This window comes from Gymnogyps californianus, chromosome 6 (assembly GCF_018139145.2).
Source record: "Gymnogyps californianus isolate 813 chromosome 6, ASM1813914v2, whole genome shotgun sequence".
In the NCBI taxonomy this organism is placed as follows: domain Eukaryota; kingdom Metazoa; phylum Chordata; class Aves; order Accipitriformes; family Cathartidae; genus Gymnogyps; species Gymnogyps californianus.
Genome location: NC_059476.1, coordinates 23,915,032 through 24,020,053, shown reverse-complemented (window position 1 = coordinate 24,020,053; position 105,022 = coordinate 23,915,032). Strand labels below are relative to the sequence as shown.

The 105,022-nt window shown below is 43.0% G+C and overlaps 4 protein-coding genes across 5 annotated transcripts; all 4 read right to left on the bottom strand.

Moving 5' to 3' along the window:
- Nucleotides 1-2,965: 2,965 nt before the first annotated feature.
- On the bottom strand, nucleotides 2,966-18,373 carry LOC127017783 (neurotrypsin-like). The gene is made up of 15 exons (XM_050899058.1): nucleotides 18,302-18,373; nucleotides 16,147-16,192; nucleotides 14,512-14,748; nucleotides 13,408-13,531; nucleotides 12,520-12,695; nucleotides 11,858-12,005; nucleotides 10,860-11,038; nucleotides 10,311-10,452; nucleotides 8,993-9,195; nucleotides 7,848-7,989; nucleotides 7,383-7,588; nucleotides 6,741-6,819; nucleotides 6,371-6,493; nucleotides 5,550-5,830; nucleotides 2,966-3,822 (listed from the first exon to the last, which is right to left on the bottom strand). Exons 1-15 carry the CDS (start codon nucleotides 18,371-18,373, stop codon nucleotides 3,512-3,514), a joined length of 2,469 nt encoding a protein of 822 aa, XP_050755015.1. The 3' UTR covers nucleotides 2,966-3,511.
- Nucleotides 18,374-22,636: 4,263 nt separating this feature from the next.
- Nucleotides 22,637-25,150, bottom strand: CHCHD1 (coiled-coil-helix-coiled-coil-helix domain containing 1). The gene is made up of 3 exons (XM_050899253.1): nucleotides 25,009-25,150; nucleotides 24,274-24,392; nucleotides 22,637-23,498 (listed from the first exon to the last, which is right to left on the bottom strand). Exons 1-3 carry the CDS (start codon nucleotides 25,148-25,150, stop codon nucleotides 23,385-23,387), a joined length of 375 nt encoding a protein of 124 aa, XP_050755210.1. The 3' UTR covers nucleotides 22,637-23,384.
- A 7,588-nt stretch (nucleotides 25,151-32,738) lies between these two features.
- On the bottom strand, nucleotides 32,739-40,333 carry FUT11 (fucosyltransferase 11). Its single transcript, XM_050899393.1, has 3 exons — nucleotides 39,590-40,333; nucleotides 37,659-38,284; nucleotides 32,739-34,038 (listed from the first exon to the last, which is right to left on the bottom strand). Exons 1-3 carry the CDS (start codon nucleotides 40,331-40,333, stop codon nucleotides 33,891-33,893), a joined length of 1,518 nt encoding a protein of 505 aa, XP_050755350.1. The 3' UTR covers nucleotides 32,739-33,890.
- Nucleotides 40,334-42,196: 1,863 nt separating this feature from the next.
- SEC24C (SEC24 homolog C, COPII coat complex component) lies at nucleotides 42,197-81,304 on the bottom strand. Of its 2 annotated transcripts, XM_050898783.1 has the most exons (24): nucleotides 81,256-81,304; nucleotides 73,220-73,422; nucleotides 67,406-67,547; nucleotides 66,234-66,412; nucleotides 64,582-65,031; nucleotides 63,172-63,302; nucleotides 61,845-61,913; nucleotides 59,972-60,083; nucleotides 58,963-59,090; nucleotides 56,122-56,260; nucleotides 53,988-54,103; nucleotides 52,655-52,779; nucleotides 52,195-52,386; nucleotides 51,120-51,213; nucleotides 49,783-49,899; nucleotides 49,132-49,302; nucleotides 48,645-48,741; nucleotides 48,210-48,355; nucleotides 47,589-47,727; nucleotides 46,660-46,778; nucleotides 46,097-46,276; nucleotides 45,252-45,443; nucleotides 44,734-44,823; nucleotides 42,197-44,288 (listed from the first exon to the last, which is right to left on the bottom strand). In XM_050898783.1, the coding sequence occupies exons 2-24, from the start codon at nucleotides 73,392-73,394 to the stop codon at nucleotides 44,148-44,150; spliced, it is 3,444 nt and encodes a 1,147-aa protein (XP_050754740.1). In that variant the 5' UTR covers nucleotides 73,395-73,422; nucleotides 81,256-81,304; the 3' UTR covers nucleotides 42,197-44,147. The 2 variants fall into 2 exon arrangements, with proteins under 2 accessions (XP_050754740.1, XP_050754741.1); XM_050898784.1 differs by lacking the exon at nucleotides 61,845-61,913.
- Nucleotides 81,305-105,022: the final 23,718 nt, after the last annotated feature.

The window sequence follows — 105,022 nt, the reverse complement described above, 5'->3', positions numbered from 1 at the left end:
CATAAAGCCAGGCCCCTTATTTCCTCTCATAGCTGAGAACACAAGGACAGATGGGATTCAAGGAAAACAAAGGGCAATTAATTCAGGAACCATAAAAAGAAATGATGTGCTATGGAGAATAAAATTATATTGGTTCTCATTGCCAGAAAATATTGAGTCTGAGAGCTTAGTTGGATTAAATACGGGATTAAACATTTATATGGAAGATGAAGGCTGGTTACATTAAATAGTTTTTTAAAAGTTAGGGATATAAACTCTCACGCTTTAGAAAAAAAAAGGATGACAAAAGGACAGTGCATAGTGTTTGTACAACACCTAGAGGACCAAGTGCTTGTAATTCTATTTTTAATGTTAATAATAGTAATGCAAGTAATTAATTTCAATGGGCCAAGAACAAAATTCCCCAAAAGGAAAGGTTGTTAAAACTTGTTCAGTACAAACTCACGTGTACTATCCTTTGAAACATCTGCTGCTGGCCAACTTTAGGTACAAAATACAGTCCTAGGGCAGCTGAGTGCCGCTCATCCAACCAGGCAGTTCCAGTAAGCCTCGGTGGCAAAGCACACGAGTTGGTTTGGGCCGCGGTCCCAGTTTAAACGGTGAAGAGCAATAGTGGTGCTCTGAAACAGGTCAGGACAATTGAGGAGAGTATTGGCAGGCTTGCCTACAGTACCAGTAAGGTGTAAAAGTAGGTGAAGGAGATTGGATACTTCCTTCCCTCCTCCTGGCTCATGCGGGACTCACGGGATGTTCATTACAAGGATTCTCACAGCTTTCATGGTGACAAGATCTAGGAGAAAGAAATATTTTGAACTAGAACATGGGAGTTCCAGAAGACAGTGCCAGGCCTGCGTCTCACTTGTGTTACATGGTAATTTATTCTAGCTCCTGAAATGGCAACCAGTTAAGTTGGTTTAGGGAAATAACCTCATAGTTTCAATCCTTTGGGTGTTTCTGTTCCTGTTGGGGTTATGGGTATAACCTGAAAGATCAAACCAAGTTAAACTAGAGATGTGAGAGCACCCAAGGCACAGAAACTCCATTTCAGCTGCTGTAGCATGCTGGCTTGGGGGAGGCTGAAGGTAAAAGCCAAATCCCTCCATGTTTCCCAGACAGGTACTGTTGCTGCTAGTGTGGAACCTGGCATTTAATCCCCTGCAAGACCAGAGGTCTGTGACATAATTGCTCGCAGTCCTCCTGTCATTTTAATTCCTGGGAGATAAGGAGCAGTGTGCAGCTTGTGTCTGAGGGACTCTCTGCCAGCAGCTGTAGGACAACACAGCCAGCATGGAGCCAGGCACAGCGCTGCCAAAGGATCAAGCCTGGCACTTCAAACAGGGTTATCAGCACAAGCTGCACTGCAGACATTCAGCGCCTCGAGAAGAGGCACAAACAGGTCAGATCTGTCTCAAAGACCAGTTTGCAGGGGTTCCAACATTGCATGTTTTAAAGATTCCTACAATTGTTTTTTAAAATAGTTTCCAAGCAGGATCTTTAAACAGTCCATTGCAACATTGGTAACCCAACTATCCTATAATCCCTGGAGAGGGTAAATGGAATTGTTTAGTTTAGCATTCACCCACAAAAATCAGCCACCTAGCCAGGTCAGCACCTTTACATTAAGCTGTTTTATAGAAGACAAATTAAAGCTTTAGGCAATCACTGCTTACTGAATCCAAGGCAATTTCTAGGACTCTGTCACCACTTGCCCTGTAATATGACATTGCTAATCCACAGGCTGTGCTCTGCCTTCTGTTCTTGCCTTGGTAATACGTAGGTACTGAACACCTCAGTGCCTTGAGTGCAGACCTTCTAGACAGCAGGCCAGTGCCTGATTCAGTCATTGCCTACCCTACAGTGCATGAGCAAACCCAAAACATGCACATCTGGCACAAGTTCCGCGTGTCCAATCCTGTATTATTACTCCATGTTCGGGTCCTTGGTTATACATCAAAGCTTACTGCCCCTGCTCCTGAGAAGACCTGTCTTCTCTCTGGCTTGTCTATACACAGCGAGAAGACACTGCACTGCACAACTGTTAATGCACTTAGCCCTTCCGTCTATTTTTATATTTTTCTACCTACTTGAGAATAATAAATTAACTTACAAAAGTGCTTAAGGCCTAAGAGGAAACTTGTTCATTTGTTTGGATGAGAGGGAAGGAAGAAATTAAAGTATTCAATAACCCCTGCTTTCTCTCAGCATTATTTCTGTTCAGGCTGAGAACTACAGCTTGATGGCAGTGCTTGCATACCCTCGAGTTAAGCCAGTTTACTTCCACCGAGAGGAATGAAAAGAGAAATAGTGCAAAGAAGAGAAGAGAGGAAGCATAGCCCAGAGGTTGCAAGAATAGGACACGCTTTGGGAAAGCGGGAAGCTGCTTTGCAGCACACTTACTGTTTTACATAAGGAGTGAGTAATTTGCTTGAGGTGTAACTATACCCTAGGAGTATTTCCATATTTCATGGGAGAACTGTGAACACAGAGGTATTAAAGACTAACATCACAAATAAAGGGCAGCTAATAACTGTGGTGAATAAGGTACCAAGAGAAAGTCCCCACAGTGCTGTTAAATCGTGATTCAATACCTGAACGTTTGAGATTAACATTACATTTGGATTTAAAGAAAAATAACGTGTCTGTTCAGCCTTTTGATGTCACATTTTTAAGTTCTTCATAGTAATTACAAAGGCAAGAAAGCTATTGTCTCTCAAAAATGAAGATTTACTCTCATACCAACAACTGATTCTAGGAGATGCTGCTTTAAGAAAAAAAAAAAAAAAAAAAACACACACAAAAGAACCACTATATTGAGAAAGCAGCAATAAAACCATAGCATCTGGCAGCTGGAAATGTGTGATAGAGGATTACAGCAGGAGGGACAAGCATCTCTTAGCAGGGACAGACACTTTAAAGGGATCATATGGGAGCAGACCTACTATTCAGAAGAGAAAAGGTTCCCCCTAGAGACATAACAGGGAAGGAAAAAAACCCAACTGTTGGCCTGTTCCTCAGCTCAGGTCAAATCTTCTGATTCCTGGAACTGAAGAGAGCTGTTATGAAAAAATATCTGAAGATTTCCACTATGCCAGAGCCCGGTGCCATCTTCCAAGCATCTCACCTCTCCTTGCAGCGTTTTTCAACTGTGCAAACATACAAAAACAGGAATAGATTCACAGAGGCAGGTATCTCTCCACTTCTACCATTTCTGTGTGCCAGGGCAAAGGAACAAGTGTGATTGCATTACAGGACTCAGATAGTCAGAGCAACATAGATTTATCATTCTTACCAGTGTGCACCTGCTTTCTCTGCTCAGAGATTACGGACTAAAGTGAAACCAAAAACTTTAAAGAATCAGCCATAACTGTTTTTCTCCCAGTTCTACATTAAAGTCTTTTCCCAGTGTCCAACGACAAAATAAATCTCCATCAGTCACAGGCCAGAAGCCACAGCCTTCTGCTGCTGCAGGGCAAAAGGACCGTACGTTGAAGTTCCTAGAGCTCAGACATTTTCATTTTAGCTTGGTCACTTTCTTGATCCAGGGTACGTATTTGCTGACCTTTGTGTACACACCGGGGGAATCCTTGCGACCGCAGCCGTAACCCCAGGAAGTGATCCCCAAAATGATCCAGCGTCCGTTTGACCTCTGACACATGAGTGGCCCCCCACTGTCACCTTGGCAGCTGTCCACCCGTTTATCTTCAGAGAGGTTCCCAGCACAAATCATGCGGTTCGTGAACTTCTGCCCGTAACGGACCTCACAGTCTTCCCGTGGGAGAAGAGGCACCACCCCCTGCAGCAGGGTTCTGGAATAGGACTTCCCTGGAACAGAACAGAACAGCCAGACCAATTCACCTACAGACAACAGCAGTGACCTGGAGCAACGGCGCTCCGCACAAAACCAGATATTTGTACGTTTCATGTCAAGACTGCGGCACAGAAATAGGCCAAGCTCAGCATCTCTGAACCACCGGAATTTCAGAAAACAGTGCTGCCAAGCCAGACCACAAAAAAGAGCTGTAAGATCAAAGAAATGGGGAAGAGGTTGGAGAAAAAGGTTAGATCAAAGGATGAGTCTTACTCCTGGTTCTGCCAACAAGTAACTTGAACCTTGTTCAATTTATTTCACCTCGCTGAGACTCCATTTCCTCCTCTGTAAAACAAGGGCAGTGTTTTCTCAAGAGAATAAATGCAGTAATATTTGTAAAGTGCTCAATCCTCAGAGAAGTTCTGGAAGATATTTCAGAGGCATCCAAATATTATTCAAAGGGAGCTCACTTCATCGTTGGCCAGATTTGTCTCTGTTTGCTCAAATCTCTTTATTACTCCAGACTTGCTCAGAACATAAGGTTCACGTGCTATATTAGAGTATGACCTTTCTGTGCCAAGGTTTATGGTAAGTTCACAAGGTAGTAGGTAACTGCCCCTCTCCTTGGGAAAGCCGGGTTTGGTGCGTGGAAGGGATTCTAGCCATTAAGCCCCAGTACAGCTGAAGGGAGTTACATGGCTAAGTTGCTCCTTGATCCTCCCCAGACACCCCGAAGTGACACGTGCACCTTGCGCAACTGACTCCAATGGCAAATGTATACTTGCAGTTAAACACTTGGGGTAACAGCTAGGGAAACAGCTGGGAAGGATGGGTAAGTCCAAAATCAACAGACAAGCTCCTGGGGCTGTTTGCCTTTTGGCAGCAAGTCTTTCTGAACATATGGCTTTGCTCTAGTCACAGCAGCCCCAGAAAGGCCTCCTTGCCCCAAGCCACGCATTGCATCTCTGATCCTCAAATGGGGGAGGACTGGACAGCTGGTTATAAAGCTTTGTTTAGAGTTTAAAGCTGTCTCCAGACCTTGCTTATGCATCCATGTCAGGACTCCACCAAGCCCAGCGTTTTAAAACATGGCCTTGAGAGTTAAGTATTTAATAATGAATACTTTCTAGAATATTCCCTGCTCCCTTTTACCTAGGAAGCTCCATAGCAATGTGCTGCAAGAGGACAGGTACAGACTGTCTTGAACCTAGTGCAGAAACCAGCCTCAGAGCTCAGCTGTCCCTACAGTGATATCCAGGGAGATCGAGCAAGGTAGTCTGAGAGAGATTCCTTCCACCTCTAAGCCCCCACTTCACTACTACAGTATCACGAAGAAGGCAGGAGGTCATGGAAACATGGGGGCCTCCCATAGGCTTTGTACACCAGCTCTGCACAGGCTGCTGCCTAAGGGGTCTGCTGTGGGCAAACATGCGTGTAGAAAGGGGAAGAAAGAGAGGACTGTGGCCAGATGGCAGCATTGCTCTCTCCCACAGCTTCAGAGGGATGCTATGGCAACCAAAACTTCCACCATGGGCAGGCTCAAGAAGCCTCAAAACCAGAAGAAAACACAATGGCACAAAAATCACCTCACTTCCCTGCTCCTTAACACCATGCGCTAGCACAGACAATAGGAGCAGTAAGAACATGGCCTTGAGTTGTGCACACATAAATTAACGGCCCATGTAGGCTTCTGAACCCAGACTCCCCCACCTTTCTTGCCCCTCAAAGCCCCATCACTCACCTGTGTCTCCCCAGCCGGAGATGATGCAGGCTTGCCTGTTGATGTCAGACTTCTCTTTCCTGTTGGGCAGGCAGACAGGCAGAACGTGGCGATTGAAGGAGAGACAGTGCCCCTCTCTGCCCCGCATCCGGACCAGGGCAATGTCATTATCATTGCTGCCAGCCCAGTAGTTCCTGTGGAGGACAATCTGCTCCACGGGCAGCTCCCTCTCAAACTCATCCTTCACGCCTGTGTGGTAGTCGCCTACCCGCAGCAGGTAGCGCCGCACATCAACACCAAACCTGGAGAAAAAGAGACTCGAGATCTTGATACTCCTACTAAAAGGGAAACAGGCTGACACAAGTCTCAGTTGCTATGAGACTGAACCACCTCCTCACAAACTGATATAACAGTGCCAGCTACAGGACTGTGGGACCTCTTTAGCAGATGTGATAATGCCAGCTGTTGCAGTCAATGGGTGTCCCACATCACTGTCTACCATGCACAGGACTTTTTTTCCTATAAAAAGGGCTACAATAGTTGCAACAGGCTTGTGACCTTATCTGTTCACAGTTCCTTAAAGCACTGAAGAATGGCAAAATGCTGGTTCCCTTTAAGTTGTAAAGCCTCCAAGTTAAGAGGCAGGTGTAAGCAGTGAAGGATAAAGCAAGCCTATATTGAGTCATCCCCATAAGTGCTCCAAGATCACACACATCATAACCTAAAGGTCTTGGTTTAGAAACTTTGCTCATGTGGCTCCACTGGGCTGGGAGGATAACCTTGTATGAGGTTATCTTGTTCATCGTTGAGTATCCCTCAGGGCTCCCCACTCACAAACGTACCTTTTGAAGCAGTGGGCTGCAGTCACTACCCAGCAGCTGCTGATCAGTGTTGCTCCACACAGCAGACGAGTATCTCGACGAAAACCCTTCAGCCGTAGTGAGGCCTGCCATGGCCAACCGCCTCTGAAGAAGAAACAGAGGAATAATAGGTGTCACACACATGGGAGCTCTTTTCCTCTTTTCCCATCCACTCTGCCCCCTCTGGGCTCAGCTGGCATGCATTCTTCCCTAGGTAGGCCCACTGGTTCAAATCAAGTTCAAAAATCACCAGTGAAAATGTGTTATGTACTCAGCATTTGCCAGGCTGTTTCCAGAGCCTGTAGGAAAGTTGGAACCAGTTCTGGTTTTCCCGGCAATTACAGGGTAGTACCTGAGAGACTTGTTTCCACCTATGATCCTTTTCTTGCGACGGTGAAGCAGGCGCATCCCACACACACCAGACTCTGGACCTGCACAGCAAAGTTAGAGCAGTTGAGTAGATACCTTCAGCTTAAGTATCAACAATTGCTGTCACAGAGCCAAATACCATTCGCCTTCCCTGAGGGCATTAATCCTCATGGTAGTTGACTGCATTGTGTTGTGCATATGGAATTCACAGAAGATTTGATCCCATAGGTTTCCTCAGTTTTGGTGGAGGTGCTTACCTGCAGTATCTGTAGTCTTATGCCAGGAATGGGATCTCTACAGCTATCTATCTCCTCAGTACTCTAAAACCCAAAGTTTGCTCACGGTTACTGCTCTAAGGAAGGGTACGGTGACTTGGCTGTGGGGAAGTTCTTCAGGCTCAAAGGCCTGACATGGATGGAGCTCCTCAGACAAGTCTGGAGCACCCTGTGCTCCTAAGAAGAGACGATGAAAACAAGGAAAAAGTAGGAGGTGCATGACAGGACATGCTTATTTTGTAGGTAAAGTTTCAGCCAAAGAGAAGAATTACAGGGAAAAAGCATAAAAGCATGCAGAGATCCTCCAACTGGAGCTTCATATTTCTGCATAGAAGAAACGGGCATGTCACCTGTTCTCCTGATATCTTGGACCTTCTCTTCCACATAGTCACAGATCACACCAGCATCCTCACTGTGCCAGCAGCTGTGAATCCCAGTGTCAGGCCTGACACATTGCCCCAGGGTATGCTCCGTGCCACTGCATTCTACGTTGTCCAGATGGATGGGCCCATGGCCTTCGCCAAAATAAGCCATTGCCCTGGCTTTTGCTGTACCACTGCAATTAGAGAGAGGGTGGCTAATCTGCAGTAAGCAGGAGGCAGGTGAACCAGATGCACCAGCACATTTTAAGAGAAATAATATTTATGTGTCACTCCACACAGAGACAGTAGTACAGTGAGAATAGGACCCTACTCCCTCAAGCATATGTGGGTATGCCAAAACTAAGAAATGAAGCCCCCAGAAACAGGTCCAGAAAGAAGCGATCCCCCTGAGAGCTGTTTCTATCTGTAAGTTGCATGTACCAGAGTTCTTACCTGAATCCCAGTTGCCTGCAAACCACTGCAGCGTCTCTGTCTGTCCAGCCATCATCACAGACACTGCCCCATTGCCCATTCAGGAATACCTCAACCCGTCCCTCCTTGGTGCTTTCTCCATCCACCAGCCGCACAGGAGGCCCTGCAGGAGAAAACACATGGGTCGCTGCAAGCAAAAACACCGGAGTGTGAGGTGCCCAGAACTTGGGTTCTATAGGAAAAGACAAATCCCAGATATCAGTAAGCTTAAAAAAAAAGAAAAAGGAAATAAAGGAGTGTTTCTATATGAAGACATTTCACCTCTGTGCTGAATCAGAAGACTATGTACGTATTAATTTATTTAATATATACTGGCAATCATTAGTGGATCATATTCTGAAAGCTGAGTAAAGAGGAGAACAAAAACAGAAGGAAAGTTATTAACTCCTGAGCCAAGAGTGGACAAGCTTAAACATGCCTGGGAAAGAAATCCATTAAATTATAAAACTATTACATTATTCTAAGCAAGAGAAGAGTTCTACATCCAGGAAAAACAAAAATGTTAGATGCTGTCTATTTCAATAAAAAATGTCTGACAAACTGGAAAGTCTCCTGTAGTAGGGAAAGGGGAGAGTATCAGACCTGATATAAATGAGGAAATTATGCTAACTTGAAATACATTCACAATTTTAATTAAAAGCGTGCCATCCACACAAGAGAGTGCAGATTTCCACACAACAGCCCCTCGCATCTGAAGTCCTCTTGTCTTGGCAAGGTGTGACACTAACGTAACTACACTAGTTTCCTAAAGGGTCTAGTTAAAGGGGTCCCATGTTCCCACAGACATGGGGCTGAGGCGTCTCATCAGTGAGCAATGGCACACTAAGGCAGCCACCATTCCTCAGCACCTCAGGTTTGTTTTAGAGACTGCCAACACAATTCTCTCTAGTTTTAGTTTCTCTGCAGGTCTGGCCGTAGGTCTGGTGGAGCCACAGCTCTGTGGCTCTGCCCCAAGACAGCCAGGGCTCGTTGCTAGGAGTCCTCAAAAAGCAGCCACCTCACTGGAACAGCACAGGGAAAACTCCCACTTCTGCCAGAGCTTCCAAAGGAACAGACCAGCAGGTGACACTTCCCCACCGTCCAGGGCAAGAGGCAAGGTGAGTTACCCAGGCTGCCATCCATGACTGTGTTGCTCTCCGGGGAACAGCGGACTCCCACATCCTCAGCGTGTGAGCAGTCATGCTGCCCCCAGTTGCTGTGGGGACAGTCCAGTAGGGACAGCTCTGTCCCTACACAAGCCACATCATCCAGTAAGATAAAGCCTTGGCCAGCAGCGTAGTCCCCTTCAGAGGCCAGGGTAGCAGGACCACTAGAGGAAGAAAACAGAACAGAACAGAACATCAGATTCATTAGAACTCATTAATCCCACAGAGGGACCCAAGCTCAGACCCAAGGGAAACTCCCCTGCAGAGCTCAACTGTGATATCAGCGGCCTCCTGACCTAAACCACTCAGTGACACACAGGATGGCAACCAAGCAGCTTGCACATCTCACCAGCTTCAGCTTTCAGGGAGGCCTGCTCAGACCAGTCCATTTTCTAGTGTCTGGTCAAAGGCACTGTCATAGTAGCACAGAGGGCCAGCTATACCACAGAGGCTGCTTTGCAGACATGACACCAGGTACCTCAATTTGGGGAGGGGCTAGCAGAAGAATCATCAAAAATATCAACATTTAAGTAATTCTACTTCTTTTTATAGGAAGCAGCTACCTGGAATTGAAATGCAGAAAGCTGCAAACTTTTAGGCACTACAAGAGATGACAAACACAGTATGCAGCTGAACTCACAGGGAAGAATTTATTTAGCCTTTTTTCAGTCTATAAAGCTGAAATTTTACAAGGATACCCTAATCATATTAAAAAATCCACAAAAAAACCCTGTACTGGCTCCAAGACTACAGTATCCTGATTTTAAATCTTCCCGAACCTCATACCTGGAAGGACAACAGTTCAGCAACAGGCTGAAAGAAAAGCATTATGAAAATCCCTAATACTACTCTTTTTTTGCCCTGATGGTCTTCTTTCAACTACTGAAGCAGGTGATATGTTTAGCTGACAGAGAAGATGGGTGATATTGTTTAGCTGACAGAGCAGAGGGGGTGGCAGTGCTGAGCTGATACACCTGCAAATTTAAGGAGTGTTAAGAGAACTTTCTGACTTTGGTGAGGGGTTCATAAAGATGATATCAAGCCTGTTATCTGCTTTCAAAACAGGCTGAGGCAAGAGATAATAAAGATTTATTTTTTTCCCCCTTGGAAAGGATGTGGATACCTATTAATCTTCCCAGAATAAAGTTGTATAATGGTAATAACCCTTCTAACAAAGATAGCATTCAAGGATTAAGGTCCAGCCTATCCCAGTGAAGGGTGATGGAATCTAATCCTTGAAATGAGGAAGCACAGACACTACACACACTCTCAGTCCTACCTGAAGCCCAGCTGCCTGCAGACCACCTGGGCACCAAGGTCTGTCCAGCCATCATCGCACACTGTGCCCCAGTCTCCGTTGTAGTAAACTTCTACCCTGCCTTCGCTGGGGCCATGGCCACCAGCCAGCCTGACAGTGCCCTCTGCAAGGGGTGGGAGAAGTAAAGGTCAGCACTCAACAGGGGAGAAAAGAAACAGCCCACTGCTGAAGTCTGTACAGCCCACGAGTGAAAGAAACCAAAGACACAGATATCTGTGGGTACTCAAAAAGCAAACATTCATTGCTCCCAAACATGCCCATCTGTCAGGGGAGGATTCACCTCAGCCCTTCCATGCCACCTGTGGAAAGCCATGGGAACACCACCAAGCCTGGCTGTGATCCATTCCCACCTGCTGCTTGCTCCCTGCCTCCACATCTGGTAACCCTTGTGGGATTCATACATAGAAGCCCTGCAGGATCCTGAAGCAGGGGGGTTATCTACTGAGCAAGCCATGTAATATGGGAGTAAAACTGGCCACATCTGACTGGCGTAGAGCTGTAGATCTGTACCTGTGAAAGGGTTACAGGAGACCCCAGCATCTTCAATGTGGTCACAGTTTTGCTGTCCCCAGTCACTCTTCTTGCACTGGTCAAGTGAGAGTTCATTGCCCGAGCACTCCACTTCATCCAGCAGGATTGGGCCAGATCCCTGCCCATAGTGAGCCCACGACAAGGCTTTCGGGTTCCCACTGCAAACATTACAGACACGTATGTTCAGTAAGGAAGGTCACAGTCTTGTGCCCTCAGATTCTGCCTTGCACAGGGACTCTCCTACGCTAGGTCAGTGTCCTCCCATAGATAATCTGTATTTCTGACACAGTGGTGTCGGCAACTGTTAACCGAAATATGTGATTGGAAAGTTTTGTAAGGAGACCTTCCAACACATAACAAAAATGTGCCTGCAACATGAACAGTTCAGACACCTGGGGAGTTCTGAGGACAACATTGTTTCAATCTCAGTAACAGGAAAACTCCCAAAGTTTGAGGGATCTCAAACTTGAATCATCTATTTTAAACAATTCTGTACCGATGTGATTTTCAAGAATGCTCAGTATACAACAGCTCCCATGTTAAGCGCTGAATGGCACACAGGAGAGTGAGGTGCTCTCTCTTGCTTTCCTGTCTGAAGAGGATAAGGGCAGTCAGTGAAACTGGAGGTGTTTCAACTTAACGAAGTAAGCAGCTGCAGTTCAGATATGGAAATCATCATGACAAGTTATCACTGAGGCCAAGAAGATTTGCATTAGGACATGTGTGCAAAAATGATGAACACAAACAAACCTTAGATAGGGATGCACCAACTCTTTTTTTCACAGCATGAACCCATAAAACTGACAGGAATTAAGTACAAAATCCCTTTATAGGATTATTGGTCCAGAATTATCTTTCCCAGGGTTTCTGTTTACCTCCTATAGAAAGGACTGGTACTATAGTGAAGGGACGTGCTCTCACGTTCTTAATGCTGCCTACTTGTGTTACCGCTCCATGATGTACAGTGGGGAAATTACCTGAGTCCCAGCTGCCTACAGACTACTTCAGCATCCCGGTTGTCCCACTGGTCGTCACAGATGGTACCCCACTTGCCATCATGGTAAACCTCCACTCGCCCTTCAAAGCTCTCCTTTCCCCCAACTAAACGCAGTGGAGCACCTACACCTGTGCTTCAAGAAAGGGAAAGAGAGCACAACAGAACAAGACAGAGACAGAGCACATCCAGCAGTTCAGGGTGTAGAACCATTCACCAGTGAGAGGAGCTCTTGGGATGCTCTCATCCCACCACACCACATCCTCCCCTCTAGACCCCCCAGAAGCATCCATGATTGCAGCCCACAGTACGGGGTACTGCTGGTCCAGGGATGGCTCTTCAACTGGCTGCTATGGTGACTAGGACTTTGCTGCCTGCAGACAAAAAACTGGTTTGATAAAAAGGGGATGTGGTCATAAGCAACAGCCATCTTTCAGTGATTGTAGAAGTATGCCCACTGTGAGTATGTGGGATTGGGAAAGGATGGATAATTTTCCACTGGAAGGAAGATAACCACCTGTATAGCAGGTGAAAGAAGAACATGCTCCAATGATTTGCTCTCCACAGCTTCACGACCTTAGATTTTACATCTTATCTGCAACACTGATGCAAGAAACAGGGAGCGAACCTCCCCTGGAGATTTACCTTCTGGAGGGACACAGGTTACCATGGCACTCCCCTGGTTACAAGCTCCTGACATAGCTTCCCGATAGCCACACTGCAGCAGGGCTTTCTCATCCCCATGGCAGTTTGCTGACTGCAGGTGCAGAGGAACAGGCCACAGTCCGGGATGGCTCTTCTTCCCAGCTGTGCCGATCTCACTGGTACAGAGAATGCAACAGAGCGATGAAATGGCGTAGCGCTGCTCGCCTTACAAGTTCCCCTCAGTTCTTGTGACTCTCCAGTCCAGTTGTGCCATTTCACATCCCAGTGAGCCCAGTTGATTGGGAATGCATAAAGGGGTGACCATTTACAGTCTAATGGGAAAGCACAAGCAAGCACAAAGCGCTTCCCACCACCTAACCCATTTTGTGTTTCTACTTACTGCAGAGGAGTTGGTCTGGTCAGAAATGGCACCCTTGTTTGAGAGTGATGAACAAACCCATCAATAGATCCAAATATCTGAATCACCTTCTTCCTTCTCTGTGGACCTTATCTCCTTGCTATTTGGAAGTTTGAAGGTCCAAATCCCAGATTCCCAAAGAGGGTTCACACTCTCAAAATTTCTGTTAGATCACTACAGTAACTCCAGCTGGTAATACTAAAAAGGGGACATGATCTCACAGCTCACTCATCACAGTCTGGAGCATCAAGCAGAGACTACTGTTTTAAAAAATTCTTGCAAATGCTGATTGGGGTTGGGCATAGCCACGGAAAGAAAACAGTAGGAAAGGACCCTGCTAAGTGGGAAATGAGCCCACAAAACAAACTCCCTCAGCCAACACACTATGCCAGAGGGACTGTAACCACAGAGGCTGTTCTTTCAAAGGCCACATGAGCATGTAACTCTCACAACCAGACTGAGGTTCCCACCTGAGACCTAGCTGCCTGCAGACAACGCTGGCATCCCAGTCAGTCCAGTGGTCAGCACAGATGGTGCCCCAGAGTCCACTGAAGTACAACTCCACACTACTATCTTCAGCCAGCCGCACAGCACCTTCCAAAAGAGGGGAAAAAACCAAAAAAGCTGCTATCTTCTGATGGAGGTTTCAGACCAGCAAGTCTTGGACTTGCATGTAGCTGAGGTGAACTGCACTTGGCTTCTCTCATCCCTGTTTTGCTGGTGCTGTCACTGAAGTAACTTGTACAAAGGAGTGTTTAGAAAGCACATCTCCTTGCTCAGTTATGTATTGGGAGAAGGATACTCCTTCTGTCTGTAGTACCTCAATGCAGGCACACAGCACAACTACACTTGTATCCTTCACTTTAATGAAGCCATCTTTGAAAGCACTTCCACTGGCAAGGGAAAAGACTTTGTCATTTCATTTATTAAACTGGTACTTCATCTGTTCTGCAAAACGTGGGAAAAGCAAGGAAGGTCAGAAAACAGGAGGACAAACAAAACATTTTCAAGAATGTTGTGCTGGAGTCAGTGCATTGATAGAGCTCAGCTCCCTTGCATGCCTCAAAGTAAGCAGCGGCCCTTGTATCAGCACTGTGAGGAATTTTAAAGCAAGCCTATGACCTACCTTGCCACAGAAGATTTACAAACCTAGCCACAGAAGATTTTTCCTTGTTATATTTGAACTGCTACACTTACATGAGGAGAGCTCTGATATGGACACTTAAGGAGCAGGAGTGGGTTGTTTTCCACATAACTTAAACTGCTTTCAAAGTGGCATAAGTTAACAGTAAAAAAAAAAAAGAAGTCTCCTTGTATGAGAATAAAAACATCTATACAAGGCATTATGGCTACAGCAGCTTAAATCCACCCCCTTGTATATACAGACGTTCTTCTCCCACACAGGCTAGCCTCTAGTTCTAACTATTTCGACAATTCGGGACAGTTATTGTACTGTGCTTCCTTCACAGGGTGTCCCACCTGCTGCTTGCAAGTCTGTGCAGCACACGTTTCTGGCCTGAGCCCCCTGAGACAGTGCAGCCCGGGCGCTGGCAGAGACACGCAGCAGCCCTTACCTTGGTTACAGTCGCAGTTAGCCCAGCCGATGGCCCCTGACGCAAGCCGGTAGAAGCACCAGGGTGTAGTTCCCCCATCCGGGTTCCTGCAGTGGTTGTGGTCCCCCAAGCCACGGTCTGGGTACTGCTGAACATAATCGGGGAACTCTGCCCAGTTGAGGCACTCTGCCCCAGCCTCAGTGACCGCCAGCGAGCCATTGTAATACCCAAGAGGTCCGACACCACACACGCTGGACGCTGGGCACAGGAAGGGAGCTGTTAGCATCACTTAAGGCTCAGACAATGTGGGAGATACCAGCTGATCTCCTGAAACACCTCCCGTGTCTGCAGTCTTGATTGCTACTTGCTTGATTTCAATTCTATCACTCTTCAAGGCAGCTGCTCAAAGAACGTTTATAATACGCACTATCTAAAAAACAAATTGATCTGAAAGTCATGAACTGCCCAGACAGACCTTTGAAATGTGTTAACTCTGGACCCAAACATGGACAATTTGAACCGGTTCCCATTACTGTTTATTTCAATAGATGTATTCACTTACTCTGGAGCAGCACTTGAGCCTGGCATACACTCCTCCACTTCCTTCCCCACCTACTTTGGCACCTGAATAAGATACTCTTAAATTTGATCCTAGGCTTTTTAGAAGAGTAATTGCCTGTCTAAATTGATTGAAACTGAGAAGAGTTTAAAATTAGCTATAATTTCATTCTGTAAAGCGGGAAGGTGGGAAATGACATTGTATTTCATTGTATGTATGTTCCCTATACACAGTAGCATATCAGCTGGCTTATCTGAACTTGGCCAATATATAGGAAGGGAAAGGGAATCTATTTTGCAGGGAAGTGCAGGTGCGAATGTTTCAGGCCAGTGCCCATGTGAAATATCTCATGCAAAGGAAGCCCAACAATTAATTTAATATGGTCTTTAACATAAGAAGAAAACTCTCCGTTCACGACCCTGAAATAAGAAAGAGGGAAACCAGAACCAGATTCTGTGTGAGGGTGGGCTTTTTAGAGTCCATAACATGGGAAGAGCAGACTCAGAAAGGGATAACAGTTATAGCTCTATTCACTGAATAAACAAAAAGAAGCCAACACTTTCAGAAAACCCTTCTGCCATAAAGACACCTAGGGCAAACAGCAAGGGCACAAAGAAACTTTGCCTCATGCCATTTGCCTTCTAGCCACTGCCAAGCCCAGGAGGTGTAAGTGACAACCGAAGGTTAACTGCAAGGTACAAAAATGAGAAGCAGTTACAGTTAGGTGCCTGGAAAACACACCGTGTGCTTTGCGTCAGCTGGAACCCTCAGAGGGGGGGTGTATGAGAATTCAGTAGTTATTAGAGCAGAGGAAAGGTAAGCATGCAAAAAAGACTGAGGCAGAGAAAGAGATGAAAGGAAAAGAACATGTGGGAGGAGCAGGGAACTGCAAGAGTATTACACACGAAGAAAAGAAAGTGGTCTGGCCATTTTGGGGAAGGAGATAAACAGACATTGGGGCAGGAGAAAAGACTGAAGAAGTGATGGAAAGAAAGGAAGAACGCCAGGTAGCAGTGGTTCATCGTACCTACGGTCTCGGATCACCACTGCAGGAAAGAATCTGCCCGATGACTGAATTAATAACTTCTTGTTCTTACCTGCACTCTGCAAATGGTTTTGGTTGGGCTGGGATCCCAGGAAAGCCTGGGAAAAGAAAGAGAGCAAAAGCAGAGAGATGATTATCCGATGAAATAAACGTGGGCATGTCCTAAAAGCAGCTCAGCCTTTTGCTGCTTTAGGCAAACACACCCTAGTAACCAGCCTCTTCCCCGCTCTCCCCATTGCTCCTCTTCAAATCCAATCACAGCTCTGCCCACTAACAGCAAAATGAATAATTACTGGCCTGCAGAGATTTACCCTTGATCTCAGCACTACCTTACAGGGCTCTGCTTGTTCTTTTCCGATAGAATTGGAAGCCTGAGTGAGATGCCTATAGAAAGAAAAGCTAGAAAGTCATTGTTACCAGTAAGAAAAATAATGAATAACCACTCATTCTTTCACTGTTTACAGGGCAAGCCATCTATGGCCACAGCAACAAACAGAGATATATGTATGTGATGGGATGATGCCCCCAGGGATCCCTGTTAAAATAGTAATAAACATCTACGTACAACATGGGAAACACCTAAAGAAGAAAATCCAACAAGACTTTTTGAGGATTTTGTTTTTAATACATGAGAATATGATATGGCCTACGGTATTACTATCCAAATGGGGTTAAATAGCTAAGAACAAAAAATATGAAACAAAGCCCTCAGAATTCCAGCATCCTGTCCGGCCCCAAAACTACATTTCCTCTTACAGGCAGTGTTTTTGGTGGTTATAACTTGACTGCTGGCTGAGAGATAGGGATCTCCGCTCAACACCATTACATGGTGTGCAGGCAGGTGCAAGATCTTCACAGACCCAGAGTGAAAAGAAGAAACTGTACATGCTTCTGCTAGCTCCTTGTAGTTTAATTCATTTCTAAATACTTTTTAATGAACATTTCTACTACTTTTACATGAACAAGGAGCTGTAATTCACAGAGCAGATGTGTGCATATAGAGGATACTAGCTATTGGAAATGGTTCTGTTTTTCTTCAAAATGCAGTAATTTTGCTTCTCTCAGCTTCACCTGTCCCTGGAAAAGGGGAAGAGTAAAATTTGGAATTAAACCAAATCCATCTCTGGAATAAGCAGAGGTAATTCCCATAGATACCTGACAAGAGTGACACCTACTCATGGCAGATGTCATTTTCAAATCAAGCTTATGAATATGGTCCAGCAGGTGTTGACAACCATGGCCAAGCTCCAGCATCACCCTCTAGAAGTCAGAATGTGACACTGCATATTGAAGATGAATTCCTGACATGGTTCAGAAACAGCAGATCAGATCTCAGGTGCGTATGCACAGATAAAACAGCATTTAACTGAAAAACCCTTTTCAGCCAAAAATCCATCTATCTGCATGTATCAGGCTGTTGCAAGCCTACATAATGGTCTGTGAACCAACAATGCTGAAGGACTTATCTGGGGACCTCAAAGCTCTTTGCAAAGAGAGGAAAGTGAGCTAAGCTACACTTTTGTGACTGCACCAAACAGGTGACTGAGCCACAATCCAGGTCCCCCGACTCCTAGCTTTTAGTGTGCACCTGCACGTACATGTAAGCCTGCAGGCGACAGAGGGATGGGTTGGACTAATAACAGGCTACATATGAAAGCCTGAACCTGCCTTGGAGACGGACCATAAACGAAAGAACTGCAGTCCAAGTAATATGCTTCCCTTCTAATGAAAGATTAGTTGCTGCCAGTTCCCGTAGCAGCTTCCAAACTCCCCCAACGCTGACCGTCACCACCACCAAATTTTAGTGCAAACAGCCTGCGCTGCAGTCACTGCCCCAGGTCCGTGTGGCTATAAATCATCTGTCCACAACAGCAATAGGGGTAATCAGTCAATCAGCAAAGAACAGAAACAAAGGATCTCTTCTGCCAGGGTCACTGCAGCACCTGAGAAACATAAGAAACCTGAGCCAAAGCATCTGCAAGCCCTTGTGCATCCTGCTTTTCTGCTTTGTTTCCTTTTCTGAATTTCATATGCACAATGAAATAAATCCCTCCCCAAACCCCAAGCCCCCAGCCCTTCCCAGAGACCACAGCTGCCTAGACACTTTGGAAAACATATTCAAGTAATTACAAGATCCACTTACAGCGAGGATATTACAAGAGCCATGTGACTTCTTACAAGCAGAGAGAAGAATAACCATTTCTTACCTCCACACATCTGAGACAGGATAACAGACTCGAGAGCTCTACCAGGAGCCCGAGTACTTTGGGGATCTCCATCCCTCCTGTACGAAGTGGGCAGAAGCTTCTTCAAGCATCACATTCTCGTTCAGCTGCCGGGCTCAGCTGCTGCCTCCTCCCCAGGCTCTGCAGCTGGGCTTCCCCGGGAGCAGGGCACTAGCCGCTCCGCACCGGAGGGAGCGGGATGCCTCTTCCATTTCTATGCAGGGAAAGGGATGTGAGGAAAGGGATCAAAGTTCCCAGCAGCATCTTAGAATTTCACTTTCCCCTTCCTCTCCCCATCTCTTCTCCTTGATTCTTCTCTTCGGAAAGGGGGAAAAGAGAGGAGAGAAATAAGGGAGGAGAACGTGCCCCAGGATTTCTCTAGCACCCTTAAAAACAGGAGGAGGCAAGCGCAGGCGGGTGGGGCGCAGCCCTCAGCCCGCTCCCGCACCCCCGCTGTCCCCTCCCTCTCCCCCAGCCGTGCTCCAGGTATGCGCTTCTCCCCAGTGCCAGCCTCCGCCTCTCCGCCCCTGCCTACCCGGCGGCTGGGCGAGCCGCTCTCTCCTCTCCTGCAATGCCTCCTTCCCACAGCTGCCTCTTCTTTCTCTCCCCCAGGCACAAAGGCTACAGCTACGGCGGGGAGCTGGGGCTGTATCCTACTGCAAAACCTCCAGCAACACAACTGGAAAGGGAAACGGCTTGTGCGCGCACACTTGCCAGAGATTAGACTTGCTGGAAGGAATCTGGACTTTATCCCCCCACCGCTGCCTCCTCGATTAGCTGCTTGCAGCTTCCTGAGGTCAAACTCTCCTCAGATTTGAACCCAGGTAAATGGGACCCAGAAAACTCTGCATTAAGCAGCTTCCAGATCTCCCCATGGAAAACCCACAGGTGGCACAGCCCTCTCCAGGGTGCATTCCCAGTTTTCAGCCCTGCATCTTGCCATCATGGGTATTGCCTCCAGACATCTTTTCCAGCAAGTGTCTCCTTGACCTTGGGCTGTAAAGTTATTTTCACTCGATTGGCTAGGATGCTTTCCAGGGGGTTGATCATTATTGTTTTGCTATGAACAATCCTATGGGGTTTTTTAGTGTTTTCAGCTTAGTGCTCCTTCATATGAATTAGGGTTAGAGGCTACAACAAAAGTTTTAAACATTATTAAATCTAAGAAGCGAATTGGTCCATTTGAAGCTGTTCAATCTCAGAATTTTTTTTTACACATTCCCTGTGCTGCTCCTCAGCTCAGTCTAATGGGCATTTCCTATATTTATATTCTGATTTTGGAGGGATTAACTCCTGGTGTTCTGCAGCATGAAACACGAAGGTCACCTTAAGAAATGAGCTCACTTCTGGCCAAGTCTGCTGAGCAGCATTTCGAAAGACACCTTCAGCATAAAAACAAGGAATGGGCTGATAAAAATCCATTGGCTTGACAAAAAGCCTCTTTTTTCCTTCCCTCACTTATTCCCCATTACTCACTTCACATGACAGTTTTGTGTTGTCTCATCCTCAGTCACTCATCAAATGCAAGAAAATTCCACTACAGGAATCTGAATCTTATACAGGAGTCGCTGAGTGGTAGGAAGGAGCCCTTTCTGCAGTGGATTTGTACCACAGTGCATTCTGGACACAGTGGATTTGGCCAAGAATTACACTCGGTTAATTAGGAGCAAATCTCCTATATCCTCGTAGCAAGGGAGGGAGATGATCAGGGCAACAGAGGATGGAAATAGCTTAGATGCTACAGCACGCTGTAACTCTCAGGCAGCACTGGCAAAAAGCAGCAAAACAAAATTAAAAGATGGGAATGTGTTGGAATTTAGAATCACTTACTCCAGTGAAAAGACGAGGAAAGGATATACTGGAGACAGTAACAGAAAATCTACTAGCATTCAGAGAAATCTGCTTCTTAGTCAGGAGTAGAGAGGTTGTTGATGCCCCTTCAGAACTCCCATAAGACGCTCACCTATTTAGCCCTCTGACACATACTAAGAGTTTAAAATCTCTAGCAAAAGCCTGTACTGGATTTCTCTCACAGTAGCTCGTAAGTTGCTTCCCTCTGAAGGCAAGGCTTTCCTAGATGAAGTGATTTCCTAGATAAAGTGATTTTAAAGGAAACACAGACCAGTGCACCAAAAGCAACAGAAGTCCAAGTTCAGTGTTGTTTCTGGAAGAATGACAAACTGTGCAAAGATATAGTGGGTTTTGCAGTTGTCTCCTCTGTGGCGGGTCCTCTTTTGGAACTATTTCCTTCTTGCCAAGACTCCCGCTGGTTTTCTGGCACATGTAATGACATTTTCTTGAGAGAGGTGGATCTCAGATTCTCAAAAGCTTCTCATGGCTATGTGGCCCTCTCCAAGGTGGAGAGGAAGACGAAGAAGGAAATCATACCGATATAACTATGGCAGTTTAGATAGGCAACATATCTAAAGATAAGGTAAAACAGATCTTGAACTTTCTTGTGTGGGCAGTTTGAAGTAGTTGTAAATACCTAAGTCCACTATTTAACACAAATCACCTTCTCACCCTGACATAAGCACAGTTCTGTAATAAGTCGTCTGTGATTCCCTACAGAGTCTTTCTGTCTTGATTTTTCCAGATTATTCTGTATTGACCCTTCTGAACAAGAAGTACCATCGTCTAAAATGTTCTTGGCTCTATTTCTCCTGAACTGGCAGGACTACTATTTACCAAGACCAGCTGAAATATCAATGCTTCCTCCATAAGAGATCTTCAATGAAAGCCTAAAAAGAGAGGTAGTTAATAGCAATCATACCCAGAGCTGGTATAATACTCAAGCTGTAAGGAACAGGAATAAGATCAAGGAATTCCAGCAGATTTGCGTAAATCCTGTAAATCCGACTTAGAAGGGTAGAACAGCTAGTCAGCTTTTGTTTAATTCTTTCCCCACCACACAATCACATACAGGTCTCTGCAGCAATGTTCTTAACCAGTGGGCTCAGCACCAGAACCCAGTTTTCTTTTATACCCCAGCAACAGCATCAAGGGGTGGTACAAGCCCTGAACTCAGAGAGGACAGTGTCATTCACTGCAGTTACACACATGAACTATTAATGGAATGATCCCCAATATGAGCATGTCACAGAATGTGTTTAAACACCCAATATAAGCTTAACAGTGAGATGGAGTGGGGAAACGGCAGCAGCCCAAATTGCCAAGGACAATCAGTAACTGGAGGTTTTTTGGTTACAGCATGGGATCCTGAGCCAAAAGAACTGCTAGAGTACTTTTAAAAGCAGCACTGTAAAACCTACGTGCATCTGAAAAGCATTCTCTTTCCTTCCTTCTTCCTCCAAATAAATACATTCCTTTAAGGACTGGAAAACCTTAGCATAGTAATTTCAAGCTTACAGTAGACATGTAAAAGGTCAGAAAAAACCCCAAACAACTGAACTTGTGAAGCTCACTGTGAAGCAGTAAAATCCAAAAATAGCTCTCCAGATTAGTGAGAGCTGCGCAAAATTTCAAAGTAAAAATAGAACAAAAAAGTGTCAGTTTCTCTGTTACAGCCTCTTATATAATGAGACAGTTCTTCACAGACACTAGAATTTGGTACATGTAGCAGAGCTGCTAGCTTAAGAGGTGCAAAACTATTCTTGTATTGTAAGTTTTAATACAAAGAAAGAAAAACCATCATCAACAGAAATTAATTTAGAATTCATCGGTTCCTTGCTCCCAGCTTAGCTTGTCTCCTTCAGAGAATCAGCAAGTAGCTCTCCTTTTCAGAGAGTGTCTTTTGGACTGAAAATGCAAAATGTCATAGAACCAAAGTGTTTTCCCCAACTTAGATGTGGACATCATGTTCTTGCTGACCCCCAGTCCTCTGAAAGACCCAGTTATGCCATAAAAGCAACAAGAGAATAAGCTACCCTGTGGGATAACCCGCTAATGACCCATTGTAAGTAACAGTTAAACGAAAATCACTTCAATAACTTGAAAGCATACACGTGACCAATATTTATGTGACGAACAGGTATTGGCCTGGGGCTCCAGAGAAGTCAGCTCCAGCTCCATGCAAACCCTACAGTCACATGTGGGCAATCACACAGTCTGTATGTGCCTGACTCCCCTCTTACTCTGCTTTTTTTTAATGCCCCAGAGAATTAGTGATATAAATGGTTATATCATTAGTTCTCTGAGGCACTGCATTTTCCTCACCAATTAGGTACCAGTCCTAAAACAACAGGGACCTGCCTGCAGTTTTGTGGTACTCTAGTGAAAAAAACCCCAAACAAATCAAAACTAGCAATTAATTACATGATTTCAGTATCAGTCCATGCTTGAACTTTCTCACCCCCTTTTAGTTTTTTTACCAAAACAATGGAACATTTTGTTGTAGATTATGAGTTGCTCAAGCCAAACAACAGTCTTGCATTATTTTACTATAGTATAGACAACATAATCGATCAGACATGGCAGCATACCTGTCCCACCTGCAAATCAGAGGGCCTAAATCATAAGCTTCTGCGTTGAAGTTGTATTTGATCCTTACCAATGTATTGTGTATTAACAAAGTATTTTGCTGGAGACTTCTTCCTCGTTCTACAGCCTTCTTGTACAGCAGCAGGAATTAAAAAAATTTCAAGAGGAACGAAATTGTGTATACATACATGTAGGAGTACAAGTCATGAGATTACTATCAATTTTAAGTTGGCTCAATGTCTGGGCCTGAGCACCTTTTGATAGCAGCTCAGAAGTTAGGAAGGACGCTTATACATGAGGATAAATCACCCCCTGTTAGAAAAGGCATTTACATGCATTCCTAGAGGATTTTATTTCACAGTGAGGACGTGACTCTACACTGTGGCTAGTTGAACAACACACTGCAGAAATCCTAGGACTGCAAGACCCAAGAACCTCATGAACAAAGTCAGCTGATGGTCAAGATGGGTGTTTTTCGCTCTGGAAACAGAGGTGCGGTCAAGATCCATACAGCAGTGCTGACAGATACCACTTGATGTCAAACACTCACTCAAGTCTACTTTTCAGTTTTTTGCCAAAGACTCCAACTTTAATTGCTTGTCCACAGTCCCTTTAGTAAAGCACATTATACATAACGCGTGATCTGAGGAAACCTCCTCAGGAGCTTGTTCACTTTGCTTGAAGTTAAGTTTCCCTTGGGTGACAGAGTGTTCTCCTCATTTTTAGCCTGGCGCTCCTTCTGAAAGAGAAAAAGAAACCTCAAAATATTACCTCTGTTTATTTGCAGAGTTGATGCTCACCCCTAAAGACTACTACTAATCATACGGGAATGTTTCTTTCAGAAGAATGCTATTTCTTTAAGGAACACTTACAATAGCACTTGGCTCAATAATCACAAAGCTTTCAAAAGCTGATGACCTTCAAATGATATAATTAATGATTGACTGACATCTTGCAAAGAAGATATTTTTCCACATTCTTAGTTAACAATATTATAATCTTATAGTAACAACTCAGATTTTTTCTTTTTACTTTCTGTTATTCAATCTGATTCTTTGTAATCTACCATATAAATTGTGGACAATTTTTCATTTATGCTGTCAAACAGCAACAGTAAATAACTATTTATTAAATGATGGTACTGTTATCTAGGTGGCCTAGGTTAGGGTCAATTGACAGCAACTGAGCTCTACTTCAAGAATTTGACAACACAAAAAGGACTGGATGTGACTATTGTTTCATCCTTTGTTATAACATGCCAAACATCCAGTCCCTTCCTACAGTCCTTTATTTTAATGCTAATTTAATTTATTTTTAATTTAACTTCTGCATTCAAAAAAGAAGGACTGCTTGCTTAATCTACATCATCCTGCATCTCTCCTACAGCTCAAACGGGTTACAACACCAATCAAATTGTTCGGAAAACATTATTACTGTTGGCACACAAAAAATGATTGGGGGCTTCCTCGTTCCCTACTACTAGCCTTTAAGAACAGAAAAGAGGCCTTAATTACTTCTGCCTTTGCCACGCAGTCATAGAACATCCGGATCTCCTCGGCACAAGCTGTATCGTTGAAGTCATTCTGTTTCCAGCAGGCCATCATTACTGACATCTCCGTAATGCATGTCGCCTCTAGAAGGGAAAGACACAACCAAAAATCTCAGGTGTTTGGGATTTCATGCTAACAGCCTCCGCAGTGCAGAAATCTCCAGAAAGAAGTTTAAGATGGAGTAGAGGCAGGTGAGAAGAAACAACACTAAAGTAAAGATCTCATCTTTGGTTTGTGTAGAGAAGATGTTGCCAGCACAAAGATTAGCACCACTGCAGCCATCTAACGTCTGACTGAATTCTTAAGGGAAATGCTATGTTGCGATGTAACAGTGTTTTGCATGCGTGATTCACGTACGGACTATCACAAGATGCAAATTTAGAGTTGTTGTATGAGAAAGTAATCTTTTCTAAAGAACCCGTGTGCTAATTCTATGGCACAAACCAGACCCCCTTCCCCTCTGCTGCCATGCAGAGCACAAGGCGCTTCCGAGCGCCAACTCGACCCAGCCCTGACACCACCGTGACCCTTCTCAGGGTGAAGCCGCAGGACAGCGGTGGGACAGCTCCCGGGGACAACGCCGGAGGGCCCACCGGCGGCAGGGCTACCCCACAGGAGCTGGGGGCCCTGCCCTTCCCCATCCCCGGCCGTTTCTACCCCGGGGAGGGGGCATTTAACGGCCTGGCGCCGGGAACTCACCTCCCGCCTGCTCTCTGCGGTTCGCTACCTTGTTGGCCAGCACCAGCGGCCGGGTCGGGCGGATAACCGGGGGCCGCTTCTTCTGCCGCCACTGCCCGGAGACCCAGCGGGTGACCCAGGCCGGGTAGACGGGCGCCGCCATTCTCCTTGCGACAGGCCGCGCGGCGAGCGGGCCCCGCCCACCCGGCGGGCGCGTGCGCGGCCCGGCGCTGCCCGTCCCGGGGTGCCGCCGCGCAGGGCGGCTCCGCTGCAACCGCGTCCCGGCGGGTGGCACCGCCTGCGCTGGGCGGCGGGAACGCTAACCACGTCCTCCGGGCTGTGACAGTAAACGTGCATCCGCCGGCAGCCCGAATGCGGTTGCCCACGGGTAACGTCGTCATCCCGTTAGACGGCAAATCAATCCGTTTGTGGTGTAACCTCGTTTCTCCTCCCCCACCCTGTTTCTCCAGGCAAAGGCCATGAAAATTGAGTAACTTCTCGCAGTTTCTGTGTTAGACGGAACCACCCAGTAACAACTCCAACAATTCGCATCCCAAAACTTTTTCTGCAGCAAACCTAGCCAATGAAGGAGCATACACACTTCAGCTGGAGCAGAAGAAATCATGATTGTTTCAAATAATTCAAATGAACTTCAGGAATTCTTCTGCAACTGCATGGAAACTTTTCTTGGTGCTTGAAACTCAGCACCACTTCACTCCCAGCCCTTCATCTCTCTCCATTACATACTAACAGCTGGATCTCTCCTGCATTGTTTACTAGTGTTCCTACCCTACCTTCCAAGAAGATACTGAAACTGCTGCTTCTGAAAGGGGGGTGGTGGTCTCATAGCCTCATACTCGGTAGTGGAGAATCCCGTTGTTCCCAGAAGTTTCCTTCCTAGTGCAGGATTTAAATCCCTGGAAGTCCTCAACTCATCTGGCTGATTCTGGAGCCCCTATGTCCCCAGCTGAAAATGACAGGTAATACAGAAGGCACAGTAACATTTCAAGGGCTGCGGTACAGATTTCTGCACAGCATGAGGGAGAAGGTAGATGTAGAGAACTGATGAGTTAGACATTGGACTGGGGACCTAAAATACTCAGATGCTCGTCATATAGTGGTCACTGAATAAGCCATCTTATCACCGTATCAGGGCTCCTTCAGGCACCACCAATCTCCCTTGTGCACTGTAGGACATAGGAAGAATCAGTTTTCTTCCATAGCAACATTGGAACAATTTTTTGCATAGCACATTGCTTTGGATGAAAAGAATATATTCAACCTCCTAGCTATGGACAAAAAAAGAAAAAAAAAAGCACTCCACTTGCCTCTGCCCAGTTAAGGAAGTTAACGAGACATTGGAAATCTTGTTACCTTGATTTAAACATCACCAGACCTATACCAGAATATTCTCAGTATCAATACTAGAATTTACTGCATCTGCAGATTTAATACATATTCTGGTATGTCTGATTCTGTAATTATTTTTGTGTTATTGTTAAAATAGTATTTTCTTAAGAGTCCAATTTAAAGAATATGAGAAGACATTTTCAAGTAAACAAAAGATTTATTTTGGTCCTCTTTAGAAGCAAATTTCCATCTCTTTAGGTCCAAATTCAAACAGTCTGTCTGGAAGTTCTGAAACATTTTGGTAAGAGGGATGTTTCTCTACTTCCAGTTTTTCTGATGGGACAGGAAATGAGCTATCGTTCTAGCTTGGCTACCAGTGGAGAAGAAGAAAAACAAGCTGACACCTTCAAATTAGGCTAGAGGGCTTGCATCCTGCAACTCTGAACATTATAAATCTTGCAAATTCAAGACGGGGAGATGAAGTACTTTTCAGTATTCCAGTTCATGTGAGGTTCAGCTACTCTTGGTTTTGCCTGTTCTAGTTACCCATACTGATACCCACTTTTCTCTGCTCCATTTGCCTGCTGCAATTACTAACTAGACTTGCACAAGAACAATAAAAAGGAAAGACGCAAATACTAGGACATAAGAGAAGCTGAACTGCACTCCCTGTAAATCAACCTTCCTTTTTCCAAATTACATTAGCTAATGGTGGCAGCACCTTCAGGTACATTCACCTTCAAAAGCTGCTCTCTCTTTTAAGTAATTCCAAGAAAAATGGGGGGGAGGCTGAGAAAGAGAAAGGCAAGCTACACAAGGAGAATTGTAATAGCTTCCTGTCAGTAACTGCTGTCTGCATTAGAATCTTTCTTTGGCATTCAGCCTGGGACTGGAGCATCAGCCTAAGAAATTCCCGAGCAGCCAGAATAACGTACGTGATGGTGTCTGCACACACCATGCAGAGATGTCTGAAGCAAGACACAAACATTCGTTTTAAGGGAGAATGTGGCACTATAGAAGAGGTGTGTTACTCAATAGCCAAGTCTCTCTATAGCCTGTATTTTGTATAGCTGATAGCACAGACACACTAATGGATGCGACAGAAGTTCCGACTTTACAGGGACAGTCAGAAACCCAATTCCCTCAACACACTGACGAGAGAACCCTACAGATGTTTCATTGTGAATCCTGAATGTACAACTATAAAGAACATGCAAAATTCTAATTGCATTTACAACTACTTTACTTGGATCAACATAGTTAAAGCTGAATCCTAGCCTGCGTTTCAGCTAGTCAAAACCAAAATGAACGACAGAGATTAAGCTATTAGTATTAGATTTGAAAAGAATCTACATCACAACTGGAACAAAGGCCAGTTATGCTACAGTAAACGCTATGCCACAATTAAATACAATGCTAACAATGCTGTAATAAAATACATCCTTAAAATGAGATTGTTGTCTTAAATACCTCTTTAAGAGGTGCGAAATTACACCATGGATCCTTCACTTTCTGGAGTAACTATGTAAAACTCCAGACACTGCCTAAAAAACAATTAGGGGATGAGGCTAAGAAATCAGTTGTATTGGGAGAAATTAAGAGAGTTGATATCCATGTCTTTCTGAACTGCTTGGATCCAGCTTTCAGGTAAATTCCAGTATATTCACCCAAGTTTATCCTGAATGCCTCAATTCTTCTCGTACGACTTCATGATGTCCTCACCTACCACAATTTAGTCTCAGCTGTCTCACCCTGACCTCCTTAAACTCCAATTTAATTGGAGATGCCTTAAAAGTTAAGGCACCTCCACTTTAGTACTTACAGTTTTGCTAAGATTCCAGTCGGTTCAGACTTAATCTTGTCTGCTGAGCTATTGTGTTTGGACAGTATTAGCACTTAATGCACTTAGGAGCACAAATGCATTCATTAGCACAATAACAGATGCAATTTCTTTTCTGACGTGTCACCCCCCCTGCCCCAACTCCAATGCTAGCCTACCTTATCCTGAGCTATCTCAGTCAAATCAGCCGCCCTGCATTATTCTGTCCACTTGACTAGTTCTGAGCTGCCATCCCTAATCCCTAACTCCCAGATCTACTCAAATCCAGCCCACTTCCACTGCAAATTACCTGATGCCTCCTTATTTGCTCAGAGATGCCACAAAGTATCATGATCTGCTCTGATCCATTCCAAGATCCCCAGAACCATCTCTAGCTGAGACACTTCAGTATTAGCTGGGTCTTTTCTGCAGGAAAGAATGTATGTAACAGCATACAAATTAAGATGCCAGTCGTGTCAGAGCTCTGGAACAAATCCTGCAGCTCCATTCTTCTCCATCCTTCCTAATCCCTCTGCAGAGCCAGGTATCTCTCACTGCCAGCTCCGAGACACTGAATCACAAGAGAAGTGCAGTTTGTTAAAGCCTGACACAGGCTTTGGCTCAGCTGGTCGTATCGCTAAAAGGATTTTGTCTCTGATTAATTTCAACCTGTCGGTAGAGGTCTCTGGGCAGAATGAAGGAACCTGCCACCCTGTACATTTCCAATTAATACAACTTCTCAGAAGGCGCCAGGAGATCCACCAACAATCTTAATTAAATCCAACCAAATGGATGACAGCTAATCATTAAGGGAGTGGCTCTCTTGGGACAATGGCTGAAGAGTGCGTATGCAAGGATGGTAAGGGAGGCAGATGGCTGCTTGTCTAACATAGCAAAGCCTGTTTAAACAGTGATGTCCCTGATGGCTGTGTTTCAATTCAATTTATCCTGTTCCCAGTCCTTTAGGAGTTATTTGTTCTTCCACACCAGTTAAAACTACCCTCTGCCAAGGTGCAAGAGGGGCATTTCTGCTGTGATTCTCCAGCTGCTGCACTTTGCAGACCATTTCCAGGGAAAGAATCTCATTCTCCTTTCCCTCCAAACATACACATTCACTGTTGCTTGGCTCTCATTCTACTTACCATCACAGAGGACCCAGAGATCCTTCAGTTTGAAAATTACTACAGTGACAGAAATAAGAAAAGGCAGGTTTTTTTCAGTTCTAGAAATTATCAATGTTAGGTATCAAATCAATTCTTCAGTGAGGTTATATGCTTCCTAGAAATTGCAGTCCTTGCTAAAGGACAGAAAACACGGACTACTAGTTCAGTATATAAAATATCCAGCTTCTTACTGAAAAAATAGGCAGCACCGGATATCACAGTTTTGACAGGAGAATGAGAACTTTAGCTTGTCCAATGCAATGAAATGGATTGCGAGATTTTTAACTTTCTGTCAGACATTTGTTTCTCCTCTCTCACCTCTCAGAGGGCATAAACTTATCCTAGCTTGTCAAGTCAACTCTGAGACACAGCATCAATAGAATCTACTAGTGTTTCATATGAGCAGTAATGAGGAGATACCTATTTTTGGAACATTAATGCTAGTGAATAAAGCTATCCTGACAGCTTTGAAATCCTGCCTCTCGTCACACAGTAAACAGGGAAAATGCGTGACAAGCAGTGAAGTGACTCACCCTAGTTAGTAGAAGCCTACCAAAGGGTTTACACAGGTAATCTCTTTATCATCCTCAATATTTGATATCTTTGCTAAAATTCCTGATTAGTCTCAGTTGTGTGTTTTTATGAGTACGGGCACCTGCACTGTAAGAACTCGATTAAGAAAGATGTTGTACACACTGTTCAGTCTGAGTATCATATAAGCCTTCCGGTAGTCACAACATGAGTGATGACATTCAGCCACCATCTAGCTGGTTCGGATTTAAAGCAGTGAAGTGAGAAATCCAGTTAGCAGTCAAGAACAGAAATCAGAAACCTTTTTCCAAAATATTAATAGTTGCTGCAGTGACCTTCCTCCTTGTCTGCATTCACATACTTGCATTAGTAGAAAGACAACTAGGATCGTAAATTGAATTCACTTTTGCTAAGACCGGCAGTAGTCTTTGGACATTATATAGCAATCCTTTCAAATGCATTGTTATGTAAATTAATTGCAAACTCTTCAAGGGTATGAGACCCAGCTTCTCCTCCTGCCTCCTCCAAATCACAGGAGAGAGATGAAAGCAAAGCGCTGGTGGTAGAACCACCTTTATTCAACATTTTGCAGTCCTTGCTGTGCAGAGAAGTGGATGTTGTGAAGGTCAGTCAGCAGCCTGGAACAGAACTGCAACCACAACTCTTCAGCCAGCTGGGGAGGATTCCTGCCGCTCCTGCCCCTAAGGAGTTTGCCTGGCAGCTATACAAGTTATTCATACTACACACTGGAAGAAATATTTCAGCCTTAATTCTTGTGCACTATGTACAATAAGTGAAACACATTTAGTATATTAATATAGGCAACAGACACCCTGTTTATAAATCATGGACATATTATGACATACAGCAGACGATAAAGCTAGTATGATCTATTACTACAGAAAAAACTCTGCAGATACAAGAGAAACACAAGGCTTGGGTGAGCATCACAGTTGTGAACAGTGGTAGCTGATACTCATTACCTTTTGAGAAGTTCATCACCTGTAAGACTGTAAAACATAGTTAAACCTAGGAAGACACTAAGAACTCAGAAGAGAAAGCTATTGAAACTGGCTTGTGACTCTTAACTACAAACTAAAAGTTGTACTTTGAAAAACTCAGACAAAAACCACAGAATATCTGTGATAAAGTTACTTTCATATCTGTGCTACTTTCATACCCATGTTAAGAAGGGATACGGCAATCAGAAATACTCATGCTTGGCAACAGTCACAATACTCAAGCTCAAAGCAACAGCCTTCTGTAGTACATATATATAGCAAAAAAAAATCCAAACAAAAAAAACCCCTGTAGGACTAACAAAAAACCTTGTTGACTGGTGACTGTAATATACTGCGTACAAAATAAACAGTGGTGAAGGAATACTTGGTTGTGAACTAGCAAATTAATGAAGCAGAGTCCCAAGGAATAAGTTTTTATCTCATTTGCTAGCTACTCTTAAGTTTGTACCACCATATCTTCAATTCTGTTGTTAGTTGACAAACATGCTCATTTTGCTGAGCGGGAAGGCAAAGTGAGGCTTTAGGACATCACCAGTCAAGAATTAAGCAGGTGCTATGATACACATGCTTATATTGGTACCTCCTCCTGTTATTCCTGCAAGGACAATATATTAAATGTAGCATGTCTAATTTTGGCAACAGCAGATAAATTATAACAAATACCTGGACTTGGTTATAAATACCACACTTCTAGAAAATCTGCTTAAATTACAGGATAAAATAGCAAAAGCAGAACATGCTAGTACCTGGTTCTTATTTTTTATGTTTAGGACAAAAAGCAAGATCAGAATTTCTCCTCCTGACTATCCCACTAAACACTTGAATAAGAAACAGTTTTGAGATATAGCTAATTAAGAGAACCATGCAGTCAAAGAAGACTGAATGATTTTCTATACAGAAACTTGAAATGAAGAGAATCTGAAGTAACTGAAGGCATTAATTCAAACAATTTATTTAAATATCATTAAACTGTTCAGTAGAAGTTGATAGTCACTAAAGCAGCCTTAATTTGTTTTATTTTAATTTACTTCTCAAGCACATTGTGACCACTTCAATCCTGAATACACATATGTATCATCTTAATCTGATTTGAGTAATCCACTTTAACAATTAATTCAGATATATTCACTTAGGTATTCATGTCTCCTGAGTAACTGAAAAAAAGGAATGTAAACTGATGAATGCATTTCAGCTGAAGAACCATTTGTTACTATTATTACAGAAGAGATATAAAAAAAGTAGTTTTTTCCTAAAAAAAAAAATCAGGTGAGATCAGTGTAGTGTATGCATTTTCTACATTTAAGAGAATCCAGTGATAGTTATGGGTCTGAAGTCTCCTCTGCCTAGATGCCCTGATTTTAACACTGCAATATTGTTGTATCACCCGAGAGGTAAACATAGAGATGATTATCATTACCTATACTGATATTATACCTATAATGTCATATCTGTAACATTATGAATGGGAATTTGAGAAAAAAAAAAAGAGATTAAGTGATCCATCCACAGCTAAGCCATAGATGGTGACTTAATTAGGGACAGAATGTAGATTCACTCCTGTTCCTAACTTCTACTAACAGGCTTCAGACTTCCCATAGCAATGCATGAACTGCCTTACAAAATGAAACCCCACAGATTCTAGACTTTCATTACCAACATTCTGTCTTAGGCATGGATAAACTCTGGCTATTTAGTCAGTAGTTACTTCTGACGAGGGAGGAGAAACGGAGAAATAAAATACCATTATACCATTAGAGACATCACTGCAGTGTGGCCATATTTGCCTGTGCTTTTAAACCCATGACACTAAGTGAATTAATCTCCCTCCAATGCAAGATCAATTATTTCAGAAAGGTACCCAACGTGGCAGGGAACAGCGGACTTTATTTATATCTGTAAGAGATACAGGCTATGCAACAAGGAAGATCCATCCACATGTCATCACTTACTTTTAGGAACTCCAGTCACAGACCAGGATCATACTGTGTTAAGATTTGGTAGAGATACAAAACCATCTCAGCGCGCCTGATTCTGATCATCCACTTCAGCATAGAAAGACTGCAAGGTTTGTATCCAAACTGCAGAGACCACTGGAAAGGCACCATCATTAAAATGTATTTGTCTTTGCAGTAAGCTGCAGATACTCAAAAAGAACAAATCAAAGGCCTCTGAATTGCTAGCATTAAGGAGATAACAAGAAGTCAAGATTATAGCTGGGATTTCAGATTTGATGAAAATTTAGAAGAACCAAAGCATACTAATTTTACTCTAGTTCTGCACAATACCAGGTAATACACTTTCTGGTGTGAAATACTTTATTGAAAGTTGTGAATTAAATAATTTAGTCTCTCATCTCATTGTATGTATCACCTGGTAAATTAGCAAAAGAGGAAAATTAGGCAGAGAGTGACCAGCCCATAGCTATTCAGTTACCCTGAAAAGTAGGAGTATTTGAGGCATGCTTACTTGGGGAGAAGAGACTTTATTGCTGCAATTTCATAAGGCACAATTGCTCTCCGCAGACATTTGTCTTTTGTAATGCCTTCGCTGGAAAAGCTATTTGTTAATAGCAGCCAAAAGTACACCTTAATGAGGAGAATAAGTGACTGATAAAATACTTATAAAAAAGTATTAATATTTTGGAGATTAAAAAATTCCCTGAAATAACTTAGGGCATTTGAGCAAGAGTCTGAAGAGGTGTTCCTCTGAAGTCATGTAAGCCACAAGGAAACTATACCAAATGCAAAAGGAGAGTAAATTCCTCTTTTGCCCCACATGTTGACACCTGCAAGTCAGGAGTGGCTTCACACCACAGAGCTGAAATTCAAATCAAAGCAGTTGCCAAGATCTCCACTGCTGAAATCCAATCATAACAGAAACTTACTCACTTCATGCACCAGAAAAAACAGTCTCTGTGAGAGTTTTTCTTCTATTTCAAGGCAAACATTTGGAGCGAGGTAAGAATTTGCAGTCTCAACTTTCAATGCAATTTTCAAATCAAGCTCTTACAAAGATGGGTCAGTGTTGCCTCGTCCTCTTGAGAAAAATCTCATGCATATAGTCCCAAAATCTTCCCTGATGCGACTCATTGCGATGAATCATAGCAGTGAGGGCCTCACCCTGATCAAGGCTTTGCCAATAATCCTGCAGCCACATCTCTTTCCAACTGAAACAAAAAAAGAGACACCACCATAAACCATTAAAAAACCCAAATGACTCTGCAGCTGTAATAGCACTGAAACCAGGTTTTTTTCTTTCACCTAGGAGGAAAACAATCCCAGAGATGGTCATAACAAAGTATGTTACCATGCTATTACGCTCCAAGTCATTTAAAGAAACTTGCTACAAAAATTCTCTACAGAAAATATAAGTTCACTATTAGCGTTACAACATTCTAGAAATATCAGCATGCGACTACAGTGTTAACCAAAGATACTAAATTATTAATTGTAGAAAATAAAAACTTCCATTAAAATAAAATCTAGCACAGAGTCCTTATATGATTTTGAGAGTAGCCTTCCATGGCCAGTATGCATATAACAGCCTAAGAATCAATTTTTTTTCAGATAAACCATTTAACAATTAGAGAATGACAGCTACTCATTACAAACTCAGGTTATACATGGCAGAGACAAAAAAATCATTATATCCCTCAACCCTGACTCTATTCTTTATCTCCAGACTAGATGGTCAAGTATAGGCTTTCCCTTTTTCAATGCATACATTCTCAAACTTTTCATAGCACGGACTACATCACTGCAACTTTCAGCAATTCCCTTCCCATTCATGATGATGTGGACTACTTCTCTCACTTGTGTTATATCAAGGTATGGCAATAATTTATTTATCTATTTCTTCTCCATTATATCTGCTGCCCAGCCACATAAGCCCATCACAAATTTTGGAAAGAAGGACCAAACGTGATGCTCTTTTTAATCTGTCCATATGAGTTACCCAATATTTAACTTACATACAGAGCTTTTTGCTTCTTCTCCCTCCCAATCACAGAAATAAGTACCGTGCCTTCTGCATTCACTCTATACACCATATATTAAATCAAGCACGGCTGCACTGCCCAGAAGCAGATCTCACCCACTACTCCAGGAAGACCAAAAGAAACGCACATGTCATAGTCGCTTTCTTTGTGGAGCAGCCACAAACTTGTATGCCATGGGAATTAGTTTTCTGTGGTCAACAGCATCATCTATAGTGGGACATTTCTGCAGTGTACACCAACAGACACCTCAAAATAAAGCTTTTAACATAGATTACAGTGTGAAGGATCACAGACAGAGGCTTACTTCTGAATTAAAAAAAAAAAAAAAATCTGCCAAAAGGTTCCTTTGTAAAATGCAGCACTTGGACGTACTGTGAGATCACACTGCTTACCAGCTAAATTCATTAACCTTTGTTCAAGGACTGCCAACATGAGTTACTTGTTTTTTACAGCACTGAATAAGGGCACACGTTAGGAAAATGAGTATACTTGCATTAAGTACTAGACACAAGACTAAGTGGCAGTATGTAACAGAAAAACAAAATGTTTTCCAGCTGAACTCTACGGAAACAACACTGAAAGGAATTCCAGTATCCAAGTGACGACTTTTGTCAAAAACAATAAGAAAGAACACTTTGGTATTTTTCTTTTTACATTGTTGTTATTGGTTTTTAAGAAAATAATTTCACTCTGATTCTGTAACTTGGAAAAAATTGGTACCCCAGGATGAACAGGACTGTACAAATATCCTGAAACTATCAACTACATACACCTGAAACGTTATTACCATGGGATACAGATCTATCTTTAATCCTGGCTGATTATTGGATTCTATTGCAAGAGACACCTTACAGTGTACATGTGGCAAATGTGATACACTTTTAAGCTGGTTTTTCTCTTGCCATAAATAAACTGTGACATCAACATAAAATGGAACTAGCAAAACCACGATGGTTTCAAAATATTCCTTTATCAAAGGCACACTGGCTTCTCTTTTCTCATGCTACCACAGATGAAAACTTTAGGTAACTGGAAAGATCACTTAGTCTTCATATAGTTATCCTCTCAAATGCCCCACTTTTGGAAAATGAATCCTTATCAGTGAAACAAACCAAACATTTCTCTTCATAAAGGTGGGAGTCCAAGAATAATTGGAGAGTCTGGTTCCTACTAAACAGATATTCTACTCATCAGTAGCACTGTAACTCACTGTTTTCTGTACAAAGCAGCCACGAATTCAACAGATTATATTGTGACTGACCCATAAACTAACATATACAAATGGTTGTTCTACAGCCTTTCTTCTTAAGCTTACTTGGGTGTGAAGCCCAGAAGTCCAAATACAAGCGAGGCTGCAAGCATAAGGATTTAGGAACCACATCTCCACGCTTAGAGCTAAAGGACAGCAAGGTGAAGGTATAATAATGAGCTCCGGCTACATATACCTACATAGAGAGAGATTCTGGTGCAACAGTTCTGTCAATTCAGCACATTACTCAACCCTAAAAACAAATCACATCTGGGAATAGGGCTTACAGAGCATGCATATCCGCAGGGTAACCTTATTGTAATTGAGTATTTGCTCTAAAAATATATGAACTCCAATTGCCTTTGTTGTTCTCTGAGTTCCAGAAGCCTCCAGAACTCCAAGTCACAGTGTATGTTTATAGCCAGACCTTGTACGTTGCATACAGTCTATCATTTGTAACCCCACTAGGCCTGTGTCATTTTTCCACAATAATGTTTTTCTAAGTAACAAAATACACAATTGACTGGCTCAGTAGACAATCATCTAAATGGATCATACTGCTGACATAATATTACTGTCAAACTCTGACAAAATATGAGCATGTTTAGCTAATGCTTTGGTAGCAATTTTATGTTACTGTCACACCATTTGCAATTCTAAGCAATCATGTTCCATTTTGGAGATAAAAAAACCAGTGAAAGCTCAGATGCTTACGAGATAGAAACCACTGTATTTCACTGGAGATCCCCTTGATCATGCCTCGGAAGGTATAGATACATCTCTTTCTAAAGTGGATAGCAGACAGTGTAAAAGCTTCCCTGGTACAATTTTTCCAGACACATCTCATGTCTACAAACAGGGGAAGAATAACATACTATGGTTCAATGAGACATGGAAACTTCCGTGGGATGCAACTGTAGCTTGGATTACGGACCAGCTGTTCAAAACTCCTTGCTGATGACCACTGCACACAATGACGGGAGTACCTGAGCCTGCAAGTAAGTGGCATAGGCACCCATGCTGTGCCTTCAAAGGTATTTCTCTACTGCCATCTGCTGCTCAAGCAAAAGAAAATCTATGAAAAAGCAGAGAATACTCTGTAAGAGTAGGATGCTGCATAGCATGCTACAAGGGAAAAACACATTTTGCTACCGACACCGAGAAAAGGTATCACTATAAAAAAGCTCCAGTAAATCAATCAACCAACAGAAAACAAAGGATTATGGACCCCTTTTACTTACAAGCATAACTTTTCAATTAGTCAATATGAGAATTGTTCTGTGAAAAATACTTTTTAATGACAAACATTATTGTGGGTGTCTCATGCTCCTTATTCAACCACTAACCAATACCACCATCCAAGTCTCTTTTTCAGCCTCAGTGTTACACAATATTAGCAGAACTACCATACCACCCACAAGACTAAAGTGTAACTGGAGATGTATTAAAAGATCCTTTAAGTGCAAAGCATTATTAAAAGTTACAGCTACTACTATTTGAAGCTTTTTTCCCTTCAAAAAGCATAGTATTGGTACATTACCCGTCTCCTCCAGAGAGGTCTTCAACACTTCCAAACCCAGGGGTTGGCATAGGACATCCCATGTGCTTGAACTGAGCTATGTGAGGTCTGGGAGCTGGAATTTTCCCATGAGATTTTTTGTGTTCCTGCTCCTCTTTGACCCGGGTGTTCTCCCTGTCACAGATGAAACACTCGAAGCCATTCAGGTAATTGGGCAGAGTCATGTCATTCACACCCCACTCCCGCCTCTCCAAGCTCTCCAGCAAGAACTGGTTTTTGATTCCACCAAGGTTTTTATACTCGAGATACTTCATATATTCCTCTCCATTCTTGTCCAGGAAATCAAGATACTTTGCCAGCTCTTGAGGGCTGTCAAAGTCATCTATAAGAATGATGGAGAGGTTGTTTGGCATCCAGTCCTGCACAGCTGGGGAACCTCGGTATACTGGGACAGCACCCAAGTGCATTGGACGCCACAGCTTCTCTGTCATGTAGTCATCACATATGGCATTCTCCAAGGCCAGATGAAACTTGTACCTGGCAATAAAAGTCATAAATTCAGAATCTTCTGTAGTGGCTGTAGAAGTGTCTCTCAGTCGCTCACTGGGAAGCTCACGGTTATGCAGGCATTTCCCATAGGAGTCAACCTAAAATAACAACCGGCATCTTTACAAAGTGATTTGTTTGCCCGGAGCTTGTTTTCAGAGCTTGTAGTTCTTGTAAAATTCCTAACTTTGATCAGTTCCTAGCTACCTTAGTTTAGCTTCACTTTCACTCCAAGTTCTTTCCCTTGTGACTATTCCTAGAGTCCCAGTTCTAACAGCTTTAGAGGAAACACAGTGCTCAGCTTCAGAAGCAGCATAAAGTATGCTACAGATTGAGGGGTGGGGGGAGTGTGCAGAAAGGAAGAGGTCACCCAAAAATGTATTTATGACTGGATAAATCAGAAACTGAGAGGTAAGGAAAGGCATTCAACTCTATGTTAATTTAAAAGTCGTTTTTTTCCTTAACAGAGACTCAGTGCTTTTCCAAACAGTTATTACATGCAGTTCCTGCCAGTCTCAGCAGGCTAGCAAAAATTTTCCATTTGGTAGACTGAGAAAAATTGATGCAGGGAGCTAAAAGAATACTGTCTAAAAATGAAAGACAATACACTTGACCTGGAATCTGCTTCATACTTTGACAATACACAGTCATATTTTAAAAATTCTTTTGTCTTTGCTTCACTACTGAGTATATGATGAACTTGCACAATAAATAAATCATGACCAATAGAAACAGCAGAAGTGGCTAGGAAAAAGATGTTTCAGATAAAGACTAAAAACAGATGGTTTTTTTTTTCCTAATCTACAATCCTTCAGCATTTTTAAGGAAAAAAAAGCACTAAACTTTTTTTCTGCTTGAGAGAAACTACATTATTTCAGTTTATGAAGGTACTATCCATCAGCTGTGCCATAGCAGTACAAACCACCATAGAAATAACACGGTCCTACCACAATGCAGATGAGCAGATTCTCAAAACGCAGCAACCTGTCTTTTCATTGCATGCCTATACTTTCAAATGGGAGCAAGGCTTGTAAATGGACAGCCTTCCTGTACACTAACTTAGGTCCAGAGACTTCAGCAACTTCTAGCACTCGGTCCACAAGACCAAGCTTATTCAGGCTTCGCCCAACTTGTGACTGATACCGAGTCTGACCAACTCCACAACTAACAGCTACCATCAGGCCTACCTACTGGCATGCGGTGCAGTCTAGACCATGCTTTGGGAAGAAATACAACTAGTTTTTCTGTCCAGCTTGTAGTCGGCATGCATCCCGTTATGATTCGTGTCTTGGCTAAAAACAAGGACAGACAAAGCCCATTAAAAAGAGGAGGTGGAGGGGGGCAGCCAGGCGGACCCAGCTGCGACAGCAACACCATGCCACAGCTTCCCTGCGCACCCCACCTACCTGGATGTATTTCATAAGCTCCCGCACGTAGCGGTCCCTGTCTGAGGGGACATCGCAGTGGGACTGCATGTACAGCACCGGGGCATAGCCCTTCCGCCGCCACGCGTCCTTCTCGGCCAGGGGCAGCGCCGGGCCCCGCAGGTACCCCACGCCGGGCAGCCACTGCAGTGTGAGGGGGTAGTCGGACTCCCGGCGGAAGGTGGCCGTGTAGTTGAAGAGCTGGATGCCGGGCGAGTGCGAGAGGACGTAGTTGTTCATGGGGGACTCCTCGTGGAAGAGCGCCCAGGTCTGGTGGGACAGGCGGGGCAGCGGCGCCTCGTAGGCCCTGAAGTCGGTGCCGTAGAAGATGAGGGCCTTGGTGCGGCGGTGCCGGGCCACCCGCCGGCTCCGGGTGACGAGGCAGGAGCCGCGCGGGCAGTCGATCCGCTCCGTGTCGCCGGGGAAGTGGGGGAAGAGGCTCCCACTCCACCACAGCAGGATGGGCAGCGCCTTGTTGCTCCGCGTGTCGTTGTTGCCGGGGCCGCGGTACGAGGCGGCGGCGACGAAGGCCGCGCCCGGCGGGACAGCATCCTGCGCCCACCCCTCCGCCCCGCACGGCTCCTCGGCGCCCGCCAGCCCGGCCTCCTCCTCCGCCTCCGGCCCCTCCACGGCCAGCGCGGCCCCCGCGCCCCAGGCCAGCGCCAGCGTCACCCAGAGGCAAGCGTGCCCCCGCCGCGCTACGCGGCCCGGCCTGCCGCCACCCATGCCCGCCGCCCTGGGCCAGCCCCGCCCCGCCCCAGGAAGCGGCCGCAAGGGCCCCGCCCTCTGGCGGTGTTCCGTCACGGGGCGCGCGCCCAACGGCCGCAAGGGGCGCAACGGCCGGCAGAGCGCGGTACGGCGCGGCCCGGGCAAAGCCGAGGCGGGGGCCCGGGAGCGGGGCAGAGCCGGCCGCGGCACCGCCTTTCTCCCCCTCCTGTCACTTTGTACCCGCAACGCAAATTAAAAGCGGCTAGTAGGAGCAGCGAAACGTAACACAGGTCTGGTAAGACAACACTTCAGTATTTGTGCAGTCTTACTTCAAGCTGATGTAAATCCTCTCTGCCTCTAACGCACCTGCATCCGGAGGTGCAGACACCTGCATCAGCAGTACCTACAGCTGACGGGGAAAAACCCGAGCTATTTCACTGAGCAAATACACCTGCAGAGAGGTGGTTCCTGTACCAAGCTGGCATTTAGATGGTGCAAGAAGGTGCACCGAGATAAGCTCCTGCTGAAGACAGAAAATGCCTTTTAGTAACAGAAATTTTGGATTCTTTAATATCTACAGGTAGGTTTAAAGCTCCCTTGAAACTGCTCTTCTGTTCCAACCTTGAATAACTCCTTTGGTGTTAAAATATTCTGTAAATAGGAAATTGGTATCTGCAAAGCTGAGTTTGGGCTACACTATAAAAATCCAACAGAAGTACGCTAGAATTACCACTCATTTATGGAATTGCTAAAAGCTTCAAATTCATTCCTTAAGAGAGAACTTAATCCCAGTCACGATACTTAAAACTGATAATTCATAATACAGGACATTAGTTAGTATGGACATGAGCAAAGAAGTATTCTCTATCTGTATAAGGAACAGGTTAAAACATGGGAATTTTTTTTGCTCTCCTTTGAAAAGTTAGGTCTTGACACTGCTCAGGCATGACCCAGAAAGCACACCACAGTCAGTGTGGAAACACTACCACCCCCATGCCATCCCCACCAGCTCCTCCACTTATATCCCGACAGATGCTAAAAGACATGGGCTCTGCAAGGCAATTTCCACATGCATCAGAAGGGGTGCTGCCACAAAAATGCCCGCAAGCACAATTTACTCCACACAATTAATGTACAAGATGCACAAGGCCCATCATTATCACAATATATCAGTTCAGTAGCAGATTCTGGACATAATGTACATTCTGTAGGAGAGTAATCTCAAAAATATTCTACAGCAAACTAAGTATTGTTGGGTATTTAGCGATGATTGTCTTGTGCTTTCATACAGATCGTTGTAAGGTTATCGGCAAATTGTACAATATCAATGTTCTAGGCTACAGTCAAGTTACACTGCCAGTTCACTCTGAACTTTATTTTTGCAATTAGCAACCCCACCCCCCCCCAAAAAACAACCCAACATCCAGCCTCCCTGCTATCTTAACTCTGAAATAGGAGCTCTGTTTCTCCAAAAAACTAAGACTGCAGAAGTCATTAAGTTAACATTGTCACAAGGTAAGGGTAATACTTTCAAAAGTAGACCAAAAAAAACCCCAATCAATCTGACTCAAGCTGTGTTAGAGAAAAGGGAAATCTCTTTGCAAAATCAAAGTTCAGAAGGGGCAGAAAGTTAAAAAATGATCATCTAAGCAAAGCAACACCGAGATTAAACAGCACCTTTTGTCTGTTGACTCTGACTGAATTTCTTATCATCATTCATTGTGAAGGAAAAGAAAAAAAAAAAAGACTGAACTTGGTCAGCAGAAGATTGGATTGTAAAGAATCAATCAGCTAGACTTCAGCCCTTCCCATTTCCTCCCTCCCGCAAAATACAGGGTTTGGAAAAATAAGCAGTGTTTATTTACTAACAATGACATAAAATACATCTTAATATATTTTTATTTCTTTACAAATTAAAAGATGCATTGGAAAAACAAGTGAAGAAAATGAAAGGTTCACTTATGATTTCATTTCCACCCCCACACCCCCCAATATTAATACTAGAAATTAGTATTTGTGGAAGTCTGTGGTTGCTGCGTCTTATATTCCTGGGAAGTTCTTTTTCCCCTCTGGTTAAAAATCCTCTAGATTTTTTGGTTGGAGGCAGTATGTGGAGTAAAAAGTCAGCCACATTCATACAAAAACGCTGAAGGTTCTGTCAACTACATCTTGAAAGAGTTTCTCCATTACAGTTTTCATATTCCCCTTTCTGTGTAGTGATGGGAGGGAAGACAAACTAGCAGCATTAGAAGAAAAATGGATTTATATACATGCTACAGGATATGGAACTAAAACCACAGCCAGATATTTTTCTGATCTTAACAAGGACTTTCCTCTGAAATATCAAGCCCAGATAATAAGCTCTCTAATCCACCCACATTCTTCCTTCCACTTTTAGTGCTATTGGTAGCTTAAACTCCTGGGTATTGTAAGAACACTTGTTAAGCGTTCAAGCTAAAATATACAAGCCCCCTTTCAAAAGTGAATAAACAAAGCCCTTAGAATTCTGAATTTGATTTACACTTGCTCCCTCTTCACAGGAGTCTTCTCATCCACCCTTGCAGAATGGAGCAGCAGAGTGGCCAAAGTGGATGGATTAATCTGTCTGAGGTATTTTAGTTTAACAAACAGGCTTATAAAAAGGTTTTGTGCAAGCTGATCAGTAGGTAGAATGGGGGAGGGTATAAACATCCAGTAATGAAACTCTTCACTATGGCCCAGATGCTTTCAATAACTGAAATCAGGTATTTGCAATACCTAGTACAGTACAGTCTAAATCTTAGTTTTTGTATCCCCTTCCTTGTATTCCAGGGTACAAAGCAGTCTCGAATTTGCATCAGTATAAATCAAATTCCTGCTTGTTTGCTATGATTCACAATAATACAGCTGAAAATGGCCACTTCCTTATCATCCAGTTCCTACACAGCCCCACATCACCTTGTTAAAAGTATTTTCTGCTGAAGGTTAAGAGGCTTTTGTTCCCACCACCATCTGGATAGACAGGTAAGCTCTGCAGGAGAGGCCACGGAACATGGATTGAGTACGACATCACAGAGCTGTGCAATGAGAAGGAAAGGAGTCACCACACACGCCAACAGGAAGCACTGTCTCTACCCCTACGCTGTTCAGAGTTGTTGATTGTTGCTCACTGAACTATTACTTATTCCATTACAGATCTGCACAGCAACTTACAGTACAGGGAAGATTGTGGAAAGAAATTTACCCTGCTGCCTCCTGGCTTACCACTCATTTCCTTTTTCATGGATTTCTGGTTCAGACAGCCACATGATACATCTGTGCTCTGCAACGTCATGTTTCCCTCTTAAAAGGAGACAAAGTGTTTGGCTGCTCCAGCTCCCATCACCTGACCTGCCTCTTGTCCTCCACACCTGCGCATCCTCTTCACACTTGGAGCATGCACACGCGCCCATACAAACACACAGCAACTACCAGAAGTTTTGAAGAGTTATCGCTTTTTCACCCAATGTTGAATCATGTACAGTGGACTGAAAAAAAACTACATTCATTACAACAGGATTAGCGAGCATGGGGTGGGGGGCTGAACTCCTGCCAAGCACAGGAAACAATTTAGATGCAAGTAAAAGACCTGGTATCAAAGGCCTTTTTTTTTTTTAGCCCTCACCAGGAAAATTTTTCATCTCTCATACGGGACTGGGAGAGGTTGAAAGGATTTCTGCTTATGCAATGTGTATTAAAAATTATGGAATTGTACAGATTTCTATGTTGTCCTTTTTGAGGGCGCTGGGCCTTCTGATCAGGTCATTAGTGGAGACTGAAATGTCACTGCTGAGTTCCAGCACCACTCCCTCCTCTAGCTCAGTAGCTGCCGAATCTCCTTGTGCATGTGACACAGGAAGTCCACATATGAAGCCCCCCCACTCAGGCTCTTGTCCTCCACTAGAAAGTGTTTGAAGAGCATTTCCAGCTTATCTTCTTGCTTCACAACTATTAACTACAAAAAACAAAACAAGAACAAAACCAACAGTGAGTAGTTAGCAGAATTAATGTTCTTGGAAAAAAGAGCAAAAAGCTGAATAGCTCAAAAATCCAAAGGTAGATAACCAGAATCACAGCATATATGGCTTATGTGCTTTGACTTCTGTCACTAAGCTGGGTTAAGACTCAATCCTTTCTAAATAGAAGGAAAATATTATGTACGTGGTTTGTGCAGCAGTATATTATAATAGGTCTGAAAAAAATTAGTTTCAGAACTATGGTAAGCACAAAACTCCAAAACTAGTAACAACATTTTTTTCAGATCCTTGAAAACTTTATGTTTAAATCACATTTATGAGATCAGGAAGAATAAGCTTAGCATTGCAGCATTACCAGGCATCACCTGCTCTGCTAAAAGGGAAGGTGATTTAAAGCTACGAACGGGGGACAACATTTTTTACCTTCATGTAGCGGGATCTCTGCACTTGAAGCATGCCAACAATAGATCGTACTTTCTTTGAAAAGGGGTTTTCCAAGACAGGCAGGGTACTCTGGAATGAAAGATATCCAAACCCCATTAAGTCATGCAAAATAGAGCAACATTAAACAAAACTCAGCAGTTTTGTCATATTACATAAGGGTAGAGATATATCTACCCCCACTAACATACAATCTCTTTGACCTCAACTAGTTAACAGAGAATATAACATGATATCAGAATTAAAGGTCAATTATTTGTTCCATTTACATATCAACTGTCCTCCTCACTGTCAGAGGAGATGTGGCTTGTCAAATAAAACTAGGCAAAAGCATGCCTGACATGTCCAGACTAGGGACATTTCCACTAGTTTCACACACTTGTGCTTCTCTTGCTCCTAGCATGAAAAATTTAACACTATTTTCTCAAATTGCTTTCTCATTATTTTAAGTTTTGTGCGACTATCACAGACACTAGCTCCCGCACTGCCATCCAGCTCACCAAGGCATTGCTAATCTGACTGAAGGATGACACTCCAAAGAGGTTCTGGATCAGGCCTTGCTGCACGTTGACTCCCACCCACACAAAGATGTTCAGCCCATTCTCCAGCAGGTATATGTCACCCTTGGAGAGACGTTCCTCCGAATTCCGGATTGCTGCTGGCAAGGAGTCACTGTCAACATCTGCTTTGGTCTGTTTTAGAGTGAAATAAAAAATAAAATCAAGGTTATAAAACAAGAACATCTTATGAAGTCCTGAAAATTTCTGCCACTAAGACCCCAATGGTTTTCTAATTTCTAGGACTCATAAGACTGCAATAGCTGTGACTGATGTATCATCTTCCTTAGCTTAGTTTTCTTACTGAACGTGGCACAGAAGTAGATCACAGCAGCTTGGTCAGCAAAAGAGAACATAAGGCTTCTGTGAAATTACTCTGTAGCTCCAACATTGCCTCCTGGAGTAGGAATGTAATTAGTTGTTAGTGTTATTCCAGCAACTATGGTACTGAAAAGTCAGAATAGTACGTGGAGTTGCCCTCCAATGATGAAAATTACTACATAAAGTTACAAGAAGCTTTAAGACTTTTAAAAGACTATGAAAGGGTCAAAAGTGTCTTCTTTGCCACTAGTCATATGCTCACAGCTCAGGAAAAAAATCCCCCAGCAAATTCACAAGATGTAGTAATGCATCTATCACTGAGTGGAATTAAGTGAAGTATCCCAACAGATGGCAGATCCCAAATCCTTCTCAAATCACTTTACCTTGCTAAAATACAAATGCCAGTCCTTACGACGAGTCAAGACAACAGCAAGTCTCAAGTGGTAAGAATATCCTGAATTACTCACCAGGGGCAAAAGCCTGGGATAAAAGAAAACATTTGTTTCTGCCACATCCATGGATGTGACTAACTGACGAATGTAGGCACGGTCATCCGTTGTGACCTCCGGACCAGGCTGAAGGACGTCACTCTTCAACACACAATTCAAGTACACAGGAAGCAGCTTCATGCATTCAGGGAGGATCAGCTACAAGTCACAAGCAGACAGAAGCTGGTCAGCTGTCTTGCTGAATAAGCTTATGTTTGACAAAACAAGGCTTGCATGAACCAACAAAGTGTGGTACAGCTGTAAGGAGTGAAAGTTGATAGTCTAATTATATCATGGACTTGCAAAAGTAACATAAAACTTTTCCCTGGAGCAGGCCGTGCTTCCTGGGCTCCAGACAGATGTCCATGAAGCCACTGTCAACTACAGTTTTACTTGCAGTCTCTCTACTTCCCTGAGTCTTCTCTTTGCATATTTCCGCTGAGCAAAGCAATTGACTTTTTTTGAGAAGGTTAAGTAGGAAGAAGCTCTCATCACTTTTTAATACCCGAGCCTCTGATTCAAGTGAAAGCATTGGAGTTTACCTGGCCAGCAGAAGAGGGACTAGCACAGTTCTTTCGATAGCAAGCTAGGATCTGGGCACACTGGTTGATCAGTGCATCTCGTACAGTCTTTACTGGACTACTCAGAACTCCACGATACGCTGCACAGAAAGAGGGAAGAGATGGACGGCTATCAAGTACTTGCTCATGAACAGTAAAAAACCCAACACTACATCCACAAAGTAAATCTAAACAACTATTGTTTATGAAAGTCTTTTTTCCCTCCCCTTCAAACTTGTGGGAAAGAGATAATACATTCCTATTGAAGATCTGAAGAAGCTCATTTACTCCATTTTATTACATATTCTTCAGCTCTATCTCCCATGTACTTGAAAATACACTTAGTCATACTTGAAAGCATGGAGTACTATAAAAACTCCTTTTATAGCCTGGCCATCTTTCTTTAATGGACTGAAAATGGACTGTTTCTTACATTTTAATGGCGATAAAAAAACACAACTCAATCTCTGCTGGATTTGTAGGCTTTTACTGCAAACTAGAAAGGGTAAATAGGGTACAAGGCATAGAAGTATGATATTTAATCCAGATCTATGAGCAAAGGGCACCATTTCCTATTCCCAGAGCAAAATTCTGGAACAGTTGAAGAACAAACTAAACCAGTCCAAAAATAAATATAAGGATGAATTCAGACAGCTCTCAATAAAAAACTCTATTAAAAAAATGTAGACAAGAATTTGCATGAAGGATAAGCCTACACCCTCTATCTGTACCTCTCATCCTAAGCAACAATACTATCATCACAGCTTTACGCTCTTTCCCATAAATGACTGAAGTATCAGGATTGCCACCTGACATTTGATGCGAAGAGAATAAACAGGTGCCATTGGATGACAACAGGCATTTTAAAAGCAGTTAAAGGTTGCAATTCTTGTTACCATATTTACCCTTACCATATTTAGCCAAGTAATTGATGAGCGTGTCTGTCTCACAGTTTCGATACAGGTCAGCAAGCTGCGTGCAACAGTTTAAGGAGAGGTTGTGAATGCGGAGTCGTCGCTGTCCTGCGCAACTTGTATATAACAGAGCACACTGTAGGAGATAAAAATGCCAGGATATACAAAAATGAGGTCCTGCTACAATAAGAAAGGCAGGGTCTGAATATATTTCATTAAAAACTAGGACTCAGATGTCTAAACAAATAAGATAATTATGTAAAAGACTTGCACAATAAGCTAAAAGCATATGCTAAGAATCAGGGTCAATGAAAGATAACAAGCAGCAATGTTAGCAGTTTGTATTAAGGGAACTGGTCTTGGACAATACTGTAGTTTGAAGCAGTCTAGGTCACCCTGAGAAGGAGTATGCTGAAAGGTTAAGGGTATAGTAAGGGGCAGAAAGAAAGAACAAACAGTTCCTTGAAGGAGTGTCTAATAATTCAGTTCAGAGTGACCTCATCCTCTTCTGCAACTGGCACACTCCCCTGCTGAGATGTGATTCCGCCTTGACACAGTTTTGTTGACAATTCTAAATTGTCAACTTACTACTTTCTCCTAGAAAGCCTCCCCCCTCACCTGAAGGAGTGCACCACTGTCTTCACTCAGTTTGTCATCGTGCTTGAATTCCACTGTGATTGTTTTATCACAGTCCAAACCTGCCATCTCTACATCAGTTGTGTTGCTCATATAGAAAGCTCCAAAAAAGTCAGTTGCTCGAATACCTAAAAAAGAAAAAAACCCCAACATGAACCACAATTTTCAAGAGAATAACAAGACAGCCAGCCTTTGGAGCCCTGAAAATCCTGTCATCGGTGATACTAAGTTATCTTGACAGATTTCAGCAGGGATCTTTGCTCAGTCTTGACAAAAGTCTTAGAATTTCAAAGCTTTAGCAGAGCTTTTTGCATAGCCTAGTCTCAAGATGTTTTAAATTAGGGAAAAATCTGCTACTTCACATATGACATGCTTGAAGCAGTCAATTTATTAAGACTCATTCATGCTAACACTCACCTGTGCTTGTACGCACTCTCATTACAGCATCAAATCCCACTTCTTTCTGGACATCTCTTCTCAAGTCATTCAGAAACCTATCCTGGTCTGTCTCCAGCTAGGACACAAGCAATAATTCAAGTTTCATACTCCCATAAATCAGAGCTGCTCCATAAACCATAAAGTAATTCAAAAACAGATACTATCTCCTGCAGTCTTACTCTAAAAATCAGCCATCATACAGGGCTCAGTGCCCTGCTAATAAAATATTGTGCTAAAAGGTAACAGCATAGCTTTTCTTGTTGTTGTTTTTGTTATTAATAGAGATATTTTGTCTAAAGACATAAAGCTAACAAAATCATTTTCGTGAAAATCTTGAAATTTCAAGTAGCAATTTATTTCCAAAGAAGTACTTGGTCACTATGGTTCACACTATGAAGAAGAACTCTTAACTAAACAATAATTCTTATTTAGATCAAATACCAGTCTGAGTCAATGTCACTCTTACCTGGAAATAGGCATACTTATAAATGGAGCCTCCCGTCTGGTAAGTTACTACACCTAGTGTTGCCACATCCAAATACTGGTTTGGAAACAGGAACAGATCCACACAGCAGCCCTGGGCCACACAGTCCTTGGCCAAGTTGTTGTAAAAGCTTGTCTGTGGTTGAAACAAAGTCTAAGAAAGGAAGTCAGAGATGAGATGAGAAGCTTGTGGTAAGAAAAGGAAAGCGAGATCTAGTTTATAATCCCAGTCAATACACTTTTATACTTTAAGTCTGCCTTCACGGAAATTAGGATCATATAAATTCTTCCTGACCCTGCCTTTGAAGAACTGTTGAATATTACGAAAATTACTACACATCTTGCTTTAATTGTAAGTTCAGCACATTTACTTTAACCCAGCTACGGTATTTTCTCATGTATAAGAATCTAGATCTATCTCTTCTTGTTCTCATACCAGAGCTGTCCTTATGATGTCAAGTCTACACAGCTCTGCTTGAGAACAGAAGACAAAAGTACAATATTACGATATTAGCTGGGATGGTTACATTATGTGCTACCCTTGTAATTTTTTTAATGTTGCTTCAGAGCTATTTTATCCCATAGAGACTCTAATACAGACCTGTTATGTAAGCATCATGCAAGTCATTATTACCTTCTCCTTATCTGTGTTGATCAGTTTCCTATCATCCCTGTTCTTTAACTTCCCTGGGGCCTCTGCGATGGGCAGAGAGGTGTGGAAAATGAAGAGCTTGCCAGCACACTCAGCTGCCTGCACAAAAGCAAGTGCAATAGTGCAGGTTAGAAACATTTATAAAAATTGTAAGCGAAACTGGTTCAAGAACAAGCACTCAAGCATCCTCATTACTTCACTTCTTAATGTCAGGAAGGCTCTCTATCAGATACATAGGCTCAGTGATCACTTAGTTACTTCAGTGGTGTTCAACACAGGGAGCACAGCTTACTGGTCAGTTACAGAAAAGCAAGTTTCAGTTCTACTGGACCTGTGCTAGTTCCATGGCAGGGAGAAAAGGACTGACTCCAAGGAGACACAGAGCAGTAAGCAGGACTCAGCTACAAAAGGTTTTGTGCAAACATGTTAGACTGCTTTCTTCTGTGATTTGCAGCTACTGAGTTTGTGGAAAAGGAAGAGAGTCATAGAAATGGCAAAGGATTGTGTAATCTGAGCTTCAGCAGATCATCAATTTTAAATCAATAACCTATGTCAACACTAGCCAATGTTTAGTAGGTTATTTTCTGACACATGCAGTATGTAAATAATCAATTAGTAATTTCTATTATTTCTTGATTGAACAATTGTCACGAAAACTGAGTTTAAGAGAGACTTCTAAGGACTTACATGACAGACAAATAGAGCTATATGAAAAGTTTTGGATGGAATCATACACGCAATCAACTCGATCAGTATATACAAGTCAGAGTTAGATCACGCATGTAATTATCTGGATGAAGTACTGGAATGGAAGAACTTTAGGAAAGGTTTACTTGGTTAGCACATTGTTGCGGGCAACTTCAACAGATTGCATTCTCTCCTTTTATTTAAGATTATACCACAGCTTCAAGCACAGGATTAGAAAGACACCATGTTACAGAACTCCTCAATGAGACGTGACAGACTTCAGCACTTGGTTTTAATGTTGGAGGGTCGTTTTTGTTTTTTGTTTTTTTTTTTGTAGGTTCTGTAAACAGTTCAAAGCAAAACCCAGCCAGGTAACTGACAGTAAGCCACATGTCTTGTACTTTGAGCAAAAATTATTAAAAAAAAAATTGGTAGAGAACAGATAGATAGCTACATAGAACCGGAGGTACATACACTTGAAGAGTGAGCCAAGTACTCCCTACATGTAGCGCATCTACCACAAGGAGACTTACGAAAAGCTTTAGAATTGTCGTCTTAGCGTGTGTTAGCAGAATACGAACTTCAGAGTACTCAGACTGAAAACGATTTGCCATGACAATGCATTTACTAACCTTCAGTGCCTCCAGCCCTGCTTGAATCACAGGTGCAAAAACAGTTTCTGTTTCTCTTGTGTCTGCAAACATTTCTGGAATCTGATCCAGCAAACTAGGAAAGAACAAGAAAAAGGAGGAATTCAAGATTCCATTTAATTGGAAAAGCCACACAGTTGCAGTTGATGACCTATGAGACTGAAGTGGTTTAAAGAGAAGTCCCTAACATGTCTGTAAGTTTGGGTAATTTTTACAGTATTTGGCATCTCATCATTTATCTGTGAAAAAATGATGCTTTGTCATTCTTCATTGGCTTCTCTCACCCATATTGTCAGTGCTTGCTGTATAGCCTCAGCTGATGCCTACTCCAATAGCTCTTCTGTATTCCTGCTCTTTTAATATATTCCAATATATATTGGTAAGTAAACTCTTAGGAAAGACTAGTGACACTTGGCCTCTATTTGCCAAGCATCCTGTGTACTAGTCAAAGATTAGTAGGTTTAATCCACAGTTTTGTATTTATGCTTGTTAATGCACTACAAAACAGGCTAGAAATTCTCTTTAGAAACATGCAGTGCCAGGCCTAGTTCCCAAAACGTAGTTAGCTACACACCATAGTTTAATTATAGTTCAAGTATCATGTTAAATAGTTTGCCAAAACTTTACTAATTTCTCTTTCTTTCCTTCTAGATTTTATCCTCTATGCCGCTCATTCAATTTTCTCCATGGAACCAAAATTATACACCACTGTTGTCTCAGTTTACAGTTATTTAGGCAGTTGCCTTAAAGACAGTGATTCAGTACTCTTACAACTTTCACTCTGCATCATTCTAGTTGTGTTTTGGTTTTTTCTGGAAATGCCCTTCTGCACTAAATCCCCTTATATATACACCTTCTGCCAAGCTGGACTACGAGCCAAATACACCCTTACCCCATGAATTTTCCCATCCTACTTTGCCAGCTTAATCTCAAAGAGTATAGGAAGTTAAAATACATGGAGCGACTTCTAGATGAATAACATGACAAATAAGCATGCAACACTTGAACCTACCAAACAAGAAGTTTACTACACACATTGTAAATCAATTTCTATTACCTGGCAATAACTGTCCTGGACTCATTCACATTCACCAGAAAACCATCAAGGAGTGGCACAAACATATCTGCCACATCTGAGACAACCATCATTTGCGGCTGTGCCAGTGAGCTCTTCACGTTATAGAAGTGTAACACTTTGTTGTAGGTGACAAAGCCTACTCGAATGGCTGATTCTTCCATGTTGCCTTCCCTGTAAGAGACATACTTGCCTTCACATCTAAGTATATAGTGAAATCCTTATACAGAACCCAACACAATAAGGGATAAGGGAAAAATTAAAGGAAGGAAAATTTATTTTCACCTAGAAAGGTATCCAGAAAGATGTTCTGCTTGGCCTTTTTCTGAAGAAAAGCTTGATAGGATTATCAAATAATTTTTCAATTTCTAGGTTTTTTTAAAGGGAAAAAGTGACAATGTCCCCCATTTTGACTGGCTACAGTAGTACACAATATACCTACCTGGGCAGGTAATCTAGGAGTGACTTTAATTCTTCACATATTAGCCTCACTAAGCCACTCTTCACAGCATTGTAAGACACATCAATCATGAAAATGAAAGCAGGTGGACTGGGAAACTTGTTATTCTGTGGAAGAGAGGGAAGAAGTCACATTATGGCCATGCAATGCAGCCCACGTAACAGTTCTGTAACATGGACAAATGAATGCTGGTCAAAACTCTAATAGCTTTCATGTACTTTTCTACTCATGAGCAGTAGTTGTTTCTTCAGATCATTCTCCCATCCCTGCCCAACTAACAGACATGTAAGCACACTGTGCTTGAAATGGACTGGTATTACATGCCCTAGACCGATTTTGCCATCGCTCAGTGAAGAACAGGATAGTTATAACTAAATCATCCATTTACGTGACTATGCCAGATAGGGAAAGCAGACAGGGAAGTTTCCTGCCAATTCAAGACTTTGGAATCTGACCAGACTGGTTATAAGTGATTTCATCAATATAAAGCAAAAGATTTTCCCCTCTGAGAACTGCAACCTTTCCTTTCTCCTTAAATATCAGGTTTGCTTTGGGAAAGAAAAACTTGTTTCAGTCAACAGTTTTCTAAAGTCTATAGGTCGTACTGGAAGGAGCACATAGAACAAAAGCAAAACAAAGAACTTTCAAAAAAAGCTGGGAAGATCGCATCTTGTTTGAATTAAAAATGCTTCTTATGCTGTTAGAAGCAAGATAATTGTTTTTTTCCCTTAACTCGAAGTAAAGCTGAGGCATCAGAAGGTAACCAGTATAAAGCTGCAACATTTAGACATCTATTTTCCCAGCATTTATTTCAGCAGAGATGTAAGTTGCTTTAATAAACACCTTGCACATATTTTTCCTATTCCTTAGAAGTTTATTATTATTTAAATCTTAAATTTAAAAATGAACCAGCTCTGACAATATGTATTTCACACTATTCCTGTGTTTTTGACCACTATGGCTGTATTTGAAATTTAAGTTCAATAGGTAAAGTCTGTCTTAGGAAACAGGTGGCACATTGCATTGTTACTATTGTACTTTCCTTGAATCTCTCCTACATTCTCCTTCTGCCCCAAGGACGACTGCAAGAGAGTCCCTCCTGCAGAACTGCTAAGGTAACAGCAGCTATAGCCGCTTGTATAGTAAGCAGACAAGCACATTATTTTACACAATGAAGTGGGTTGGATTAATGCTGTTAATTATCTCTGCAGCTAGAAAGCAGCCCCAGACAATTCATGTCATTCTTACTTTTAGGAAAATAGGCTTTTTATTTAAAAGCAAAACAAAATACAGTAATAAACACATACTACTGTACCTTGCAATAGTCAACTGTTGCTAGAAACTCGTAAGACCCCAGTGATAACTCAGGTCGGTCATAGAAGTCTACTCGCTTTCCAGTATGATCCAAATGCTGGAAGTAGTGAGGTGGCACTGGGAAAGGAAAAATCATTGAGTTTATCAGTGAGCATGATAAACACTGTGACTAGGGAGCTAACATGACAACAGCTGTTTCAGATAAGACTCCAGGAAAGCTAGCTAGCACTCTGTGCTAGCATGCAAGTATTACTAAAAATATTAATGCAATTTAAGAGCATCATTAAAGCCAAGAAATACAGACAAACTGCTTTCAGTTTGCCTTATGCACCAGGTGGCACACTGTATAGTCACTCTTGTACTTTTCTTGAATCTCCTTTACATTCTCATTTTACGTTTCATATCAGAAGTGTCACTATAACATGCTCTTGGGATTCTTCTGAAGGATTTAGTCCAAAGGAAAAATATAACAATCTTGTGTAAGTAGTAACAAACGACTTACAAGAGAGTTTGAGGCAAACCACAGGCTACAACATTACTGACTCAATTCAGGCGTACTAAAAGATTCAGCTCCTTATTTCGCTCTATCAGTTAGCTGCTTCTATTTTCTTATTAGTCTATCTATTATAGAATCTTTATATATATAAAATCTATAATTTTTAATATATATATATATAATTATAATCTATCTATTTCTTCCCATGCTGCACACACTCGGGTGCAGAGACTGCCATAATGCTTTTGTCAGAATAGACAGGGTACTTCTTACAGTGGTTTGTAAAGCATTAAGAAGGAGGAACCGGAAGTGTAACCACATGCCCAGCGCCCAGTACTTTTGTGCTGGTACCAGGCATCAGAAAGTAAAATGGGAGTTAAGCTAAGTTTTCGCCTACAAAAGTCAGCTGCAGAAACAAAGAAAGCATTTCCCTTGTGCCCTAAGAACTACCATGACAGACAATCCCTCCTGTAGAATTGCTAGGGTGACAAAATGTATTCCAGCTATACCTGCCTATATAGCTCCAGGGGAGAAGAAAATGAGATTATCTGTAATGATAGTATTCACCATCTTTAAATTATTCTAAACAATCAAAGTTTCAATAGTTCAAAAGAAAACAAAGTGATATCATTAAGACTACATATATAAGCACCTATCACTCTTCTCTCCAAGTACACATCCAGTACAAGCTAATTACCTGATTGTTTTTGCAGAGAAGACAGAAATTGTTCTCAAGTATTAGGTACAACTAGATTGTATTTTCACAGCATGGCTTTCATCAGCAGTCTCTGAGCACCCCTCCCTTTTCTGCCCCTGCTCAGTTGTTACAGGTATAGCCATTCATACAGCTGCTGAGTGAGCAGGGACAGGGAATGCATGCAGGCTGAAAATCACCAGACAAAAAGGTTTTTTAAATTTCGCCGTTTCTAACCCCTGTCAGCTTCCCATTTTGGTTTGTACAAACAGTTGTACAGCATAACTGAGGTGATAAGAACCAACAGTCCTTTAAAAGCCATCAGTGCTACCAAATGAAACACTCAAAACATCACCATAACGTTTGTTGTACCTTACATTCCACTGTGCCTTCAAAACAAATCTACGGATGTCATGCTATGAGCAGCACATAGTGACTTCTGCTTAAAAGGAAGCACGTTTTATATTAATTTAAAAGAGCAACTAAGATTAACTGGCATATATTGAACACTCCTATTCAGCTGTAGCAGATTTAGCTGCAATCTCTAAGCAGTGTTTAAACAGGCTTTGTGAGCAAAAAAAAAAAATCCTAACTCATGCTACTGACTAGATGTACATCTCAGTCTGTCACAGAAAAATGTAAGTTTGAAATACCCTAAGAAAATAGCATAAATAATTTTTCAAACCACCATACATTATGCTACAAGTACCTCATGTTAAAAATTTGGTACAATACTGCAATGCATAAGCACCTACTTAATTTGAACATAATTTCAGAACTGAGCACTGCACGTGTTTTATAATGAATTTTTTACAAGACTAAACACACATTAAAGCACAGTATACATTATAAATGATCATAACATGATAAAGATTTATTTGCTTGCATCTTTTTCAAAGATCACTCCAATAGAGTCTAGAGACCGATTTTGAGAAGAAACCTTACCCTCAGTGACACAGCTGCAGAAACAACACTGGAACCTCCTTCCACCCTCAATGAATTGCATAAAAGGGCACATGTAAGCCTTGCACCTATTACATCGGACAGGACCGGATTCTCCATGGTCTACCAAATAAGGAAGGGTCTGTGGAAGCGGGGGAAAAAAAATGAATAGATAGGTCACTTGATGAGAAAGAAGTGGCCACACATATTGCAGAGCTTAAAACTATCTCCCTGTACATTGCATAGGATTTAGCATTTTGGCAGCTGTGGGAGAGAGTGCAGGGGGTGGGGGAAGCCTGAACAAGTATTTTGTAAACGCTTTTCAACTCAAGCTCTAGCACAGCAGTTCTTTGTGGGCTGCAGCCATTAACGGGCTATCCCACTTAGACACAAACAAGTACCTCTGCATGGTGCTGCACTACCTTATATAGCAGCCTGCTTGAGGAGCATGAGCTCTAGCAGGAATACCACACCACACAGGACAGATGTATCCCAAGTGAACACAAAAGACTGAAGCCATGCAAAGAATGGCTGTGACAACCTCATGGGAGTGAGCATACAATTTATATTTCACCACAGGTTGGGTGTTTTAAAAAGCAACTCTTTACCTCTTATATTTTTCCCTTGTAAAAAGCAAGCTTTTTGACAAAATAGAAGCCAGTCATTGCATTCCATATATTCAAGAACATAGAGCATCCAGACTATCTTAAAAAATTTCAGGTAAGACTTTTTTTTTTTTTTAAGTCCACCATGAAATACAGTATATCTGTAAGTTCTGCTTGTCTTGACCCCATTGTATAGCAAGTCCTCAAAACTGTTACATAGTGATACCATTTTTGAACTATTACTGATAATATATTCTTTTTGCAGCCAAACCAGAATAAGATGCTTGGCAACTTCTGCAGCTTCTCAACCTCAGAATGAGCAGGAAGCACTTCAAAATGACAAAGACAGAACTCATGCAAGCTATAAGCTGCATTCATAGTTCAAAGTACCTTTCATAACTAAGAATCTAGCTCCAAAGAAAGTTTAACTACTTTTAAATTTTCTGACACTAAAGGTGTCCAGTCTTAATTCTCTCAGCCACCCTAAACCTCTGATCATGTTTAAGAGACAACATATTCATTGAGCAGGAGTAGAGCAAATGCTCCAGTCACTTTCTTCCTCTTCATGCCACACGTGTCACATCTCTCATTCAACCCCACTAATCGTTTACTGACAATACAATGGTTTTGCGGCCAGCATTTGTCAGCTCCTATCACCCAGGCTGACCTACTCAGAGGAAACAAAATCTCAAGTTTTCTGACTGTCAGGCAATGTTGTTATTGTACTTCCACACAATAAGCTTTCTTCCTCAGCTTCTCCCCCAATAACATGCATGCAAACAAACTACAAGCGTGCTGTAAACACGCAGCGCTATGCATAACTTGTCACTAACCACATACATCCTTCCCAGAAGGCACAGATACTTCTTTCTGAAGCCTCAAGCTTTGCTTTCTGAACTGTGCGTTAACATAGGGCAAAGGTCCTGTATCTAGCAACCAGGTGCTGAATTTTTATATATTCTAGATTTATCTGAATGCTGTATTTTCATGAGACATTTATCCTCTCATTACTGATATGTTAAGCTTTAGCTCTATTTACAGTCTTATTGCTTTGAACAGCTGAGCCTTCATCTGTTGGAAGGGCCCCTCCACAGGGAATTTGCCCTTGCCATAAAGAACTTCTCAATGCTAGAAGCTGACCAGACTCCAGGGCAATTTTCCGATCCTAGCCATGTTTTTTCTGGATATCACAAGTGTTTGTTCAAAGCATAAACACACCAGGAGACCTAGTTGTTTGTAAAGCTTCTCTAAAAATGTGCAGCTCCACAAGCCTCTGGGTTTCTCAAATAAGACCACATTCTCCTGTTGTGCTCCTTTTAAAGTCCAGCCACAATACAGCAATACAGGAATTAACTTCACAACTCTGTTTTATCACAAGCCAATTTTCAGAAATCGAAACCATAGTTTAGGAAAATTAATGAAATGCAACAGGAAAAAAAACACCCTTAAAAGCCCAGAGGATATTTCTTTCCTCAGCAGATGCTATAGTTAAGTTTAACAGGGCACAGAACACTGCAAATATATGTATTCAAATTTAACAAGCATATTCGTCTTTACGTCACTGCTCCAAGCAGACTAATGCTACACAGGAGCCAGAGTATTTAGAATATTTTATAAAATGTCTAGCTCTGCAGTATTCTCAAAGCTTTCATGTTCTCAGCAACCAGACAGAGTGGGTAAAAGGCTAGCTAGCCACACATTACACCTAGAAGGAAGTAAGTGCTGCTCAGAGCAAGGGCAGAAATACAAGTGCAGCTCAGCAGTGTCCAGTACTCAGTCTTGTGCTGTCATCCCACAGTGCTATGCATGTACATGCACATTAGACAGCTTAACCAGTGCTGCTTGATACATTCTTATCCAATTCCACAACTTGACATTCTAGGAAAGACTTAACATCAGTGATCAGTAGCCATTTAAATACTTTAGACCAAGAAAGAAATTGAGATCAACTGGAAGTGTACGCATTTGTGACGATCCTAGTATTTTGGTCATTTGGTCATAGAGCTTGACAGTTACTGCAATAAAGCTGAAATTATCATGGTGATCAAAACATTAAATGTTTTGATCACAACATTGTTCTGCCTTATAGATCTCTACCACACACTTGCGGGAGAATCAATGTTTACCTAGTGTTCATTACCTAAGCATTACTTCTCAATGTATCTGTTACATGTTGACATCTAATAGCATTCTCCTGATGAGTTCAGAGTGCATATGTAACTCTGCATACGGTTCTCACCTCCTCTGGGGGCAGAGTAGCCAGCGGTTTTATGACAGCAGCTAGGGGAACTTGGGACTGTTTCGCCATATCTGAGGTGCAGGGAATATTGTAAGATGTGCATCTTATGTAGCGGGGACTTGCGTTACCTGGGAAAGAAAGAAAAAAAATCCCCACAAATTTCAGTACGTTAGGTTTATATTCAAGAACAGAAACAAAGATACCTTCAGTTGTGTTGTTAAGCCAGAGACTAAGAGCTTATCTAAACAATCAATTAATTTCAATCTATGCAAAACTTGAATTCCAAACAAAATGCCTCTTTATGATTAACTACGTACAATAAAAGCCCTTAACTCAAAACAAATGAACTTGAATCCACATCAACTTAAACCTTTAAAAAGGCATTCCTGTTTCACTCTTTTTGCAGACTGAAACATTATAGGCAGAAAACTCAACTCAAACATTTCTACTGTTTGATTTTGTAATTTTGGCCGAAGAGTAAAGCACTTGATTGTAGAATAGGATTCTGACGTTTTAAGGGAGCTTTAAATCTCAAAAAGAGCGTGGGAAATTAAAAGATGAAATATCCTTTCTCTATGAAGCCCATGGACCAATTGACATCCTGCTCGACTTAAAAAAACCACAGTTCCCAGTCCTATTCAAATGATATTGTTATTTCAGTTCTTGACTGTTGTTGATATAGCTCTACAGAAGAGGCTTCATTTGCTGCTTTCTGACATCCCTGCTAATGCTGGTCCCAGGTACCTGCCTTGGAAAACATTTTTTACTTGCGAATTGGTTACTAGCGAATTGGTTACTAGCTACCAAACAATCAGGAGTATCTAAATTGAGATCAGATCAACATAGGACTCGAAACTAAGCTTCTGTTGGTAAAACACACATCCTCAGCCACTGAAATCATTCCCCAAACTTTTCCTTTAAAGACATAAACAGTTCTGTCACTGACTCTTTGGGGTTTGTGTTTTGTTTATTCATTTAGGAAAAAAAAAAAAACACCAACACATTTTACCTTGGTCCTTGACCAAGAAATTCGTAGTAACAAGAGGTGGGACCTGCCCTCTCACTCCAGTGACAAATGGTTCTGACCCACGGTTACTTCTGTCATCTTCAATCACTTGAATCTATGATGGAAAACACCACATTAATATTTGGAGGTTTGGTTTCAAAGTACTGTAAAATACAAAATTTATATCTGTAAGGCAGTGAAAAGGGGACCTGAGGCAAACATTACTATCTCTAAAAATAAGAAGTCTAAAGCAAATAAGTTTTGTCAAGCAGTCACCTCTCAGTTTGATTTCCAATAGTAGTTAATGACTAACAATAAATTACAAGTTGCAAATAGTATTTTTCCCCAAGTATTTTGAGTAGTAGCATATTTTGTGTTTTAAGGCCTGATGTGAACTTATAAAACCCAAACACAGCTTAAGAAAGGAATTTTTTGTAATATTCCCCTGTATACTGGTCCTAGCCAAATTAAAATGAGAAGCTTCTGTAAGCCTCAGGCTAAAGTTCTATAGATAACCTAGCTTTTCCTTTCTGTTATGTTCCCACTGTTTTCATAGTATGCGTTTATTTTTAACCACTGTAACTCTGACCTAAAGACAGATGCTTGCAAGCTCAGGTGGAAGCCTTCACTACTGTGCGGTGCTCAAGAGTTTGTGATTTGAATTCTGGGGATGTGGAAAGTGAAGTTTCAACACACTTGTCAATGAATCAAGCTTAAACTTCAAAGCCAGTAAAAATCTTAAATTTCTTAGTATTTCAAATTCTTCATTAATGCAAACATGCTTAAGATAATGGAAATGCATTAAACAGCTTTATTTGACTAAAATATCCACTGACCTTTGCATAAGAACAGAAAATTGTAGTTATTCATAGTTTTAACTACATTTCCATACTGGCGCCTGAATGAAAGCATTACGCTAGCAATCATTCTTCTGATCTTATTTTGCCACCAAACACACATGCCTTTGCTTAAATTGTGAAATGCAGAAGTTTGCATGGCAGAACTACCCTCTCACTAAGGATTCCAAGTTGCCAGCAGAAAGCCTCCCATAGCATCAGACAGTGACTACTCTAGGATAAATCTAGTCCCATTTCAAAAGTCTACAGACTGACTGACGTTGGTGATATCACCGCTGGTACCTGTTATATGACCAACTTTGACTAAACGAGGAAGAAGTGAAACAACAAAGTCAAACGTGGTTTTTTTTTCTTCCAATCCGAAAGGTAGCTGCTTTTTTCTTTCTTTAGGTAAGATTCATAACACATAAACATTAAATTTTCAAATTCAAAATTTAATGGTTATGTATGAGCACAGATAATGAGAGAATGTTTATAGCTCCCCATGCCTCATATTAATCTACTAGAAGATTTATATCAGGAATTAACATCAAACCAAAACAGTTCATCTGCAATTTTAGAACTTCAAAGCATTAGCCTGGTACTGGTATATCAACAAGAACAGTAATCAAATTCTGCTCAAAACTGGTAGAAAACATGGCTACAAAGGCTCATGCTGTGTGTATGTTAACATGAGACACACATTGTATGGACAATTACACTGATGGCTTACACTGAAAATGCCAGCTGGAATCTGGTGAAGGAGATATTCTAAAGATCAGACAAAGTGAAGGGGAGACATTCTTCATGATCTGTTTCTGAAACAGTTGCTTTCTATTGCCTCACCATTCATCACAGAAGAGAAGATTTTAACAACCTCTTGTGGTGTAATGTTACTCATTTTGACAAGGCAAGCAGAAAACAGCAAGGAAAGGGTAAAGGATTAATGATGGAGGGTTAGTGAGGTGAAGTTCAGGTTTCAGGCATGCACAGATGGTCACCAACACACAAACTACAATTGACATATATACAGCACTTACTGGACTAGGAATTGCATCTGGGTCTATTCTGTGCCTGGGTTTCTGCTGGGGTGGCAGCTCATTAAGTTGCTTTTTTTAAAAAAATAAAAAGTAAGAGTGCCACAAAAAAAAAAAAAAAAAAAAAAGAAAAGAGAATAATAAACCAAAAAGTAACAGTGTTACTTCTCTCTACCCAAACCTGTAGCACTGGAATTAGATACATTTGGACATTGGTTCATGCAACAGGAAACATCAGCTTCTGCAGCATACACTGATCCCAAAACCAGCCTTGCCAGGATATTGGGCTTGGGCTCTGAACACATTGCTAACAGAGGTAGCGGCCCACGTGCTCATTTTGGTTAGAAATTGGGGATTTATGCTTTAAGAACATGCTAAAATGAAGGCAACTGACACAAGCCATTTGAGATCTCATTTAGTGGAAGAGAAGAGAAGCAGACAAGCAATTAAAGACTTCTTATATTCTACAAAAAAAATATGGTCATAAACTTTACATAAACCTGGAGTCTAAACAGATATCTTTTTTGAATAGCAATAACTTCTGAACAGCACCAGTCCAGATCTAAGATGTAACTCAAGACTAAATTATTTTTATAGTTTTGAAGTAAACTGATTGTAAGCACTGCCCTGGAAAGGTTTCCTGTTATCAAATGCCTGTGGCCTTCTGACACAGTAACAGAACAGCATCAGCAGCAGTGGAAGAAACAGCACAGTAGACTAGTGGCAATAATACTGCCAGGCTTAGTATTACTCATCATTGCTAACCATTACACATCACTGCTTGTCCTTTCTCAGAACCTCCATTCTGAAAGATAATGCCAATTTGAGAAGTTGTCCATATTTGACTGAAGTAGTGTCATGACTTAATGCCCCAAAAAAACGTTAACCAGCTTTTTGACAGATTATAAGAAAAGGGAAAGGAAAAGCACTACAATCATATATTAACCATACTTTAAATGTGGATCATACACAAAACCTGAAATTAGTTCACCTTGGAAAGTCATTAAGCAAGAATCCAGAAATGGAGAAACAAGCTTAATCAAAGCCCTCAAGGATTCTCAAAATGTAACACAGCACAGAAAAAGACCTGAGGAACTAAAGCATTGATTTACATATGAAGTGCCTTTCTTTAGTCACCAAGAAAAATACTGCTTCTAGGCTTATTCATAACAAAAGACTGAAGCTGGACATACGAGAGAAAAGTAACCAGGAAAACAGACTGATGTTCTTTGGAACAAGAAACCTTTTTTCAGCTTTGGTCTTTGTCAGTTCTGTTTTATGTAAAGACACTATGGAAGAGTTCACACTGGTAAGAACAAAGTAAGCTTACAGGGCTAGGAATGGAATCTGGATCCAAGCGTTTTGGTGGAGGTGGTGGTCCGGGTTGACTTCCATAATTTGGTGTTCCTGGATAGGCTCCTCCATAGTTTGGTTGGGGACCCCTCACCTGCCCAAAGGAACCTTACAAGAAAGGGACAGCAAAATCAAACAACGGCTAATACTAGGTGTTTCCTCATTAGGCACTTCCCACTTTTCCTGTCATCGTCAAAAAACAAGAAAAAAAAGTCACGTGCTTTTCAGTTAATTAGGATTAAACATATCTATCACTGTTTCAGCTTAGACCTGTACATCTCTATCCATGATCCAATAAACTGATGGATACAGTCCTCCTTAAAACCAGACTTAAGGAAACACAGGTTTTTAGACGAACATAACTATTTTTAGAATAATATGACTACAATACGCATTAAGATCATGCACTATGAACATCTAAGTTAAATTGTGGAACTGCCTAATAGAAAGTGCACACAGAGCAGCCACATAAGCTAGTGGATGACCCATAATTCCTCAGACTAAATGTACGGAAGGAGTTCCCTCGGGCAGTTTCGGATTGTCTGAAATTACAGTAATACGTTAATGTGTGATTATCTCTTCTGTTTCGTAACTGCCTGAAGTTATTTCGTATTACTTTAGACAATATTAGTCAGTTATGGAATAACAGCATGTTTTACCCCATTAGTGTTTTTACAGTTCATAGCAATTTGGACAGATACTTCAAGTAATTTACCTGGCCAGTTGTGCAAAGCTGCATGGAGGATGGGATTCTCAATCCTGACATTTGCATGTGATTACTTTATCCTAGCTATCTGTAAATATTATTGATTAAAAATCTGCCAAAACTGTTTATAATTCAGAAAGCTTAACTGATATTACTTCTAAGCACACACAAAATGTGAAAGGTTCTACATGGAGAAAAATACAGCTTTGTGAATTAAAGAAGAAAAAGTAGCAACTCCTTTTCAATGTTTAACAACCCCTCTCATACACATTGTATATGCATACTGGCCACAAATTTAAAAAAAAAGATAATAAGGCTTTTCAGGATCTCAGATCTCTACTTTTGAACAGATGAGGCTGCAGACATCAAAGTTCATAATAAAATTTCGATCACAAATTCTTGTAGTATTATGGCACTAATTATTAAACAACTTTTTGACCAAGTAAGCTAGGACTGCTTTAGTTACATTAATCTGATTAAAACCTGTATGACAAATATCTTAGAATGACACATCCTATTGTTTATCTTGGATTTGTCCTTCAGACATGAGCACAGGGAAACAAGAAGGAAGCTTTGAAGTGCAGCCAGGAGCCCACACGTAACAAACCTGAAATCCAGTTCTCAGTTTGCAGCACAGAGAGAACACACGTAACTTACAATTCCTATACTAGGAATACTCACCGTTCTGCTGCATTTGGTATCCTGGCTGAGGAGGATGAGTGGGAGGAGGCGGTCCATGGAGGCCACTCATGGGAGGCCCAGGGTGCGGCCCTGGCATAGTTGATGGAGGTGGTGGTGAGGATACATGATTAGGCTGGGACGTTGGTGGTCCAGCAACTGTCTGCCCAGGCAGTGGTGGGCCTGGTATGGTAGGTGGCCTTGGGGCACCTGTAGTAGGAGGGTAAGAGGAAGGTCCAATCCCTGTAGAAGAGGGAGGTGGGGCAAAACCAGGGACTTGAGTAGGTAGGCGCTGAGTTGACATTGGTGGACCAGGAAATGGAGGCTGTGCCAAAGGAAGACCCTGAGACACACTGGTAGGAGGGGGTCCTTGGCTCGCAGTGTAAGGTGTGTAGAGGCCAGATCCTGTTGCACTAAAGCTTCCTGAGACTGGGGGAACCGATGTTGGGGGACCTGATAAGAAGAAGATATAACATAATTTTCTTCTATCCTCAAGACAATTAAGACGCAAGCAAAACCCATTTGCTCTAGATCATCTAAATAGGTCTACCACTTTCTCATATTCAGATGGACTTGCCAGTACTAATAGAGACAAACCTTAAGTGAACATCCTCCTAAATTGGTCAGAGAGCTGAAACTCCTCCAAGGGATCTGAAACTTGATAGTTCCTTCATTGTCCTCTCAAAGTCTGAGCTTCTTATTTTACATAATCAGAATACATTTCAGGATTCATGGCCAGAAAAAAGGGGCAAAGCCAGGAGTATGCAAAACAAGAACCACCATGTCTGTCTACCGATTTCTTGAACTGAAATAAGTTTGTATCTTAAACTCCACACTAAATTGAAGCCTGTAGTTCAAGAATGGTTTTGAGCTTCATGGTTTTAATAGCATGGAACTAGCATCTTCTGTATTTACCGCTGTACTATTTCTGAGGATAATTTTAGACAAACAGATTGCCAAAAGGCTGGAGAAATCTGCATCCCCTACTCCTAATTTTCCTATAAAGTCCGTGTTAGAGTATGAGAGATGCTTGTCAAAAAGTACTTTACCAAAACAATTAAAAAAAAAATAAAAATCAAAGTGTAGTCAGACCAGTTTACACATACTAAAGACAAATCTCTAGTCTTCAATTTAAAAAAAAAAAGTCCTGTAATCTACAGCAGTGGAACTGTAGATCTAACACAATAGAATACAATATCTAAATTCAGTTTATACTGTTTAAGTAAGTTTCTTCTCAACTTCAAGCAAAACCCTTCACAGAATCAGAGTAATTTCAGCCCTTTTTCCTTCTTTTTTTGACTGGGCTGCTGCACAACAATGGCAAGGCATGTAGACTCTCCAACAGCTTACTTAGGGATAGACTGTTTTTGTGTTTCACACCAAGATTCACCTAGCTGAGGAGAAATATTGTTATTCTCTTTTGTTACTCACGTCCTGCAGTACTTCCTGCACTGTCCCCTACAATAGTCTCAGTTCTGTTTTCCCCAATGATGACCTTATTAGTCAAGGAAACTACCGTTTACTATGGCAGATGTCAACACCCAGAGAATTCCCGTCACTGTATGGTAATGAACCATTGACAAGAGCAAATCTTTTATGAAATTACTAGCATAAATGAAAAGCAATAGCATATTTCTGTAGCCAGGAAACCTCACCATAGCCCAGTCCAGCTGGGGGAGGAGCAGAGGCTGAAGTACTGCCAATTGTCATCCCTGCCATGTGATTGCTGAGCTGCTGTACACTGGCTGGGGGGGGACCATATTGCTGGAACGTAGATGTCTGGCTGACAGGTGTGGGTCCTGAGCCTGGCAGAAACGGCTGAGAAGTAGGTGGCCTGAGAAGGAAGATGAGAAACTTCACTGGATTCCCCATTATACAAGCAGTTACAATTCTCTGTGCCTTTTAAAATAGTTTTACCACATAAACACTAGCTGGGTCTCAACTATTTACATGAAGCAGTGTAGCTCAGTTTCAGAAAAATAATTACATATCCTGCATGCATCTGAATCCCTTTAATCAAAAAAATCTATTCGTTCTTACAATACAAATTCTATGTTTATAACATTTTTTTTGTTAATTCCATTTTAGTTATCGCAACAAATCAGAAATACTGCAACAGAGTCTACAGCGTGAGCAACAGCAAGGCCTGCACAGCTATGTAAGAATGCTCTGTTGCCCAAAGGATTTGGCCTCTCCAGCTGACAGTGCTGAGCTTAACCAGAAGGAAACAAAAACCAATCACCTTCCCCCATAACCAGTAATTGGAATGAAGCAGTGAGGACTGTTACCACTTTCACCACGGAGGTAATGCCAGTATCTTTCTGGAGAAGATGTCCAAGAGCTTTAAGTGAAGATAACTCAGGAATCCATAACGGACAGAAAGGGACCCAGAACCAATACTAAGGAATCACTCGGTAATGACAGACAGCAACATGCTCTAGACAGAGATCAATTCACACTGCCAAGGAATCACGTACTACGGCTGTGTGGATGCAATTGTTTTAAAACAAGACAGATTATGAGAATCGGAAAATTCCTTATGGGGAAAATCACTACCACAAAGAAAGTCTTTGGAGGAGAAGTGGTTTTGATCAGTTACTGACATCTGCTCGTATTGTTTCAGAAGTTTTTCATCTCCAGAGATTCCTACTGTCTAACAAATACCCCTACGGCAAAATGTTGTTCCAAAACAATAAGGAAGAAGTAAAGGAAGTCAGCGTCCACCACAGGAAAAACAAAGTATTTAGTTTGTTTTAGACCCTAAAAGGTCTAGACCTAGCATAAGTCTAGGTTGGCCTTTGTTATGATTTGCTCTTCTTGTACGTACCTCTGCATCGGGGCTGCTGAGGCTGGAATCCCATTCTGCACATCTCCATGTCCAAACTGACTGTATGTCAGGTGGCCAGAAGGAAGAGATGCTCCAGAGGCTGGAGGGGGAGCTCCAGATGCTGGAGGGGCTCTTAATGAACCTACAGACATAAGGGAAAAAAAAATAAAATAAAAAAAAGCCAAATCACAAATTATTCACAGAAACAAGGGCTTGAACCAACTACCATGAAAAATCCAGGAAATAAAAAAAAAGTGCAGAAACAGTTAGCAGTGGCCAAATTGATGTATTAATACTCCACAAGCAACAAATAATTTATACAACTATATTAGAAGTAGCAAAACTGAAAGCACAAATATTTTTAGCCGGTGTCACTCGTCACCATCTCTACACAGTCCAAGTAGAAAATATGTACTGTGGAGGGTCTTCAAAAGACAATTTCATCTTTTAATGAAGAAAAAAATGTTATCTTGTCAGTAAGGTGTTAAATTCTTCCCTCTCCAAGTCCAATTATTTTTATCCAGACCAAGGAGAGTATTCACATGGAACCTAATGTTCATTACACATCAGTTTTCCCTACTTGAAAGGTAAGCAGGTTATGTGAGTAGATTCAGTTTTCAAAATTACATGCGACTAACTGCTTTTACATATAACATAATGGGGGCACCACAGACTGTTCTTCCCAACCTCTCAAGGTTGGACGCTAACATGAATACTTTCTCATCTTTCAGACTGCGCTGGTTCGGTCTCAGCCTGAACATATTTTCCTCAGAAACAAGTCTTCACACTTTCCACAGACCGCACAATGCTGGATACAATACCAGCAGACCAACTGCAGTGTCTACTTCCAAAAAAGAGAATCTAAACTTCTATTTTAATGATATTATGTTAAAAATGCTGGTAATTAGAACAACCCTGTGACCATGCCTGCTAACCACAAGGGAACATGTGTCATGTATGGAGTATCATTAAATACAGATGACTAGAGTAAACTGCCCCATGAGACCAGGGCAGCACATACACACTGTTGTGTCTCTCTGACAGTGACTGGGCATGACAAGTTTAAAACGAACTCTGAAACCTTCTTGTGAGGAACCATTATGAAATAGGAAATAAGCTATTTCTCAATTCTACAGTATAATTTATACACCAAAGCATGAGGTTTCAACTCATATATATTTTTGTCTTATCTGCTACATGTAATTCTTAGTAAGCTTGTGGATGTAAATTCAAGGAAGGAATTAACTAGACCTTGTATGAATAACCAGTAATTTCTTGGGGCTTTTTTCTTTATTACTAAACCTCTTCTTGTTCTTCATTTTGAGACTTAGCACTTAATTATTTCCAGAGACATTTACTATTTTTATGTACCTTCATCTCATTCAATCTTGTCTTTTCTAAAACTGCTGTTACAGCACCTTCGTCTTACTGTTCCTCTGGCTAAGCATTTCCTGATCTCTAACTATTTGTGTGTTGTGTGGTATTTCTATTTCTGAATGTCTTTTGTGATACCTTTTCAGTTAATCTGATATACTTTCATCTATTTTGGAATCTCTTTCCTTTGATAGTACATGTAAACTGTTTGGCATTGTTATCTTTTGTCTTTGAAAGCATATTTAATCCACTTCCTGGAGGGATCCTACACTTTTTTTTTTTTTTTTTACATTAAGTTAACTTTCCCCCCCTCAACTTTAACAGGCATACAATTTGACAACTACATGCTTACTTCAGAAAAAGCTTCTGAAGTTGTCTTTTTCCAGTTCTTGTCACAAATACACTTCTGTAACCATTACCACAGACTGCTCAAATAGCCACTGAAAAAAATTCACTTGAACAAGTATGAATATCTAGCAGTTTATTAGCTTAAGATTCATTACTCTTGAGGAATCCTGAAGTTCCCCTTCAACACCTTTGAGATATTGTTCTTACTCATCACAGACCTCACAATGGAGGTAGATTACGGCAAAATGGAAAATGCCTGTGATTTTACTCAAAGCCATGAGACTACATGGTCTTGGCTCAGTTCTGACTCCCTACTCTTCTAAACAAATTGACACCACTGGAAATAGCTCTTCAAAAATAGCCCTAGTTGGAAAGAAGGAAAAATACAATATGATTTCTTGCAGTGTTTCTAATTCTTACATCTTGACTGCTAGCTTTGCAAAAGTATTTCCTTCTTCAAGCCACAGCTTTTGGAATCATAATTATTCCTAACATATATTTGGTTTCTATGCTATAGCCAAGGAAGCTAAAACCTTCTTTTTTCCCTTAAATGAAAGCACAAGTTACAAAAATCTCATGACTTCCAATAACAACCTCCTGGTACTTGGGGAGATTCTTTATTGCAATGCTATCATTTCAAACTTCACATTTTAGTTCTCTAAGTGGGAGACTGCATTCTTTTAAACTAAGGATTCTCCCTGACAGAACCTGAAAAGGCCAATTCAGGTTTTGAAATCAGTCTTCAGAAAACATTAGTCACAAGTCAGGTTTTATCTATGAATCTGCAGGCATAAGGGATTTCTATTAGGATTATCTCTTCATATCCTATTTATGTTTCTGGAATGCTGCCTACAAATAGATTGGGAAGTGTCCCACCCACCTCTGCCTGAATAATCAAGTACCCACACCTTTGAGATAAATACCCATATTAAATGGGAACTTGGCACAGAAGAAGCGGCACAGCACAAACACGCCCACAGAAAGGACACCATTTACCTATGAAATTAGGTGCAAGAGAAGAAGTGTCAGAGTTGAGAGATACAGGAGAGCCCTTCGAAGGGAACCCCAAGGAAGAAAAGTAACCTGGAAAGACAGAATACACCAGTAAATCAAGCCTGAGAGAAAGCGCCAAGAGACAGTGTTTCCAATGCTGAGGACAGTCTGCAGTGCAGAAAGTATCATATACATAAAATCCATGTCACATTTACCACATTATTCCTTAAGCTATACTCCCTCTCGCTGTTCTGCCATACATAACATATTACCAACATAGTTCATATATTAACTTTAATACAAGTGTTAATAGTATTGTAAACTGAGTCGACACAAAACAATCCAGCAGCAGCCTAATTGTTACCGGTATTCAGATAATTGTGTTTGCACTTTCAGCTGCATGATCTCGTCAGAAGGAAACCGACAGACTGACTGAAAGACTGGTGCAAAATTGTCCCAGTTCTTTCAACATTCGCATAGCAAGAAGCAGCTATTTTCAGCTAACAGCACAGTACTGCACTTCTGGTCCCAAGCAAGACTAGCATCACCGGCACAACATTCCCATGTTTCCATTAGTTAGAGCCAGGGTTTGTAACATAAATTAGATGTGAAAGACTCCCTGACTGAGGATGGCATCTGCTCCCAACACTTCTCCACTCAGTCCTCCAAGCAATTTTATTGTTATTTTTAAAATAAATCCCTAAGACAACTACTTTGAGATCACAGAATAACATTGGCAGTTTTCCTTTTACCCCTCAATGTTCGGTAAACTCCTGTCACTCTAGTGCCTCTGAAATTAATTCTCTCTCCTCTATGTTATGCAGCTACAACAGGGCTTGCTACAAAGACCTGCAATAAACATAACACGTTGGAGAAGGGGGTAGAAAGGATAACTGCCACTATCTTCACTATCACCTGTCTGTTGTCTTTGATAATGCATTGTTTGTTTGCCACTCTCTTCCACCTGGATGTCATTCAGCAGCTACTAACAGGTCAACTTCTGGCTGTTGTGCTAGTGCTCTGAATTTTATATTCCTTCCTTCTAAAGACAGGAATCCTGGATTTACAGTAACAGGTCCAAAATGCACAACTTGACAACTGAGATTTCCTTAATAAAGTCTGCTAAGTCTAGGAAGGATGGTCTCAGAAGAAAAGATGGAAGAGAAATCTCCACAAACCATGGGTGGCCTTTGCCTGATATATCAATAAAGTACATGAGATACTACTTAAGAGTAGTGCAATACATTTTTGTCGTCCAAACGAGACCACCTTGTTGCCCTCAGTGTTACACTACCTTTCAATCACTACTGGCACAAAGAAAATCTGTATTTTTAATCTGCACAAGTTTATATGCAAGTTATCAAGCTTTCTAGGTATGTCCTGAGCTGTCATGAACCACATTTCTGTTGTTCTAAAATTAAAAAAGGAAAAACAGAAATAATTCAGAAGGAAAAAAGTTAATTCCCTTAAAAAGAAATGCTTTTCAGACTTTACAAGTCTGAAAGTTCTTGAAGTATCTGATGGAAGATGCTCATCAGTTTCTTTCCACAAACATCCTAAACATTCTTCACACTGCTAACAGCCAAATTCTGTTTTCTGTAAATAGCTGCACTGATGAAACTTTGTAACAAATCTGTAGTAATCTTTGTCCTTCTTTATCTCCTTCTCTCCCTCACTGAAGCAAGTCCAATTTCTCCCCATTCCTCCCATGGGACAGGAAACACTAGTCAGTCAATGGCTACATTGAGCAGCCAAACAGAGCACTCAATGGCTGAGCTCTGCTTCTGTCTTCCCAGGAAGCAGGGTTTCTTTCCTCTGCCCAGTGCTGATTTTCATTACTTTTATAGGAATTTAAACCCTCTGTGAAATCAGTTCAAAACTCACAGATTAAAAGTGCTGTTGGAAGAGATTTATTGAGAGGAGGGGAAGAAGAGGATTAAGGAAAGAAAAGGAAGATAGAGCAACTGAATAACCCATTCTTTAGCACACCACACTAACTCTTCTTCTACTCCACTACCCCACTAACTCCAGACAAAAAACTCAACAGGGTAATTATTCAGCTCCCAAATTTCAGTGTCCCACTTCTGTTAGGTTCAAGACAACTATAGGCACTTTTATTGTTCTATCCTTCTCATTGAGTTTGGTTTAAAATTCAAGAAGTTGCAAAAAATTCAAGATGTACTTGGAGGGGAGAATAATACAGAGACTGTTAGCATGATTAGCATATTTCTCATTTCCTTAGAATACCAATCTGAAATCTAAACAAACATTTGAGAGTGGAAGTTCATGTTGTGCTTATTTGAATTCATCCACATGATTTTGAAAGGCAGAAATACTCCTACTCAAAGCAATAGTATTTTCTCCTCTACACTTCAGATGTTAAAGTCACTATTAATCTCTCAAAGCAATTCAGGTACTTGGAAACAAAGACTCCTAAAGTTCTTTAATAATTTTAAGTTAGCCTTTCTTTTGAAAACAGAAAAAAAAGTTGAACTACTTTGGTTTTGTTTGTTTTTTTTTTTTTTTAAACAAACAAAACCAACAAGTGATATGATCCTGCAGAATCAGGGAAATTCTGGAACACATTAGCTTGCCACATGTCCACAAACTTTCTATTGATTTTAAAGGCATTAGAGAAAATAGCTCCAAACACGCTTTCTGCCTAGAGTTGTATGTCTTCATCTTTCAGGATGGAGTGCAGATCTTTCTACATAATAATGTAAGGCAGTCTCAATTATAAATCTGTTAGTCCCTAACTGCTGCCCTTCAACATAACCTCATCAGGAAGATTGTCCTAGTCAGGTGCTTCAGTACCACAGCGGCAGGGACATACAGAAAAAAAGCAGGCTGTGCTTCTCAACATGTTAATTTCATGAGCTATTAAAAGAAGAGTAAGCCCTACTAAAATGGACAAGTGACAGAACAATAACCTCAGAATGTACAGGAAGAACATGATTTTTAACATCATGGAAGCTACATACAGCAGAAAAGATAATTGCTGCCACAAAATAAAGACTAAGCATAGGAAGTATACAGAAAAAATTCCATGCACGCAACAATTCACACGTTATCAATCATTAAGTTTTGACTGAGAAGTACCTTGTGGAGGGACTGGCTGTTGATATCCTGGCATCGGGCCATTATAAGCTCCATACTGCGACTGAGGAACCCCTGGCAATGGCTGTCCTCCGTAGGCAGGCTGCTGGTATCCCTGATATCCAGGCTGAGGTTGCCCATAAGGAGGCCCTGTGTGAGCTTGCTGATTTACACTCATTGTATTCACATCCCCAAACTAATTTCACCTGCAAAAAGAGGGGGAAAAAATGGCTTTTAGCAGACAAACCCAAACTGGCCAACTTACCTACTGTTTTCACAGCAATGAGAGCTCCTGAGATACTAGGGAAGGTAAAACATTAACGGTAATTTACTCTTGCACAGTAATTTTTTTCAACTAAGATAAACGCTTTACAAGAGCTAGTTAGAAAACAGTATTTTCAGAAACTATGTTTTCTAATCAACTTATTCACTGCTTCATCCTGGTTAGACTTGTGATCGTCTTCTTAGAAAAAAATACCATAATTTGCCGTGCCATAGCAGATGATTATCAAGCTTCCTGAGACACCGTATGAACTACTTCCACCTCACAGAACATCAGACCAACAGAAAACAGATTTCATGACACACATGAGAGATTCCTTAACATAACACTTGAATAACACTGAACAAGTTCAGCTTTCATCTCTATGTTAGTCTACTTGATCATGTTTCCTTGCTACAAGCAACGCACACTTCACCTTCCACAAAGGCTGCTTCTTAAAATGTTTGGTAGAATCCAGAACAGGACCAAAAAACAGGGGTTTTCGGCTTTTCTTTTTTTAAACAATAGATGATTTAAAGTGCTTGTTATGTACATAAATTTCAGAAAACTAAAATATTCCGAAAGCAGCATGTTCACCTAAGAAAGATGTTCAAAATGGAAAAGCATCACAAGCAAAGATGTCCCTAAAGGAGTTATACAAAAGCGTAAGACCTGAAACAGAGCGTCAGAGACAGGAGAGATGTTTCTTAGCAAAGTTATGCAAGAAATCTTGCCTAACAGGCAGATTCCCAATTCCTCTAACTAACCGTATAAAGACATTGACTAACTTTATAAAGAGAAAAACAGAAACACCATTGGGAGACCCCAAACCAAGCAGGCAATTCTTACAATACCACAGTACCAAGCACGCAGATAAGCCACAGAGCCCTTGAGTTGTGGAGGGCCAAAGAGATGACTTCATGAGCAGGAGATTCCTTCGTGGCCTATTTTACAAGGATATTTTGCATCCCCTGCACTCCTTTGGACACTCCATATGTCACTGTTACCCTCTTCAGCTAAGACTATCTACACTAACACTGTAAAGAAATGTGTGTTTAGAGCAATTTAATTTTTTACTAAAAAAACTCCAGTTTATATAAAAATGCAAAATTGAAGTAAAGCAAATAACTAAAGTTGCCCTCATATTTTGCTCCAAACCCTATGATGAACTTGTGCGCTAAAGATACATAGTAAATCTTGACACAGAGGAGACATACAACTGCAGCAGCCACCAGCCAGTTGAGGCAAATCCCAGCTTAACTCAAGCGGATAACAAACACCCAAGCTGTTTCGCCTATACATTGATTACAGTATGCCAACTAATGCTAAGGTTGGTTCTTCACATTACCAAAAATATGATGTCAAAGAATTATTTCAACACCACAGTTGTACAGCAAAGGTACTAAAATAACTACAGCTCCGTAAGAACCATACACAGAAATTATTTTAGATCCATATATATAATAAAGGGAAAATACATATATCACAACAGAGCGATCTAATTATTTACAGAAGGCGGCTAGCATAATGCGTACATACTACATTTAACCTCCTATAGCTAGTAAACATGACAAATGTCAATACTAAGAATGCTAATGCCCACTCTGAAATTAGATATTAAACTTCATATGAAAGAAAACAAATTAAGTTTGATATTTTTATTTTTCAAGCTGTATAGAGGTAATGATAGGGCTTTTGTTTAGAAAAAGAACTTAAATATTTAAAGGTAATTCGCTCTTGCAAATCACATATAATATCATTTGCAACAGCTTACAACAGTGTGACAGAATTTTTGATCAGCCTGGAGTGTTTTTAAACAGGATTACACATGACAAACATGACAGCAAGAGAGTCATTTCTAAACACTCTGGTTTCCCACACCACCTTTGACTTAGTTCTGCAAAACAGTCTAACCTGAGCAGCCATGGGGCCAGGAAATCTGGACTTTGGGACCTGCTCCCTTCCCAAGATCCCCTGAAGGTTAACCTCTTCCTCCCCAGGTATGCAACCAGTGTCACCACATTGCAATCACAGACCTACCCCCAACCACCTCCTGTTCAGTGCAAACAGTAAAGCAGGAGAGCTCCTCCTGAAAAGGTGGAGGTAAAGGGAAGGGAGAACACGACGAGAAGACTGCTCTACCTGCACATCTTGGAACATCCGGGCAGGGCTTTCTGCCAAGGAAGGACTGCTTTCTCTTCTTCCTGCCCCTGACTATTGCTTATTGGATTGTGCATGAGGAACCTGGCTTCTAGTCACTGCTCCTACAAACAGGTCCTTCCTCCAGGAAGAGCTGCAGGCAAAGTAGCAGCATCCTGCAGGATACCTCCTGAGCTATAATCATTAAGATACTCTCAACAAGTTACACCTACAGAAACCTCCGAACAGATCTAATGTTTGAACAAGGAATTACTACAGGGCAGGAGAAGATCAATCTTTCATGGTGGTTTTTTTTTTTTTTTAAAAACCATGATGGGGCAAGAACTCAAGCATGTCCCTTGCAAACCACTTCTGACTTACTGTTGTGAGTGTATACTCAGTAAGTGATCTTACCTGATGATCTTTTACTACTCTCTTTTCAGCCTTCCCTCCCTCACATGAATATCAGTATTTCCTGCTTGAGCAGGTAATATCTGTTGGCTTGTTGCTCTCTCCGCAATAATACCGAAACCAAGAGGTAAGCTTATTTAAGGCCAGTCTTACAGACAAAGAGTTTTGAGAATTTCCTACACTTTCTATGGAAAAAATAGCTACACAGAGGAGACAGTTCTAACTCAGTGTCCCAACTGAAAGAAAGGTAGATAGACCTCAAACCTTTAGCTAGCCCATGTGGCAGCCAGCACAGGCCAATCTCCACCATAGCACAAGCTGATGCTTGCTCTATGCTGGCAGATGGTCAAGGAGGGAGCTGGAAAGGAGGAGGAAGACTCAAGAACAAGCCCAGTGTTGAAGCTGGGGACAAGGCTGCTTCATTATTTTGGTTGCTCGACTTGCTCTAAACGTAAGGCTAGTGGCATGCTTGCTCATCACTGATGTGGAATACCATACAGGGCAGGGCCAAGAGTATCTACCTCTGAGAAGGCAGAAGACAGTTGTCACTGAATGAGTCCATTTTCCTTCTCCTGCAGTATAAGTCATTTGTATCAAACAGCATTCATTTTGTCTCCACTCAAAAAAATATATATGTAAATTAGAACCTGGTCATTTGAAGAGATATGGGGAAAGGGAGAATTTCATGCTGTCTTATGACATGAAGGGAAAAAAAAAAAAATCACAGAAAGAATGAAATACATACACCAGGTAGAGAGAAACGGAGAAAACAGGCTGTTTCACTTGATAAAAATACTGAGGATATTCCTTTGCATGTAGTAACACATTACCAAAACTAAGCCAAACATAATATTACAATATGCTGTTGAACATCATATTACTACTCAGCAGTTACAATACACAAAGCTCAAAAAAGCAGGACTCATGCTATTGGGAAAATACTATGACAAGTGGTCATTACTATAAATAACAAACAATTTTCTTGCAAAGCACGATGCAGTCACTCTGTGTCATTTTCTATTCCTCTGTATAAAGGCAGTTGACCATGGAAGTTTTGGTCAAAATAACCACACAGCTAAAATTCATGAACTGATGGGAGAAAAATACACAGTAATACGGGGCGGGGAGGGAGGGAGAATCTTAACTTTTACAATAGTTTCCGGATTCCTTAGTATCCAAACAAAGCAGACTACAGAGTAGATTTTATGGTCTGTTTTTTTTAAAAAAACCTAGTGATTCATATGAGCTTGTTTCAATCAGCAAATCTCCCAAATCACTGAAAACTGCATAGTCATCATTTTTTATGGTCTGCATTCACTGTTAATTCCCTTTTGAAACTGAAAAGCTTGATCTCATCAGTTCTTGATCGCTTTCTAAAGGAAATGCATACAGCAAAATTACTTTCCTTCAGAAAGATGCTAGTGCCTTTTTTACTGGTCCCAGAGAAATAAAACGCTTGTTTGTTTCAACTTCTGGGGAGACTGATCCTTAAATTATTTAAAAAAAAAAAAAAAAAAAGACAACAGCATGGCCTCCTATATTATGCTGAAAGTGAAGGAAATATGTGTACTTAATTTCTGAACACAGAAGTCAAAACCATTTCCAAAAGATGGGACAGAAGGGGACAATCAGCATCCTCAGAAACCAACTCAGAGTATTACCTACAGTGCTTTTAATGGTTCCGTTCTGCAACTTTCTGGAGAAGTAGCGAGGTTATGCTATTCTTATAAAGACCTAGACTTTGGAGCTAAGAACACGCTTCTGAAAGGCAGATGTCCTTGCTTTTGTTTCACCAACAGCTTGACTAGGTCCTCTATAAGCACTCATGGAACACTTGGTTCTTTTCACATACAAGAAACTCCTGTTTTGTTTTTCTACAGAAAATCCTGGAAGAGAACCTCATATCCTGGAAGTCAGAGACTGGCCTGGAAGCACTCAGGCCATTATAACAAATGCCTCCCATACATTTGTCCAAATCAATCCAAATGGCACTACTGGAACTGACCTTCCAATTTGGTTGTATTTTTGTGGTGGTCTATCTTTCCACCTGGGCAGATTCTCAACTTGTCACATCATAGGTAATATTTTCTTCATCTATGCATTTTGAGTCACTGCCACAAACATCTGTTTTAACAGTTCATGAGAGGTATAATATACACAGTTTTCAAAATGAAACTTTACAATTGAGTATCAGTGAAAGTCCAGAAGCCACCATATTTTCACTGAAGACACCTTCAAGACAAGAAAGGATAGATTAGCTGCTAGAACTTCTTGACACAACAGGTACTGGAGCAGATTTTTGCAGCCCAGTCTTTCCTGGGCTGATTCAAAGAGGTCTTTCAGGCTTCAGGACATAAAAATCACGGTTCACATCTAAGGTGTAATCACTTCTATGTTCTTCTAAAGAAGGGCCACATTAAACCCTGTATTGTTAGGCTGATTCATCATCTTGGGCAAGGTCCAATACAACATACAAGTTACGAGAGTGAAAGCACTTAAAAACTGAATACAAAAAAAGCTTAGTCTTGACCTAACCTTAAACCTACCACTATTTCCAACCCCTGTCACCACCACCAAATTTTTACTTCAATAACACTTTATACTCTTTGTTGACTTAAGTCTCCTGGTGGGACTGATTTACATCTCTATCTCTGTAATAAAGCTCTAAGAAAAGATTTCAAAAATGCTCAGTTATAGGCATTACTTCTGGAGAGCAACCCTGTGAAGGCAAAAGTCATTGAAAATATGACATCGACAGAATCACAGTGAAAGATTTCTCACTTCCTTAGCTACCTCCACATACATGTTACAACGTGTGAAGTCATCTGACTCATGTCTGTGAACTCTGCACAAGTATAATTGATTAGGAAAAGTTACAAGAGTAGCTTAAAGTTTAGAGAAGAGACCAGAAGGAAGAATGGATGAATAGGAATATATAGAATAAGACTAAAAACCATGTTATAATGCTAAACAAATCTTCTTCACACACATTGTAACACTGACCATCTTTCATCCAAAATTTCTGTACTACACAAATATGCATTGCACAATTCCCATCACTCACAAGAAACAAAAAAAGCTCAGAATGAGCTTTTCCTAACACATACTGTCCAGTTTATACCATCTTTCAGTGCTTTCTATGTTAACAATTAATCTTGCTGAACATATAAGAACAAGCTCTATCTTCACAATTCATTGCTAATAAAGCTTTTCAAGCCTAAAGAACAAGAAACATCCACCTTCCCTCTTCTGTGGAGACCTTGTTGTTGATCATTTTTAGTCACTCTTTGTACCTTGCCCTTCCTTAGCCAGCCATCAATTCTTTCTTGGATTTTTGACCCTCCTTCTGATAATAAGTGTTGCAGGAAGAAAGTACAGTCCTACAGTAGCAGGAGAAAACATTCAAAGAGGTACAAGCATCAAACGACTCATTAAAGAAATAATCCTTTAGACATCTGTTCACTGCTATAACTCAGCTTTCAGCCATGAAATTAGAACCTGGAGTGAATGTCACAGCATATTAAGAAGAAATACTCCTTATATCGATGTCCACTTCACAGTCTGTCTATAGCAATAAAGAATCCTGAGTGGTACAGCTTCAAGCAGAAAAGGGTAGTTCCAGAAGCAAGAACCTTTTCCACACAAAAACAGATAGAAATGCTCATGCTTCCACAGTGTATATACATGACTGAAGGTAAGTCTCCTCTAAAGAGAGAGGCTCTGGAGTTTTAGGCCACATGTATTTCCATCCATCCCATAACCAGAACACCTACTCTAGGAGAAGGGGGGGGGGGGGGAGTTAAAGCCAAAGTTCCCTAAACCTACTCAGGACAACTTCATACTAATGAAGAGTAAAGACACTAGGACAAAATCAGCAACGAGTCACCTCCCATTCTAGTGGTGTGATTTTACACTGCTTGTAAACAACAACAACAAAAGACATCGCACATTATGTCTCAGACAGTGATTTCTCTCCCTCTAACCTTCCCCCCCCAACATTTGGTAAAGTTGACTAAGGAACCCTGTAACAGAAAAGGACCTAGAAATATTTTTATGGAACTATCACAGTAACAGCTAAAAATCAACACTGAGTACCAAACTGAAAAATCTGTATTTTAACATGACAGTACAAATGTTAACTCTAGTGGATAACTTCTAATGTGGGTGTAAGCAATTCACCCATGTTTCAGCAACCGCCTCCATCAGCCAGTAAGTTTAAACAGAACTTCAGGTACAGTGTGACAGTTACCAAGGAGGTCCAGTTTGGATGGTTTCGCAAAGTCTCTCTGATAAAGATTTCAGAGCTAAGACACCACACACAAATACTGAAAAATACTCAAGTACATCGCAAGAATAAAAAGAAATGAAACTAACCTTCGTTCTACTCCAAAGAGCATTGCTCAGAAAGAGTGAAAGCAAACTTCAACGATACAAAACAAGCACGTTTAAAGCACCATCTACATGGAAAGCAAGAGTCTCACATAACCACTTTTTCAAGACTATACTTGTATTTTGGTCATGCCATCTCCATTCCCTTCCTCCTTCCTTTTTCAAAGCCACAGACAGACAACTGCTAAGTTTGACAACCAAATCCAACCAAACTCAATCACCAGGTCTCCGCACGGGACGACCATCCTTTACAAGCCTCGAATGAATGGAAGCTTGAACAGCACAACACAAACACTGGGGGAAGGATCCGCGGATTACAAGAGATTAGGGACGTTGCAGAGGGGCTATCTGTCTCACAGCGCACCCGGGCCGAAAAAAAGCGCTCGGCTCTCCGGGAGGGAGCGACGGCCACACTCGTAGACCCCGGGACTCGCTGCACCACACCGGGACGCCGACGGCTCCCCTCGAGGCAGCCCATGCCCTGGCGGAGAAGGCCCCACCGACAGCCGGCCCCGGCCCCGCAGGCCGGCACCCGCTGGGCCGGGCCGGGCCGGCGGTGGTGCGGGGCGCTCCCCTCCCGGACACGTTACCGAGGAAGACCCGGGCCCCTGCAGAGGCCGGGCGTGGCGCGCAGGGACGGCGGGCCCGACGTGCCACCCGGCTAGGCGCCGCCAGGCCTCAACTCCCTGGCGGGGAAGGAAGCGGTGGCGGCGCCTCGGGCTCGGGCCGCGGCCGGGCCGCCAGGCGCAATGCCAGCCGCCCGCCCGCACCGGGCACCTGTGCGGCCGCCGCCGGCAGGCCCGGCGCCCCCCCGGAGCCGCTCCGCGACCTCACTCACCGCCGCTGCCCGCCGCTCCCGGCGCTGCTGCCGGGCCCGCTTCCGGTTCCCGGACCCGCCGCTCCCCCGGAAGCGCCGCTCCCCCGCCCGCTGCCTGCCACGTCCGCACTCCCCGCCAACCCCCGGCCGCCGCCGCGCCCCACCCGGCAGGGCCCGGATGCGGCGCAGGCGCCGTGAGGCGAGCAGCGCGCGCACCGCCTCCGGCCGCGGGCCCTGACGTCACTTCGGGGCGCACGTCGGCCGCCGGGCTTCTCGGCCGTGCGGGCTCGTGATGGGAGCGCTGGCGCTCCGTGGTGTCGCTGGGCGGTTGTCCGGAAGTGCCGGGCCGTGGCGACGGGGGCGGCCCGGGCCGTGGCGCCGGTGGGACCAGCCCCGGGCCGGCCGCGGATCAGCCGCTGCTCCGGCAGCGGCCGTCGCTGGGGCGCCCAGGCCGGAGCCGCGCTTGCCCGACGGGCGCCGCGCACTTCCCTTGGGCGCAGGGCAGCCCCGAGTGTGGCGGGAGGACTCTTCCGGGGCCGCTGTGGCTGTGGTGGGGGGCAGAGCCGCGGGGGCCGTTTTCTCAGGTTGCTTGCACAGTCCGAGAACCAGCGTTTCGCTGCAAGAGCGGCTGAGTCGTGGGCTGAGGGCATGGCTGCGGTGCAGCACAACTGCGGCCAAACAGTGTTGTGCTTCAGCCAATGCCCATCATGGTGCTCTTGGCCACGCGTCCCGCCAGCGGCCCGTGAAAGACGACGACACAGGAGCACCCAGGGCCAGTTTTGCACCGAAATGCAATGGTGGTGCAAGAGCTGTTCACTACCTAGTAACATTTTGTTGGTGTGCACCCACCAGCACCATGCAATGGCACTGGATGAGTGGTGGTACAGTACTGGCAATGGAGTAGTCAACCAAGCAATGGTGTCACAGCAAAACTGCGTCGTTTAAATGTTACAGTACAAGGGTATCACAGAGATTGGTAAGATACTTGTTAGTCACTGAGAGCTAAGCACATGCAGAATAAGGAAGAGGTAAGTTTGTCCTCAGGATCTTAACAGAAAATTATATTTTAAGTCCTGTAGCAAAGGGGGAACATGGATTTTATTTCTCCTGTAACTCCAAGGGATCAAGGTGGCTTGGGATAGCCAGGAGGTCTTGTCTGTCTTGGTCCTAAAGAGAAAACAGTGAAGGACTCCACTCCGCGCTGGTGAGTCCCCACCCGGAGTACTGCATCCAGCTCTGGAATCCTCAGTTCAGGAAAGACATGGACCTGTCGGAGTGGGTCCAGAGGAGGGCCACAAAGATGATCAGAGGGATGGAACGCCTCTGCTATGAAGAAAGGCTGAGAGTTGCAGTTGTTCAGCCTGGAGAAGAGAAGGCTCCGGGGAGACCTTAGTGCAGCCTTTCAATACTTAAAGTGGGCCTACAAGAAAGATGGGGACAGGCTTTTTAGTAGGGCTTGTAGCGATAGGACAAGGGGTAATGGTTTTAAACTAAAAAAGGGTAGATTTAGACTACATATAAGGAAGAAATTTTTTACAATGAGAGTGATGAAACACTGGAACAGGTTGCCCAGAGAGGTGGTAGATGCCCCATCCCTGGAAACATTCGTCAGGTTGGACGGGGCTCTGAGCAACCTGATCTAGTTGAAGATGTCCCTGCTCATTGCAGGGGGGTTGGGCTAGATGACATTTAAAGGTCCCTTCCAACCCAAACTATTCTATGATTCTATGACCTGGGTGCAAAGCCGTTCTCTTGGCCATTGGAGAGTCTGTGTATGCGGTGCCATGCAGAGAACTGTTTGAATCCCATCTGTGTAGCTAATCCTGGCTATTCTGGTCCCACTGTCTAATATTAGGAGTGGCTGTAGGGGATGTCAGGGAGCAGCAAGCTAAAGAGGGAGCACATTACATCTCGTAGTCTGCCTATGTAGTAACACTAGCTGCACGGAGAAAACACAAGTGGAGAGCACATCACTTGCAAGCTGTTTTTGTTCAATTTCTCAGGGTCAGATGCTATCACCTGATCTTGTACAAGTCTGTGCCTGTGTCATGCCCTTGCCTGAAACTCATACTAATGAATCCTTAGTGCTGGGTGACTCTAGGATTTGCATTTGGAATGGGAAGTGGAAATAAAATTTTTACTGAAATGCTTCCAGCTTTAAGAGTGTCAGACAAAGCTCTGGAGAGACAGGAGGTGCGCTATTTTCAGCCACGCTCCGGTGAGAGATCCGTGGTGTATGTGGGGGGGCACAGAGGGTGAGATTGACATGACACGTGTGTAGGACAACTCTGGCCCCTTACCAAGAGCAGAATCAAATGTCTAATCATAGGCAGAGCAGCAGCTGAGAGTCCAGAAGAGCAGGGAAGGCTGGGCTTGACAGTCTCAACTCTCCTCTTGTGTGTGTGTGAACTTGAAGGAGAAAGTGAGCAGAGGGCCTTTTGGGGGACTGGAGGGTCGTGGTGTGAATTGTGAAGATGGGAGTGGAAGATACCGCCTGTTAAGAACTGGAGTCTGTTTTGAAGTTGGGAAGACAAAATACCCAAAGTGCAGAAATCATGGGAGCTGAAGAAGAAATGCTCATCACTCTGTCTGGAGGTGCCCCCTGGGGCTTCCGGCTGCAAGGGGGTTCAGAGCAGAAAAGACCCCTTCAAGTGTCAAAGGTAGGACCTTGAGATGTGAACTGTGAGGGCAGAGCTGTTCTGCTGAACTGAGATACCCCTACTGAGTGGGGCATCTTTCACTACCATTAAGGAATGCAGGACCTCCTTACTGTGGCAGCAGATCTTAAAAGGAAAACTTGGGTGGAATGGTCAAGCAGGGTGTGGAGTGGGATACAGGTCCTGAAATAGATGCTATTGAGGTAGAGACAAGTGTCAGGTGAAGACCTGCTTCAGTGCAGGTCTGTACAGCTCAGACACTTTATAATCTGTACAACTCTCCCCAGTTGTCAGCAGAGATATAACCATAGTGACAGTGCAGGAAAAAGGGCTCAAATGTGGAAGCTTCAGTACTTGTGTAAGACAGGCAACTAAAGAAAAAATAATTTAAATCAAAGCAACAAAAGCCATATTTGTAATTCAATTCAACTGGCCCTAACACTTCATTACTATATTCCAGCTTTCAAAATAGATGCACATTTCTTAGGGTCTCTTCTGTTGGTGAAACTTTCTCAATACTGTCTGAAGTGAATATTTTTTATGCTTTAAGCAGCAAATATTGGTTCCATTTCAAGAATTAAAGAAAAGCAGTTGTTTGGATGGGAGATGAAATAATAAAAAAGGAATAAACGTGAACCTTGAGTTGCACTACTTTTGATAAGCAGCTGTTACTGTTCTCTCTTCATAAAGACTACTGAGTAGCTTAAAAATTAGGAAAAAAAGTCCTCTGTTTATTAAGGTCATAACAGCTGCATTAGCCTTGACACAATGATATCTTGGGATGTCTCACTGGAAGGCATCCAGCAGCAGGAATGAAAAAATGCTATGCCCAGCTCCTTCTGTTTCCTTAAGTAGACTGTGCCTCTGACAGAGAATTTTAAAATGAAATGTTCTGTGTCATTTGGCTCACCCCAGGTCAAGGAGTGTTTGTCTGTAACTTCTGCCAAATGGTTTGGAATCCCATAGCTTGGCCCTGAAGTGGATGTTTCTTACATAGAGAAAGACTGTTCTCCAGGAAAACAACTTCTGTGCATGCTCATACAGCTTCAGGTGCGGAAGAGAAAGAATCAATATCCTTGAAACAGGTATCTGGCATCAGTGGTTGTTAGGAAAACAGGATTTTCAGTGGCCACATAAACTCTAGGGTCTAGGATTATTTTGACTCGTTTTTTCCCCAATAGACAAGACACTGGGACTGAAGAGGGAGGAGATACTGAGTGTCTTACAAAGATTATTCAGGATTGAACAGTGGCAAGAACTAGCCATTACCTAGGCTAAGTTGCACCTTAAGGTGAATGGAACATTGCTCAAGGATTAGTAGCACTTCCAGAAAGGTATTAACTAGAAGCAGCTCTCACCCAGAACTGGGTGTCATACCTTAAGTCTAGCAATACAAATATATATATATTTTACAATACTTGGATATTGCATAAAAAATAATTATGGAAAATATAATTGATACAAATCCATTTGAAGCTCAAAGTATACATCATTCTTCAAGCAGGACTTTGATTTTATAATTATCATTTTGGGCTATTATTGTCCAGAATTTAATGGCATCGAGGTGACCATACATACTCACTGTCTTAAAGGCAACACCGTTTAAACAGTCTCCAAAGAAAGGATTTACGGATCCTTACCAGGAACCCAGTAAGATCATGAATGTAAACTGCTTAGAAGAGAAGGAGTCATGGAGTAACCTAATTGTCCTCCTCTTACTACGCAGAGAGTAGAAGTTTGAATCTCAGTTTTCAGCTCTTTGAGTTGAAAGGTCAACTCTTCATTCTTCTGCAGTTAGGATTCTGCTATTGACACCAGCAGGATGAAGTCTGGGCCAAAATGCTGCCTGCAAAGCATCTTCCAAAACTCTAACATCATTAGCACTGTCCGTCTGGATATTTTAGGAGCCAAAGATGGGAATGGTCCCATCGCTAAAGAAGCCTGACCAGGGGTTGTGGCCATATGATACAGCATAGAGAAACAGGGCAGTATTGTCTGTTTCTCTATTAGTTTGTTAGAGCTGGGACTCACGTGGATGAGCAATTCACTCTGTTCAGCCTCCATCCAGGGTATCAGTGCCGTTGGGCAGCACTGGGAAGTGTGGTCAGAGGGAGGCGTCACTGAGATTGAGCCTGCCTAGCAGAGGTAAGGTCAAATAACAACGTGATGTTCGTTAGTATGCTGAAGAATGTGTTATGCGTGTATGGAAAGACAGATTAGATAAATGAGAGGGTCTATTAGTAAGCTGATTGCTGTCAAAGAAAGGACTCTTGGGGAGAAAGAGAAGTGTTCATATGAGACCAGGAAAACTTTAGCTTAGCAGAACAGAAATATTAGCACTTTGGTTCTTACAGCAAAACCTATTTGGACAGAATGGGGAAGGACAGAACAGGAACATGGATGAATCTGGAGAAAATGTGATAGGAGATACAGGCATGAATATCCAATAGGTGCCAGGAGATAACTGAGTGGATACAGTTGGTGTCTCAGGGGATTCCAGTGCTGTCATTTTAGGCAATTTCAACTTCTAGACTAGAAAAGTCATAGTAGTAACACTAAAGAAAGATGCTTACCCTTGGATGCTGAGTCAAATAATTGTTTCTATGTACCTTTCTGGATGAAAAAGAGCGATAAAAAGCTAATTTGGGAAATGAATCAAGTATAACAAATAAGTTATATATATATATGATATACATTGTAGTTATGTGGAGATGCTGGAATTGCTAGACCAGACTAGGTTAATGGTCACTCCATCTCCTGCTTCCTGTTTCCTTTGTGTTTCCTGCAGGTGTTTCAGAGGAAGTTGTAAACTTCACCAATGCATCTAATTTTCTAGTAATGCAATGCAGAGGGGAATCCTTTCACCCTCGCTGATTATCAGCATGCCCTATGAAGTACATAAGAATTGAAAGTCCTGGTGGTTTACCCTACGCATAAACAGATAATTATTTGTGAACAGCTAATGCTTTACTTGTCTGACTAAATCTTATATGGTTTCCTAATGAAGATTTGATAACATCAAGCAGCCAGGCATTCCAAAGACTAAATGTTGAACAAAGTGGGATTTCCTGTTTGAGTCACTGTTGTTGTATTACAAAGCCCTGCATAATTCATCATTTTACATGATCAATTTACACGTTCACAGGTCTTCTTGCCTTTCTTCTTTCTAAAGGCTACATCATCATCATCTTTGTATTGTTTCTCTATATGGAGATGTCGTGGTTTGATAAAATCAATCACTAATTGCTGTTCTTGGTATCTTTTTTTTGTTTCCTGAAAATTCTTCAGGTCTGCTGTATGCTTGCTTTTTTTTTTGAGATGAGATGGTATTTAATGACATTAGAATGTTTTCAGCATTATTCTCTATCCTCTTCAAATACATTGGTGGGCCTCTACTTGATTGTTCTAAGCTGTTCACAATGATGGTTTAAATTATTGGCTTTTTTCAAGTTGCAGCTAACTCAGAATGTACATTGAGTGTATGCATTTTAAACGGTCCTTTCTAGCGCAAAGTATTCAACTGGCTGCAACTAAATAAAGTAAATTAACATGTTGGAAGTGGGGTGTGAACCCATTTTTCTACAGACTGAAAGGATGCATAGCTGTAGTTTAAACCATTTGACCAAGCAAAGGATCAATTCTAAACCTCAGTCCAGCCAACACAAAGGGGTAGAAAAGCAGCTGGATCTTCACATGCAGCATCCAGCTGCCACAGAGCTTCTGTCCCATCTGACTCCCTGTGGGTTATGGGTTCAGGGACATGCCTAGAGCAAGACGCTGCAATTATATACCTTGTGGACAGCCTCTTGGGTCATACATAACTAGCTTCGTGTTCAAGTAACGTTATGGAGCCAAACGAGCTCTGCCTGCCTCAGGATCAGGGAAACACACATTGCTTCTTCCAGCAGTGCCCAGTGGATATTGAAGAAAAAGCTCAAATTTCAGTAACATAAGTAAGATTGAAATGCTAGTATTAACGCCAACTGCTATATGGTTCCAGATCTGTAACCGAAAATGTCTATTCCTTTCATCTTAAACTTGCCTACAAGAGCACATACTGACTATTTTGTGTCACCCAAACAATCATTTGCAGTGTCTGGGTGCTAAAAATGTCTGATGTGTACATGGAGGATACCATACTGATGTGTATATGAAAGGGGTACCATAACAATTCAGTCTCATAAAAACAGATACTGTAAGAGTGGAGGGTGAGACAAAAGAAGAAGCAAAAGAAAATTTATTAGTGTCTGCGGAGCCCTCAGTGAGAAAGAATAGATGATTTTTAAATTAGGGTTGTATTAAAATATCAACTCAGTAATGAGTAAGCTGAAAGAACAGCAGACATTGATATGCTCAGCAGGCAGATACACAGCGGGATCAAACATCAACAGAGGAAATGAATAATTCTGCAGAAATTAGGAAGGATTGGAATATGGAGAACTAGAGAAGCAAATAAAGGGGAAGATAAAGAGTAAAGAACCCAAAAAGGAAAGGAAAATGTCCGTTTTGTTCTTAGTTACAGCAATGTCCTTTTAAGTGAAATCAATTGAACTACTGTGCATTCATATTTGGCTTACTGTGATTCCTAATGAATCTTTTAACTCTTACCTAGTGAGGCAGATAAAGTATAGTGGGATTTTACACTACCCCTTTCCAAAATAAAGCTGATTTGGTACAGCTCAGTAGCTGTGGCGCACACGGCAACACAACACAACAAATCTTTGGCCAGAAACAGTCATCAGGAAAGAAAGAAAACAAGCATAAAAGCAAGAAACAAAAAGGATCCATGGATGGCAAGATTTTTATTTTAGAAAGGCTGAGGGAAAAGTACATGGTCCTGACATGTACAGCATTCCTTGCAAGGAGAAGCTATAAATGACGAAAAGGTTCACCCATTCTGAAAAGAGAGTAAGGGAGAACAATACCATCAGGTTCCTGAGGCATTTCTTTGCAATAAGGGTATGTGCATCAAATGCACTTGAAACTAAACAAAATGTAAAACAGCTAGTCTGAGAAAAGTCATAAGATAGGACATAAGCATTAAGCCCATAATCAACCAAAGTAGAAACATAACATGGAACTTACATTAGGGAAATAATTTTTACGAAGATTAACAGGGCAGCTTTAAGACAGTGCAAGTGCATGCAAACCTGCCTTTAGGGATCCTGCTACAAAACAAGATTTATTCCATGAGAGGGAAACCCAGTTACTTACTATACAAAGCAAAGAAGGCACTTGTACCTCCAGCATAGTCTGCTGCACAAGTAATACTGAAGAAATAAGTGGAAACTGGAGGCTTTCCAGCTGGTACTGATAGTAGAGGAGAAAGACCTGGGCATATTAGTGCATCACAAGAGGATAATGAGCCAGCAAAACAATGCATCTCTGAAAAAAAAGGCAAACATAAACAAATGAGCCTCAGGTAGCCATATGTAACTGAGATAGGAAGGCATTGAGGTTACTGTCTAATGCCCAAGTGGGAATTCACTGGAAATATCACACATATCGAGCCAGCGACTTTCAAGAAAAGTGAATGTAAGGTAGAGCAGCTATAGAAAAGGAGGGGAGGAGAGAAGGCTTCTTTCACCTAGCAAAAGGTTGAAAGATATGACTACTGTCTACAAATAGATGTTGGGCAAATACCAGCAGCACTGTTCAAATATAGGACAGCATTGTCACCAATCAGATGTGCACAAAACGACTAGCCAGGGAGGTTCAGCAACAACTTTCCAATCTAGAAAAAGAACTGAAAACCTTTTGCAATCAGTTTATGAACTGGAGTAAACAATATGGCATCTGAAACAATGGGGGATTGGCCCTGATGATAACTCAAGAGGCTCCTTTCAGTTCCCTGTTCTGTACAAATACTCTGCAGCAATGGAGTGAATTGTTAGGAGAAGCAGTGACACAGGATTGTATAGCTTCTAAAACCAAGAATTGTTTTGTTGTTTAAGAGCAGTTCATCACAACCTCCTTTTTACCTCTCTCACATATCCGCACTTTCTCTTGTATGTTTCTGTGCTGACAATTCACTGTTTCTACTGTCTCCTCTGCCAGATATTCTTGCTGCCTGTATGCCGTGCCGCTGGTCCCTGTGACCCACGGCCTGGCGGCTCTGTCCCGTTCACCTTTGCTCATGTGACATTATTCCTGCTGGAGGTGCCAGCTCTAACCCAAATAGGTCTGATGGCTTCCAGATTTGCAAGCACCTTCTCTTTCTCTCCCCTTTTCAGTGGGCAGGCTGTTCTTTATCTGTTTTCACAAATGTTTACTGTCACACCTAAAAAAGCACTGCTGGCAGCCTAGTCTATAGCAGTCACTAATGCTGGTTTTGGAGGACTGAGTATGTCTGCCAGGGCTGTGGAAGGAGTGCCTCAAGCAGCTTTGGGAGTGCTCCTGAACATGTTTTATGGCCTGTCGGCACTTAGGCAGGTGCCACCCTTGGCTGCCAGTGAGGGAGCGCAGGCTGCGGCGCCGGTGGAACTTTCCAAGGAGCAGCTGGGCCCAGCAGTCACCGCGTGCTGGGAGAATGTGGGGGGCTCGAGGGAGCTCTGCTTTTCCTTCCCAGCAGAGATGGGGGGATAGGACCTCCAGGACAATGATAAGAAGGTGGCCTAAACAGAAAACCATATTATCATGGTTGCAAATCACCATTGCTTATTGTATCAGCTAATGATCTGGTTCACAATTCCTTGTGCCTCACCACGGCTTGGAGCTACCTGCAAGGGAAGTAGCCTTACACAGGAACAACCTCCTGAAACAAGTACAGAGAGCAGACTGTGCGGATGGACTGGATTGGTGGTTATGCCATTCCCTCTAACTATTAGAATCTTGATTTATACTCTATGTTTACTTTCAGATAATCTTTAACCATTTGTTAAACTATGCCTTTCTCACTGCCCAAGCCACTTCACCCTGTGTTTATTCTTTTTTTCGCTTCCTACCTTCCCTCAAAAGGACAAGGCAATCATGCCTATGACAAAGTGTGATGTCGGCTCCCGGTCTTTCACACGTTACTGTCCTGAATGGTTTCCCCGCTGCTGTGTGACCACAGCTGTGCTGCCCCATGCTTTTTATTTCCACAAATCGCCTAAGACTTTTGTTTGAAGGACACTGCTAGAAAAGCTTTCCCTCTCCTCCTTGCAGAGGTGAAGAGTCTGGGCAGTTTCATCTTTACATCCTATTGGCCCATTAGCAGGCAGGAGTCCTGGAATAATCTCTTGACAGATGACTATCAGCAGTTGTGGTGATACCATACAAGCTACATCTATACCTGGTGCAGTAAATGTACCTGGGACCACTCTCTGGCACTGATGCCAGCTACTACAGAGTGGAACGAAGCCCAGCAATTAACCTCTTCTACTCTCCCAAACAAGATGGCTGCATGCAAGCTGCCCACAGGCAGTGGCTCTGGGAATGGACTGTTCTAGCTCCCAAACTGTGCCTGGGAATTGTTCTGGAGAGCATTATCTGGCCTGGGCCAAAGATGTGCCAAGGATCATTTCAACAGTTTAACGCTACAGGCAATTGCAGTCCAGAGTACAGGTTCATTCACTGGCATTATTCAACCTGTTACTTGCTACTTGGTAGAACTACTGAATACATCTGTGAAGGCTGAGCCTGTTTTTTCCTGTACATTCATACCTACAAGATGCCTACAAAGATGCTGCAAGGCACAGGAAGGTCTCTGTACCAAAGCTCCCGTGGAATCCTTCAGGTGAACGGGGTACTTGTCTAATCTGTACCTGTGGCTGATCCTCTCCTTGCTGCTGCAGAACAGTGGTGCTTATCCTCAGACCATTGCTGAGAGGCTCTCTTAGAGTTAGTGAGTGCCGTGTTTTGGTACAGTAACCCACACTTGCAAATATGATGAATGCTGTGTACCATAACTTTTTGCAAACATAGGTGTTTTTATGTCTTGGATCGTATCCTCATTCTATCAAAATAATAGTAGGTATGTCTTCTTCTAGTTTGCCCTCTCAGCATAAATACTGTGGAAGCATATTATACTTAAGACTGCTGCTGTTCAACAATTGGTAGCAGCTGAAGAGAGTCCTCTGTTCTGAGTAAGGGTTTTATTCAGAGTTTGCATATCCTCACTGCACTTCAGAGCACAGTACCAGCATGCAGTGCTAAGGTTGAGAACACCTTGTTCTGGAGGACTGAAGCCATGTCTCTGGATGACTCTGCCCTGTGTTCAAGGCTCTCTCACTCCTTCTGTCCCAATTCAGTGCCTGTCCCTGTAAAGAGACATTTTGGTGGCTAGATTTGCTTATGAGCTCTAATTCCCTTAGATTTTGATCCTAAAATCTTTTATGTCAAAAGGAGCAAGGCTGAGCCTCTAGAAAAGGACCTACATGGGACATGTATAAGCATGTTTCTTCTGAACCCTCGATTCCTTTTGTCCCAGCAGCTAGATGTGGGCACTGGGACTCTTGCTTTTTGACAAACATATCTGTTCCTTCTGAATCCTTGCTTCATATAAAACCCCCTTGATATCCTGCTGTTTACTCTGTTGAGAGTAAAATGCTTATCAAGTACTTTTAGTATCTATTCTAGTACATGTGGCATTATTCCTTGTCATTGGTATTACACTTCACTCACTTTTCAGCTAACCTCCCATCAAGTAACAAAAGGCCATGGAGATAAAGCCTCTTTTTATCTACCTGCAGGCAACTCTGGCTAGATACTTGTCCCCAGCAAGGTGCCCTGTGCTAAACTTTTTGCTTAGGCAAAGAAGGTGGATTGTTTGGGGTTGTTTTGCTCTTCCCCCCCCTTGTATTATCACAACAAAATGCTCTTTTTAAGGCACTTGGTTTCAACAGAGAGAGAAAACTAACAACCCCTAATTGCTTGCATTTGTTTTTTATCAGCTTGTGCCCTCTGGTACAAATCAGAATTAAGTCTAGTGCACCGAAGTTGTTGTTCTCTCTTTCCTACACTGGGATAGCAATATCCCCCTCACCAGTACACTCTAGGCAGTAACATATTACAGTAGTCTTGTTATGTACTTAATCTATTGGCCAGCACCAGCATCCTCTGCCACTACCAAGTTTCATCTCTAAACCCCTTGCCCAGAAGCCACCCAAGTCTGTCCTGCCACTCAAGATAGATACCTTCTTTCACCACCCTCCCTTGCTGTGTTCATCCCAGAAACGGTGTGTGTTCTCTCCCTTCTTTCTCTATATAAAGACTCCCTAATTAAGCTTGACTGTGGATGACCTGTGGAGTAGGTCTGCAGAGACACTGGACCTACTTTACCAAGAGGCAAGTCATCCAGTGTCACCTCTTAAACAGGAATACGGTGTTTGGTCAGGAAGTTATTTGAACTAAAAAGAGAAGTGTAATTGTAATGGTTAGTGTAATTATAATGGATTAGAGTAAATATTCTCCTGTAAAATAGCTTCCAATATGGCATTGCCATGAAGATGTGATGTTATTCACATACTTAATAGACAAGGCATAGAAAAAGTATCTTACTGGATCTCTGTGTTCAGGTGGGCAGCTGAGACAAAGAAAATTTAAGAGCCAGAGCAAAAGACTGTCCTGATTTCCAGGCTCCTGTCATTTATGGCTCAAAGTCTCAGTGTTTTCTCCAAGGTCACACAAAAAATCATCCAGGTCTCCTGAATCCCACTCTTAGCGCTCTAGCCACAGGGGTATCCTTCCTTGCACAAGTAAAGATTAGGCCCTGGCCTTGGAGGAAGAAAAAACTTGTCCAGTAACCAAAATGATGTCAACACAGATGTTCAGAAAGAAGAAGAGATGGAGGGTGTTTGTTTCTGCTCTTGCATCTAGCAACTACTGTGTTTGTGGTTTGGCTGAGCAGGAAGTTCTGGGAGGAGCCGACCCAAATGCTGGTTGGCTCCTGCCTGAGTTCATTCCCTTTTGGTAATGCTTTATACTGCTTTATATTACAACAAGGCAGTTCTTACCTCTCCATGGGAACCCTATGACAGGACTACATTTCACATAAGGCTGAGAATGAAATTTAAACACTGCCAAGTTGCCATGGAGTGTTGGACCCCATGGCATTGTAGCTGCTGAGGGAAGGGGGGCAGCTGTGTGATGAGAGATGCAATCAGAGAGTGGAAGGGGCATTGGATGGGAAGATGAATTGTATCCAATATACAACTCTGACTTGGCCTGAGTTTGCTAGGTTGCTGCTAGAAAGATTTTAGAAGATTAGGGGAAGACTGATAATGTAATTTGTCTTCCTACCTTATAGACTGAGCTCTCCCAATGAGAAGAGGTGGGGGGTGCCTTGGGGAGGCAAGGGGGAAGATGGCATGAGCCTGTTACAGCTTATTCCTGAAAGGCACTGCAAACCACTTCTGATTACCCACAGCATATTTCCTTTCTTAAGAAGCGGTGCTGGCCAGCAGGGAGGGTGGTTGCAAAGTTTCAAGACAGGTTCCCTGGGCTGTACTCAGGCAAGATATGAAGCCACTGAGTTACTATCAGGATTACTCTATTCTTAGCATCCCAGCGTGTGTTCACCCCCCACATACCACTATCTAAATATAGTCCCTACTGAAGGACAGATGCTGCCAAGTTGCATCTGACCCCCTCCTCTATTGCATTCTGTTCCCGAAAGCTAGGCCGAATTCCCCTGAGACACATCCAATAATCAACATATCCTTTTGTCTCCCAGGGCTGTACAAGGAAACTTGTACTGTACTGTTAAAGCCTGATCCCAGCCCTGGCCTTCCTGGCCTCTCCTAGCACTGGCCTTCCCTTCAACACCTTTTCTTCTTCCTTTCCTCCTCATTTGTTGCCTTCACCCTTTTCCTTTTTTCCCCTCAGCTGCTTCTGTCCTTTCTCTCCTGTCTGGTTCAGTATGATCAATGAGAGGAAGAGGGCAAAGTAATGAAAGAAAACATGCACATGTATGTGCATGTACCTAGGTGCTGCAGACACCCAGACCTCTCTGACAAGAGCTCTTTTGTCACAACAGAAGTGCTGCTGAGAGGGCAGTGAGATGGACAATCTTCTGAGTAAACATGTTTCATTACTTTATAGTTCCAGTTTTCCACACTGATTTGTATTTCCAGTAGCATAAATCAGTAAGGCCCTGAAATTGGGATTGCCTAAACCCAGCTGAAATCTAAACAGGACATTCCTCCCACGTGAGCCAAGGTGTGCCATGGGGGAGTGTGTCCACTGAGGCACGGAGTGGAAAGTTTAACAGGCAGTTAGTTACAAGAGGCTCAGAGAATTTGTGGGGTGCCCCCCCCAAAAGGAGAGGTCAATCCTCACAGTATGTGCTAGAAGGTTGGACAGTGCAATACCCCAGGGCCAGGCCTGGGGCTAGCCCTGACCACTTGTCAGAGTCCCTCAGTGCTGCCTCTCACTTGCACAAGAAAGCTCCCCAGGGATCTGCTACAGGAAGCAGAGAGAGTTTCTCTTTGAAATGCTGCTTTTCCCATCCTTTCCCATCTCTTCAGAACAGCTGCTGGGTGACACCTTCCAACCTATCTGCAGCCTAAGCAGAAGCTGTTAGTGACGCTTCATGTTGCTCACTGGGTGCCCAGGAGAGGGCATCTTTTGGACAGGGGGAGCAAGTGGCTGAGCCTGAGGGCAGCCTGACCTTCAGGGTGGGCAGCGAGGCTGGCTTTTGGACTGGGCAGCCGCCCTGGCCTGGGGCCTCCAAGGCTCAGTGCTGCCCTCGCTGTGAGCAAGACATGCAGGCTATGGGTTGTCATTAAAGGTGTCCACAGCACCGTGCTGGCAGTCATATAAAAACTGGCAGGCTTGTGCTGGTCTCTGTCCAGAGGCTCTCCAGCCTCTGGCACACTGCACCCTGCTGTCATGGTTGTGGATTAAGTCCTGTCCTTTCTGTATTACATGCTTTCTTCCTTCTCTCCCTGCACAATCCCCTTCTGCCTTTAACCCCTTTGCTTTCCTCCCTGGCAAATGCAATGGGGTAGGGGTTTGTCATTAAAATGAAGCTGTGAATAGTTTGTTTCCCTCTGCCCCTGGGAAGCAGATTCATAAACCTCTAGGGAGGGGTTTATAAACCTGTGGGAGACTGACAGCCAGGAACATTTACATGCTATTTTCAGACTCTGTAGGTCTCTGGAAGAGACCTGGTCCTGTTTTCCCAAAGAGGAATGGAGACAGGCAGAAGTCCCCTCCTGGATTATAGAGCTAGTTTGCAGGCTCCTGCAATAGCACTGAAGTAACTATAGTTGCTTTAGTGCATGGGCCTTCTGCCACCCTGGTAAAATCTGAGCAGAGACCAAGCCAGAGCCAGCATCTTTACTAACCACAGAAGAAATGCATTGCCTGCTCATGTTCTCAGCCCGCATGGGGCAGCTTGTGTCCCACCAGCCTACTCTGATCTAAAGGTGCCTGAAGCAGCAGCAGCCAGTGTTGTGAGCGCAGCCTGACCCTCCCTGCCTGGGAATCCCAAACACTTGCCTGCAAAGTCCTGCAGTACTGTGGGACTAGAGGATTGCCGGAAGCTTACTGGCTCTGCTCTGGGTGGTCATCGGCCCACATCCAGTTGGTTTCAGTGAGCATGGAGGAGTACGATGGGATGTGAGGAATGCTCTGAGCACCTGCTGACAGCCTTTAACCCCCAGTCCTCTCACTCCATAATTGGGAGAGATACTCAGCAAGTGTGTTCCCATCCAGTGCTAAGCACCAAGCACTTGGCCATGGAGCAGCAGTTGGCCTTTTGGGGAATACCAGAAGGAGACCCTCCTTCTAACCTCTCTTCAACTTCCTAACTCTCTGCATTAGCTGCTGTGTTGGTCGGCAGCACTGGAAAATGTGTCTGCTATCTCTTCTCAGTTAACAGCTGCACCTTGAGGGAGTATCAGGAAGCAGCATTTATACCGTAACAGCAGAAAAGTGGTTCTTCAGCAGTAGTTCATTACAGACCCACATGTTCTCATTCCAGGCTTATATTAACAAGGAGGGAGATAAAGGACTAAAATGACAGAGGCTGATGGATGTGGCAGCTGGGATGAGCCAGTCCCTATTTTAAGCATGCAGGCAAAATTTGGGGTCAAGCTGGAGAGGCTACACAGTGATAAACTGCCAGTGAACACACAAACAACTTGGAGCATAGCCCTCCTTTTTCCATCTTCTTCCCCAACACCTCTCAGTACTGCTGATAGGCTGACCTGGGAGGAGTGCTGCTCTTGCCTGCTCAACACAAGCCAGCAGGGCTGAGCCCTGGGCATGCGCACACCCCATGGGTGTAGAGGGCCTGGGCCCTGAGACCAGCCAGCCATGCCACAGGACCTCCTCAGGGCTCCAGCTCTCTCCTTTCCTGCTCCCCTCCTGCCCCTGCAAGAACAATGACAGGGCAGCAATCCTCTCACATCCACTTCTCTTTCCTGGGGCTGCCATGGGAGTGTGGACAAAGTAGCTTGTGCGATTTTATAGTTGAGTCTGGTTGCTCGAGCAGCAAGGCTATAAGATATGGGAGAAGGTGCCCTGCTGTGTATTACCTCTCTGCAGGCATCTGCCACAGCTGTTCACTGCACCCTCTGTTAAACAGCTCTGCAATGATTTGTCTCTCACTTAACTGCAAGATCTGAAGAAATACTCTAGAAGCATCTACAAATCCAGCGTATTACTACCTTGGGCCTGACCCAATGTTTTTGCCTGGCTATTCTTTTATGTGCAAAATGAGTGCATTCTGGGTGCCAAGCTGTCCTACAAGACTATGCCATTGCTTGCCTATACGGGAGAGGTCTGTGGTTTTGGGCATTTGGTTTGCTTGCTTGCCCTAACAGAAAGGCTAGGCTGGGTTGGGGGGCCAGTAAGAAGTTTAACTGATGGATGATGGAACAAAAGGGAGAGGAAACACTTGGTATAAGATGGCCATGAGAGGCCAGATCTAGGAACTAGCCTGGAACTAGAGACCCAGACTCCATTCTCAGATATAGCAATGCATATCCTGCACAGCTCCTGTTAAGGCTAAAGATTCACTCCAACTTTACACTTGTGTAACAGGACACCATATGGCCTGATGCAGATGTCCAGAAATACATTGGCCAAAGCCATTAGAGCAGGAATGCTTGACAGCAGGAAGTGCCTTGGAGCCACCATCTCTTCCTGATGTCAGCTTCCCCGAGGATGGCACCTGCAGGGTCTCTGCATGAGTGTCAGGGATCATACCAAGGAAGCACAGTAGGGGTGTACAGAAGGACACACAGCCATGTACAGGGATAGTCTGGAAAGAGTTCCTGTTCCCTCTCTGAAACACAGACTCCCTAAGCAACTTAGGAGATAGGGAACGAGAGGAGAAAAGCATGTAGATGTTCTTGAGTCTTTCCTGTGCACTGAGGGACTCGAATTGGGTTGGTGATCAGGTCAGGCCTATGCTCAGCAGAGTGACTCTTGGAATTAACAGGAATACAGAGACCAAAAGGCACAGCCAGGGCTCACCCAAGAGGACTGGTCCTCCACCCTGACAGCACAGTAGTCTTAGGCCTTATTTTATTCTGTCAGGGACAGAGCAATAGAAGGGCCAGCAGGAGACAAGCAACTGAACTAAATAGCTGCTGTTCTTCCCTTCATCCCTATCCTCTCTCTTCTTTTCCAGATCCGAAAGAGAAGCAAAGCGTGCCGCGGAGGCTTGTGGGAAAATGATGTGCTAGTATCTATCAATGGGAAGTCATGTGCTGGCCTCTCCCATGCTACTGCCATGCAGATCATCGATTCCTCCAACGGCATGCTCAACATCTGTGTGAAAAGGTAACCTGCTCCCAAGCACTGGTGCTGTGACAGTGCAGGCAGCAGGGCAGCTTCATCCAGCGCAGCAGCTATCCACACCTAGCAGAAAGAAGGCAGGCAGGAAGCCTTTGGTTTTTCCATACTGCAAGGTGTACTAGGAGGACTTCCCCATGGCTAACATGTGGCCATCCAAAAGTTTTGCACTGTCTCTGTGCTGCTCTCCAGAGTGCCTGGCGCTGAGGCTGAGCTGACCCCAGACCTCCCTGCCCCTGCCCCTCAGGCTGGAGGGAAATGTTTGCAGTGTGAGGGCTATGCTACAAAGAATGAGCAATTTAGGCTCCAAGCAAGCAGATGCCATAGGGCAGTTCATCTCAGCAATTAACAGAGACTCCAGTTCATTCTGGGTAAATAACTGTTCTGTAGAAATGGATTTGACATTGGATAATTGAGCCAAGACAAGATAACCCGAGTATTTACTACAGCAGGCCATTGTAGTCCAACAGGGTGTCAACTGACTTCCACAAAGATAAGAGGTGTGTAGCTGAGTCCCTTTTTACAGAAGAAATATCTCTGGCAGCAGAATACTGGAGACCAGGCTCAAATTTAAGCACAGAAATGCTCCCAGTAACGTCGCTGTTTGTACCTGTGCTAAGCTAACCCACTGCCACAGTGCATGCTGGATGAGGCCCAAGCGGTAAATGAATCATATAAAGACAAAGGCAGCAAAGCTGTGTGAGGTCCCAGCTAGTCCACACTACTGCCAAAACAGAACTCACCCTCAGGAAATAAGGCCCTGGTGAAGGGGGCTGGGAGATGTGATTTTCTACAGCCCTGAAAACACAGAGCACTGTGAGCAGTGGAGAGGGAGAGCCACGCTGGTTGCTGGCATCTGTAAAGCAGAGGCAGAGGTGGGCAGTGCTCAGAGAAGGAAAGCCTGAGCATGTAGGATCTTCCCCTGGCTTCAGGGAAAGCACCGGTGCCTTCTGATGTGCTCTCCCTATACCCTAGCTGTGATTAAGTGGGATGAGTGAGCCCTGCACAAGGTGTCCAGAATAGCGCCTGGTCCCTTGCCAAGGCCTTATCTCACCCCATCGGAGCCTATCTGCAGCCAACAGGTGCCTGGGCAAATTCCAATGGGTCAAAATCAGCACACTTTGAATTAGCAAAGTGACAAAGGCAGGCTTCTCACAGCCCTCTGGGAGCCAACATCAGATGGTTTGGAAATAACGTAACCAGTTGGCTTCATCTTGAGGTAGTGGAGAACTCATCAAATATTGCTTTCTGATCACACCTCTATTCCCATTTCATATTTATGTTCCCAGAGAAAACACCAATCAGTCCCATTCAGAAAGGAGAGGTAGTTGGATGACTCTGGAGTATGCAAGGTCATAAGTGTATTTCTGTCAGTGTGGGATGTGTGTGAAGAGAGAGAGAGAAAGAGAGGGAGGGAGATAGATTGCGGACCTTACAGTGCAGAGGAAGAGAAACGGGCTTACAAGCAGTAATGCTTTTCAGTTATCTGGTCGAGTATTTAAAGAAGAGGAAGGACTGCTCTGTTTTGCTTGGGGAGCTTTGAGTTTGCTCCCCAGTGAGAGTTCATAATGGAAAATACTATTAAAAAAATAAACTGTGAGAGAAATTGTCCCACCCTTAGCTTCCACAAAGGTTTGCATTTGACATGAGTATAAATTTTTCACAGTTTAGAATTGGGATCCAAGTCATGAATTCCACAGCTTTATGGAGGCAATGCTGTCTGCCTGGCTATGCATGCTCAAAAGGCAAATACTTAGGGCTCCTTTGTAACTCTAACAAGCCCTGGTGACTCTGGCAAGGGAAGGAAGAAGTTCGCTGACCCATCTGTGTGGTCTGGAGTCAAACTGCCATTGAAATCCAGACTCACTCTTGAGGAGAGGGAGGACAGAGCTGGCTCTTTTCCCATCAGCGTAGCCAGTTCTCCTGCCCTCTGGCCGTCAGCAAATGAGGCTGACTGCCCCAGTGTGCCCTGCCCCTACTCTAGTCATCCTTCCAGCTGACTCACAGGCTAGAAGTTGCTATGTCTAAGCCAAAGGCGAATGCCACCACGGATTGGGCTGGCTGGCATGACTGCAGTACGCTTGTCAAAACCCAGGCACTGGTAGCTAGCTTACGAAGCAGTCCCACAGCAAGTAGGCCACACATCACGGTGGACTCCTACCACAGGTTAGCAGAGTCCTACCCCCAAAAACACTTGGGCCTTTTTTTCCTCAGTATTTGCTATTTACTCCCATGTAGAGGTCAGGGCAAACAAACAGCACTGACTTCTTTGTTTGGAGCCCACTCTGAACTAAAGCAGTTCGGGGATGCCAGCATCCACAGAGCTGACACAGCTCCATGGTGCAGTCGCAGGAGAAATGCCTGGGGAGCCGATTAAGCTAGCTCGGTAGATTTTTATGCTCTCAGGGCATTCTGATTTTCAAGTGTTTAACACCTGGTTTTCAAAGAGTCATGAAGCAGAAAATCAGGATGAGAGCATGTAGCTGATGTCAGAGATGAGTCTGCCCTTGGTGTCTGCACTTCAGGTGTCTGTACCACGTGAAAGACACCTGAAACACTGGTTCAATCCTTACTCCTCTCTCACATGTGGGGGTTTCCTTCCAGGTCAGCCCCACCAACCAGACCTCGCTCACCGCTTTTCCTTCTCCCCACAGGATAGTTGGTGGGGACCAGACCGGCCCACGGCTTCAGCGCTCCCCTTCTCCAGGGCAGCGAGTGCTCTCCCCACCATCCCCGCTCAGCCCCCCGGCACAGCTACTCAGCCCTGAAACGGCAGGAGCCCCGGCCACCGCACAGCCCTCGCAGCCACGGAGGTCACAGAGGCACCTGGAGAGCCTCACCTCCCCACCAGACAGTGAGGCCTACTATGGCGAGACAGACAGCGATGCTGACAACGTGGCCCAGGAGAAGCACCGCCGGGCTCGCAAGAAAAGCCCGCGCTCCCCGCCTGACAGCACTAACAGCAAGGCGGATGCACCTCAGGATGAGGTGTCCCTGTCCGAACAAAGTGGCTATGAAAGCATGCCGGAGGCTGCTGTGCAGGGGGGAGCCGAGGTGGCCAGCTCCGGCGGAGTGGCCAAGAGGGAGATTGCCTGCCTGCCTGGCAGCCGCACAGACACTCCGTTCTCAGAAAGTGAGGGACAGTTGCGGCCACCGTCAACAGAGGGACAGGAGCCTTCTCCAGAGGCGATGCTCCTGCCCCATGCCACCAAGGCTATCCGAGCAGAACGCCATCTCATCCCCATGGTGGGGCCAGTGGAGCACCCGGTTGACGAAGACCTAACCACCACATACGCAGAGAAAGCCAAGCAGGCCAGTAAGTCCTCTGCACCCTGCCACTCACCCATGCCCATCTCCTTCCAAAAGCCTCATTCCTGCAAATGTGAAGTGGGTTAGCTCCTCTAGCTTGGGAAGAAGCAGAGTCAAGTCAGACCTGCAGGGACTGGGGCTTCCTATTGCAGTTTTGGCACTGGGGTCTACCTCACCCAAGATGTACCAAGGAACAGATGAGAGAAAGGGTCTGGGATCTGCAAGTCACTCGTAGAAGCTGCAGCCACAGAACCAGCTGTGCTCTAGCACCTCTGTGTGCTGGAAACGGGGTGGAGGTCATTGGTTTCTTCAACACTTTAGGCTGAAGAAGACTCAGGAGAAATGATGGTGTCAGGAAAAGAAGTTGGGGGTTAAATTTCCCAGGCCTGGCCTTTCAGAGATCTCGCAGCAGCTCAGTTTGCTCCTTAGCTATCTGTGAGTCCAAGCACAGGGCGCTCGTTCCAAGGGGCTCCCAAGGAGCCCCCTGTTCAGATCAGCTCTCCATGGGCACAGAGGCATGTAGTATTACACATGATTAAGGACCGAGTAGAGATAATTTTCAGTCAGCATAGCCCTAAAAGAGTGTTGTCAGTAGCTCATTTATTTCTCTCACCCTGTCAAGCTCAGGGAGGGACTTGTCTACATCGACTTTCATAGGCTGTTTTCTCTGCAGGCACTCACTCCAGCAAGGGTGTCCATGTCTGGCAGCAGCTGGTGAGCTCTGGTAGAATTGATCGCTTTTTAGGTATCAGTAGTGGAGGACTGCCAGCAAGGACAGGCGGGAGCTGGTAAATCAGCTGTTGGAACAGTTCCTTGTAGTGGGATCCCTACTAGTCAAGACCTTTCCAGGTAGAATGAAATACTGAAAAATGTAGTGTAGTACACAGGTGATGGACCTGAAGTAACCTTAATTGTGAATATCTTTCTTGGTTTCTGCTACACATGGAGTATTTCAAACTCAAACATGAAGGCAGAACAAGATGTTACCTGATTTCACAGTTGTGATCTATCCACTAATATTAAAAACAAGGTAATCAAAAACTTGTTTTCATATGAGTACCTCAGTGTGCAGTATGATTGACTAATTTACACTTCTCTGAGCCTAGAAATAAAGCAGGTTTTTAAAAAGTGACTTAGCTGGGGGACAGAATGCTAAATGGAGACACAGAAAAGTTACTAGACTGAGTCAGAAATAAAGCACACAGATTCTAACTTCTGATTCTCTGCTCCAAATGCTAGACATTTTTCCCCAGGCCAGATAGTATTGCAAGGCAATTGTTAAGCCTCTCTTTTCTCTTTTCCTTGGGCTAAACATTCCTTTATCTATTCTGCATAAGGGATCCTATAGAGGTAACTTTCAAATCTAGGCTGCTTCTGTCAGGCAGGGCACTGTCTTACTGCTCTGCCCTGTGTTGAGAGGACAGACTCGGTTGGGTCCCTTATGTCTGGCCCTGCTAGGCAGTACAACTGACCTGGTGCCTTGTACTATTTCTTCCTAGTCTTTAGCACTCACTTGCCTTAGGACAGCAAAGAAAGCAGCAATTTCAGCCTCCCTGAGGATGATGCTATTTTTTCCCCCTTTGACTAATGTACAAGCATGAGGTGAATGTTGAGAAAGGCATGTTCAGCTGCTCCCTGCCACCTGATAGTCCTAGCAGTGGATGAGCAATTGCTTTACATCAAGACTTATTTCCATGGACAGCGTCAGTACAGAAGGCTCCCAGGAAAGCCATGTATTTAATGCAGAGCATTTCTAATGGCAAAATAATATCCCATGGCAGAAGGTGATGCAATTCTATTGCCAGCTAGAGGTAGGGTTCCCAGAAGCACTGCAGACTGAGATATTTTATTCTCCTATTACCCATCCACCGCTCACCCCCCTTCTGGTTTATGTTTGGCCATGGGTGTCCTTATGTAAGAATTACTCTGCCATGGATGGCAACTCACATGGCCAGCTTGGCCTTTTCTTGGGTTAGGAATCTTGGCAGTAAACGTGAAGGCAACACTCTATGTCCTGATGATGCTGGAGCCCAGCAGCCATTAAAACAAAAGTCACCATCAGCAGCCAGTAACTCTGTGAAGGAATGAAGCAAGGAAGGAAGAGGGATGGAAGGTGTTCATTATGTGGTGAACAGAGCTAAGGAGCATGTATACCTGGTATAAACACAGGAGGATGTGGGACTACTGAGCTGCACTGGCTCCATGGGGAGGCTGCCTGCACAGAAGCTATCAGCATGGGAGGCACATGGTACAGCATCTCTTGCCAGAAAGATGTAGCCTTGGCAAGGATGTTTGGGCTTGCATTGGTTCAGCTTCTACAGCTGCTCCAGCCTCCCATGGAGCCAGCAGAGTTTAAAGCTGTTTCTCTGCCTTTCCTTAGCAATACCCACAGCACAGTAGCCTACTCTGGGACACAGAGACTCCTGGCTTTTGCTAAACAGGAATGCAAAATCTCATGGTTTAGAAGCTAGGCAAGTTTTTAAAATCTGAGTTAACTACGGTAGGTGACTTGGACGATCAGTCATGGGAGCCTGGGGCTCGATATATACGCAGCAGATATTTAAGGACCACTCTGACTACCTAATCAGATGTCTGCCTTTTGGAGCACTACCTATCTAAATATATTCCCAGTGCACCTACTCAGCACACCCTCCTTGCCTTGCCATGGCCTTCTCCATTGTTGCTCCCACCGCTGCACCATAAGAATGTGAAAAACTCCTTTTTGGTTTGTTGGGACTGTTACCCAGATGGTTCCTCACCTTTTCTTTCTAGAATGTACTCCTTTTTCATGCCTGCTCTGATGTTTTCTCCAGTTTTGGGGGTATTTCTCTTGTCCTTTGTATTAATTCTTTCTAACTTTTCACTGTCATTTTTAAACTACAGAGACTTTCTCCCTTTCCCACCTGTCCCTGCACCTCAGGCAAACAGAATTGCAGGTATAGTATTTCTAGATGAGTATCTAGAAACATCAAATTTCTAGATGAATAATTGAAATCCCTGTACAAGAACAGAGATACATAATAATTCTTTTGCACACCACCGAGAGTAGCAATTGACATTCTTCACAGCTCTATTGCCCTGCAAGGATCTCAGTA

Bases quoted from the DNA above. Each gene is read 5' to 3' on its own strand.
- FUT11 (XM_050899393.1), bottom strand. From the start codon at position 40,333: ATGGGTGGCGGCAGGCCGGGCCGCGTAGCGCGGCGGGGGCACGCTTGC. The intron at 38,285-39,589 runs GTAGGTGGGGTG...TTGTTATTTTAG, and splicing joins AGCTTATGAAATACATCCAG to GTTGACTCCTATGGGAAATG. The intron at 34,039-37,658 runs GTAATGTACCAA...TTTTTGTTTCAG, and splicing joins GACCTCTCTGGAGGAGACGG to TTGGAAAGAGATGTGGCTGC.
- LOC127017783 (XM_050899058.1), bottom strand. From the start codon at position 18,373: ATGGAGATCCCCAAAGTACTCGGGCTCCTGGTAGAGCTCTCGAGTCTG. The intron at 16,193-18,301 runs GTAAGAAATGGT...TTCTTTTCCCAG, and splicing joins CCTGTCTCAGATGTGTGGAG to GCTTTCCTGGGATCCCAGCC. The intron at 12,696-13,407 runs GTGGGAACCTCA...TCTCTGTACCAG, and splicing joins TGCAGGCAGCTAGGTCTCAG to TGAGATCGGCACAGCTGGGA.
- SEC24C (XM_050898783.1), bottom strand. From the start codon at position 73,394: ATGAGTGTAAATCAGCAAGCTCACACAGGGCCTCCTTATGGGCAACCT. The intron at 65,032-66,233 runs GTGAGGTTTCCT...TCTTCTTATCAG, and splicing joins CCCAGCTGGACTGGGCTATG to GTCCCCCAACATCGGTTCCC. The intron at 49,900-51,119 runs GTTAGTAAATGC...GCTTTTGTGCAG, and splicing joins CAGGGCTGGAGGCACTGAAG to GCAGCTGAGTGTGCTGGCAA.
- CHCHD1 (XM_050899253.1), bottom strand. From the start codon at position 25,150: ATGGCGGCGCCCGTCTACCCGGCCTGGGTCACCCGCTGGGTCTCCGGG. The intron at 24,393-25,008 runs GTGAGTTCCCGG...TTTCCCTTCTAG, and splicing joins CCGCAGAGAGCAGGCGGGAG to AGGCGACATGCATTACGGAG. The intron at 23,499-24,273 runs GTAATTAAGGCC...TTTCTCTTTCAG, and splicing joins ACTGCGTGGCAAAGGCAGAA to AAGGAGCGCCAGGCTAAAAA.